The sequence below is a fragment of the Oryzias latipes genome, chromosome 9 (assembly GCF_053564925.1).
Source record: "Oryzias latipes strain Hd-rR chromosome 9, Olatipes_Hd-rR_3.1".
In the NCBI taxonomy this organism is placed as follows: Eukaryota; Metazoa; Chordata; class Actinopteri; order Beloniformes; family Adrianichthyidae; genus Oryzias; species Oryzias latipes.
The window spans coordinates 14,831,781-14,935,279 of NC_136245.1; the positions used below are offsets into that span (position 1 = coordinate 14,831,781).

Below are 103,499 nucleotides of genomic sequence, written 5' to 3' on the forward strand. Positions count from 1 at the left end.
GTGTGGCCCGTCCCTGCAGTGCACACAGTCAATCACATAGCAGGACCCCAGCCTAACAGCAGCCTGCGGAGGACAGCAAAGCAATAACAGAAGTCAAACCAGCATCTGTATTTCCTGAAAGGACTGTTCTTTTCACGGACACACCCAGCGTGTGATGTGCGTTCAAGAGCAAGCGCGTTTAGTGCTCTTGAACTCAAGTATAGCCCATGGTGTTCACACTGAACAAGCAGCAAAGGGCTCCTTCTTTTTCGACTGTTTACTAGCGCATGTCTCCCACTTACAGTTGACAGAGTCTCAGTGTGAAATGTCAAAGTGATTCAAATCTACTATATCTTGCTCCAGGCTTTTTCTTTCACAGCTCCATTCTAATACATGAAAGACTTGGTGTCATATAAATTCAGTTGGGCACAAACAGCAAGTATTAATTTCTCCTCCATGATCAATTTCCAGTTGGTTGGCACTTCAGTGAAATAAAGGGTATGCCATCCATGTGTTACTACCAAATCTGAGTCCCTGATTGGTCAACGGCCACATGTTTTGTACGTAGAGCCAGAAAACAGTCGTAAAAATATGTGTAGTGAGATTGCAAGAGTTTTAAATGCTTGTTTACATGTGTTTATAAAGACCTTTCATTGAAAGTGGGCGCTTGAATGCGTGTGGCCGAGGGTAGCGTGGACGTAGCTTCAGGGTTAATGAACTACAAACTGGGAGAAGCTTGTTTTGGGGACTTTCAGTGAAAAAGTCATGAAGTCTGGCTTCCAAAGGTGAAACTGTTGTTTGTTATGTTCTAAGTATGAGCTTTAAAATGAGATTTTGTGTATTTGGTCTGAACCAGGTCAGCTCCCCCAGCTATCAGTCTTGATGCAAACCAAGTTACTGGCCTTTGCTCCACGCTTGAAAACACAACTTTCTATATTGTTTTTTGGAATCAAACTAAAAAGCTCTAGTTGAGTCATTTTTTTCAAAAGCTACTTTTCTTAAGACGACAGCAAAAGCCTTCCAGAGGTTGTTTAGGGATTTGTTTGAGAAGAAGCAGCTCTGATTTCCAAAGACTAATGTGATCTATTTAGTGAACTTAATGTATGCAGTGAGGCAATACTGCCAAACTGCAGCTTTGATTCCGTCTGGGATTACCATCACCAAAGACACAGGCTCTCCTCGGGACTCCAAGATGCACTAAAGGAGAGTAGGCCCTAAGCAAGAGTCCTACTACAAACACACACATCTGCACACAGAAACTACACACATACATGGGTAAGATGAAAAGATAATGAATGCACTCCACAAACTTGGTGGTTCTTCATCTTTTGCAAATAATTAGCAAGGTTCAACACTAGATGGCACCACAGTTACATCTCAAATGACTTAATACTAGAAGATGTGAAAATCTGTTACCTGATTATTTGTATGACACAACATGATGACATACAATGCCATTTCTGCCCATTCATCTGCTGATAAAAAAATGGACATTTTGCTTGTCTTAAACCAACTCATGAGCAAACCGTCATCTACCAGAATGAAAAGAAAATCTAATAACATGGCTGAGTAACTGCTCAGTCTGCATGGCGTACTGTTGTGAGTTTGCATGAAAAGAAATGTACATAAATTACAGTTGAGGACCGGCACCTCTTCATTTTCTCTAAACCCTCTTCTGAAAATGGTGAAAAAGTGTTTTTTTACAAAAGTAAAAAAAGTGTTTGTTAATCCCTTCCACCTGATTGCAGTTTTCCAGGTAAGTCCTAAAACTTGGCACTCTATCAGTGAAAGGAAATTGGGCTTAGGATGTGCTGCCACTGTGCTCTGAGAGAGCCTTGAAGAGCGCCACAGGGAGAGATTTTAAAACTCAAAAGTTTGACGTTTACTGTTTGTACTTCCTCAGATGCTGCTCCACAGTCTTCTTTATAAAAATGTAATCTAATTTAAATTAAGACGCCATCATGTACAGTCATAAAACAAACTACACCCTCTGTAATTTATTTGACCAGTTAGAACATTACAAATGTATTTATTCCTTAACCCCTTAGTCTGGGGCCTTTTTTAGTTTGCTCTAATGACCTGATTAGTTAACTAACCATTTACCCACAGAATGGTATTTTTGGCAATGCTTGATGTCGATTTTTCAGTATATCCCTAGCTTCTTTTGTTCTTTTAATTCCCCCCAAAAGCTCCCTGAAACAGTATCAATATTTCAATTTTTTAAAATTAAAAAAATAAATATTTGGATCAAACTGTGTTTTTGATTTTTTAGCAAAGATCCAGTTTCTACATAATTAAATGAATAAATCCAAAACAAAGCACATAAGTCAAAATTATGTAAAAACAAAAAAAAAAAAAAACAGGAAAACCTCTAATGGACATAAAACATTCCACTGATTTTTTCCAAGGGTTATTGCAATTATATATCATAAGTTTTGTTTTGTTTATAGCATTCTAAACAAAAAAACCCAGATGCTGGAACCCAGAATGAAGACAGATTAGTGGCAGATAAGAAATACTTTATTTTTTCTCCATGGTTGGTTGTGGCTTTGGCTTGGCGGGGTCCGGACTAGACAGTGGCTTGTGGCGTGGTTGGAGGTGTTAACGCGGTTTACGTAGGCTGAGAGGTCTTCAGGTTTTCCGAGGCGGCTTGGAAGAAGGTCCACACTGACGTCACTCATGAAGTGGTTTTCCTGAGGCAGGAGAATAAGGTTAGAGCAGGAACAAGAGCAAGACAAGATGAACAAGAGCAAGACAAGATGAACAAGAGCAAGACAAGATGAACAAGAGCAAGACAAGATGAACAAGAGCAAGACAAGATGAACAAGAGCAAGACAAGATGAACAAGAGCAAGACAAGATGAACAAGAGCAAGACAAGATGAACAAGAGCAAGACAAGATGAACAAGAGCAAGACAAGATGAACAAGAGCAAGACAAGATGAACAAGAGCAAGACAAGATGAACAAGAGCAAGACAAGATGAACAAGAGCAAGACAAGATGAACAAGAGCAAGACAAGATGAACAAGAGCAAGACAAGATGAACAAGAGCAAGACAAGATGAACCATAGCATGGCAAGAGCAGGCTTAGTCACCATAAGGGGCAACGAACTGGTGTTGAATACTGGAGCTGGGTCTCCTTTTGAGCAGCAGAGGGTGATGAACTGAGTGACGACAGCTGGTGGCAATCAGGAGCAGAGCAGAGCTGCAGGGGGAGGAGTCTGACAGAGGCACCATGACATTTTGTAACCTTCAGGTACCAATTTGAATAAAAGCTGTACTAATGGGGGGTTGATGTCATTCCTACGTTATTGTAAACAGCCGATGTGATTGGCAAACCCACCGGCAAATGCAAAGACTACTACAGGTTAATGAGTCGCAGACCTGAGACCTGTCTTTAACTAATTGTCAACAAATATGACGTTTTTTAGAAAAATAAAGAAAAGCTTGTTTGCTACTCTGATCACTGTTTGTGTTGACCGAATGTCAGAAATGAGAGACTTCAGCAGTGAAAGGCAACTGCTGCTGCTGCACATCAATCTGCTGAGGGTCTCAAAGAATCCGTCAAATTCAAAGATTGTTTGATCAGATTTAAAAAGCTTTAAAAGTGTTAAAGAGAAATTCAAATTTAAAATTCTAAAAGCAGTCAGTTACTCTGAAATTTTCAAGAATTAGCTCAATTGAGCTAAGAGGATGGCATCCCATGGCATCTAAAAATGCCATTGGTCAAAAATGAAATTGTACAAAACAATTAAAAACAATGAATTAATTAATATTTAAATATTGAAATTAACATGCTTTTTCGAATTAAGTCTTTTTTGCACATTGCTTTTGTGTATGTTCCTATTTTTGTCAGACATGTTTTTTTATTTTATTTTCATTTTATTATTTATTTTTAAGTCGTGCATCTCTTTGTTGAAGTGTGAATTTTGTCTTTAAAAATAACTTATTATCTGCTCTGTTTTCTGGAATTTTATTTTGAAAACACACTATACTGAGTTTTGTGCACCTCAAGTTCTTAATCCAGCTGTTGTTTTGCTTCATTATTTGTGTTCAGTTTAATATACTTAGTGCCCTTTCGTTAGACAGCTTCTTACACTGTAAGACTTGAATCTTAAGTAAAAAAAAAAACGGTAAAATGGAAAAAAACTTTTAAAAAAGTCTTCTTTTCTGTCTGAAAAATAATCTTACCACGAAAGTTTTTCTTAGAGCAAAATAATGAAAAATATGTCTTAGTGACAAGATCATTTCTCTTAAAATAAGAATTGTTTGAAAAAACAATTTTTTAAATCCCATCAGGAGATTTTCTTTCTAATTTTGAAAATTGTTAACTTATTTTTAGGGGGACTAGTTTTACAGTGTATTTGTTTTTACTTTTTTGTCCAGAGGTAAAGCAAACTGAGAGCATCTTGACATGAGCATGTTTTCTTTTCTGGCACATATTGATTGGGTAAACCCAGTGCATATTTCTTTAAATATAAATATGTTTATATAAATATAAATATTTACATAAACATATATTTATATATATACATGCACGACGAGTAGGAGGGCCGCCGTGGTGGGCACAGAAGCCTGGTGCGCGAGCCCGGGTGGAGCCGCCACGGTTTCAGATCTTGTTGGTAGTAGAAAATATTCATCTGCCCCCCATTAACAACTATGCTTGTTAAGGTGCAGTATTCAGTTAAGAAAACTTAGAGGTATATTACACGAAAATAAACTTCATTTTTATAATTTCTTAGAAGTAGAGTTTTTAAGTTCTTGACAAAATGAAAAAGAAAAAAATGGTGAGGATAGAAAAAAACAGTAAAGTAGAGAAGGGGTAGAATGTACAGAAAACAGAAAAAGAAAAATCTTGAATTGATTAACTTTTTTGTTGCTTAAACTTTTTGCGTATTTTTTTTTACATATGTTTGTCTTGCATTTTATTTATATTTTTCTTTTCAATATTTCTTTCCCTGAAAATCTAAAGTTGATTTTCACATTGATTCTAATTCTTTTTTCACATTTTTTGTGAAAAAAGTTATTTTTTCCACAACCACATTTTGATGGCCAAAATGCAAAACCTCTTATCTGAAAAAATACAATTTTTCAGGAAACAAGAAAAATGTGTTTCAAATATTTCCGTCAATGCTGACATAGGAGGTTTATGCCTTCCGACCTTTATGTCATAAAAAAGGGCAGGATTTGTGGAGTTAACCTTGTTCCCTCCTCTAAATGTAAAAACCCTAGAAAATTGCAGATAGGAGGTATTGTATTTTGGCCATTTGTGTTTTGCCATATCATGAGGTGAGAAAAAATCTCTCCCCGAAATGTAACCATCGCATTACTGTAAAAAAAAAAAAAAAAAAAAAAAAAACTATGTGTCAACCATGAATGTGATGATTGTATAAACACGCCTTTCACTCTAAAAGGCCCATCAGGATTCAATCCGTCACAAGTGATCAAGTCTTCCCTAGCTTTGCAGCAGACAGCCTTCAACCATTGAACAACCTCAGGATGACAAACCTTACTTGCTGGGCGGGAAACTTGCAAAAGAAGCAGGAAGCACATATCAAGCCATCATGTTGAGGTGGAGTTTCAGGTGTGATTTCTCTTGTAAAAATGTAACATTTCTGCAATAACATTTTCAGGACAAGGTGAGCCAGCTATCACTTTAAAAAGTACTGTTAGCTGCGATAACTTATCCAATATCAGCAACTAATGAGGCAGAATGAGGAGCAGGGGCAAACAGACACTATCATTTCAGCCCCATGCGTTTCATGTGCAAGATAAGCTTTGTCAGAGGTCAGATACTTTCCAATTTCCAGCACTATTTCTGGCAGCGGCTGTCGATTTGATGGCAGCTTGGATTGCCAGCTGTGGTGAAAGAACAGCTGCAGAGCTTTTGGCTCACAGGGGAAATCTGTTTGGGCTGCATGGAGTTGAACTGCATAGCACTTTTTCTCCTGGTGAGAAGATTGCTCTCATGTTTTATTGAACGTTTCCCCTGGCACCTCTCATCCCAAACAATCTGATTCCACCAAGGTTCACCTCACGACCTGAATGTGCAACCAACAGAGTGTTGCAGTTCACTCATGCTGACCCTTAATCTACTACATCAGCTTTGTAGAACCTGAAGCATTGGTGCGTCATCCTCTACTATCCCCGTTGCTTGCTTGCTTGGTACTTAACTGTCCTTGCTCTTGAATAACCTGTCATCTTTCCCTTTTTTAACTCGTGGCAAGGCTAGACATTGTCTTGTCTTCTCCTGCTTTTTTACACCATTCAGGTACCAAGCTGCACATACTGAGTATGTACATGTCCTTTTGGGTAACATATTAAATATGGGTCAGAGCTTCCTAGCTTGCCAGCAGCAGCTGTCTGGTCTCCATGATTGACCTCTACAACTGTCACCCAAACTGTATTATTGTGGGGTTTTAATCCACTAAAGCAGTCATAGAGCCAAGTGATGCTGTCATATAAAACAAGCTCAGCTCCCCTATCATCTTGTCTTGAGAGACAAGATGATTTTTTTTTTTATCAGTTAACCTCCACACAGTTTCAAGAATCAGAACTGACTGGAAACTTCTCCACATAGAAGCGAGCAAGTTGGAGCATACAGATCAGTGTGTACACTGTTCCATGCAGCTTTTGGTGTCAAGGTAACCCTTGTGCTATCCTAGGCACTTTAACGTTGGGAGTTGGGTCATCTAGACCCACTAGACAGTGCGCTGAACCTTTTTTCTTCAATGATTTGTGAACCTCACTGGTGTCCATAATAATAATAATAATAATAATGGATTGGATTTATCTGCGCTTTTCAAGACACCCAAAGCGCTTACATTGTGTCCATTATTCATTCACTCCTCATTCATACTTGGTGATGGTAAGCTACGGTTGTAGCCACAGCTGCCCTGGGGCAGACTGACAGATTACATGGATTACATGAAATCTTTCCACCTTTATCCACCTTTGTCTTGGTAGGGAGAACACGTCATTGTAAGGGTGGGGTCATCTAAGATAGCACAAGGGTTAAAGGTAATACTTTGCTCACAATGTGTAATTATTTGGACAGATACCAAAAAAATGTTGTCTAACAAACTTGTGTGAGGATTGTGTAATCTAGTTGTGATTTTTCTCTTTTTTTTGTAATGTTCTGTTTTTGTTTTCCCTGCCAGTCACACCAAGTTTAGGTGGATAATCCACTGTTGTCTTAATTTTATTTAATGAACCTCAGTGTAAATATTCTCACTGGCTACTTTACTAGGTTCACCTTGCTAGTACCTGGTTGGACCCACTTTCGCCTTCAGAACTGCCTCAATCCTTGGTAGCATAGATTCAAAAATGTACTGGAAACATTCCTCAGAGAGTTTGGTCCATATTGACATGACAGCATCACACAGTTGCTGCAGATTTGCCGGCTGTACATTCATGATGCCTATCTCCTGTTCTACCACATCCCAAAGGTGCTCTAATGGGTTGTGCGCTGGTGACGGTGGAGGCCATTTGAGTTCAGTGAACTCATTGTCATGTTCAAGGAACCAGTCTGAGATTATTCCAGCTTTATGTCATGGTGTGTTATCCTGCTGGAAGAAGTCATCAGAAGATGGTGCACTCTGGTTATATAGGGACGGACATGGTCAGCAACAATACTCTGGTAGGCTGTGGTGTTGTAACCCCACTCAATTCATACTAAGGGGCCCAAATTATGCCAAAACCTTTCCCCCACACCAGTACATCACCTACTCCTTGATACAATGGAAGATGGATCCATGCTTTCACCTTTTTTCCCCATTCTAATGCCTGGTTTGAACTGCAGCAGATCATGTTGACCGTGTTTATATGCCTTAAAAGGCTGAGTTGCTGCCATGTGATGGTCTGATTAAAAATTTGTGTTAACTAGCAATTGGATGATAAAGTGGCCAGTGAGTGTGTCTGGTTTTCAGTTTTTTGTTACCCTTTTGTACTTCCTAGTTTTTGTCATGTTTAGGTAAATGTATTAAATGTTTACGTTTCTGCCACCAAACCTGTTTGTCTGCATTTTGTGTCCTTCATTCCCCAGTTCCTCACAAATTTTTTCACCTTACAGTTTTAATTATTAAAGATAACAGTGGGAAACTTAAACTGGGCTGACAGATAATTATGGGAAAACTAAAATTGATCCAAATAAATAAAAAAGAGGTGGTTTTTCAGTGAAATGTGTAATTTATTAGTACTTTTTCTGTCGGAGTAGAAGTCCATTGATTTGTTTTAATGTAAAACTTTTACAAAACCTCATAGGAACATTCTTCATCATTTTTTTTCAATGCTAGAATCAACTTTATCAGATCAGACAAAAACTCAATTTTTGCACATTTGCTCCATCTGGACTGTTTAAGCAGCTGTAAGACCACCAGAGGGGGTATGGGTTTCAACATTGGAATATTGTCTCAGCTGACTAATCTTCCACTTATACAAAACCCCAGCTTTGAGGAGAAACAAGACAACAATAAGGCAACTCCGAGCGAGTTCTCGAGATCTCGCTTGGATTCTACAACTTCAGATGGATCAGGATTGCCAGGAAAAAAATCTCACCAAACCTAGCCCAACTCTTGAACTCACAAGTTCGAAAAGGACAATTCAAAGATGCTCTAATCCGTTGTTATCTCACATATTTTTTTCTGGTTACATGCAAACATGGCTGTTTTTATTGATCAAACATGTGAGCTAATTTTTGTGCAAACTAGCTGCTGTCAGTGTTGAACCCTAAGCGCATGCTTGTCTGTGTGCATCCCAGCCTGTGCGGGCTAACCCTGCAGAGCCTCATCCATTCTGCTTGCTTTGGTGTGTCAGACTTCTTTGCTGTGGTGGTGGGATTACTCCAAGGATTAGCAGGATACTGGCAGCATCCGTCGATGAAACAGAAATGACGGTTCCCATCACGCACTCGTCTGCTTCTACCCTTTGCCACTCCTGGACCCAACTCAGCCCAAACAACAGATTACATGTGACAGTGAGGGAATGAACACATAGAGGAGTTTAGGCTAAACAACAATCCACTTGTGGAGAGCTGTCCCTCAAGGCACTTGAGTGAGATTGGGAGGCTGCTGGCAAAACTGACAGTGTAGCTCAAATACTACCATAACTTTGGTGTCAAACACAAAAAACTACAAAAGTTTATTGCAATGTTTGAAATGTAACACTGGTAAACTGTTGAGTCTCATGTATCCATAGGGAATGAATGAAATCAGGTTGCGAGGTGTGGCTGAACTATCACAGCTGCTATGTTTGCATGAGTTTTTGCTTTGCATTTTGTGTGTCTGGACCTTTGATGTTTACAATATTCCAAAGCTGTAAAGGAGCGTTATGCAGGCATAAAAAAAATCTTGCTCACACCATTAAATTAAATATATGCATCAAAGGCTAAAGTATTGCTTTAGAGCAATAAATTAAAGGGCTTTGCTAGCATTCTGGGCTGGACAGTTCACACCAATTTTTAGGTCTATTAAAGGAAACAAAACTAGTTTAAAGAACCAATTTGACAGTCTTCGCACAGCGACTGTAGCTTTAATGCAACGTTTAAAATTAACTTTAGGTGTGTGCACTTTTACTGATCGCTTTTGCTTTAGAATGCAGTTTTCTGCTGTATTTAGCCTCTAAACTCCTCTCTTAACTTTGTTCTCACTGTGCATTTATTGTTTGTTTTTTAATTATTATTTAATAAAAAATGCAACAAGAGTTTCTGCCAAAATTCTGCGGGAAAATCTAGTGCAACAATAAATAATCAAAAACATTTTGCATGTAAAATAAATGCAATGTGTTAGAAATCACCTTGATGCCAGTTCTCTTGCGTTTTATTATTAAATGTGAACTAATCTTAGATTTATGCAGTAAGCGTAAAAAAAATGTATGAACTACAAATACAAAATGAGTCTAATGTTATTTACACTGCTAACTTTCAGGAAAGAAACCATGAAAGTTGATTCTTGATTAAAGTTTGAGAGCAGCAATCACGGCAACTTAGAGATTATACAGTTTATCCCGTGTTTACATTGGTGCTGATGCTCCTGGAAAGCATGTTAAACTTTCTTCATTCCAAGACTTCCAATTATTGGGTTGTGCTGCTTTTCAAAAAAAAGAAGAGAAAGCTGAGTTTTTCTCAGGCGGCTCTTGGTCTGTTTCTAATTTTTTCTAGTTCTCAAAGAAAATTAAAAAAATAAAAGCAGATCTGATGGACAATTTTTGTACTAGAAAATGTTTGAATCAGTCTATCTGAGCTCATGACCGTGATGGTCGCGTGCACAGCCACACTGGAGTCACGGTTGGGGAGAATTCAGTTTCATATTTCACGACATTAGGCATTATAATTTCTCTTTATATTAAATAACAAGTTTGTTCAGTGTGACACAGTGTACACATTTAGTTTGTTAGTTCAAGCAGCAAATAATTTGTGTCTTACTTTTTCTTCCAGTTAAAAGAAAAATAAGGAAAATGAATCAAGATTTATTTGTGTAACAGAAAAATGAAGATGAAAAAAGTCTGTCATTTTGGCTCTGGGCTGATGACGTCTTGGGATGAAATTGGACCATAGATGTTTAAACCCCAGAGCCCCTAGACACTGATGGTGGTTAAAGGCCAGACCATTCCACAGCATTGGTCCAGGTAGAGAATGGGTGGAGGAGGGCCAGTGAACTATGTTGAATGCAGAGAGAGACAACCATTCATGAATTTCAAGGCAAAAATATGGATGTGAATGGCTGACAAGAAAAGCAGACCAATTAGCTATTGGTTCAAAGTGAAGGCTTCATTCGTATTGTGTGTAGTGATGCAACAACCCAGCGTACCTGTACAGCTACAGACACACCAGGCATATAATTGTTCAAAAACGCACTAATGAATGCAATACTTGAATGTAAGTATTGGTGTTCACTGGACAAGCAGGGAGGAGCTTCTTCTTTTTCCACTGTTCTCTAGCTCAGTTGTATGAGACTTGGCATATTAATAAATATTGCTTGAAAGGGAGTGGAAGGAAGCGAATTTATATAATCCCACCCCGTTATACTGTAACCATTTTATTACATGATTTATCAATATCCGGTTCCTAGCTTTTATCAGACAGAATTAAGAATCGTAGAGTATCAATAAAGCACATGATAAAGATTAATTACTTAATTATTATGTAAAAATAACTATTTCAGAAATCAAAATTGCAAATTCAAATCAGTTATCTAGAATATATGCAGATTGTTACTTATAAAAGTCATTCATATGATTAAAATATAATACTATTATTCACTACTAATACTACTATTTTTCACTTCTATATTCTAACAGATTATGAAAGACTTGGTGTCATATATTTTCAGATAGGCACAAACTGTAACTATTAATTTATCCTCTATGATCAGATTTCAAATTGGCACTTTAGTGAGTTAAAAGGGACGTCATCCATATGACAAAACCAAATCCCTTTCCCTGATTTTGACCTTGTTTAACTTGGAATGTGCGTTTTTTAGGTAGAGCCTGAAAGCAGTCATAGAAACTTGCTTAGCTGTGTATGAACGTGAGAGTTTTGAACACAGAAGCCTTAAATAGGAGTGGAAGTGGTCACTCATTGGCGAGGCGGTATGAATGTAGTTTAAGTGAGGTAGATCTTCCTTATTAAAATGGCACCAAAGCTTCACTGCATGTGTAGCTGGACTTACGTGATTGGGCTCAAAGAAGTGGTGGTCTGTTTTTAGGAGACAATAGAAAGTGTATGTGATCCTGTAACATAATGGAGGGAGTGGACTTTCTATTCTATTGTAACCAGCTACTCAGATCTATCTACTTAACTGATCTGTGTTTTACTTGCCTGATTACTGATAAAGTTTTAGCAAAGTTAGTTTAAGTTGTTTCTGTTTGAAGTCCCAGTCTTCTACTCCGTTTGCTTGAATTTATTTTTTGGATCTTTAATATTTTTCTCGGCATCTAATACATTTTCTATTAGGAACTGGGCACTCTGGTGTCCTCAAACGCTCGGTCATTTATAACAGCTTTAAGAAACTGCATGCAACAGTCAGAGGTTAGCGAGTGATTAATCTTGTTTTTTTGAAAGGGCAATAAAATCCATTTTAGGCCTTATTGAGCAAAAATTAATTTGGAAGGTGACCAGCAAACTTTTACAACTTGTAGAGTAGTAATATTGTTGACTTTACTTTGTGTTAAAAACTAGGGACTCAAGCTGTATGGAGACTTTTCTAAAGCTAAACAAATGATTAAAAAATATATGTAGAAACAAGAAAAAAATACTTAGAAAAATAGACAAACATAATTTTTAAGACGTAAATATATGATGGATAACACATTCTGATAATTGTCAACTATTTGCTGCAGAAATAAGTTATGCTAATTTCTCTATAAGCTGTTTTTTCTATCGTTTTAATTTATTTTAGCATTAGATTCAGTTTCCTTCCGTTTCAGAGCTGAAGATCAGTCATCAATCTTTTACACTTGAACCCAAAGTCACATATCTTACTTTTAATTCTACGTTTCATAAGCAGCAAAGTTATGGATCATTTTTAGCTCTCTATGTCTTTGAGCTGCCTGGGAAAATGACAAAGGGAACATGAATGCGTTTATTGAAGACCGTATGTGTGTGTAAATGCACCTCAGCACAAGTTACCTCTATCTGTCAAACAGAAGGATGATGTACACTGAAAACACATTCTCTTCCTTCTGGCACTCACATCTATCACCAGTTTATGGCCACCCTCCCCATGCTGGCACACTTCTGCTGCGACATCCATCTATGTCATCGTCTTGACTCGAATATCCAGAGGCATGTCTTGTTTCTCTGCCCTTAAGAGTATTCAGGCCATATTCTTGATGGGCTTTGCCACATGGCTTCTCTGCAGCTGGAAGCCACTCTGGATGCTCCCCAAAGGTATGCAAAACGGACAGACTTTTCTCTTTACTTCTAAGTTCCATGATGGTTGAATGCTTGACATTTCTAAGCCCTATGACAAACAAAAAATAATCAGTTTTATTTTTAATTATTTGGAGCATTATTCATCTTCGCAGGTGCAAGGTTATTTTGGTAAACTTTTTTATTTTGCAGCAAAACTCAACTGGATGAGTGGAGAGATACAGTACGGCTCTACTGCTTCTACTGTTTTAGTGCCAGTTTTGGGTTTAACGTCTCTTCAGCCTTTTTTAATTGGAACAGGTAAATAGAAGAGGATTTGAAAGATTCCACAGCAGTTCAACACGGAAGTAACTAAAGCATGCAAAGGCTGCTGCTTATCACAGTGCTGCAGTGATGGGAGGAGCTCAAAGAGGCTCACAGCAGTAGCTTGTGGTAACATCCTCCACTCTCCAGATACTGTGAGTTTTGGTTACAAGCCCTGAGTGTTGACATGTTAGTTTATCCTCTTTATTATTTGATAAATTATTATTTATTTAATTTGATTTAATTTGCCTCAGCTCAGCTCAAGATGCACCAAGAAGAGTTTAAAAACGTAACTTTTGTTGGAGGAAAATGAGTCAAGGTCTTCCACTGAGATGTTATTATTATTACATGCCTCTTGCTTTTGAACTGTGTGTGACAGTCACAGTCTTTCCTCCTGCTGATAATATGCTCCCCAATCCTAAAAGATGCATGTCACTGTAGTCTGACACATCGTCGTTCATGTTGCTCCTGAATTTAATCCTGCTGTTCCCCTCATCAACTTCATCAAAATGAGCCAAAATGCATAAAATTCCCAACCAATTCTGATGCAATCGAGCAGCAAGCCACATTAGTTAGTCACCTTTGCTTTATGACGTGTGAACTTCTCTTTACCATCAGAGGGCACTAACAATCCACCTGATGCTTTGGCCATACCAGTGACCAGAAGGGCTCTAGCTGTTGTATCAAATTAGAGCTAAACACATTTGGTCACAGATTGGATGTAAAAAAAAAAAAGGGGCTCTATGTTCTTAAAGAGCTGTAAGGATGGTTGAGTATCAAACAAGGCATTATTTTAAGCGAAAAAGTGAAAAAGCAGGTTTTACTTTAGATTTATTTGAATGAATTTTTCGGAAAACTATATTTCTGTTCAATTTTTAAGACCTTTTATGTTTGCCTTTAAAAAATTCAATCAACAGGCTTGACTGTACTAAATGAGATTCAAAAAAAGGTGGAGAAAATATCAAAAAGAAAGGAATTAAACTGGCGCAGTTTTTTCATGAGAAGAAAAATGTATCTTTAGTAGTGTAAGTATAGAAGTATGTACATTGATGCATGCATTTTTGATTGAAAACATTAACCAGTCATAAATCTTTCACCGTTTACTCACTTCTTTTCTATTAACAAGCAAAAAAAAAAAAAAAAGAAGCAGAATGGATTAAAAATCAGCAGCCGCTCAACAGCCAATGTAAGGTTTGATCATTTCTCCTAACGTTTGATAAACCTCGCGCATGGTTAATCCCAACACCAGCGTAATGGACGTGCCTTCCTGAGCGGATGAGCAGTGACAGATGATGAGTTTAGTACCCTGAGGATTGCGCACAAGACAGTCAGTGATCTGCAAACAGCCATTAAACACCGCAGAGTCCCAGGCACGGTGACGGAGTCGATACAATCTCGACGAAACCGAGCAGCACAAACAGTTTTTAGTCTTAAAAAACAAATTTCAATTTACGTCACCGAATCGAAGACTTTAGGGTGGGGGGGGGGGGACAGCGACGGGACCGTTACGCATAACTTTTACGCACAGCTGCTGGAGATCAATGCTACCTGAAGCACGGACTACACTTTCGCTCCCACAGGTGTGACTATGTTAAGGGCGCGAACTGTGGGGATGAATGAAACGTTCATACTTTCCTGAAAACAGAACCAGCGTTCATGTGTGGAGCTTACATGGAAGAGCGTGCTGCGCAGCGTGCCAAAATGAGCTTTTACCGGCAGAGCTGGATGATCCTACAAATAGTCTTTGCGACTATTACAACTGTAAACACGCAAGGTAAGCGACCTGGAAACAGACTAAATGACGGTTTGTTGCAGTTTTATTAGATAAAAGTGTCTCAGAAATGGGAAGAAGAAGAACTTCGGAAACTGACCCTGTCTTACCGTCGTTTTTTGTAAAAACAAAAAATACAGTAAGGCAGCGGGTTAAACTATTTACAACCATCTCTAAAGGTCCAATTTAAAATTAATGATGTTGTGATTTGCTCTTCAATGTTGCTCAACGGTTAATGGCAGAATGGTGTCATAATTTTGTGCGCAACAACAACGCAGAGCATTTGACATTTTCCATTTAAACTTCAACCATCCTGTGATTCTCAGTTCTTCTGCCTCTTTGTGTCTGCTAGAAAAAAGGGCAAATCAAAAAATTTCATTCCACAAAGCAAACAAAGAAAAGCAGATCACTCATATTCCCATGTTCTCAACTTAACAACGAGAGTAGAATATAGGGAGAAGAACATCCCACAGGAATTGACTGCAAAGCCTTCAAACATTTTTAGATGGCAATTTCTAGAAAACAAATGTAGGCTGATTTCACTAAGATGACGAATATTGAAAAAAAATGTGATAACGTTGATTTTTAAAGCAGCTTTAAGAGTTTCTTTGGAAATCTATTCAGAGCATCAGCTTAAGCCTTCCTCAATCTCTCTGTCATTTCTCTACATCTTGTGTTTTCATTTCTTACACTCCCCAGCATCTCAGAGCTGTGCATGATATGAACAGTGCATCATCCCACACATATAAAAAGATCAGTTTTGTCGATTTGACAGTTTATTGTTGAGCCTGCTGTTGAGTAAGAGGTCAGATTTTTTTTTCAACTTTCATAAAAATCAATGAACTTATTTAATGCCATGTCTTTAAAAAAGCAAGTAAATCAAACCTCAGTTCAATAACAAAAAGTGGAAAACCTTCATACAGCTGGCAGTTCACTCAAAGGGGAACTCTCAGCAAAAGACCCCACTTAAAGCTCAGAAAAACTGGCAAACATCAAGGGATTGCATTTCAGATTCTACAGGCATCAATCAGCATATTAAATTAAAAAAAAAAAATACAGCCCAACTAAAAAACTATTGGAAACATGGTTTATATTAAAGGGTTTTTAAGAATACAAGAAAACAGCAACACACCTTACAAAGACAATTCTTAACAAAAGCTGTTTGGCCAAAGAAAAGACAAAGTATATGGACTGAGCCACACTATAAGACTAAGGAGTGCAGTCTTATTGGAGAATCATCTTTTTAGCACAGGGGTGGAGGGTTGAGGTTTTGAGCCTCAGCTTGGAGCCTGGGAACATTTCTGTCATCTTTAGAGCTATAAACTTTATAGATCGTGTTTTAAATCTATTATAAGGACATCTGCCTAACAGCTAACGACTGGCTAAAAGTAGAGTATGCAGCCGAACAGTTACCTCAAGACCCTTAAAATAATTTACTTTAACTATAGAGAACTGTGCTGAAACGGATACATATAAAACCATCTAATAAAGATTAGGTGTAGAAACATTTCATTCAAGTTTTTATTGAGTAATGTTCTTATTTTCTAATTGAATTTTGCATTTTTGTTTAGATACACAACATTTTATTTTTTATTGATTACTTTTTTAATTGTTGTTGATCTTTAATATGTTTTGTGTTAGGATTTGTTGGTGTGATTTGCACTTAAGGGCCACCATACTATTTAACTATTAAATCAATCCTATGACCAGATTACTTTTGTTAACACTTTTCGACTTTATGTTTGCACCTCCTGTTCTGACCCAAGTGTTATCACACCAAGCGTGAATTTATTATAAAGATTTCACTAAACCAATGAGTGCACTAACAGCCTTGACTGTCCTTTATTATGTTAAATAATGTTGCTATTTATCTCCTATGTGGACTCGCAAGTGTTTTGTGAACATTACTGATATAAAATCCTCAAACCTAGGAGCCTTATTGCAGGCAAGGTTACAAAAAGGTAATGATTTATTATGTTTAAAAGAGAATCAGGGCTCTTTTAAATGTAAACGGACAGGAAAGGTTAGTTGGTAAAAGATTAAAGACACATCAAGCTAAAAACACTCTCCCAGGTGTGTTCACACTCTGTGGTTCAGTTACGTCCATCAGCAGATGCCAAACAAACTCTGCATTCCAAGAAAAGCTAAAAAAAAGTGTAAATGTGAATTATAGCAATCAACCACACACATACACTTTTGCTTTACAAATGTAGACATTGTTGTCTGCACTTGTTCCAGAGTGGTAATAAAAGCACGTTGTTGAGTGGGCCCAACTTCTGTGTAAGACAAACTTTGAGACACAGTTAGATCATTTAATCTCTCAGTTCCTAATTAAAATTCCGGCTCCCATTGCTTTGTGTGCTGCTGCTGGGAAATGTGAAACAGTGTTGCACATATGGTAAAAGCCATTAGTGTACATTACAATTCACAGAGGATGTTTATGCTGTTTGACTTTAATGGAAGAAAGCTAAAAAGATTTATTGAAATTGAGGAAAAAGACCAACATGCTGATTGTGCCAATGAGCCGGGCTCCCCAAAAGGTTTTGACAATAGATAAAAGTGTTTCTAATAAAACTGGTGATGTGTGAATTTTCTAATCAAAGAAAGAGCAACTTGATCAAAACATTTAAGTGTTTAAAATGTATTATTATTATTATTATTATTGTGGGATTTTGCCTAAGAAAAAAAAAACATCCCAAAATCTAATTTATTGGGGGATTTGAAGTTACATAAAAAGAAGAGACAAAAACTTGATCTACAAAAACATTTTGGGACCCAGTGAATCCTCGATATTTTCTGTGACACAGCACCTAACTGTCATCAGTGCTGCAGAACCCAACACATGCTCTTCCCACAGCGGAACAATGCTGGATGGGAGCTCTTTTGAGGTGACCAGAGCACAGAAACACTGATGCTTTCTGACTTGACCGAGGAGAAAGAGATGCTGAAGATCTCAGACTGACAGATTTTCAGAGGCTGGAACATCTGGAGCACTTGGTGAAGTGGATTTGCCTTCATGTATTTCAGCAGGGGTGTGTGAAGGGAGGGGGGCACGGCATTCATCCAGACAGAAGTTCTGCTGACATGAGTTACTTGTTAAAATATATAAAACATCAGCTGAGCAGAAGGGGGTTTCCTCCTTACCTGCCATTCACAGAAATGCCTACAAAGTGACATACCAAACACATTCAAATGTGGCCCTTGATTAACACGAGAAATGAAAAGCGTTCTCTTGTATTTTGCAGCTCCAGGAGTGAAGGTATGATCATGCAGGCACTTAAATTTTTTTTTTTTTTTTTTTTTTTTTTACTGTGTTAATGTTGTCTGTTGTTTGGACACAGAGATCCAGTTTATATTTACTCCAAACAGAGTCGTTGCCAGTTCTGGCATTAATCAGCACATCTGTCGACGTGGAGGCTGGTGGGTTAAGCAACAGCAATCCAGACTCTATCTCCATCCTCTCTGTTGTGCAGCCTGTCGCCCACTCAGCGAACATGACTGACGCTCTTGACTATGTGGGGAAGGAGGGGGGAAAAAAGCTACGTCTGAGGGCTGCAGGCTGACATGATTGTGACATGCACGGCACACTCATTGCTTTGTGAACTGTCAGCCCATCTTCAAGGCTTTTTTTCCAGGATAGATGAGTGAGGTTGAAAAGCAGAAGACGACATGATGGGGAGGCTCATCAAGCGCCATGAGTCATGAGAAGATGCATTAAATGATTTTGACAGACAAAAAGCTTCAAATGTATCTAACTAGGTGAAGTATTCAGTGATAAACTTTTTAATGCTGCTATTTTCAGAATGCATCGACACACTTGGAGCAGCCTTCTTATTCTTTGTTTAGCTATTCAAAGGAACCAGAGTGGTGTGTTGTGTCACATATTCTCAGGGCAGAACAATTGCCTCCCTTCTTGTCAAAATAGAGTCAAGCCAGCTGTAGTAATCTTCATAACTCTACATGGGATTTAGATGTGCACACATAATGTCCGGATGACCTTTCCATTAAGCCACACACTTACCATTAACCTCTGGGGGCACATACGTGAGTATTTATTTAGTTGGTTTGCTTAAATGAAAATGCTTATATGAGTAGTACTTAAAAGTCACCTTTAAATCCCTGAATTCTCTGAACTGCTCAACATAAAACACCTGAAAGCCTCACTTTTGGAACAACGAAAAAAATGTCTGTTTTCTATCTTGCGCTAAAATAGACTAAATCGGCCTGATGAAAATTTGAGAAAAAGGCCCCTCATAAATATTGAGATGTAGAAAATGTACACGTTTAAGGCTTGAGCCAGAGGATCTACACTATGTTCATAAAGCCCACTACTTTAATATTGCTCCAAGTATCTTTCCTTTTACTGGGCTAAACCATAACTCATAATTACAGAAGAAACTACGTGTTCTTATGGTAGTGTGTCTGTCCTGAGATGAGAAGGATGTGAGTTCAAATCTTACCAAAGACTACCTGTTCCACACGCAGCATTAGTGGTTGTAGTGGAGGGTTAAAGCAACAAACAGTTTCTGTGCACAGCTGGGTCTGCATCTCACTCCCAGGGGATGGGTCAAATGCAGAGAGAATATTTTATTTTCCCAGGTGTGTGACAACTACTGGGACCTTAACTTCAAACATCGGCTTTATTCCATGCTCAAACTGTCTTTCTACTGTGAAAGATTTTCCATTTTTCTCCATCCAGCTCATCTCCTGTTACCCTGCTGAGACTTAAGTTCGCCATGATTGGACCTGTGCAGATTAGCCTGATGAGGAGTTGAAGTCAAATGTGCTCATGTAGAGTAATAGAGAAATGTGCTGAGCTTGGTTAGCCCTGTCTTTGTTAAAGATGGGCATTTACTTTCTTACTTTCTTATATATATCTATATATATCTATATATATCTATATATATATCTATATATATATCTATATATGTAATTATATATATATCTATATATCTCTCTCTCTATATATATATAGATATATATCTATATATATATATATATATATATATATCTATATCTATATATATCTATATCTATATCTATATCTATCTATATATATATAGATATAGATATAGATATAGATATATATATATCTATATATATATATAGATATATATATATATATATATATATATATATATATATATATATATATAGATATATATATCTATATAGATATATAGATATATATATAGATATATATACACACACACATATATACCAACATTTTTAACTTTAAACTTTTCAATACATCTATGAACTTAAATATTTTAATTTTTTTTTTTTTCATTCTTCTAAGCCTTCAAGCTCCTTAAATTCCCTTTCAAAATAGTGTTTTCTTGGGAAATTGTTTTTGTTTTTTACTAGCATGACTAACTCCTCCAATTATTCTCCTGAAAAACAAAAAAGGGGTCCTTTCTGAGCCACTAAGAAGTTCCAGTGACAAACTCTAAATGAATTGGGATGCTTATCTTTTTCTTGTACAGATTTACGTGTGTTTTCTTTTTTCACAGGATCAAATGTTTTGATTAACTGAGAGGTCAACGGCTTGTTCATGCACGTTTGTCAGGAAACAAAAAAACAGCTGTTCAGCCTCTGTTCAATAGCTTTAATACCATGCCGTCACAAGGTGCCCATTGGGAGTTCCATTATGATATTGACAATCCAAATTGGATACACGATGTTTTGTAAGTTCATATCTTCTGTCAGACTATGTTGAGGGCAAAGCTTAAGGCATAAGATTAAGCTCAGAAGCCCTTTTAATTCTTTAATGTCCCACTCAGCTGATCAGTTGGCCTTGGTTGGCCTCATTGATATGGTATTTCTTTTTTTTCGTTATCTAAAAATACAAATTAAATATTGTTTCTGTTGAAAAAACAAAGCTTAAAAATGAGATGGTCCTATAGCTCCATATAAACATGTTCACTGAGATTTTATGTTCTTGTCTTACAGATTTGTCAAGTAAGGAAGTGACTAACAGTAGAAGTCCAGTGCCTTTCCCTGTCCATCTGCCCGTCAGCTACGAGGTGTGGGATGCAGACTACCTCATCCTTAAGGAGGCAGGGCAGGACTTAATGAGGAACTCCAGCATGCAGAGTCACACTCAGCCCTTTGTTATTTTAAGAGCAAGCCGCCAGCCAGCTGTCAATGCCACCTATGGCACCATGTCCACAGAGCGCCTCGTGCCTCTGGATTTGGTCCAATCCGTGCAGCTCTTCAACGCCCCAGATGTCTTTACATTTAACTGGAAAATCCAGGCCTTTGTGTTGACGCCTCGGGTTTTTTCCTCCAAGCCCAAAGTGCGGATCCTCTTCTATGTTGCTGGAAGGGACTGGGTCAAGGGAGAAGAAGCCGGGGATGAGCTACCATGTGTGACAGTATATGCTTTCTGGCAGACCCAAGAGGTGAGGGGTTCCTGTGCCCTTGGAGGCGAGAGGGGGACTTGCATGGCTGAACTGGCCCCTGCGCCTGGCTGGTTTGCTCCAGGGTTGGAGGGCACCAGCAGGGAGAGGCAGGATCCAACTGCAGGGAACCCTGTTGAACTGTACTATCAGGCTCGGCCTAAAGTAAACAGGAGGTGCAATTCTGAGGATGGAAGTCGATGGGGGGGCCCACTGCAGCAAACAGAGTTTACTCCTGTGACTCCTATGCAGAGGATTGGAAGCGTACGTCTTCTACAAGTACCTAAGGGCATGGCAACCCTTTCTCGGCTAAAGCTCGGCAATGCCATTGTCATTAGGACATCCTCCAAACCTTTGAAAAAGACGGACATTGCCACATTCTACATCCTCATGGCCAGCTCGGCTCAGCTGACCAACTTCACTCTCAGGTAAGATCCGATTTTGCTTTACAGTTTTCAGATGCCTTGAGAAAAAAGGTGCCATCCGAGCATCGTCTTACTCATTAGCAAAAAACTCAGATTCACACTGTTTTATTCATCTTCTCGTCATCTTGCACAAATCCTGTTGCACCAAAAATAGGGCCATATTAAGGGCAGTCAGATAAAGCATGGATTATGGCATTTCTCTGAAAATATCATAGTGGTTTTTCTGAGCAATGTGGTAGATTATTTGCTTGAGCGCATCCTGATGACATTAAGGGCTGTTTCAGCTGCAGTAGTCATCAAGATTGACATGGATCAAATCAAGTCACGCGTGACTTGTTACTCTTAAAGGGTATACTCGCTGTGCCTTATCTGTGAGCTGGGTGAAAACCACATCACTTACAGGCTTATGTTCTCACTCTGCAATGCAGGACATTCCTATTTGACTAGAAATCACAGGGTTTATCTTACTATCTGCAAGTTTATTTTCCTGGATTTCGCTGTAATTCTTAGAGAAGCAAACCCAATATTTTAAAGAGGTTGTCTGTAGGCTAAATCATCCAAAAGTATAAGAATCATCAACTATCTACACCTGTAAAACTGGAAATGATGTAATCTATTCCACCTTGTTCTCCTTCTTTTATCAGTGCTTCTAATGGTCATCTGCAGTCTTGTCATCATCACTGTGCAGAGATCAAACAGCAAAGCAAAACTTGTCCAGGTTACCTGTCAGAACAGACAAGCCAAGATTTGCACAAACCTAATTAAAAATATGACTACCCCCACCCCCCTTATTATTTCAGACACTATCTGTTTTACTGCTGAGTAATGATCTGTCAGGAGGCCTGAAATGCTTTTTATCTAAGCAGTCTCAGAAAATAATTTGGTTTGTTTGTGCATGTCATAAATCTGTTTTTTGAGCCACGGCCATAAAGGTGTCCCAGTTTAAAACTGTATAGACAAGAAACTACATAAAGACCCTAAAAAATAATAACAATAAAAGTGAGCTGGCTCTTTGGCATCTGTCCTCATAGATTTAAAAGTGCTGCAACAACCAATCAATAGTTCTCGAAAAATGAATCCATTTCGAGTGACTTCCACTTTGGTTTGCTCAAACATGCTTCAGTGGAGGTGAACAGGTGAGGAGACAGTCAAGGATTATTAACTCTATTTTTCAGTCCAATTGTGAAAACTTGGAGAGGCAAATATTGACTGAGAGGAAAGCTATGTTCACTTTTCCTCCTCTCAGCTTTCAGCAGTTCTTTAAAAAAAAAACTAAAATGAAGTCTTGTCTTAGTAGCCGAAGTTCAATAAGTTGACATGGGAATCACTGGACTTAGACCAGTAGCTGCACATTTGTATATTAAAAAGGCAAAGCCATGCATATGTATTAATACTCTGGTTTGCTTTTCTCGCTGTCACTTTAATTTAAAAGAGGAATTAATGCCCACAACACAAACGTTATTTCCCCTCCTCATCCTGTCAGTTGTTATCATTGCTGCTCTAACTCCTTCACTTAGGCACCCAAAAGAACAAGAATTAAGAGCTGCATTACCAACTCTCGCATCCTCTTCCTCTCTTCTTTACATTCTTCCTCTCAGCAACCCTTAATCCATATTTCATGCACGTCTGTCCTCTGCTCAAAGCAGCTCCTATGCTTGTTTGGACGATTGGCGAATCTTGGAGTCGCTTAATAAACTTGATGACTAAACTCTGAATTTCCATTTTGCATGCCGTAAGCACAATTCACTCATTGTTTCGTTCAGTGGCATGGGCAGCAACACATCGCTGCCCTAACCTAGGCTTATCTTCACATAAACAAGTGCTCCACAGGCAGACCTCAACAGCTGTTTGTCGGCTCTGTTGCTGCTTGAATGTCCCATTAAGCCAAGTTTAATAATCTTCCATTAGCATGATAAACCCCCTTTAGTGATGTATACAAAGTCTACAGACACACACATTTGAAGATGGCTGAGAAAAAGATAAGCTACACTTGCCAATCATGTGAGGTTTGGCTGAGGGCGTAAAGTGCTTTAAAGTACCTCATGCAATAACAGCAGATTATTCTTTTGCATGAGAAGTTTAGGCATCACTCAGAAGAAAAGAAATATCGCTTTTTGCTTTTTGTCTTTGCAGATAATTGAAAATAGCTTGTCTCTTTAAAAGTTTTAATCCAAGGTAGCAGATTGACATTAGTTGACATTGAGCTTCTGGATCAATCTGACACTGTCTCCATAAGCTTTTCAACCAGGGAATCTAATCATACATCGGTGTACCAAATAGGGCTTTTACATCCGTTCTGAGAGCTGTAGTGCCAGCCATCTGGCAGGAGCGTTGGCATGAAAGTCTCGTCAACTCCCTGAACTGCTCCATAAGTACGATAAGCACGTTGCTGATGGCTGGCCATCAGACTGGCTAAACGGTGGACATTTGCCTACATAATTAATGAATGCATCTGCTTCTGATTGCATGGGGTTCACTGGTGGTACCGTGGCCCCGCAGCAAAGTAAATTATTATGAACTTATGTGAAATCTTTTGAAGCATCCTCATGGCAACACTGGGGACGTTTTCACCATTTTGCCATGTGACATGAAGAAGATTTTTGGGATGAAACTCAATTTCTGTGTATTGAGCAAGTTGTATGCTGTTTTGATACTTGGATGAATTGTGGAAGGCAACTGGAAAATCATTCCTGGAAGAGAAAAAACCTGAAACGATTTGGCGAGCAGGAATGTAAATGAGGGAACTGTGAGTATGCTGAATCTAAGACAACACTGCCACTCTTGGCTTCCCTGGTCAGAAGTGGGATGGATAGCAGGTGCAGCACCTGAGAGCTGCTTTCACATGCGATGTCAGCTTAGGTTTCCACAGCCATCCATCTTCTCTGCCCCGGTGCTTCCCTCTGCCCACTGCCACCTCTAGGTCTGCTAACTAAGACCATGGAGACTAGTTTCTGCTCCAAGCCACTCAAAAGAAAAATACCTCTCCTTTTTGTAGGGGATTCTCTTTTTCTCATTTTTACATGGGAGAAGCTCAAAGTAGAAAAAAAAAGGACTTCAGTAAAGCCCTCTTGTTACTGCCACTTTTTATTAGCTAGACCTTGACTTTCTCAGCTCAGTCCACAGAGGTGTTTAATCATGACAGGGCATGCTGCTCAGAGGCCATTACTAGATTAGCAATCCTCTTGATTTTTCTCATTAGTACACTGGATATGTCACCCCTCTAACATTACTAATTATAGTGAATTATTGTAGGTTATTCCTTTTTAGAACAGGGGAACCACACAGCTATTATTATTCTAGTTAAAATAATTTCAGTAAAACTCATAAAGAAAGTGTGTTTTTTATGTTTAATTAAGAAGAACTTACAGAGGAAAATTGTTAACATTTATGCTAAGTTGTGTTTCATGAGTGTAGAAGCTTCTCCTCAAGGTTCCACAGCTGATGCCACCAGTCGATTAACTCAGCTTAGCTAAGTGAAAAGGGGGCAAGGGGAGGTTGTAAAAACTAAATTGGCCCTGCCTTTCTTTTTTCGATCAATTCAACGACAAATGTACGGGGGCCCTGAAATGCAAATCACATCAGCAAATCACTCAATGGACATTCATATTCATATTCAAATAATTAAAAAAAAACATTGCGTTTTAGAAATCAAACCAAAATTCTATAAAATTCCTCTACCGGTTTCTTTATTTTGATTTCTTGAAATCCTTTTTTTCTTTTCTGAAATGTTTTTCTTTTTTACAAAAACCAGAAAAATAGGTATTTTGGGACAACGCTGATTGGACAATGACATTTCACCTTAATTTCAACTGAAGGTTATTTGGCGTTACACTGGATTTGCTCCATATTAATAATACAACTTTTAGAAGTATGCAAACATTGAAACCAGATTTGGAAAAAGGTATCATCCAATAATATCATAAGTACCTTCTTTTTCCAGTTTGTTCTTGTGTTATTTTTCTTTTTAAGTTTTCATTTTGATTTCTGAAAATTACTTTTTTTCCAAAGCGTTTCAGTTTTATTTCACATCAACTTTTTTGGAATTGTGTTTTGGCTTCTGGAATTTTTTTTGATTTCCACATGCATTGTTTTTTAAATTATTTGTTTTGCTTTTTGTAATTATTGTTACAATCTTCAATATGTGATTTGCGTTAAGTGAGATGCTGAGCCACCGTACAAATAGCTTTAGAAAACATTTGATCAAAATGCCAGCTGTAATTGGACAATGTTTTGGGCCTTTTGTTACCTTTAACAGGCATTGCAGGCAGGTTTCATTTTGCTATTTGCCCAAGCTAATCTGCAGCCCCTCACATCTAAGCCCTGTGTTTTTGCTTACTTGAAGCAGACTGTGTGCTTTGCTTTTTCCGTTGTTGCCTCTGCTGCCTCCTGAGAACCCTTTGACTGATAACAATCACCCTTTCCTGCTTTCCTCTGTTAGACACTGCCTTTCACATAGAAGCACCTTTCAATTACTGAAATTACAGGGAGCACCTTGGCAACAATAATCCACTCCCTCCCTGTTTTATTTGCTCTTCATAGTCAGAGGCTTTCAAAGGGTAGCTAACTCTGCACCTGAGTCAGTAAAGAGTAAAAGGTCAAACCTTAGACTTTCACTAAATGACCTGCAAGAGTTTATTAAGTGTCCTTTGATGATAAATGTGGCATCTATCCTTCTGCATTGGACACCAAAAGGGTTTTAACAAGCAAAGTCATTGCAGCGGGTGCTTTTTTTCATGTGTGTGCTCTTAGTGAACTTGTGTTAATCAAAGGAATGAGCTTCTGCGGAGAGCAGGTGGAAACAGGCAGTCTCCATGGTAATGACGGCACACTCATCCTACTCAGTTACATTTTTTTATAACTAGTGAGCTCTTTATCTATGGGAGCTTGAAGCAGCTACATTTGTTTACCCAGTTAATAACTAATAATGTCTTTCGCGACAGGACTGTATGTGTACAAATAAGGGGTCACTTCCTCTGAGAACTAAAGATGAATTGGTTAAACCCAGAAACAACCATTGTTTCAATCAGGAACTGGTATGAATTTTATTTTGCTTTGGTGATCTGGGCTGCTGCTTTAGCTTCTGCCACTGGTCAACATCAAGTGCTTGAATTGCTCTTGTTCTTATCATAGATTATTTCCTCTGAGACTCATAATGCGCTCAACACTTGTTCTTATCTTAAAGATTGAGAGATAAACCGCACAGCTTTACATGCAGATGAAAACCCAAAGATTTACATGTAAAGACTTGCGGGAATGATCTGACCCAACTTGTTTGTTTTGCAGTGAGGGAGACTTAGACAAGCTTTGTGAAAATAACTTAAGAAGCAAAATATATATTGATTTCCATCACTGCAACAGTCAACTGGATTTATTTTGCAATTTCACTTGTGTGCTTTTCTCTGCTTTTTGCAATTGTTACATAGGAGTATCTCATTAAAAATTTGACCCACTGCAAGCTGCTTATACAAGGAAAAGCCTGCTGAAAATGTCTGTTTGCCTGCACAGAGCAAACCATTTTCATATTAGAGACCCATACAATCCACTAGAGCATTTTATAGGACAGGGACGGGAGCAAATGAACATTTTTTTTTCTTTCTTTATTACCCCAATTGAATGGAATATAATGATGAGTGCCACTGACGGCATACAGACAATGTTTCTAATTTTTTTAAATTGCTCAATTGTCTGGTTTAGGTTTCACTATATTTTCTGCAACTGTGCTTTTCTTCACAAAAACCTTAAATGATGTGTGCATAAACCGGGAACTATAGATCTCAAAGTGGAGGTGCATAAATATTTTTAAAGCAGAATGTACTTTGTTTTTGACCTTGGTACTTCTTTACAGAGCTTTAGTGAAGAAAGGTGTGACCTTTCGAACTGCAACACCCAGTAACTCTTTGCTGTGGGACATCACTTTGGACATGGATGCAGATGGAGCCATTGCAGTTCTTTGCAAGAGAAAGGCTCCAATACCTGGAAAAAAGTAAGTGTAAGAACTCTTGACAATGCTCAAACTTTGGCTCTGGTCATCTAAAGTAGTTCTAGACTATAAAAGTGTTATTCCTGTAAAATATTTGTCCCAAAAATCTAACAAGAAATGTTGTTGCTAAAGTAGTATTGAGGTACAATAAAGTATGTCTTTCTCAATGGAGAAAGACATATGTACTTAAAGGACTCCACCTTCACTGCAGAAAATCTCTGTGTCTTGTAAGGACATCCATTATTCTACCTAAGCACTGGTTGGCTGCAGTTGCACATTTACCAGAAATACCTACCCATACAGTCCTGGGTAGGAGTAAAACATGCGTAACAGGAGACGCAAGAAATGCAAGATAGCATGGCAAAAACCTTTTAAAAAGCATCTGCTGATTTTTTGTTTGCTCAAACAAAACTCTTGATGCTTCTAAGAATGACTAAATCTCATTAAACAGGGCTTGAATATCCTCTCACTGTCTTTTCAAGTTCAACTGTTTCACTTCACTGACCTAAGACAGTCTGGGTTCAATTAGGGTTTAAGAAGTTAGATTTTATATAAATACTTGAGTCAAGTTGTGTTTTTTCACTCACGTACAACAAGTCAATGTTAATATAAACTCAGAAATGCTTTGTTAACTTTGAGCATTTTACAGCTTTTCTAATTCTTATGTATTAATAAATATAAAGGTGAGGATCATTTTGTGATTTTGTTGTTTATATTTGTATTCATAATTAATATCAAGAATATTTCAAGCAAGTTAAAATTTGTGTAGAATAATTTTTAGAAGCAGTTTTTGTTTATGCTTCTTCAGCACCACGGACAGCAACCGTTCTTAATATTTAATGTTGTCAGGACAAGAAACTTTGAAACTACAGTTAAAAGTTTAGTTTGTTTAACCACAAAATGCCTAATCAATGCAGCAGTCTTTAATACACCTGACTGACAAGCTAGCCATGCCATCTATTAGTTAGCAACATGTTTTATACTTGAAATACCAAAATGCTTTTAGGGGTTTACTTTTATCATGTCTTTTTCATCCTGAAAACATTTACAGCTATCATCAACCTTGCAACCATCATTCAGTCTACCAAGCTGCGCATTTTTGTTTGGTGTTCCAAAGAGATAACATTATCTGATTAACACTAAAGTAGGTCAGCTAAGGCCAATGATGTCAGCAAACACAGGGCAAACTGTGAAGGCCACTAAATAAAATAAAAAAAGAAAAGTGAAACTCAGAGGTGTTGCATTTTTCCAAGCTAAGAAATAATCTATTTAATTACCTAAATTTTACAGACATAAGCAGAAGCCAGGTTCTACGAATAATAGGTGACCACAACAATCTGTATAAACTTCATTGAGTTAAGTTTCAGGGCAGGAACTACGGCATTAAAAGCGAATGAAGGTCTTCAATTTGCTTACTGATCAATAAATGGAAATGGACAATGAAGCTTTTTTGCTAACCTTTTAGGATTGTAACTGATTTGGGAACACTTACCAAAAATGTTTGAAAATGTATATTAAATTTAATATATTATAGATTATGTATGTATTGTATTTCTCATACATGTATATGGATAAAAAACAAATCAAATACAAATTCATTCTTTGTTGGTTATATGTACTTTTTGTCACCTATCTGACCTCTTTTTCCAAATTAAAAATGACCAGAATATCATGACGGTAAACAAACATAAAATTGAGTTTAAGTCTAAATAAATGCTTTCACCTCTGAAAACCTTAAGCTGTAATTCACCTGTGCATTTCTTTGCAGTGCTGAATATTTGCACGAAACATTTTTCTAAAAAACAAATGCTTTCATCAAAAGTTGAGTAGCTTTTCTAAGTATTTATATGATTACCATAATACAGGTTTTCTTGTGAAGCAAAGGTCAGTTTACTAAAAATGTGTGAGATATTCTATGCAAGATACTTGCCTTAGAATCAGCAATTTTATTGACCTGTAATGAACAGTGTCACATATTTTTTGGTATTTATTCTCCAACATATGATAAAACTCAAGTGATTTTATTTCCTGTTTGTTATCTTGCCAGCTTTGAGAACATTTGTTGTCAATACATAAAAATGTTGTTTTATTCTTTGTTGAAGCAGCTTGGCTTGGAACTTGACGTTCTCTCAGACAAATCATTGGATTGTGATATTGTTGATATCAACCCTGCAAGCCTTACATGTATGACAGAAGGGAGGAGCCTGACTGAAGCCATTATCTTATGGATATCTGTGTTAATGCAGAATTAAGGGGATGTACCGTTCAAGCTATCTTCTTTTAATACTTGACCAGAATGCGATTACTATCTTTAAATCTCAGGTCTCAGAGCAATATGCTACAATGATTAAATTACAACAAATCTCTGTCTTGACCTTAATAAAAAGCATTTGTTTACTGTGTTGTTTGGCTTAAAACTTAATAAAGGATTAGTAAATATGATTTCCAATTCCACATTGTTGTTTATCTTGTGCAGAGAAGTGAGTAGTATGCAGGTCATGCTCATGCAGTAAAAAGGGCTTACTGAGTGTCGGCACAACCCTGACAATGATTTATACACACACATTGCAGTGAGTCTGATAATGTCCATGTGGTTATGTGCATGCTTATTGTGTTTCGGTGCACCGATTCATCTTTTCTATAGTTCCGTGCCAAGAAATAAAATCCAGAATACAAACATGGGGCATGCCAGAAAATTAAATCAGGGTTCTTTTTTTGCTAGCAACACTGAGGGGCAGTTAAAAGTTGGAGCAGCTCCTATTTTAGTGTAGTTCGCAGGATTGTCTATTCTAGGACAGATTCCACACTCGTTTAATAGACTTTGACACTCAGGAGCAAGAAGTGCAGCAAAAGAATTCAAGAGTAATGTTTTAGATTTTTCTTTCTTTCTGTTGTATTCTAATTTATTTGCTATCTTTTAGATTAGACAAACTAAATAATGGAGACGTTGGATATAGGGATTCGAAAATTATTACCCATTATTAGGGGTCTGGAACCTGAGGCTCCAGAGCCCAGTGTGGCTCTTTGAGCCCTCCATCAGGGCTTTCCGGTTTAAGAAAAATTGTTTCCAAATTTTAAAAAGTAACTGAAAAGTAAAAAAAGTAAAGTTACGGATCCCTCTGCAAGGCTCCTGACCATAGCAGCCATAATACTAATACCAAGAAACAATACAACAAGGGGTTCGGCTTCATAGTTTAAAAGAGTCAAACTAAAACATTTTGACAGACTTTTGAGCAACATTTCACACAGAAAATCCATTATAGTTTAGTAAGCACAACCAGAAGTCATACTTGTCAATTTCTAGGGTAGATTTTCTATTTCTGAACAAATCCAAGGATTTTAAGTGTGACATATGGTTCAAAAAGTACTGCTCTGAGTTATTTTAGTTTATTAGATTTACAAATTCCTGCCTGAGATGCACCACAAACAGTAAAATAAATTACGTGCGTTTCTTTAATCACTATTCACTTTACACTACCTACTGCTACATTTGCTGCATTTGAGATGGTCCATGTGATGTGAGGTGTCTTTTATTTTGAAAGGAAGTCATGTCTACCTTTGTCAGTAGTTATAAACTATTTCATATTTGGAAAATAACACATTTTCTTATTCTGCCTGTTCTATTGATGCAGGAAAAAAACAATAGTTTATTTATTTTTATCATATTAGTCACAATTACATAAATCCGAAGCAGCGCCTTATTTTTCTAAAGGGAGAAGTGAGACTTTGGGGTCAGTGAGAATTTGACCCGAATGGCTCTTTAAGTGTCTAAGGTTGCAGACCCCTGTACGCTACTAAGAAAAATGTTTCTCTAAAACAATCAGCATATAGGACACTTTAACGTATATAGGAATTTTAATTAACTCCCCAAAAAACAGATTTCTCTCTGAGAGGCTAGAGAATGGAAAAAAGGTTTGAGAAAAATTATCAAAACATTTCACATGAAATATTATAAACGTGTAATCGTTATTTCCTAAATATGAGCCTGAGCACATATTTTTCACAATAAAATGTAAAGTTTTCTGAAATTTTGTTGATTAATGGATTGACAATATTGGGTCAAACTAGAACCACTTTGATGGGTTCGAATAACAACTCCTGAAAAAAATAGTTAATAATATTCATGAAGAAATATTGTAGGTGAATCAGTCTTTTTTCCAGTTCATCAGAGAGAATTTATGGAATTAAGACAAAATTGATCATTTATCACAGATTGATGGATTTTTAATAACCACTTAAATCCTTTGAGGCATGCACTGCACTAATAAATAAGCAATTTCTGCTCTAAAAAACAGCTGTTTTAATATACGTAGCCACTGAAACAGAGTCAAACCAGGTTATCATCTTAAACTTTAAGTTTCTAAATAGAGTATCTTGAAAATTCCATAAAAGGTTATACCATACTATTTGTGAATATTCATCTCTTTGCTTCCAATCCAGGCTTGACAGCAGCCTGTTTGAGGTGCTTCAGATGGACTTCGAGGTCGAGGAACTGAGTAGTCTTCTGGACAGTCAGGTGATCATTTGGAAGCTGGAGCTGCCGTCTGCACCCAAAAACCTGGCAAAAACTGAAGGGGCCATGAGAATCTACACAACTCAGAGAGACTTTGTCGGTCTGGCTCCTCTCGTAATGGTGAGTTTAACATCAAACGTCCCACCTGATCTTGGTCAAATCCAGCACTAACATTAACTGCTAAGGATCAGAGCATAAAAAAATCTCAAAATTCTCTCTGCGCTCATCCATTCTTGTCCCGTTTTTCATATTTGCTTTGGATTGTTTGGTAATTGGGTTCTATTTTGAGCCAAGTATGGCCTTTTGCTGCAAACTGTCAACAAGCCGAAGCCTGTCGTTTGTGTTGCTCTGCACATTCCTGTTGTGTAATGTGTGGTCATCCTCTGCTCTGAACAGCTGCTTCATGTGCTGCTATTCTGGTGCTGCAGGCCTCTTTATGATACTACAGTACCTCTATAATTAATCCATGACATAATCCACGCCCCCTCACTAAACACCGAGCATTACAGCTTATTGAATATCAATGCTGAATGAATGAGTTGACACCTGATTGACCTTACAGTGTGAAATGATGACAGGAACTTTGCATTTGTTTGATTGCACATTAAAAATAAAACAAGCGACGTGTTTAAATTAAAAGGGAATCAAATTAAGATTTAATTTTTAGTCAGTGTAGTTACCAAACATTTAAATCTGTTTTATTGTTGTTGAGAAAAATATGTTCTGTGAAGCTATGGAGCTTTATTCACTGCAGTCTTTCTGCCCAATCAAAAGAATTAAATTTTGTTTAAGTGACAATCCACATAAATTAAACCTTTTGTATTTTTTTTTAGCTTAATTTAATTCTGCTTCAAATAGATAACAAATTTCTGTTTGCTTATTCTGACTGGATCATTTGGAAACCCAGAGCTTTACAAACACACAGAGAAAGACTCCAGCCTATAAAAGGAGTCATGATGCTCTCACTCACGCACACACACACACATAAATCAGTGTAAACAAAAAGTGAGATCTTTTTAATCATGTTAGCAGGATGGGAGGTGCTCTTCTTCCTCCAGTGATTCACTTTCGACATGACACATTTTTACATTTAGCTCATCTGATTCCTACATCAAAATGTGTTCGAGAAACTTTAGTACTTGCCTCTAACTTAAATGTTTAAACAGATTTTTTTGATCAAATCATCATTTCTGCATGAGAGGACATCTGTCAGCTCCACTTACAGAAGGCTCCACCCTGCATATATGTAGAGTTCATTCTTGGTTAGAAACCTTGCTTGTTTGGCCCTGTTTGAACTGACACAGCATCCCTTAAAGGAACATGCCTGAGCAGAGAAATCCCAAATTAGACTAACCTCCTCTGTGGGTTGACCCAGCTTTCACTTTGCCTCTACTCTGTCCTCCTTCCTACTTCTCAGTGGGGAAATAGCCTTTTCATCCCTTTAGGTCTGCCAGCTTAAAAAACCCACCTATATTTATCCTTTACTTACATGAACTTGATAATGTCACAAAGTGAAGTAAGAAAGAAAAAAAGAGGATGAAAAAACAAAAACGTTTGACAGTTTAGATACATTTTTGTTGTATTTATGAATGACTGTCTTTGTCTGACCCTGCAGGACACAGAGATCGTGAACACAGCAGTGCTGACGGGAAAAAAGGTTGTGATGCCTGTGAGGACGGTAGCAGTGGAAGAAGATGGAGCAGTTACAGATGTATCAGACTACACAGACTGCAGCTCTACTGATGAAGATGTCCTCAAGGTAGAAGGTTCTATTCTCCAATTAGAATGGTGTGTGGCTAAAGGGAAACAATTCAATCAAAATAACAAACCATTAGGACCTCGATATTCAGTTTAAAGAAAAAAAAACATAAAAATATGGAAAATGTGTGAAAATGCAACAGTACAAAAACATGGAACCTTTGGCACCATTGGCAAATTTCTTTTAAATACGGTAAGCAAAAGAAAACGGTCACTGGGGTTTTTATTTCTTATTTTAAGGAATACTTTCCAGTCACTAAGGCATTTATTCTCAAACTAAGATTTTACTGTCGGAAAACTTTCTTGAGAAGCTTTCCCAAGGGGGTTAGAAGAAGAGAACATTTTTCTTGAAAGGATTTTTTTTACTCTCTTAAGATTCCGTTTTTGCAGTAAATATAGTTTTGCCACATAATGCACGTGTGCTGAATCACCATGGATGTGTTTTCTTAATTTAAAAGGCAAAAAAGGCTACTCTTCAGTATGGGAAGGGTGTGTTAGACGATTGCCACTATTGCCCATCTTCCTTAAAATGATTGAAATATTGTGTCAGGACATAAATGGCAAAAAAGAGCCACAAAGGATGCATAGTGCTTAGCGACTGTAACACCTACGTCAGCACTTTTTTAAAGGTTTTTTTTTTAAATACAAAATAATCAGGAATGAAATTTTAATCTTAATTTTCTTTATGTATGTCCTCCATCATGAGGAAAAATCCTACAAGAACATGTTAAAAACACTAAAAACACCATTTTAATTGGAGTGGGTCTTAAAAAGGTTTTGAAGATAAAGAACTCTTTCATGTATTAACTTTACAAATACATTTGTTTTCCACTGTTTATGTCAGTTTAATGCATTTTTATTGTGCCAATTTAATTCTTTGAAGTCATTTTTGAAAGTTTAGCTGCTAAGTCAAAGGTTTTACCAGAAACCCATCTGCCTTTGTTTTTTCTTTTACGGTGAAATGAACTCCAACATTATTGCACTTAGGCTTTTAAAACTGTGAACAGTTTAATTACAAATCTGCTCATCAAAACTGACCCCAGGGTCTTTAGATCCTGAAACTCATGCCTTTTCTGCTGCAGGACTGAGAAAGGCTGACTGACAGAAGCCAGCTGTGTTTACTGATGAAATCGGAAAACAGGCTTCTACACCTAGAGGTCAAAGGTCTTGTTGTTTAACAGAATGAGCATTCAACATAGAAAAGCATAGGGACACAAGCTCATAGAAACTCTAGGTTAATCTAAAGTGGGATTAACGAGATTGAGACATCTTGGCCATGAGAAAATGTAATTTTCCCGCTGCCACATGACAGGTTTGACAGTTGAGGATATTAGAAGCAGATGTTGGTTAGCAAAAAGAAAAAAAAACAATGATGAAATGATATCAAAGATGTTCTTTTTTTACCTGTTGTTATTGTTATAAGATCATGGTTTCTGTCAGAGTAACAATTAATATTATCAGATTAATTTATATAATGTTTAATCTTTTTGATGTGAAATCTCACCTCAGAATTTTTTTATCTCTTCTGTTACTGATGTTGTAGTTGTTGAAAGATCTACTGAGACTAGAGAACTGAGCTGACATCACACAGGCAGACTCTGAGGCGAAGAGGGATTTTTAAAAAGCTTAAAGTAATAAAACACTAAAAAATGCAAAAGCACACTTTGCTGAAGTTCTCAGCTGGTAAAGCAGATCCCATTTCAGTTTTTCATAAATTGAAAACATTTGTATCAATTCTGAACTTAATGTGACAAGAACTCGATTCCCTCCTTGAGAATTAAAATATTAATTTTGAATATTTTCCTCAGGAAAAACTAATTTGAATAGTTTGGATTGCAAGAGAAAATGTCTTAAAATCTTTAAATATTAAAGTTAGACCAGTGCAGTTATTACTCTGGTCTAAGTCGAACTTCAACACACTGAAATCCAAATCGTGTCACAATCAAAGGCCTTTTTTTAACAATAAAATGAAGGAGAGATTTTCTTCAAAACATAATGAGATTTTGATGCGGGTTAGCGAACAGATCACTCACTGGAAAAGGATTTGTTTTTAGCTCCTGCTTCACCTGCAAGTATTACTTTTGTGCAAATGGAGAAAGAATGGTAGATATCTGAGAGTCTCATCAAAAATGGAATGCTTATGTTTTTGTTCTCAAAAACAAAAGTGAACTTAGCTGGTGAGTGTCATTTAGTCACAATAATTTACTAAAAGTGTAATCTTTTTTAAAAATCACTTTTAACCCTTTGATGTCTTAATTTATATCCAGAACAAATGCCATATGTGCGTCTGAAGAATTTACAGGTTTAGCTGCTAAACTAAAGATCATCTGAGTGCTTATGGATATTTTTTTGTAAAATATTAATGTGTTACTGCTCACTGATTTATTTTGTTGAGTATACCATATTTTGTATATATATTTGTTTTAAATTTTTGTATAATTTTAAGAGTATTTTTGAGTTAAAATGCATGTCAATGAAGTATTTCACACTCAAAAACAAGAGATCTCAGCATCCTATTTATGTCTGGATCGCCATGGAGATCCTGATAGAAGTTCACAGATTGGAGAGAACCCTTTTATTTAAGTTTTGTTTGAAAAACTCTGTTAGCTCACGAAGAGATGTGTGAATCCATCAGAAAAATCAATCAAAAAACCATGTGACTTACTCCCACGCTCTTTTTAAGCACATCTATAATACAGATAATCTCCACAAAATATATTATTTCAAATAAAATACATAAAATTTTATTTCAAATAATACCTTATTCCAGCTAAGCTAATCAGAAAATCCATTTTCAACATGGCAGTGCCCTATTCTGGGTATGAGCTAATTAAGATTGGAATATTGGCAAGCATGTCAATGGATTTTTTTTGCATACTGCAAACTAAGGACACAGCCGATCTAAAACAGCTACAGACAGTAAACAGTTTGTTTGCTGCAACTTGTTACTTTTTTTTTCTCAGACAGTTTTCAAGGGTCAATGCTAGGGGGGGGAGGGGGGTGTATAGTGATATGGGCACATGATCAAAATCCATGGATATGGTACATCAACAGGAAAATCCTCTGACATCTTGTTTATGCATCTCTATCAGCTTGTGATTGAATTTCAATGTCATGTATCCAGCGTATCTGAGAGGCTGCTTACAGAACCAAAGAAGACTTCCTGGCATGTAGCCTGAAATGTTCATGAGATCTTGGAGTGGCTGTGGAAAAACTTCCAAAAGTCACTTTTGAAATTAAGCTGTAATGAATGCACTTGGGAAGAGGACTGATGTCAGCACTGCACCACATGATATTTGGATTACCATAAAACTGCGATGCTGCCTCTTCCTAATGCTTCGGACTGGTGATCATCACAGTAGTTTATTACATTCATCTGACATTACTGTGGTAACATGCAGTGCATAACTGCTGCAAGGCCATTTGTTGTGGTAAGAAAGGTCTATTTGTTACAACTGTGACTTTTATGGGAATATTTTATTATTTTTTGTTAGGAGACAACAATTTTCTTTCAGGGACAGCCGTCTCACTCTGACTTTAAAACTAAATGTTTTTGACACAACTTTTTTTTTCATTTTTGTTCTAATTGATTTTTTTTCAATCTTTCAGGTGTCAGACAGGTGTGATTATGTTTTTGTAAATGGCAAGGAAATCAAAGGCAAGGTGAAGATGGCGGTAAACTTTACCTACAGCTACCTCAGCGCTCAGCTGGAACTAAACGTGTGGATCCCTCAGCTCCCTCTCCAGATTGAGTTGTCAGACTCAGAGCTGAGCCAGATCAAAAGCTGGAGAGTGCCCATACTGACTTCAAAAAGGTGGGATACAGTTGTTTAGCATACCCCTCTTTCTTTTTGTTTTGGAATAATTCAGTTTGAAAAAAGTACAATATCTCCTACAGGATTTGTGGGTTTTTCTCTCTTATGGGAATATCTATGCGTCAAATTCAGAAACATGGTTTAGTTTTTAAAGTATGGAAAGGTAAGAGTTACATCTGTGTGCCTTTACTTTAGATCTGGCTGGAACAGCGATGAAGCCCAGCAGAAGGGAAAAGGCTGCATGCTGCAGCTTCAGCATGCACTTGTGCGAGTGCTGACTTTTTTCGTGGCAGAGCAAGAAGACATAAGAGATCCTGTAGCCTACTTCCTCGGCTCTGACTGGCAGGTGGATGTAACAAGGTTGGTCCGATTCTTCATGAAAGTGGAGGACACACGCGTTGCACGACTTTATGAAGGACGGATACTGTCAGGCCGAGATTTTGGGACCACAACCATCCAGGTAATGTATAAAACAATGGTTTATATCAACCTTTACATGTTTATTTGTCTTATACCCTCTGGGTTGTGAAAGAGTCATTTTCTTTTGTATACATGTCTAAATTCAAAGTGTAATACTTGTCTTTAAAGCTAATTGAAAAACCCAATATCAATACCCCCTTTACGTTGTCTTTCACAAATCTCTGACAGGTATTTTCCCCATTCTCCAACGCTGTCTTGGCCAAGACAACTGTCAGTGTTGTGGACGAAAAAGTTAGCATCACAGAGTTAGGGGTACAACTGGTCACAGACCTTTCCCTGACTTTGCAACGCAGCTCAGGAAGTAACAGGGCGATCTTGGCTACAATCACAACACAAGAAGTTCTACAAAATCCCAAAGAGGTGAGGTTCATTTAATTTTTTACATATCCGAGGAAAAAAACGTTTTAAATCCTATTTTAAACTTGTATTATGTTTTTTTTTCCTCACAGGAAGCTTTGGTCAGTGCCTGGCTGCAGTTCAGCGATGGCAACCAGACACCCCTTGACATTTATGATCCGGCCTTCTTCCGTGTGACAGTAGCGTCCTTAGATCAAGGGGTGGTTTCAGTGCAGGGCAAACCTCCAGTCGTGGTGGCAGAAGGAGAGGGTGAAGGAGTCCTGGTAAGAGTGGAGATGTCCATCTGTGAGGACTGCCAGAAGTCAAAACGCAAAAGTACTGTGGCAGTAGGCAATGGCAGCCTGAAGGTCAAGTTCCAGGTGAACACCCGACGGCCAGCTGGCAATACCCGCAGCCTTGATCGAGGCACATTTGGCAACAAAGACAATAGCAGTGACTATAGCAGTGATGTGGTAGACGTGAACAGTGAGAGGACGCAAAGAAAGCCCTCGCAAGATCTTCCAGCACAGACCTCGATCTCCAACAAAGAAGAGAGTGCCAATCAGAAGATCACAACAACTATGAAGTCTACAGAAAGATCCGTGATGACCAGCGGCAGCCTGGGAGGAGTTGGCAAAGCTAGGAATTCAGGAATCACTGGCAGTACTGCCAGTGTGGTGGACTTTACCCTCATGAAAAGCCCGGAAGATAACAGAAAGGGATATAATTCGGATAATTTGATACTGGAGGATTTGAATACTCTTAACTTCACGAGCACCATGAAAGCTCCTGGGAATCTGGTAAACTACAACTTTCCTACCAAGGGGGAGACACCAGAACAAGAAGCCGTGGAGGTAGACATCGGTGGTGAGGAAGCACTGGCTAACAGGCCCCTAACAGACTTAGAGATCGGCATGTACGCTCTCTTGGGAGTTTTTTGTCTGGCGATTTTAGTGTTTCTAGTGAACTGTATTTCATATGTTGTTAAATTCAAGCATAAAAAGCCTCCCTCTCAGGGCCAGGAACCCACTGGGCACAGACACGACTGGGTATGGCTCGGCACAGACGCCGAGCTGGTGATGACTGTGCCTGGCAGCCCTGTCCAGCAGGACTCCCAGACCACCACCACTGTGATAGACATTGGGCCTGACAAGACTGCCACTCTTTCTCGAAGGCCCAGCTGCCTGGCCTCTATGACAGACTCTCCCCTCAGCTGTGCGGTCTCGCAGAGGAGCAAACCCATGCAGACTGACTCCCTTCATTCGCCCACCAGCAAAAGAAAGAGAGTCCAGTTCACAACTTTCTCCACGCTGGAACGCCAGCATTCGCCCCATCTTTCATCCAAGGAGAACGGCCATGGTATACACTGGGTTGGGAAGGAAGAGAGCTGTTGGGAGGAACCTCAAGTGCCCATCACAGAGCCTGGGGATCAGTTATAATGAACCAGATCAGACCTCACATGTACAGTAGATGTGGCTTTGATCACCTCAATGCCTTTGCCAAGAACATATGATTTTGTAAAAATGCCCACTCCACAACTCATTGCCTATTACAGCCTTTTACATGTACATGTACTGTATATTGTACATATCGCCTGTCAGAGAGTGAATTTGTGTGATGTTTTCATATTGCTGACCAGTTGTATTCTTAATCACACAATACTTCAAGCCACAAAATGTAAAATGCTGCATGTGGATATTTCCATCTCTACATTTTTGCACTCAGAAGCTAACGTGTCTATAAAGTCCAAAGATGTTAAAAACACAAGTTTTAAATCAATTATTAGTTAAAAGACAGAACTTGATCTAAGAAATATCAAATTTACACAGAATTTAGCTCACATGATGACTGATGACCAATTAAAATGGGTGTTTGTTTGTTTTTTTAAAACAAGACTGCGTGATTTGATTTTTTTTTTTACTGGGACATCAGGACTTTTCAAATTTAGTTAAAGGTGACATGTACGGTTCGCAGGATGGAAATCAATGTGATCCAAGATAAACCTAATGATTTGTCTGTTTTAGTTTTGCTGCTGCAAGAAGCTGTAAGGCAGGTCAGCTACTCCAGATTTTTTCTCTATTAAATAATCACATAAGTGTTGGGTTCCACCACAAAAACACTCTTTTACTAACAGTCTGAAAGCTGCTTTAGATCCTTTGAAGCTCAAAATGAAGATTTCCAGAGAGGTACCTGGTTGCAGACAAGATAGTGTCTGACATCAGCCAAAAGTAGAAACTATTCAGCTTCCCCTAACCCCTAAACTGTTGAGAATTTCTGAAAATACGTTTAGTAAAGCTTAAAATGGAAAAACAGTAACCGCCAGGGTCACCAGTTAAGATCAAGTTTATTTGGAGCGATATTGGGGGACGTCCGGTTACGGTTGAGGCATTCTGGTTCTGGGCGATTATAACTGCAGCCAGATCCTCTTGGGTTTCTTCCAAACAACACTAAAACACCAAGTCATGTGTTTATTCATTCATTCATAAGCATAGAACAGTCTGTGTAGCCAAAATGTTGCTTTGAAGTTTGAAGCAACAGTTTTGCATTTTACGTAAATCCGTTTAAAAAAGAAAAAAAAAAAAGAAGCTTCTTCTATGTTCATGTTTGCAACTTTCTTATTTCAGCTCAGAAAATGGTAGACACTTCAGTGTGGTTGAATTTTATTTATTTTAGTTTAAATACATTTATTTTCGTAGTACAAACTCACAACCAAACATAATTTCCAGATAACTGCAGATAAATCAAAACCCAGCAAGAGATGTCTGCATCCTTTTTTGTTTGTAAAATAAACATTTAAAAAAGGGATTGCGCTTTTACTTATTTCCAATTTGGCATCAATTATACAAGCATAAATATATAAATAACTGTGCTCACATATTGCATCACCCCATTTAAAACAAATATGACCACATGGTGCAAATTAAAATAACAATATAAAATAATTTCCACTCTTTCCTACTGAAGTCCTGAATTGCAGGGCTGAGTGGCGTGACCTACACCGAGTGCAGCGAGTCCACCAGCCGCTGATAAGTTTCTCTTTCTTTTTCCAAGCTGTGATGTTCTTCCACGTAGAGTTTTCCATTCCTGACCACTCTTTCCCTTAGCTCCTGATCCGACAGCAGCCTCTGAGACTGATGTAGAAAATCCTGGCAAGAGAAAGAAAAAAGTGCGACTTTTTTAAGTAAAACTCAATAAAAAAAAAAACACATTTTAAAGTTTGAAAAGAATACAAAGACACAAGAAGCTCTTTCATATTTATTCATATTCAACAAAACCAAGCTGCTGCTGTATTTAACAAATTTATGAAAAAAGTCAACTGAAATGCTGACAGTTCATTAAAAGTCGAATAAGCTTTAATTGAGATGTGGGGACGCCAAAATCACAGTGGGCTGAGAAAAATCTCCCACAAAAATCAAGTCAAGTGGCCCTCAGGCTGCAACATGGCAGTGAACATCTTTGCTGCAGGGAGCCAATAAGAGCACAAGGTTTCCACTATGACCAGCCAGCAGGACACTTAACTCTTCATTTGAAGTGATGTGTGAAGAGGCTCTTGATGGGAAGCAGCTCCTCTCCTTGGCCATATGAAAACTATCAATCCTCAACAACAGGATTAAACCTCCATTTATGAGCGAGGGGCTTATAAATTATGTCAAAATTATAGGCCCAAACATAGGGCGTACGTTTTTTCATTGACATGTTTAAATAACTTTTGCTGTTTACTTTATTTTTTATTTTTAGCAAAGTATGTTCTTAGAAGTCCAAAAACAACTAAAGGCGCAGGAATAAAAGAGAAAAAAGATCATGAGAGAAAGGATGACACACAGACGAGCACTTGGTGCTCCTCAGCTCTGACTGAGGTCATGGTTTATCCGACCCAAGTTGCTGAAACCATCTGTGCGATCTGCCTAGCAGCAGCTCAGCGGAGCACACGTGCAGGGAGGACTTAACGCCACCAGCACATCAAGCTGCAGCATACTGCCTTGACTGCATCACACTTAAGCCACCTGTCAACTGACTTCCTTTTTTATCTGACCTTGAATCAATCAGCCTTGTTAAAAACAAAACAAACAAAAAACTGAAAAGTTTTAAAAGTTGTAATATTGCACTTCTCATTTTACAGCAGCACTACAGGTTGCCTTAATACACATCAGTGTATTTAAGGACAGCATTTTTTAATTTCATTTTAAGCACCATTGGACATTTAATAATCTAAAACAGTCTTTATTTAAAAGGCAAACATGCCTCCAGCTGTCCTGGTTAGTACTACTAATTAGTGGTAATATTTGTTTCTGGTTAGTGGATTGCTTACTGCATAGTCACTGTGCAGAGAGACACGCATGTAAAAGAAAGAAAGAAACCGGACAAACTACAGGCAAAACAATAAGGGCTAGTAGTGGCAGCTAGAGTTTATTCACTTTATTGTTTGGAGTCAATAGGTTTATGGGCTAAAGGGCTTATTGGGACTTAGCAGATGTGGTAACAAGGTCAGACGCCATATACCTGAGGTGAAGAGTACAGCAAGCCAGTGACCTCATGCTGCACCACAGCTGCATTTCCGGGGATGTTCCTCGCCAACACGGGCACCCTGAGGTGCATGGCCTGATGGGAAGAGATAAAAAAATAAGAAAAACAACTGCTATATAAAAGTGCTCTTTCTTTCTTTCTTTCTTTCTTTCTTTCTTTCTTTCTTTCTTTCTTTCTTTCTTTCTTTCTTTCTTTCTTTCTTTCTTTCTTTCTTTCTTTCTTTCTTTCTTTCTTTCTTTCTTTCTTTCTTTCTTTCTTTCTTTCTTTCTTTCTTTCTTTCTTTTTCTTTCTTTCTTTCTATCTATCTATCTATCTATCTATCTATCTTTCTTTCTTTCTATCTATCTATCTATAGATATATATATACTAATTAGAGAGAATAAAAAAAAAAAATCTAGGATAATAAGTAATTCAGAGAAAAAAACAGGTCTCCTTTGCTAAGTGTCTCATCAAGAAACCCAATATTATTCACAAATTTAAATGCCTCCGCAAACCATCCTAAATGTCTCATAAAAGAATAATTAGGGGATCTTTGGATTTTCTTTTTTATAAATATCAGTTTTATTTTAGTTTTACTTAAATATTTTAGTTTTACTTAAATATTTTAGTTTTACTTAAATATTTTCCTTTTAGAAACTGGCTAATTGGCTGAAAAATATATAAAAATATATATAATATTTTTTTTCACTGCTATCCACAGATTTATTTTGATTGATTTCCCCAGAGGCTAAAACATGTTTACCTCTAAAATGGCTGCTGACATCCCCTCTGAAACAGAGCTGTTGACAACAGCAAAGCTCCTTTTCATAGCAGCGTGCACCTCCTGTTGGCTCCTTTCGTGGGCTAAGAAGACCCCTGTTGTTCTGCAGGCAGAGTGACAAAGCATGACTCGGGGTCCACATAAGTCTGAGTGATGTGCAAAGACAAGTTCAAGAAAAACATTCTTCTGCACTAAATGAGTCACCCACGGAGCATCAGGTAAGGTCTCAATCTGTCTTTACTCTCTTGAAGGCAAAACGCTGACAATCCATTCAAGATTTATATATTTTTTAAGGTCTTTCAGGTCTCATGAAATCTGTGTAGTTGTAATGTAAAGATAGGGTAAAAAGAAAACATGAATTTTGGTCAGTTTTTTATAAATCAGCCCATGTTAGGCCTGCTCTCCAACCTTGCCTTTTCTTTGGGTACAATAGGAACTTGTTGTTAAAGTCCCACTCCGATCATCTTTGGATCCATTTTCAAAGTGTTCCCAGTGGTCTTTTCATTATGATTACGACATTTGTTTGACCAAAATCAAAAAATAGTAGCTTTCTAGGACATGGTTTCTACAGAGCAGTAGAAATTCACCTCTGAGTTCTGTGGCTGAGGGCGCGGCGTAAGCTCGCTCCTACTTCCCATCATCCATCTGTGTACGCTCTGTCCCGCTAGCTTACAGCCCCTTACGTAACATTACCGGTGCAAAAAAACACCAAAAACACAATCTTCATTGCAGTGGGCTTTTAAATGGTTTTGCCTGGTTAAAGAAGGATAACAATATTTAAAAGTGCGTCCTGTTTGCAAATTGAGCCAACAGCCCTAAATGAGCCTTAAATGAACATATTCTATTGCATTTTCTTTTTTATAGAACAAAAACTAAAACTTGGGAAAAACAGAAAAAAGTATTGCACTTTAATGGCACACATCTTCCAGGGGAGTAAGAAGAGAGGTCAGTACAGACAGAATGTGAGAATCCGTCTATCAGGGAAAAAAACTGGTTATTAAAGGCTTAAAACATTCTGCTTCGGACCCAAATAAACACAGAATAGAGAAAAACCATGAAATGCTGGATATATTACAGCCTGTCAATGATGGTTCTGCAACTGTTAGTGCTCAGACCTTTCACTTTATTTAAATTGTCAGACGTCTGTGCTTTGTTCAGAAGGGGAGGTTTCATTCATTTAAAAACCTCAAACTCTAAAATTCAAAGGAAGCTATACTCTTACTCTTGAGGATTTACTTTACCTTTTAACAGCAGATTTGACTTCAGCTGTAAGAACTGGATCAATCTGGAGGGAGAAATAAAGTGTCTATCATGACAAATAATTGCTTTTTTAAAGAACAGCTTGACACCCTCACAAGCAGTTTAGGAAATTACTAAAATGGAATAAATGGGACGTGTGTTGTGAACTTTTGGGGATTTAACAAGAGCAGAAACGTTTTGACTAACTGCAGCACTTCTGTAAGATGCTCAAACCAAACGGAGCAGTCCCTGTCCTCCATCACCTGTGGGGGGTTGAGTCCCTCATCCTCAGGAGTGAACCAAACCACCACACGTCCCACGAAGCTCATTTCAGATACTTGGACTTAGATTAACTGGTACTTAGATTGTACTTAGATTAACCAAGCTTACCAAGTTCCAAGCTTCACCTGGCGAAGCTTAGAAGTTGGATTGACCAGTTAATCATCAGCTTTGTTTTTTTGTGAAAGCTTGATCTTCACCAAAACAGATTGCTGGGAGTATTGGCACCAGTGCAGATGCTGCTCCAATCTGTCTGTCAGCCTGGGGCTCTGTTTACCCTCCACGTGTCCACACGGTCCAGAGATGAACTTAACAATGACACAACAATTTATATCATAAAAAAAATGATTCGGTTTAAATCCTGTTTTTTTAGAGATTGGGGTCAGGGCAGGGTGGGTGTTCAATCTGATTAATTTCAATGTGGGATTTGCATGCATTAGCCTGTCCACGGAAATGTCAAAGCAGAGCAAATTGGGTCAAAGATGCTGCAACGCAAACTGCTACTTTTTTGTACCAAAATGATATGCCCCAAAAATTCTGCATCAAATACATTTTTATGATCATAAAAAAAAAGAAACTTTATTGCTTTTCTTTTTTGTTACTGAGCTGCAGCTGGGAGAAAATTTCCTTAGGGGTGATCACAAAAGCAGCTAAATGGATCCTTTCATATAAGACAGATGACATTAATATACATTATATCCGTAGAATTTATTATGATTGTTTTACAATGCGCTGTAACACTGAAGCGCTTAATAAAAAAACAGTTATAAGAGAGCGAGATGTGTCAGAGCTGACAAACATCGCTGACCTGAATTTTCCTCTTAATGACAGATGTTGCTCAGCCAGAGTGCTTGTTATGAGGGGGAATTTATAGAACATCTTTATAATCTGAGCAAGACATGTCTCATTTTGCTTACCGTCCCTATTTTGCGTTTGATTTGACTCCTTCTGTTTTCCTTTTTGTTTCTGTTTAACCACAAAATAATGACCTTGTTGATCCTATAAAGCTAACTTCCTATATTGCTTATCTCAAAATGTATATCTTAAACAAAACATGTACTGTGATCTGAAGGGAACAAGATGAATTGCACATCTCTGCTTCCACCCAAGCATTTCATTAAAAGCACAGCAGAGCAAGAAAGCAGTAATAAGACATATGGGCACATGGCGGCGGCAGCGGCGGCTAATTGAGTTGTTTTTGACTAAAACTGCAAAAGAACATACCTTTTGCTCGATACCACTGTTTGAAAGAAGCAATAAGTGCTAAAGTACTGCACACTGATGCCAGATCAAAGCAAGTCAAGAGGAAGAGAAGAGGAGGACAACAAACAGAGAAATCAATGAGGAGGAGATTGGGAATGAAATGAGAAAAAAAAAAAAACAACAATACTGAAAAAGACACACAAACATACACACAAAACGGTTCAGTGAGGCTTCTGGCATTTACTTTAATGTCATTTCTATCTGCCAGGCGTAAGGGCAAGAATCACGATGCTTGAAATCTCTTCAAAACAAAGTGAATGTTTAAAAAAGATCCCTTTTAATAGAAGTTGTTTCTATCATTTAGGAATATTCTAACTTCTGTGGTCATGTGACTTCTTTTTTATAATTTATTTTACATTTTAGTGATTCATTTGTGCTACTCCATCAGCTTTGATTTCAAATAAGCTAAATTTAAATCAAAAAGGTGATTTATTCACTAATGTGGCATTTATACACAGGTCCTTGATACACAGACTGTAGAATATTCAGTGTTCGATTCTTTAATTTTAATCATTATAGCTTAAATTTAATCATAAAAAAGTCAAATACAGTAAATTCAAATAGAAATATCAATGTCACTCTAAACAAAGTTTTCTTTAATTACATTGAGCTAAAAAAATAAATAAATAAAGAAACTGCAGGGACTGTAAATGGTTGATCAGTGGACAGTCAGTGACCCCTGCACAGGACAGGTAACAGAAAAACGGTTAATGCTAAGAAGCTGGTGCTGTGTTACAGCACAATAATGGAAAAGTGAAATAAGGTAAAAACCCAAACACAAATGATAACAGAATTGAGAGATTCAAAATAAAACTCATTCATAAATTTGGCCAAGATCCAAGTCCCACTCGGATCTTCCTTTGATCTATTTGAAAGCATTCCTGGTGGTCTTGAATTAGGATTATGCAGTTTTTAGTCAAAATAAAAAAACCTGGATCGTATCTAGAACATAGTTTCTGCAGAGCGGCAGGACTTGGGCGGGAGTGTTGATGCAGACCCCGCCCCCCTTTCCTCTCCCCGGTACTGAGAACTCAAAGCAGAGCCTATTGTTTTATTTTACATGACAAAGCTCTCTTTCAAACGTCATTTTTTCATCTGCTCCTAATAAACCACAATTTTAATATATAGAAATGCAATTTTAATCTCATTTTCTTTAATTGTGTCCTCCATCATCAGAAATAATCCACAAGAACTTGTTAAAAACACCAAAAACGACATTTCTATTGGATTGGGTCTTCAAAACAAGCTTGTGGTTTTTCTGAAAACTAAGAAGTTTTTTTTCAGACACTAAACTTTTTCATGAATTTAAGATTTCAATTCTGCAAAACAAAAACACTTTAAATATATCAGTTTAAAATATAAATTTTTCCTTTTTTTTTTCAACCAGATGACTGCAACTTTTTTACTACTGAAGCTCATAGAAGGAGTTCTCATGGGAAAAGTGGATTACAGTGTGTGACTGGGAATCAAATTATAGCTGTGATTTACATCTGCAAATGGCAACATTTACCAGTTAAAATAAGAGAGTTCAATACAGGTCATTAGTCAAATGGATCAGTGAAATGAAAACTGATATATTTAGATCAAGATATGGTGTCACTGCCATTGCTAACACTAAAAACATTCCACGTCTTTTCTTATTTCCAGCTAAAGACTGGATCGCTGTTGCTTCAAATTAGAGGCTCCCTGAACTCTCAGATGACGTTTTCATACACACTAAATTGTAGAGAAAGCCTCTCTAAAAGTGGAAAAAAACAGTAAAAAACCAATGATTAAAGAAATTAAAACAATTACTTACATTTGGTCCAAGAATTATGAGTATATTTGGAACATTTTTGCAATGCCACGCTGAAAGACACAAATAGAAAGTGTTGTCAAAACAAAACTTTTTAATTAGACTGTAGGACGGGACGTAGAAAGCAATACAATTCCGAAGATTAATACAGCAGCCTTTTCAAAGAATTTTTGCACGTGAACTGTAAAATCTAATTCCAAGAAAAAGCTCATGTAGACATTAATATACAAATTGACTCCCTCTAGTGCTGCCTCGTAACCAAAACTCTGCTTTGAAAGTCAGATTAAAAAAGGATTATATATAAAAAGCCCATCTTCTTAATCTATTACAGTTCTCGCTTCAAAAAAAAAAGTTTCTTTTGAAGATAGCAATCATAATCATAATAGGGATACATGGACAAAGTTTGCAAGTCAAAATATAGTTCAAAATCTGTAAATTCATCTTCCTATTGATTTTTTTCATCTAAAATCATGTTTTAATGCCTGCTCCATCCACACAATCCCTTTGAAATATTGTTAAATTATTGCAAAACTAAAAACAAATGATGAAAAACTATGTTTAAGTATTTCAGGGAGTACAAGTAGGTGCAAAAATTATACTTGGATTAAGAGTCAACTTGGTGTAACCTGTTTTTTCCCCACTCACCCAATGTTATGTTATCCCTCCTGTACTATGAACGGTGGCTCTCTTAACATCATTTCTTCCCGTTAGCTGCCCTCTGCCCTAATTGCTAGACATACAGTAAAACACAGTTAAAAATCAAATAATTAAAATAAAATTAAAAAAAAGAAAGAAAAAAGAAAAGGATCCAACCGTGTTTAAACTGTATTACTTTTGGTAAATCTAAATGTTGCTGAAAGCATTTTAGCCCTTTTTTTAATAATTATTTTTGATTAAAACTTTTCACAGGTTGTCTCTTCTTTTAACAGCTCTGCTGTACTTGAGTCTCTTGTTTTACTGGGTGACCAAAAGATGCGTCTCTGTATCAAGAACAGGCAGACAGCCGGATCCAGATGCAGCAGATTTATTATCTCAGCAAAAAGTCCACAAAGCTACAGTGGTGGACAAAACTGTTGGTACCCCTCAGTTAAAGAAAGAAAGTCCACAATGCTCACTGAAATGACTTGAAATGTTCAAAAGTAACAATAAATTAAAATGTACTGAAAATTAAATAATCAAAATCAGCCATTTTAGTTGTTGATTAACAGAATCATTTTAAAAAACAAACTAATGAAATAGGGCTGGACAAAAATGATGGTACCTCCATAAAAGACTGAGAAATATTTACCCTGGGTGTCATGATGAACTCAGGTATGTCCTTTAATTGACATCACAGCTGTTTTCAAACCCATAATCAGTCAGTCTGCCTATTTAAAGGGAGACAAATAGTCACATTGCTGTTTGGTGAAAAGGTGTGTACCACACTGAACATGGACAACAGAAAGCGAAGGAGAGAATTGTCCCAGGACATCAGAAACAAAATTATAGACAAACATCATAAAGGTAAAGGTTATAAAACCATCTCTAAGCAGGGGCAATAGCCAACCTCCCTGAACATTAAAGGTGAACTCCTAGATCAAGGTACATCAGTGTCAGATCGCACCATTCGTCCTTGTTTGAGCCAGAGTGGACTTCATGGGAGACGACCAAGGAGGACACCACTGTTGAAAGGAAATCATAAAAAACTGAGACCAGAATTTGCAAAAATGCATGTTGACAAGCCACAAAGCTTCTGGGAAAATATCCTTTGGACAGATGAGACAAAACTGGAGCTTTTTGGTAAGGCACATCAGCTCTATGTTCGTAGACTCAAAAATGAAGCATACAACGAAAAGAACACTGTCCCTACTGTGAAACATGGAGGAGGCTCAGTTCTGTTTTGGGGTTGCTTTGCTGCATCTGGCACAGGGTGTTTTGAAGTTGTGCAAGGTCAAATGAAATCTCAAGATTATCAAGGCATTGTGGATAGAAGTGTGCTGCCTAATGTCAGAAAGCTTCTTCCAACAGGACAACGATCCAGATCACACAGCCAAAAACACCCAAGAATGGCTTAGAGAAAAGCGTTGGACTATTCTGAAGTGGCCTTCTATGAGCCCAGATCTGAATCCCATTGAACATCTGTGGAAGGAGCTGAAACACGCCATTTGGAGAAGACACCCATCCAACCTGAGACAACTGGAGCAGTTTGCTCATGAGGAGTGGGCCAAAATACCTCTGGACAGGTGCAGAAGGCTCATTGACAAATACAGAAACCCTTTAATTGCAGTGATTGCCTCAAAAGGTTGTGCAAAAAAATATTAAGTTATGGGTACCATCATTTTTGTCCAGCCCTATTTCATTAGTTTGTTTTTTTAAATAATTCTGTTAATCAATGACTCAAAAGTAATGGCTGATTTTGATTATTTAATTTTTTAATACATTTTAATTTATTGTTACTTCTTAACGTTTCAAGTCCTTTCAGTGAGCATCGTGGACTTTCTTTTTTAACCGAGGGGTACCAACAATTTTGACCACCACTGTAAATCACAGTCAGGCAGGTGTCGATAACAGGCATAAGATCATCAGAGGACAGAGACAGAGGGGTCAGGATCCAGGCGAGAGCCGGGGCAGGCGGCAGGCAAACTGAGCCAGATACAGGGTCAAATAGTCTTAAAATTAGGACTGATTGACTCCAAAGATTCTTGTTTGCTAATGCAAAAATAAAAAGAGACAATAATCTTCAATCCATCCAAACAAAATGATACAAATTCATTGTCTCAGTTTTGGAATATTTGATTTAGAATTTAAATTTCCTTTAAGAGAAATGAGACCTGAATGTCTTGTGCTTTTATTCTCATATAATTAAACCTAAGTGCCCTGTTTCCATGCTTGAGAAAAGCAGCACTTGGTATGTTTGATTTATTTAATGAAGATGTAAACTTGAATTTTAAATCAAATTGGAATATAAAATCATCAAATATTTTGTCATTTGATGTTTTCTTGGATTGTTGGTGCAGTGCTTTGAGATGAAGTCTGTTGAGAACAGACCTTTAATGAAAAACTAAACAAATATAGCGGGAACTTGAAACTTGATTTGAGTTTAAAGTTTGGGACTTAAATAATGCTCATTCAAATATTATGTAAAGCTGAAGACACGGCAGTCTAGAAAATGGAGTCTGTTTTCTTTTTCTTGGCAGTGCAGACATATTATTGCACACAGGTTGTATCATCATGAACTACTCTTTGCTCTTTTCCTGGTGGCTTTCTGTGATCATGCATTTTCATATTCACTGAAACCTGATTTGAACTGCAACTTTGAGTCTTGGGATTTGCAAAAGAAAATAAAAAAGAACCCTTTGCTTCTCATCACATTGAGTACAATTAAATTACAAACTGCATTTTACACAGCAGCAGACTCTTAAAGTAGCAGACATACTTGTTGTGTGCTGCTAATTACAAAACATTTGTAAACCACTGATTCACATGGAGATCCTTCTCGTTAACTAGCAAGAGCCTGCTGGAAATGTGCAACTCTGCTTATGCTTTGCAAAACAAAAACTACAAAAAGCAACATCTAAAAGTAAACAATCACTTATGTATATTCTCTTTTTATGCATCTATCGTGTAAAATGCACTAAGTTCAGTTTGTGCCACTTAGCAGGAGGCTTAGACTTCATTAAATGCAAACAAGCAGACAATCTGCCTCTTCTTCTGAGGTTGAAGAAAGACATGAGTCCTTTCCTCTACAATGACTACCTGTTTTTATTAAATTAAAGAGACAGATTTAAAAATGTCTTGGTAGTTCAATTCTTGAGTCTCCATTTTAATTACTTTTAAGATGGCACAGCCATCAGCAAAAACTTCAATTTCTATTAGACTTTTTTTTACTGAATTAAAACAAATGTTAACTTGTTTGACTCAGTGTGAAATGGTCTGTACTGAAATCCCTGTAAGATTTTCTGGTCAAAATGTATTAAAAGGATTTTTTTTTATTTACTTAAATTTACTTTAGTCATGCAGAACCAATTCACAACCAAGGTTATCTTTATGCCTTAGTCACATGCATGACAGGGGTTTACCAGTATAGGTGCTGCAGGTTTTTGGGTTGCCCTGGTCAGTGGAGGGTCGTAGACAGGAGGGGTTGCATCTTAAAGGGAGCACAGCTGAGTATGGAACGTACCATTTTCGTGCGTGTAGAAACGGTATTATGAAGCATTCATAAGGGTCATGTAAATTGCACAAACTTATGACAATGCCCCGGTGTCCTTATGGTGCACTCTAATCTTTAGTAAGGTGTGAGAAAAGGCTCCTTACTGATCGGACGCAAGTGCTGCATGTATGAGGTGTGCAGGAGATTCGGAGGGGCCTGTAGAATACCCATGCAGACCACACTCTAAATGTCTAATTGCATTATTTCAAACAGTCAGATTGTGCAGAAGGAAAAATCCATCCAACACCAATGCATCTGATTTGCTTACCTATGTGTCTTAATGTGACCATAAGATGTTTCTTAAATTTCCCTTCGTGGGATTAAAAAAGTATAATTGGATTAAATTGAATTGACCTATTGCTCACAGCATACCCATAGAAAAAATGGTGCATTAACAAGTTCACTCTGTGGGCTTGTACATTTGATATTTTCTGCAGGCTCCCTGCTTTCCCAGCACAGGTTTGCTCATTTTTCACCTGCAGATGCCCGCTCCCTGCTTTCCCAGCACAGGTTTGCTCATTTTTCACCTGCAGATGCCCCGTATCCACCCATAGGGGCAGTTGTGAGTAGGACCTGATGTATTTACCCAAAATGCAAAATACTTGATTTCACAGACTGTAATATTATAGGAATGAAAATGGGGCATGTTTAGGGCAATAACTGACCAATAGCCCATTTGCATATTGATTTATAAAAAAAAAAACAAGAAAAGAAAACAAAAAAGTAATATAGACAACCTGGATGTGTATTGAAAGGTATAGTTCATTACTGAGTATACCTGAAAACGCCTCCACCAAATAGAGAGGGTCCTTGACAGTTCTCAGACCACACACTAACAAGAAGACACGGAGCTCATCCACATGTTCACTCTCTACACCTGGAAAAGAGCCAGAAACAGCACAACATCAAAACCTGCATAATGAACATCCCAAGTACATCAGCAGATAATGAAAGCCATACATCACCCAAGGTCAAGAGAAAAATAAGACAGCAGTGACTAATATGCCAGCAGAAGGCAGAAAGAGCCCACTGGAAGGGTTGGATTACATTAGCTCTAGAAAGAGTAGCATCATCCCCAATGGTTGAGCATGTCCCAGAATTAACTCAATACACTCTTGATCATTCTTTACTTAACTCATCATCAGACTAAAAAAACATAATTGATTAATAACTTATCAGTGAAAGGACCAAATCATTTTAAACAAAAACCTCACAGAAGTAGTAATGACATTTAGCCTATTCAGTAAATTTGAATTTCCTGTGTTAGTATAGTGTGTCTTAATGTGACCATAAGATGGACTGGCAACATTTATGATGGATGGAGAGACAGACTGAGATATGATTGGCTGGTTGGCTGAATAAAAAGAAGGATGTATAAATATGGATCACCAGACCAATGGATGGAGGGACTTAGACAAACACTATTCAAGTTATTTTTCTACAAATCTAAAGCAAATAATGTAAATATACAGATCACAGACACAGTGATGGAAGTTCCACTCCGATCACCTATCGGGCTATTCTAAGCTCAAGAGATTAGTGTTCCCACTGGTCTTTCAATTATGATTATTTAGTTTGTAGCCATAATCAAAAATCCTGTTTTTTTTTATGACAGTCTCTTCAGAGCAGGTGTAGTTCATCAAAACTTTGCCCCTGTGTCGAGGGTGGGATCACCCCCCCCCCTCCCCCGTAACTGAGCCTGCTCTGACTTCCCATCAAGCCTTTGTTTACATGCTTTCCTGCTAGCTTACAGTCCCCCAACATCCCCAACCAAACTAAAGTATGCTGGTGCAACAAAAATGATAAGCAATATTGGAGTTATCCAGCCCTAAAGTTATGAGCCAGATGCTAGCTCAGAAGAGAAAAACAAGGATGTACATGAATCTAGTCATCTACAAGTAGTTAAATCAGAATGAAGCAGAGCAGGGAACTTTTAGCCCTCCATTATATTTTCTACATAATAAATACAATCAATTTTCAAACAGCATTTTTTTCATCTGCTCCTTATTCACAGTGATTTGAATAAGGAAATACCGTACTCAGAAATGCTATGCTTCATTTTTTAAAATATCTGTTCTCCATCAAAAAAACTATTTTTTTTTTATCAGAGTGGGTCTTTAAACAAGATTGAAAGTTAGCTTCTAAAGATAAAACACCGTACATCAACCCATAACAGGACATCAGGTTCTTTTATTTTTGCCATAGTATGTATATATTGACTTTTGAAGTCTTTTATAAAAGTGGAAGTTAGTAGACACTATGAAAGCATATTTTCAATGAAATTTTTCTAAAAAAGGGCATTAATTTAACTTTTAATGCGCATGTTCAAGAGCATTTAGCTAACAATGGAAAAAAAAAAATCAGCCAGCCTATAAACAGGTAATGTTTGAGGAATGAAGCTTGTAACTGAAGAAATGGAAACCAGGGAGTATCGTAGTATTTTTTGAAAACAATGTTATAGACAGACATGTTATAGACAGTACATGGTCAGATTCTGTGAGTCAAGTCAAATCCCTGGCAGCCAGATAAGTCCAGATCAGGAGCTCAAGCGGCTCTTTTAATGCTATTAGGAGCTTCTTAAAATGCCAGCTTTGAGTCAGGGCCTTGACCCTGATCCAGAAGCTGAATTTCCAAACAGCCTCTATATTTCATCTGCGTTCTATCGGTCTCACATGCATTGAAAGAAATGTCTGAGATCTTACACAAACATGACTAAAATGTGCAGAAATAATATCTGATACCTGAAAGCACAGAACTGCCAGAATGTGAAAGACATTCCAAACAAATGAGAACCTGCCTTCGGATCTGAGACCCAATTCATCTTTCCTCTGCAGGGAAAAACATATTGTGCAAATCATCAGTTGTGCCAGCAGCTATATTGTTTTTTTCTCTCTGTAGTTCTAGGTTCCTATGTAAACGCTTGTTTTTGAGTTCAGAGGGGCATTATGGGCAACAAAACGATTAATCAGTTTGTGTGTGTGTGTGCGTGCGTCTTTGTTTGTTTGGGATGTTTCTGATCCCGTTTATATTAAAGCATTGACACACAAAAAAAGCACACATGCAAAAATTATGCTAAAGGAAAAACACAAGAGCATAATGTGTTTTTTAAACAGGTCTTTAAAAAGCTGCAACATCTTTAGAATACCACAAAAATGTGTATTCAAGAAAGTCATAGATCTTCATTTGATGTTGCTGCAGCAGAATAAGGGCGGCACACAAAATGGTAATTATTCATAAATGTTTAAAGATAAATCTGCACCACATGCCTGTTAGGGACACAATATAAATTTTGCATTTTAGAAAACATTCCTTAAAAACCAGATGGAGAGATAATAAAACAACTGGAAATCCAAAAAGATCTTGGGGGGAAAGAAAGTAGGAGCAGGATGGTGCCCCCTGCTGTGCTAGGAGTACATGTGACGATAAAAGTACACACAGATACATGACATGTTACGTCAGATGTTAACTGCAATGTGAGCAAAGATGCTGAGACTATCGGAGCTCTCAAAGTGGGTGAAAATGTAGCAGGAGGAGCGATTTTAGACTGAAGACGAGCCAGCAGCCACTGAACCTTCTTTAAGATATTTCCATTTTTCACAACGACTGCAGTTCTCTGTACTCTAGAATCAATTTCTCTGAATGAAAGCTTTTGCCTCGGAACGACATCCACTAATCTTTTTAATATAAAGTGAAAATCCAGAGCACGTGCTGCGGCTCCACAGCTGCAGCAAACAAAAAGTCTCGGCCATAGCTTCCATCTGCCCGATAGAAGTGGACTTGAGTGAGCAGAAACTGGGCCAGCGTTTGGAGCTCTGCAAACAACTCTGAAACAGACCGCAGAGCTTTCATCATGTCTGAGCAACCAAACAAAAATGGGGACTTTTACCTCAGGTATAACAAATGGCGAAATGAGCGCGTAAAATTTGTATTACTTGCAGCCACTGTGAAACCGTGGTGATAAATGGCTGAACTCGGGAGCCATAAATCACATGTTACTTGCTGCTCAGCGGAGCTCTCGATGAGCAGTAATGTACTTGGGACGGACATTATCTTGCAATGTCAAATTTAAATCCCGAGCTGTTTCTAAGAGGCGCAGGTGAACACGTACGGAGTTATTCGAATGGAAGACGGGAGAGCGGTGGAGATAAGGCGGTGGAAAGTGCTTTCCCGCCGCAGCAGCTCCAGTGCACTGCACACTCTGGATGAACATGCATGTTTGCTGGTTTAAAGACAAGCGGGCAGCTTAAGTCCTGAGTATCGAATCACTCAGATAGAAACAAATTTACTCTGGGACGCATATGGCCAAGATGTTTTAGCAATGTGAACTTGCAATACTGCCATATGTTTCACATAAGGATGCTGGTTAATTGAGCAGGGATGAAAAATCTGTTTGGTTTGCAAGTCAGTTGAGATTTCGAAGCGCTCTCCAGTGTTTTTGATCCAAGTTTTTACCAATTGGCAGTTAAAACATTTTAAATGATGTCACATGAGCAATACTGAACACACCAGTGATTAATAGGAACCAAAAAAATAACATTTTTGTCAAGTTATATCTCCATTTTTTGTCATTACTTACACAAACACCAGCTCTCCAAAGGTTTCTTGAGAGCACACACACATCCTCCCACTAAATTTAGACATCTCACCATTATAGAAGTCATTGTTTGGATGACAGAGGACAGAGATGATTATATTTTGTGCTGAGCAGTATAGCTAACCTAAGCAGCCTTACAGTACCTGAGCTTCTCATGAATTCAGTCCAGCAGAAATTGTCAGCCACTTCTGTTTGGATACCTTTAAAACAAACAAAAGAAAAAACAAAACACAGGAAGTCTAAAGCACCAACATAAATAAATATTATTAGATTAACGGGGAAACATAAAAATCATTTGTACACTTCTATTTAAAAAAAAGAGTTTGTTATGATTAAAATCTACTAGCAAGCAGAGAAAATATGCTTATATGACCAGGATGCTCTGCCAGGCGGTTGACTGGAGCGCTGCCTAATCTGTAAAGGGACACCACTTGCCAAACAAGGCTGTTGGCAAGAAACAGCGGATAAGAGCGTTTCCGGGCTGACCTAATTGTTGGCCAGCGGCAACTTTGTACTTCTGAAAGTATTTATAATAAAACACAAAATGTCAAAGCAAATTCTGATAAGATTTTAATGGCTTGTCAAGTAAAGACATCATATAATCCACACCTGTGGATCATCAACTCACATCCTTACCTTGAGGCTGCAGGTAGATCTTACTGCTCTGTGACATCTTCAAAAAAAAGAAAAATGATTAGTTCAGATCAATTTGTAATTTTTTTATTTTTACACACATTTTTTACGATTGGTGTTGCTCTTTTTTTGTTTTTTTTAGCAATGACAGAAACCTGACTTCAATGCGCTTTGTACTCAAAGCATGTATCATAAAGACTAACTTTAAGTAGAGAAGGGTTGCTGTGATAAAGAGGGTACTACGATACTCATCATACAAGAGAAAAACAAATAAATCAAGAATTCATGTCCAATTTATTCAGTGTGTGTGTGTGTGTGTTTTGTGTCACAGCTAAATTCACAGCCAGGCCTCTAAGTGGCTGTCCTCTCCGCCTGTTGTCTGCAACTTAATGGAAGAAATAAAGAATGTCACTTGATTCAATCTGCAGCCTACGGGTGGATTCTACTCTGAAAATAAAGCAACAAAAATGCTGTTTTAATGCTACACTATTATAGGCAAAGGAAAATAATTGAGTGTGTGGTTTTTATTGATGCAAACCGCGTTTTGAAGTGCTGTAAAATTACAACTAAGACGTTTTGGCTTTATGACTTGATTTGTCAAAGAGGCACAATAAAAAAAATAAAAAACACAGAAGTAAAGATTTAATACTCAGTTTCCCATAGAGCCATAAAAACACCAGATCCACGATCTGATGTCTTCCTTTGGTTTCTGCGTGGTGAAAAATAGCCTTTGAGGTGGGATGGGCATGTTTACTGTAAAGCCCCTTTTTTACAACATTTTCAAAAAGGTCAAATGTGAGGACGGAGTGAACTTTAAAACTCTTTTGGTTCCACTGACTTGTCAATCCATAAACGCCCAATATAATGCTGATATTTGAACTACAACTTAACCAAATCTGCACATCTGGGTAAAAACCAAAATCACCTCTCTAAAGGCGTCGCATATTGATGTTAAAATAAAAAAAGAAACACACACTATATACACATTATTTTAGTTTTGGTATACAATCTGACTTTTTTTTTAACATAAAAGTCAAATAGAAATTGCTCCCCTCTCTGAGATCAGGTTTCTGTGAGATTTTCTTTTTCTTTTTTTCAGGAACTGCACCCTTTGTTACTTCCTGGTTTGCACCAATTTGGGAACGGAAAATAAAAGCCTGGTTTCACAACATTCCTCATGAGCACCTTGTGGAGTATTATGTCACTGGAGAAAAGGAAAGGGGTCATAGTAAGGAGGTAAAAAGTTGCAACGAGCAGAATTTTTAAGTAAAAAGTGCAAATGTGAAAGAAATATTAATATGTTTATATTTTTATGTTAATCCATTGAGGACCCACTCGTTTGTGACTATTGTGTGAAGCATAAAAGAGTCTGAATGTTTTCTTACCAAAAAGCTTGACTTTGTACCAGCAGAAGCACCCAGATTTTATTTTGTTACTACCTACAGTGCAGATCAAAAGTTTGGACACCTTCCCATTCAAATGAATGGGAAGGTGTGTACAAGGATCTAGTCCTCTACAAGTGGATGCATGAGAATGGGGCAGGGCAGGGAGCTTGTGGCGCACCGATGCTTCTGTGTCACACATGCAATCTTTTCCTAGCGGCATTTTTTTCATCTGCTTCTGATTCGCAACGATTGGAATAAAGAAATTCTCAGAAATGAAATTATAATCATAATTTTCTTTATATATGTCCTTTATCACCAGAAATATGTCACAAGAACACGTTAAAAACATCAACAACACGACTGTCATCTGAGCGGGTCTTTCAGCAGCAGATCAAGTCTCTTTAGTTTTAAGTCAGATAGTCAAGTGTTTCACAACAAGAATGTAAGAGGCGATCAAACACACGAAAAATAAAGGGGATCTAGCATCTGTGCATCATGCATCCGGTTCTGCAAACCTGAGAGAGTTTCTATCTCTGCGCAAATCCACAACTGCTGTGTGGATTTAGGCATCAATACAAAACTGGGACATTTGAGCTTTTTATAGCTATTTTGAGCTATTTTCTAAAACAAACCCCTCTTCAGTGCATGCAGACAAGGTTTGTTTTAACGGTAATGACAGGAAAATGGAAATGCTATCAATACTAATGCATGTGTGGAGTTTGCAAACAGATCTTTATGTTTTAGAAAAGCTTCTGGCAGGTGGTGGTTTTTCTGCTGGAAAACTGCCAGTCACAGAGGACTGCAGTCAGATTGTCAGAGGATTCATTAAAGTCAAGACAAATTGGAGCCATTAAATAATTGTTGAATCTCCAGACACAGGTCTGCAGCATCAAAACAAGTTAACTGTTAGATGAAAAGTGAAAGGAGTTGATTTTCTTTGAATACCAACTCTTACAAACACGTAAGAGTTTGGCAACAAGTGTCCGTGTTGTTATTAGATTATAACAGCATAATCATATAATGAGGTGATTGGTCCTTGAAGCTTCAGATGTAACGGTTTCCCTTTTTTAAATCCTTTTATTAATATTGGGATGTTTTATCATCTGAGGGGAAGGAGGTGCACTATATTATCATTATTTTTAGTTGCTAGCTTGACATCTTTTTAATGGCCAGAGGTGGCAAGGCGCCATTATCTTTTTTCTAGTTTGAGTTTTAACCTCTTCACGTTTCCTACTTTCAACCCAGTGTATTAATGCTATGAAAAGATGAAAAAATATGAACACAATCAATTATTATTTTTTTAAATTGTGTAATCATACCAAGTGAATTTCTGCCTCTTCTTTCAGTTTGGTCGTAAATGCAACTGCAAACCTAATTGGGAAGAAAAAGAAAGCAAAAACTGCTATAAATATCACTGCTGGTCCAGGCATTTTATCATATGAATTTTCATAAGAGACGCAAAAATGAAATCATTTTGCAATCGATGACAACAGCAGCTGAAAAGGCAGCAAATAAAAGACAGTAGAATAAAAAAAATAGTATATTGGCTGCAAACTGCAAGCTCCTCAGGAGGCAAAAGACTTTCAGGAGGAACAAACGAAGAATGCAACAAAAAAAAGTAGAGCAGAAAGCAGTGGGGGGTTATAGGGGGGAAATAAATGTACGTGAATAGGAGCGCATTGTAAAGTGGGCCAACAGGTTCTGTGTGGTGATTGAATTTCAAGATCAAAATTTGAGTGAGGAGGCAATAACAGCAGGAGGGGAGAGGATTGTTTGAAGTTGCAGCAGCTTGATCTCTGTTCTCCCAGAAGGTGATTATACCCGGAGCTTCACTAAATAAATTCCCTGCATTCTTCCTTTGACATAATGAAGGAAGATGGTGGGACATGGGGTCACAGGATACTGATGAGTGTTCATTGGTCAATTGGGGTAAATCGTGGAAAACACACAACCTTCAGAGCTGGAATTAGACTATTTCCTAGTCCTTTTAAGCCACAGTCTGCTACAGGAAGCTGTTGCATGCTTGGTTTGAGTTCTTCTTTTCTGTCATTTTTTTTAACATATACATAACTGTAACTACAGTCAATCGGATTTAAATCATGAGAAGCAATAATGGCGGATGTGTGCTTCGTTTCAATCAAGAAAAAAACCACTGAGGTTAAATCATTGACTGTATATGAGGACTGGACTGAGTGACCCCTCCTGCCTGGTGTTCCAACTAGGAAGTACCTGCCAACTCCAAGAAGCCAAAATCACACAGACTTTGTGATTTTGGCTTAGTTATTCTATCTGTCAGAATAACCACTTTTGCTCTGTTACCTTTTTTTTTACATGTTCTTGCTAATCCTAATTTTTTTAATTATATTTTTGTGGTGCAAGTTATTCAAGTTATAAACTGACCAATCAAATGCCTCAATAAAAGCATGTGGTCTCATGTCAACGTTGAAATGTTTAATTGACCAATTCTCCTAATCTGCTTTCAAGTGGAAGGGGTGTAGAAATCCAACAAGCCCCCTCCTGACTGGCGAGAGTGGTTGCCATAGAAACGCCTAGCTACAACATGGCGACGTCCGTAATGTGACAAAATGGCAAACACATTCAATCGACTTCATTTGGTTGGAGCTGGATGTAAGTCATTTTCTATGGGGGACGTCACACTCAGTCACGTTTTCTTATGCAGTCAATGGATTAAATACATGTTAGTATGCCAAAAGGGGGCGAAACTAAGATTATGTTTTGATTTCATGTGAGCAATCGCGTATATACAGGATGTATAAGTGGTGACATTTACTTCCTGCTTGCAGTTCAAAGCTGGCCACAGCTGCACCAAACTGCTATGAGAGAAAGTTTGCAAATCAAGTCATATTAAAGACCCTCTACATAAAACATGTCCAAAGATCACTGATGAGTGGCTAACATATATCAAATGCACTACTTTACAAAAATATATTCCTAAAGACTAGCTGACACACATGCAGTCAACAGAAGAAAAGGGTAATTCCAATTAAATAGAAATATTGAAAAACGTGGGCTAATTGAAAATGGAAATATTAAGCCCTCATATTGCTCTTTGGTGACATTCGGGACTCCAAACTAGCAGCTGGATGAGACATCACCTGGCTTTCCGCAACACCTGCTCCATAACCGCTCGCTTCTGTTCAACTTTCACATCTTCATTTATGTCTGTTCCGCCAAAAATGACACCAAAGGGGAGCTGCACGTCTGTCGTAAAGAGCAGAAAAACAGCAGAAATGAGATGTGTTTTGCAGGACACAGGAAGCGGATATTTACAGATCAACTGTAGCTCAGATAAACTCTGGGAACCTGAAGAGTGCAAACATTTGTCAAACACATTTACCCAGGAGAAGTCTGCCAGCTCTGTACAGATGAATGGCCAGTGCACCTTGGAAAGGAGGATCCTGAGACAGCAGACTGTTCACGTCAGCAGAAGACTGAAATTCTCCTGCATGTCTGAGCTCACAAATGTGTCCTGCTGATTCAATGTGGGACCTGAAATGTAGAACAAATGTGAGCTTCATGAGTAGAAATGACAACTTCAGAAACTTTCATTTCATTTTCTAAAGTATTTTTCTTTCTCATATCATTCAGAAGTTGGACTGTTTACAAATCCTGGATTATCATTATATATTCTTCTGGGAGTGTGTTGCCTTTGGCCTCACACCAGCAGCTTCACATACTGAGTCTTCTTAGATATTCGACCCGCTGAGCTGAGGGGGGCCTTCACTAACACACTAATTACATGGTTTTGTCATATTTACAAAGTCTTTAAAAAGTCATTTGTTCTTCTACACATAAGATTTCCCAGATGCCCCATTGCACTAAAAGTAGTGAAAAGAAAGAGAAACTGCATGTGGGAACTGGTAGAGCCGCAGAACAGAGAACAAAAATTCAATTTTTGAAGAGAAAATAATGGATGGCTTTTAAAATTTGGACCTTTTTCTAACTTCTTTTTTATAAATATTGTAACCGACATTTTTATGTCATGCATATAAATGCCCCAATTACATATCTGATATTAGCATGAAGTAATATTTTTGACATAAAACAACAAGGAGCAAATGTTTTAATAAATGTTTATTCAGTACGGATTTACTACAAAATTTGTTTTTACATGTTGTAACATGAGATTTGATAACTGATAATACTTGGATTGTGTGCTTTTTAGATCTTGAGATTGAGGAACTAGACATTTATATTTTTAAATGTCTATTTTAAGAAACCCAAACAATGAAAGTTGAATGACCAGTTGATAAAAAAAGATTAAAATTGAATAAAAGTCAGCTTTTTAATTGATAATGAAATATATTAAAGGAATTTTGTTTTCCTCTGCAGTTTTTTTTTAGATCTTTAATTCACATTTTGTGTGTACAGACGCCATTAATCAACCCCAAGTTTACGTGCAAACAAAGCAGTTTATGATGTAGTCACACAAACGTAAGAGTGTGACTATCCCCTTCAATGATGACTACAGAATTACAGTATGGCTAAGTAAAGTTAAACACCGAAATAAAAGGAAACTTAAACACTACAGAACCTTATTCCGTTCACAGCAGTATTTGAAGTTAAATGGAAAATACTGTACTAGCCACGCAGACGCCGGATGTTCATGCTGCAGTTCACACTCACTGCTCTAATTACCTTATTCTCTCGGCTGTAGTGTGGTTTCCAGTTTTGGGTTTAAGGCAGGCAAGAAAGAGTATTTTCATGTCAACTAACTGGCTGTTCTGTTCACCTAGCTACAAAATTCAATTGAAACAACTCAACTAAAGAAACCGGGACCTGGAAGCGTCAGCTGCTGCTCAACTCGACGTGCTCGTGTTACATTTCCTGGACTCGTGCCCAGAAGTTTACACCAAAGGTAAAGCTATTAGCCAGGCTACATATCGGCTCGTGTTGGTTGGCTGTTAGCGCCACGCTTGCATTGTTTACAAGTCCGTCTTTTAAATTACCCCCCGGAAACACACGCTTAGCTTCATGTGACTGTTTTACTCGTTTCAGTCTCTCTTGACACGTCTCGTGTCTAAAACCTTGTTAAAAACCACCAAGACAACGGTAAGGTTTTCCGACGATTTTATAACATTGCTTTCAACTGTTAGAATTTTTTTTAAAAGCCGCGGAATATTCACTTCCTCATCCCCACACTACACCGCATGCGCAAAGACAGCAAATTTACAAGTCATATGGATAAACAGTCGCATCGTTTCTGGGTTGGGATGAACTACCCGCGTTTGCTTGTAAATCGCCTGAAAAGTGACGCATATATTTTAGTTGGTAGTGAGTCGTGTGTCACGCGATAGTACTGTGACACTTTTTTGTTGACTTCCAGTTCTCTTTTCTCAAAGTACCAATTGAAGACGAGGACCAAGTTAACATTTGGGACAAACCGGGAAATTGAGACCGCGGAGAGGTCTGCGATGCGTCCCTGTTTCTAAAAGGTAACGACGTAAACCCGAACTCGTAGCTTTAACATCTTCACCGCGCGAGACAAGAAGAGTTTGCCAAAAAGTGCGCTATTGTTTTCATAGCAAAGTAGAAAGTACTAGAAAAAATGATGTGTATTATTTATTATAATGTATATTATTAATTATGTGTATACTATACGATTCTCAAGAACAGGTGACTCTTATAAATAGCGGTAATAACCCGGTGTTTGTATTTGTCTTTACAGGTCTTGTCGAAGTTTTTGGCAAGAGTTCTGTTTCTGTCAAGAGAATCAATGGCAGGCAGCAGGGATGCTCATGAAAACACCCCGCTTTTGGATTCGGACACCAGACCGCCTGTCCCCTCAGTCTTCCAGGGAAGGAGACTCGCATGTGCAGCCGTCCTGCTGGCTGAATCGCTGGAAAGAATAGCATTTTACGGCATCACGTCTAATTTAGTGCTCTTTCTCAATGGCAGTCCTTTTTATTGGGAGGGTACCAAGGCCAGCCAGGCTCCCCTGATGTTCATGGGAATAACCTACCTGATTTCCCCCTTTGGAGGCTGGCTGGCAGACGCATACCTCGGAAAATTTGTGACAATCGCCTCAAGTTTGGTTCTGTATTTTATTGGTATGATTTTTTTCCCATTTATTGCAAACGAAGACACCAGGATACACCTGTGTGGGGAGGAGAGTGCCTTCCCCGTGCAACCCGCTGAGTGCTCAAACAGCACCCCACCAAAAAATGTAACCTGTCTTTACCGTGATCCATACTGTGGCCCACTAATCTACACTGGACTTCTTCTGATTGCACTGGGTGTGGGAACACTGAAGTCCAACATCACTCCATTTGGGGCAGATCAGGTATCGTATAAGCATCATTACTTCAGGAATTCTCACGCGTTTTATGCAAACATGGAATCTCTTGTGGAATATAATGTCTGAATTGTTGTTGGACCTGTGGCAGATTTGCTATGGACTGTGTTATCGTGAAGGTCAGGCATGTGATTGAATATTTTTTTTTCACGAGCATCGGATTGATTGTCATGGCTTTTTACAGGCATTTGTTTGCACATATACTGTTGCCAGGTCTTATTAACATTACTGAATAGAAACAAATGTTTTTGTTTGTTTGTTGCATGAGCAACAACTGAAGGTAAACAAATGTTGGTCATATTTAAAAGCAACATCACATAATGTCTATGCAAATACTTTATCTGCATGATAACAATTAACTGATATGTGACCAAAAGGGTCCTAAAAAACAAAGAAGCATTTTTAAAAAGTTATGAAAAAACCCAATAATTTTATACATTAAAAAATATGACGGCACAAAGTTCCAAGGAAAAATGGATACAACCTTTATGTCTTTAAGGCTTACCGGTAATTAAATTGTTACACCATCAGGAGTCTAGCTCATGCTTTCAAATATTGAAAGAATGTAAGAGCACCATTGATTTGACCCATATGATCCATCAGTTTCATGCATTTCAAATCTTTTTCATTAGGTATTTGTGTGAGAATAGCCGTATTGTTTTAAGGAAAAACACAATCTTGCCTGCTCACATGGTGTGGTAAAGTAAACGGCTCAAAGTGAAGTCATTCTGCATGACTTTATGTCCATCATTAAGTAGATTAGGTCCAGATCAGATTTTAAAAACAAATGCGTTTTTCTTGAATTCACAGTCATGTGATCAGACAAGCACTCAGAACAAGTGCTTTCAGTTACACTGCAGCTGCTCTGGCATAGAAAATGCATGTCTTTGCGTAGAACAAAAAAGTCCCATTTAGAAGACATTTTGTAGAAAAAAAACCCTCTAACCTTGAATTATCATTGTGAAAAAAGGTAATTCTATATCAAATAAGCAATTGTTTCTCAAATAAATGTTAACAATGAGTCCATAAAACCTTTCCTCTGGGACAGTGTAAAGTATTTGAGCCTAATGCTTGTTACAAGGGTTTTACTATTATTTCAATACTTCCCTTCAAACATTATTAGTATCTAAAACTTTGTAGCAAGTTGAGCAGATCAAGGAGTTAACTAGCAGCATCATTTAGGGAAATCTTCATAAAGAATGAAAAACACTTAAAATATGTAGTGCTGCTTTTCTCGTGTTGCTTTGAAACTGCAGAGAAAAAAAATACAATTGCTTTGAAAAGTAAGATGTGGCACTTTGGTAATAGTGTGTAGAACAGTTGGACCTATAAATATTGTTGTGAACTTACAGCTTTCTCTCAATTTGAAAAAACAAACAAACACTAATATAAACTTAACACAAAAAGTACAACATTGGTGTTTAGCTAAATATTTTTTTAATTGCAGAAGTAGTCCTTGGCAGCATTTCCTAAAAGCTTGCAAAGTCTGTTCTCCTTTATTTTTTCATGCTCCTTAGGTGCATGCATTAGTGGAATTAGCAGCAGAGTTGAGTATAGGAGTCATGCTCATGAAAAGTTTGCCAAATCTTCCCTGCCAATACTAAACAACTTCTATCATTGTTGCTTTGGACTCGTTCTCTGAGCCTCGCTACCCACAGGGCCTTTCCATCAGACGCCTGATTAGCAACTGGCACTATCCTTCATTCAGGGCCTGTGTAATAAAGTGACTTTTAGCTTTAACTGTGTGGAGTGAAACACTAGTAGCATCTCCAAACTGTATGCCAAGTTCCATATAACAGGGATGTCAGTGACAGGCTGCAAAGTGGACTCCCAAGAAAACGACTTTTCTCTAACCCTTCAAGCACTTGGTTAGCTTTCACGGATGTGCAGTCAAGGTTTGCAGGATGATATTGAACACTTGTGTGCTCAGCCTGGGCCTGTTGTTCCTACCAGAGTGGCCAGGGTGCTTTGTGAGAGTGGGTTACCTTTCCACAGCATTAAGAGACCAGCACAAGGAGGTGTACGGCTGTTGTGGTTGTGTTTTGGTTTTCCCCCTGCTATTAAGACTCCTAATTGTTAGATGAATACATTTTTAATTGTCTGTTTATCTTTTTTCTTCAAACTTGAGTCATCCAAATGGCATTTTAGAGTGTATAGTGCAGACAGTGAAAATTATTAGCACAACCCCTGTACTTAACTCATCCCACAAATAAATATTCTTTAATATTGAGGTCCTATTTAAAAGGGAAACAAACAAGTTAACAATACACAAAAAGTCTTGCCAAAAAAGATTGTTACAACAAAAAATAATTCACCTAATAAACATTTCCCCACCTTTTGTGCAAAGTACATTTTGATGTGCACATGCAGCTTTATGGAGGGATTATTAGTAGTGACATAGTCTCTTCTGTAAAAAGCTATGTGCACATGCATATAGTTATTGTTTATGCCACTTTAATGCTCCTACACACAGTGGGGGAAAAAGTATTTTGCCAGTAACCCAACAATGCAAGCACTTAAGAAGGCTCCAATGTTCATCATAGGTACATTTCAACTGGGAGAAAAATAGACACAAGGGAATCATATTGTATTATATGATTTTGAGTATTAATTTTTTGGTAAGAATTTATCTCCAGAAAATTGATAAAAGCAAGATCACTGACAGTTGCCTTGACCGGGGCACTGGGCAAGTTCTTATGTTGTGAGGTACAAACAGCCCAGAACTGCATGGGACCTGAGGAGAGCTGGGACCACAATTACAAAGGTTACAAGAGGGACACACAACATTACCCAGGATTCAAATCCTTCAGAGCTCCAAAGGTCCTCTTGCTTAAGCCAGCACATGTCTAGGCCTCTCTAGAGGTTACCAGAGACAATCTGGATGATCCAGAAGAGGATTGGGAGAAGGTCATGTGGTCAGATGAGAGCAAAATGAAACTCTTTGGCATAAACGCCACATACCGTGTTCAGAGGGAGAAGAATGCTGAGCTGCAGCCCAATAACGCCATTTCCCCTGTATAGCATGGAGGTGGAAACATCATGCTTTGGTGCTGCTTTTCTGCAAAGGGTACATGATGACTGATCTGTATGAAGGACAAGATGAATGGGGCCTTGAATGGTGAGATTTTGAGCTAAAACCTAATTCCATCAGTGAGAGCATTGAGAAGGAAACATGGCTGGATGTTCCAGCATGGCAATGATTCCAAACACATCACCCAGCAACAACGGGGCAGCTATGTAAAAAGCATTTCAAGGGTCTGGAGTGGTCTAGCAGGTCTCTGGACCTCAATCTAATAGAGAATCAGGAAGAAGTTGAAAGTTCTTGTTGCCTGTCAACAGCTCCAAAACATCACAACTCTTAAGAAGATCTGCATGCAAGAATGGACCAACATACAAATCAAATCAAATCAAACTTTATTTATAAAGCACTTTTCATATAAAAATATAACACAAAGTGCTTTACATTAAAACAACAAAATATAAAAACAAGCAAGCATTAATAAATAAATAAATAAATAATAGGGCCCCCCTCCCCGTACCTAGCCCCCCACGCCTTTCACACCTCCCACTCTCTAACTGATGGAAAATGACAATGAAAAATAGGCTGTAAAACATATGCTGAGCACAAAAACATGATGCGGGAAACGCTAGTAATTGGAACCTCCCCCCCTGTGAACAGCCGCATAGACAGCCAAATGCAACATCACAGGCTGGGACCACTCCACCACAGCTAAGCGGTGATGCAGGTCCCCACCCAGAGCCGCAGTGGCTGAACAGCAGCCGTCCCAGAGGGAGAGGTTCCAGCTGAGGAAGCACCGGAAATAAAAATGAATAAAAATTGAGAATCAAAAAGTAAACATATTGATAAAAACGATAAAACATTGAAATAAGGTAAATTAAAATAACACGTTAAAAATCAGGTTCAAGTTCATAAAACAAGATAAAATGGATAAAGAAATAAAATAAAAATAGAAAATACATATAGATAAATAACAATAAATAAATAAAAGTAGTAAAATAAATAAATAATAAATAAAAATTAGCTAAAAGCCAGGTTAAAAAGATGGGTCTTGAGCCTTTTCTTAAAAGCATTAATGCTCTCTGCGGCTCTCAGGTCCTCCGGCAGACTGTTCCATAAACGGGGACCATAGTGCTGAAATGCAGCCTCCCCATAGGTTTTAGTTTTTACAGTTGGAATGGTTAGCAGACCAGTGCCAGAGGATCTCAGGGTCCGCGAGGGTTCATACCTTACTAAAAGATCTGATAAATAAGAAGGCGCAAGACCGTTAAGACATTTAAAAACTGTTAAAAGTATCTTAAAATCAATCCTGAAGCATATGGGGAGCCAATGCAGGGATTTTAAAATTGGGGTGATGTGAGCCCGCCTCCTGGTCTTTGTAAGAACTCGTGCAGCAGAATTCTGGAGAAGCTGAAGGTTCCTAATGTTGGTTTTTGGAAGACCAGCAAGCAGGGCGTTACAGTAATCAATTTTACTCATGATAAAAGCATGCATTAGCATCTCCATATTAGCAAGAGAGAGTAGTGGGCGGACTCTAGCCAGATTTTTGAGATGATAAAAACCAGTTTTAACCACCTGTTTTATATGTGGGATAAAAGTCAGCTTAGAGTCAAAGATAACACCCAGGTTTCTGACTGCTTCCGAATGACTTAAGGAAAGTTCCTGTAGCTTCAGAAACTGTTTCTCCCTCTTGGCTTCAGGACCAATAACTAAAATTTCAGTTTTTTCCTGGTTGAGCTGCAGAAAATTATTTGCCATCCATAATTTTACATCTAAAATACAGTTAAAAAGTGCTTCTATTGGTCTTGTGTCATCAGGAGACATAGCTATGTACAGCTGGGTATCATCAGCATAGCTATGAAAACTGATGTTGTGGCTCCTGATGACATTCCCCAGAGGAAGCATGTAAATGTTAAAAAGCAAGGGGCCCAGGATGGAACCTTGAGGCAGACCACAATTAATTTCATGGACCCCAGAAAAATATGTGTCCATGCTTACCATAAAGCTTCTCTCCATGAGATACGACTCGAACCACTTGAGAACAGTCCCTGAAAGGCCAAGACTTTTAAGTCTGTTTACAAGGATCAGGTGATCAACAGTATCAAATGCTGCACTTAGATCTAACAGAACTAGTACTGAGATCTGACCTGAATCCAAGGCACACCTGAGATCATTAACAATTTTTAACAAGGCCGTCTCTGTGCTGTGGTTCGTCCTAAAGCCAGACTGGTTTATCTCAAAAATGTTGTTTTGTAAGAGAAACTCGTTTAGCTGAATAAAAACAAGTTTTTCTAAAACCTTACTTAAAAATGGCAAGTTGGACACAGGTCTGTAGTTATTAAAAACTGAAGGGTCTAAATTAGTTTTCTCGAGTAATGGTTTCACCACTGCCGTTTTAAAGGCAGCAGGAAAAATACCCGTCTGTAGAGAGGAGTTCATGATATTTAAAATCTCACTCTCAAAAGACCCATAAAATGATTTAAAAAGTGATGTAGGGATGGGGTCTAAAAAACAAGTTGTTGGATTAACTTGGGAGAAAACTCGACCAAGTGTTGCAGCTTCAACCAGGTCAAAACTGTCCAGTGCTTCCTCAGGTAAAATCAAGCCATCATAACCAATAGAGAGGCTTTTCTGTTCTTTTATGATGTTCATTCTGACAGAATCAATCTTGCTCCTGAAGTGGTCTGCAAAGTCCTCACACAATGAAGCCGAGGCTGGCATTGGGTTTTTGTTCACATTTGAGTTGATTAAAGATTCAATTGTGGTGAAAAGGACTCTGGGGTTATTTTTATTTACAGAAATGATGTTCGCAAAATATGAATTTCTGGTCTGTTTTACGGTTTGATTATATAGTTTTAGTTGGTTTTGGTATAATTGATAGTTTATTTCAAGTTTGTGTTTTCTCCAAAGTCTTTCGGCAGATCTGCAACGTCTCTTCAATTGTTTAATTTCCTCAGTTCTCCAAGGAGGCGTGGGTTTGATTCTTATCTTCTTAGATGTTAGTGGAGCAACTGAGTCGAGACTGGATTTTAATTTACTGTTAAAACTTTCAACAAGTAGATCACAGGGGGCCGGTAAGACAGGTGGAGAGTTGGAGCGAACAGATGTAATAAATTTTTCGACCACTTCAGGAGTCAAGTAGCGTTTCTTCACCATACAGTCAAGACCATAAGTATTTGGACAGAGACACATTCTTTCTAATTTAATTTCTGTACATTACCTCAGTGAATTTTAAATAAAACAACTCAGATGCCATTGAAGTGCAGACTTTCAGGTTTTATTCCATGAGCTGGACAAAAAGATTGCATAAAAATGTGAAAAACTAAAGCATTTTTTAAACCCAATGCCTTCATTTCATGGGCTTGTAAGTATTTGGACAATTGACTTCTATGCTATTGCATGGGCAGGTGTGGGCAATTCTCTTATGTCATTATGAGTGAAGCAGATAAAAGGCCTGGAGTTGATTAGAGGACTCGTGCTTGCATTTTGAAGATGTTGCTGTGAACAGACATGCGGTCAAAGGAGCTCTCCATGCAGGTGAAAGCAGCCATCATGAAGCTGAGAAAACAGAAAAAAAACATGTGAGTAATTGTTACAGTATTAGGAGTGGCAAAATTAACAGTGTGGTACATCCTGAGAAAGTAAGAAAAGAAGCACTGGCTCAGCAGCGCAAAAAGACCTGGACGTCCACGGAAGACAACAGATGTGGATGATGGCAGAACCATTTCCATGGTGAAGAGGAACCCATTCACAACAGCCAACCAAGTGAACAACACTCTCCAGGAGGTAGGCGTATCAATATCCAAGTCTACCTTAAAAAGAAGACTGCATGAAAGTAGATATAGAGGGCACACTGCAAGATGCAAGCCACTCAGAAGCCTCAAGAATAAGAAGGCTAGATTGGACTTTGCTAAAAAGCATCTAAAAAAGCCAGCACAGTTCTGGAAAAACATTCTTTGAACAGATGAAACCAAAATCAACCTCTACCAGAATGATGGCAAGGGAAAAGCATGGAGAAGGTGTGGAGAAGGTCATGATCCAAAGCACACTACATCATCAGTAAAACACTGTGGAGGCAGTGTGATGGCCTAGGCGTGCATGGCTGCTAGTGGCACTGGGACACTAGTGTTTATTGATGACGTGACACAGGACAAAAGCAGCCCAATGAATTCTTAGCTGTTCAGAGACATGCTGTCTGCGCAGATCCAGGTGAATGCAGCCAAACTGACTGTTTCATAATACAGATGGACAATGACCCAAAACATACAGCCAAAGCAACTCAGGAGTTTATTAAAGCAAAGAAGTGGAATATTCTTGAATGGCCAAGTCAGTCACCTGATCTTAACCCAAGTGAGCATGCATTTCAATTGTTGAAGACTAAACCTCAGACAGAAAGGCCCACAAACAAACAGCAACTGAAAGCCGCTGCAGTAAAGGCCTGGCAGAGCATCCAGAAGGAGAAAACCCAGCATCTGGTGATGTCCAGGAGTTCAAGACTTCAGCCTGTCATTGCCAACAAAGGGTTTTCAACCAAATATTAGTAATGACCATTTTGTTTTCAGTTATTTCATTTGTCCAATTACTTACAAGCCCATGAAATGAAGGGATTGTGTTTAAAAAATGCTTTAGTTTTTCACATTTCTCACAGTTGAGTCTGATGAACAGTTGTATCTGATAAACATTACCAATCTCTCTCACATAAGAGACTCTCACATTTAAAGTGGGACAACTTGCAGAAAGTGACTGACAAATAGTTTTGCCTCACTGTATAATTTCTTCAATGTTGCAGTGCAGAATACTTTAGTCTAAAAAAATTCTAGCTAAATAAAATGGTGTTTAGAATCCCTCAGTTTAATTTTGTCACCATAGAAATTCATTAGCAGTTTTGTGTCATAATTTGAATTCTTGTCTTTTTATAATCAGCTCAAAGAAACGTGCTATAGTTTATCTGGATATTCTTTATGGCGCTTTTAAAACTTTATATCAACTTGAAAATATATATTTTTAGTTCACATGATGTTGGCTCACTTAGCAACAAGAGGTTGGATTTTTTTCCCCTATAATTTAATGCCTGACAGAGAACATTTGAATTAAAACTTGTTCAAAATTTTTGATTTGTTCAAATGTTTCTTTTATTTTTTTAAATAAAAACATGTGTGCTAATTTCTATTTAACCATAAAAACATGTTAATTATTTTACCAAAAGTATGGCATCTGTTCTACTGCATGAGCTATGGTGAGGTCTCCTCTGGTATCAAACAAAATGAAAGTTTTACAATCTGAAGATGTAATAGTTATGAACTTTGACAGTGAAGTTAAAATACATGGTAGATTTTTGTCTGTGTGCAACCATGCAACATATCAGGCTCCAAGAACCTTTCTTTCTGAGGTGACAAGAAAATTCTTGGCTTTTCCTCAGAAACCTTTACCCAAACAGACCTGCACACAAAAGACATGCGCATAAATGCACTCAAGTTGTCAGTACTCTTTGCAGAAGTTGAAGATGTGTGGTTAAGTAGGAAATTGTGTTTATAGAGACTCCTTATAGTTAAATTGCAGTCACATGAGAAGGTTGCTCCTGCAAACAAGCATCTGGCAGTCCTGGCTGGCTGGCTCACTATATTCCGAAAAATTACTATCTGCACCTTGGTTTCCATTAAGATCTGGGTTAGAAGACGTTTGTTTTACCCTTTTCAGAACAGGAAAGTTCGTTCCTACTGTTGGAAATGTTTGTTGGGCCATGGGTCATTTGTCTCATTTGGTATTGTTTTCAATGGTCTTTCCATGCCTGGATGTAGTTCATCATGGGGAAGTATGCAGCAAGTCAAAGTGCAACTAAAGAAACCCTTCCGTCTTTTAAAAGAAAATACATCAAACCTTTAAAGGAGATGACAATGTTTTGATCTGTGCTTTTTTCCTAAATGTTTTTAAATCTGATTAACTGTAGGGTACTAATAAGTTATATAATTTTTCAAATTCCCTGCAAATTCCTTGATTGGATTTATACTAGGACTGCAGCTCTATAACCTGTGTATTGCTGGATTCAAGAATACAGAAGGAAGACCTGGTACTAACATTGAATAGGGAAAGTTTTTTTTTTTGTGGCAATTTATCAAACTCCCACTACTGCACATTTAAACATATACATTTAATTAGTATCTCTTTCCTTTTTAATAATCACCTATCTTCTTCGAGGAGAGATGCCAAACAAACGTAGGTGTTTAAGTATGGGTTGTGGTTGCTATGCAGTCATTCTCTTCAGAAAGTCTAAAGAACTTGAATTGTTCCTATCTGGATTCAAATATATATATTTTTGTCTCTAGGTCTTCCTGACATAACTTTCAATATACAACTTTTTGTTTTCTTGGAACCACGCAGTGGTCTTTGGTTCCTTGATTGATAATGGTCTTTCGGTGTTTGTGTGTATATCTTAATATCAGACCAGAAATAGAAAATTTTAAGTGGTTGGAAAAATATAGGAGATGTCAAACTTTTTTTAGTGGTCAAAAAAGGATAATAAAAAGTCGTTCCACTTGCTTTAAAGTACTTTTATCTTATCGTAATGTACTTTTTTGTTATATTGCAGCAATCTGATGCCAGTTCATAGCGTAGTAACAACAGATCCTTGGAATTGATTAAGATAAAGTAGAGAGGCTTTTATTAATCTTTTTCTCTAGTGCACATTTTTTTAAAGCAATGGAATTCTGATATCTCTACCCACAAGACATTTGTTTACAACTTTCCTAGAAGCATACAAATCCAGTGGAATCAGCCTCACCTTTAAAATGGGTTCCTCACTTTTTTGTCCTTTGAAATGCATCAGTGACTTTATGTTACAACGGCTGACCAAACCTTCATTGTGTAGTTCTTCGGGTGCAGTGTCATGACAGGAAATGATGAATGATATGCGTTGGTCCAGTGCTGTCAAACGTATTGGACTCATCAAGTGAGGGATGACTTTTATAATGGACTAATTTCCATGCAGACAAGGCCTTCCACATGTCTCTGCCTGTCATCTGTCATAAACATGAATCAAGGGGCCTGAAGGCAGCTCAGTCAGGGTTATGATAGGCCCTAATAGATGCCGCTAAGTTGGCTGAAAGGTAACTGCCAGCTTTTTAGTTGACCTATCCTTTCCTTTATGCATGTGTGACATGTGGTCAATTTGATCCTTTTCTGTGTGTAATCAAAGGTTAAAGACAGAGGACCCGAGGCCACGCGGCGATTTTTCAACTGGTTCTACTGGTGCATCAACCTTGGAGCCATACTGTCTCTGGGATTTGTGGCCTACATCCAGCAAAATTTCAGCTTTGAACTCGGCTACATCATCCCCACTGTGTGCCTCGGGGTGTCCTTCCTTGTCTTTTTCTTGGGGCGTACTGTTTTCATCACCAAGCCTGCTGACGGAAGTGCCTTTTCAGACATGTTCAAGATCCTTGGCTATGCCTGCTGTTCAAAGAAACCAAAGGAGCCCCACTTGCTTCGGTAAGAACAGTTTAAAATCAAAGAAATGTATAAAGGGTGGTCATTCTTTGATTTCCAGTGCATCTCTCAGATGCAAAGAAAAAGGGATGGAAATGTATATAAAACCTTTTCTTGTTAGGTTTTTTCATTGTTTCTTTCTAATGCTAGCTGACAGCAGCTTCAGCATGTTTTGATAGACCTTTATCTTAAATCCTGCTCTGATCCCACTCCATAACACATTTTTTGTGTATGGATTCATCTTTATTCCTGGAGGCTACAACTTATTCTAATGAGATCTATATTGTCTTTGAACCAAAGTAGCACTGGGGACTGAAAAACCTGACATCGATAGTATAAACTGGAAAATGTTGCAGCCTTCTAAGGATTTTGTAATTTTTGAATCTCCAGATCTAGTATTAATAGACTGAAGTGTGAAGGATTTTTTTCCCCTGTCTCTAAAAATACATGAAAAAGGGTAACATTAGAAGGCTAATTAAGCTTCTCACATAAAGATTAAACATATTCAAACACTGTTTCAGATTTTTTATTGACAATATTTGCAGAGAATTCCTCTGCACCCTTAATATTTTCTTTTTGCTCCTCGTTTCCCTGTGAAGTGACAAACCAACGCTGCTCGACAGTGCAAAAGTGACCTACGGGGGGAAATTTCCAGAGGAAAAAGTGGAGGAAGTTAAAGCACTGTTGAAAACTCTTCCAGTTTTCTTTGCGCTCATCCCATACTGGACTGTGTACTTCCAGGTAAAATCATTTTCCCTTTTTGAAATTGCAGTGATGTAGCTCTACACCAGAGACACTTTTGGTTGTGTAATGGAGCATCCCCCTTTTTTGTTTGTGTTGGGTTGCAGATGCAGACAACATATGTCCTGCAGGGCCTCCATCTAAGGATTCCTGGTACATCCTCAAACATTACTACTGAGTCCCATCAGGTAACCAATGCAGAATAGTTATTTGTCCAGGTGCCTGCATTTTTTTTTCTTCCTACCAGTATTAAAAATAATGTGGTCAGTTGCTGAGATTTAGTATGGTCTCTGAGCATTAGAAGCAAAATAATGATGGCAGCAAGCTCTGACCAGCATTTCAGTTAATTAGAAACACGCTTTTTTTAAATTTATTTATTAGTGAAGGAGTCATTTGGTCACTGACACACAATGGCAGGAAACAGCTGGAGGCAACAGCATAGGCTTGTAATGCCTTCAGGATTAGGTCAGAGCAGACTAATACCTCTCAGATTAACAACCTGGATGCTGTATCTCTCCACAGCAGCGCCTCCACCTGATGCTTCCTGGTGATTGTTGCTGATGTAACTCGCCCCCACATATTGTGCTGTATGTTGAGTTCTGGAGGGCTTTGATATCTCCCCCTAGCCGCTCCACATGATATACGACTCCTCAAAATGCTCAGCCTTCGAAGAGATCAAATTGAACAGACTTCAAAGTGCAGAATAAATATTAAAGGAAGCTTTTCAAGCTTAAGGTGTGAAGTGAACTAGTTTAATAGAAAATGTGAAGTGAAACACGACAGTCCTACACAGGATTGCATTTCACAAAAAACTCATATTATTTTTTGCATACTCAGCTACTCCACATTTGTGGAGTATTTGTTTTCATTTGTTTTCAACACCCAACTTTTAGCTGTCTTTTTAAATCATGTCAAATAACTAAAGTAGGATTCTGCTTAATTCTTTTAAAGATTGCATTATGTAATAAAGAGGGAGCTGAGGCATCTCAACTGCCAACCCCCCCCATGTCTCAACCTCAAAAGGGAAGTGAGATTAGATGCCTCTGTGATTTACGCCCTCAAATCGCCTGACGCATTTAGCTAAAGGCACACCATTTGGAAACAAATAAATGCAGTCTGTTTTAGGAAAGTCAAATTCATACTTACAGTATAATCTACAAACGCAAAAAGCAGACACTTTGGAAATGATGGCTTAACAGAATCATTTTAAATTAATGAAACAGGTCTGAACAAAAGAGAGCGAAAATAATTCAGACTGTAGAAAGATGTGAAAGCAGCTAACTCTAACCCCAGTCTGCCCGCTTTAAATGGTGACAGTACACACTGTGCTGTGGAGCTCAGGAAGTGATGGTGAGAGTTTATCAGGAAGTTAGAAAACAATTCCAGACAGACATGTTAAGGTTAAAATGATCTGCAAGCAGCATCTGGTTTTTGAACAGCCAAAAGCAAAACTTTGGACTGTTTCTAAATTGGCTTTCTGGAGCCCTAACCTAAATCCCATTGTGCAAAAAGCTGAAACTTTCTGCCTGGAAAAAGCACCCTTCAAACCTGAGAGGATGAGAGCAGATTGCTCATCAGGGGAAGGCCAATATACATGGCATAAGATGGGACATTTACTGAGACGGTCATAAAAGGTGGAGAAACAAAATAGTTAAGGATGCAGCCATTTTTTGATTTTGCCTGTTTCATTTTTTTTATTATGTTCAGCAACAACTCAAAAGCAATATATGCTTTTCATTAACCTATTTAAAATAAAATTATTCTCATTTTTCAGTTTTACATTTGTTTTAATGATCATTGTTTTGTTCTTCTCACATCTCTACCAACAGGTTTCCCCACATCACACCTATACATTTCTTTTTAAAATTACACATTTATTTTATAAGGAAGGGAAATCTGTTTTTTTTTTAGAAATTCATTTACATTAAAAAACTAAACACCTTTAGATTTTCAAAAACAAAAGTTCTGAACGTTTACATAAACCTACATTTCAAAATAAAATATTAAATGATAGAACACTTTTAGAGTAAAGTTGTTTCAGTTTAAACACTACCAAGCTGTCATTTCCCTGTTTATTCAGGCTGTTATGAATCATTATCTGTTCTGTGCGTTGAAGTCCTTTAAAAGAAAACATTCTGCTGTGTAACAAAACTCATACAGCCATGAATAAAGATCTGAGCATTCATGATTCCTGTCAGGCTTTTGTTCTTACAAAGAAGTCTTCTCACGTAGAACATCCCGTCATTCTGAGTATTCTGAAGTGCAAACAAGAGCAAAACGCTCTCTGAGGAACTATGTACAGATCGCTTGCAGTTACTTCAAGTAGTGGAAATTCAATTTGAAAATAAATGATTCTATCAGTTTTGCTAAACCGGAGAGACATCAGGAATTTAGATGGCACTCTGAATTTAAATGACTAAAAGGGCTCCTGCAATTTGGTACAGTTTGATTGTTCACTTTGTAAAGTAATGCATGAAATTGTAAGTAGTTGCTAGCTTTTCTAGTTTCAATATCGCAAAGTCTGTTTTCCCATTCCACTTGTTCCTTTCTTAGATTAGATCATGTAGAAATGCATTCTGATTTGAGCCAACCTCACAGATATTTCAAAAGAAAAACATTCTTCATTTTGTTACACGTTAGGAAATATGTACTTAGTATTTTATAGATCCTTAAACTAGCTAAAAAAAGCAGTGGTTTTTAAAACCTTTATCAGAAAAAACATAAAATAGAATTATTTGTGTTATCTTTCTCTATCCTTTTTTTTAAAGGAATGTTGGTCTACTTTTCTTTATCTCATCACTTCAGTTTGTTGAGGTTTTGGGGGAGTTGTGTTAGGTTGTGTTGATGTCTGGACCTCAACTCTTTGTATTTTTCAACCATTCTGATGTAGGTGTGTTGGAATCCATGTTTCTTTGAGCTTTTTTTTCGTGTTGTTTTTAGACACATGACACTTCCTCCTGCAAGCTCTCTGAACCCACCACACTTGTTGTAATTGTGCTGTCATGGATGTTAACTTTTCCCCTTGCACCATGACGCATTGGAAGCTCCTGGGTTTATTGCATTTTTCTGTGCAGCACGCTGCCTGACCTTGGGTTAAATTAGCTGGGAAGTCCTCTCTTTGAAAGACAGCTGTTTAGGGCTTTCCATTTGTGAATATTCTTACTAATTAAAGAACTCTATAGAGCAACACTGCACTCAGTTCTGTTTCTACTGCACCTCTGATTGTAAATATCTTTACATTGATATTTATTTGGTCCCTTTTTGTCTGATTGTGAATTAGATGAATATTCTTTCATTGAACTGTGTTAGCATTCGGCCACCTGGGGGTGCCAAAGCAATATCCAGACAGATCCATGCGCCTTAGCACCCACATATGAGGACACAGCTGCCAACTTTTGTTGGAGTGCAATTACTTTGTGCCTGCTTTTCATTCTCCTGCAGATTTTGATGCGATCTCGTTTTCTCCGAATCCCCCAGATGACGTTCCAGTTCCCGGCTGCGTGGCTCACTATGTTTGATGCAGTGCTCATCCTCATGCTGATTCCTCTGAAAGACAAAGTGGTGGACCCTGTCCTGAAACGCCGCGGCCTGCTGCCCTCTTCTCTAAAGAGGATTGCAGTGGGGATGTTCTTTGTCATGTGTTCAGCAGTGGCAGCAGGTGAGTTCATGCTCTGCATTGTAGCTTCATGGAGTCTCGAGGCAAAGAAGTATCTGCTCTTCAGAAGTAATACGAGAACAATAAACACGTGGTCTGACAATTAGCAGGGAGACAATTTCCAATATTATAGGATTTACAGTCATTTGCCTAATCCTTTATTTGTGCAATAGGGAAGTTAGCAAAGCAGTCAACCTGGCTAATATTGGGATTTGGATTAGGATTAAGTCCTTAATCAAAATATCAACATAATTTCATTGTCCATCTGATCCCCAGACCTCATCTAAGGCAGAATAAAACCTCTAATTATATATAATGTGCCTGGTTCATGCAATATGACTCATCTTCTTTGCTACTTCTCAAATATGATTTAATAGAAATTTTGATCATTTTGATCCTAAAAGCAAGAACTATAAAGAAAAAAATCACTGCACCATTACAGTTTTTTCTATAAAGATTAGGGGTGCAATGGACCACGGATGATCCGTGATCTGTGCGGATATCGAGCCACGGTTCGGCACACACGTGTACCGCGGGACCCCCATCCCCCACATTCTCGTGAGGACCTCACGCTTGCATCATTAAAACCAATTGTCCGTTCACACCGAACACAATTCACGTGTCAAATTCATGTACATGCGTCAAAGTAACTGCTTGATGTTTGTCCAGAAGTGTATCAACCTTCAGTTCCCGCCCCTTGTGGGAGGAGCTTCCGTCCAAAGCTTTCCGCGGATGATGATAGATCCGGTTTATTTATTTTGAAGAGCTGTGCACGTCTCTATAAAATCCTTCAGAAATCAGTTCGATTCTCTCCCAGTGAGGAGCAGCAGCCGTCCCGCACTGTGGCAGAAAGGTGCTGCTCCATCTGGCATCAAGCATTATATATGCTTTATTGAATCTATGTTTTGAAGCTTTAAAAAAATTTTTTTGTAGACCTTTATTTTGTTGTTTTTGTCCTGTTTTTTTTCCCCATTTTACTGATCCAAAAAAGGATCCAACTGTGACTCTATGACTGTGACACCATCCGAACCGTGACACCTCTGATAAAGATGATGCTCCCACCTCCTTTTTTAATGTTTATTTTTTTCAATTTTTGTAAGTTAGTGTAATCAAGAACCAATGTTCTCCTTAAACTAATTTTGAATAGTCAGTTTAAAAAACAGCTCCTCCCCTGCTCTTTTTTCCTCCAGACGTTAATTTAAATGTTTGTTTTTGAGAATGAGTCTGTTTATTTCTGGAGCCTAGTAGTTCTAACGAAATCATGTGCATTCCCAGTCGCAGTTGAACTTTCAGTTCCCAAATCAATCCAGCATCACTTTCTATTTCGAGTGCAGCTGCCCACAGGTCTGTTATTTCTGCACATCAATTCAGTAACACATCTGAGACCTATTTACCTTCTATTGATTATTTAAAGAAAGACTCATCAGTGGGCTGTAATGTACTGATACTCACTAATGTGCTTTGAAAAAAAAGGCAGAATGAAAGCAAACCAGAAACACTTCTAAGAAATCCTCCATTCATTCTCTGCTTAGTCCTGTGCAGGGTCTCAGGGGTTACGGGAGGCTGTCGCAGTTATTTCAGGGCAAAGGCGGGGCACACCCTGGACAGTCCATCGCAGACTCATTCCCACTGAAGGAACAATTTAGAATAACCAATCAACTAATGAGGCTTGTGTTTGGACCGTGGGAGAAACCCAGTAGGTCCAGAGAAAACCCACGCTGGCAAATTCCACACCAAAAGGACCCAACCAGGATTGAAATCTTCTCACTGTGAGGCGAGAGTGCTAACCCCCACACCGTACAGGCCTCTGAAAAATCAATTTTCATTATATTTTTCAACAACTGCTCCTTTATCCTTTTTTTTTTATCCTTGGGAACATTACATCCCTCACATTGACCTTTCAAATTGACTGCTGCACTTCCTCCAGTTTCCAACTGTTAAACATGCACTAAATAAAATGTGACAACAGTTATTAGCTGTTATAAGTTTGACTGCTATAATAGAAAATTACATTCAAAAAGCTCTTAAAATATAGTTTTAAATGTATGAGCCCCCACTTCTCAAATGAAACATGGACTAAATTAGAATTTTATGTTGCTTAAATTTGAAAACAAATCCTAAATATCTGAATGTAAACGTTTAAACCATATTTTTTTCCATATGCTCACTTATATAATATTAATATAATTTGTAGTCTCAAATCTAAATTCACTTCCTTATGAAAGCTGTTTCTTGTATTTTTACATTTAATAATCAAGAAACATTATTCATGCTGAATGAATATTTTATGGATTCAACAGGAAACTATTTTGCCAGAGTTTTTTTTATCTTATTCTGGTCTGATTGTAAAAACCATTTAGCAATGTGCTAAGTACAATAGTTTAAGGTATGTATTAAGAAATCATGTTTAGCAATAGTAAATTTTTAGAACATATAATTCCTGACAACATTGATATTTTGATATTTCCTCTTACAGGGTACAGGTCTGTATTTTTCCATGTGTGGGGGAAAAAAATCAATCCTACCATTTAAATTCAGGCAAAATAAATTCAGCGTATGGCTAAAAGCAATTCTGACTTCTGCAAGTGGAGAAAAAGGGTTTAAGATGGTGCTGTGGTGTGGCCATTGGTCACAGAATAGATGCTGAATACACAACTAGAGTGCGGAAGAGTTCTGTCCTGGATATTTGGAGTGAAATCATATGTGATTAAACGGAAGCACGTTTTAAGGAAGGCCTTAGAGATTAACCATTTAGTTTTACACCTACAGATTATCATTATTTTTTAGTAATCATACAGTCAGAAGTACGTCCTTGTGGGCTTTTTATCAGCAGTTCCCTCATCCACATTTGATCTGTTACACACTGACTCTTGGGAGCTGCTTCACATTGGAGTTACATGTTGAACTCTTTTTCTTTCTTACCCTTCTCCCTTTCCTCCTTCAAATGGTTTTGTCTAGAGACCAACAGATGAGCAGCCTAGTGTGATACATTGTGTCCTAACAATGTTCTTCTGTATGGAAATGTCATTCTCCTGATCTGTCCTCAGCAAGAACTGTGCCACAGTGTCGAAACCACTTTTGTCGGCTTCTGTTTGAAAAAATCACAACAACCCAAAAACTTTTATGGACACACTGTTTGTTATGATGTGTCATGATGCGACAAATGACCCTCCCATTTGTTGCGGGACAGCTGATGACATGCTGTCAAACAAACAGCAATCTTCCTCTGATTGTTTACTCCTAGAATTCAAAGGACAAAAAGCCCAGTTTTCAAGTATTGGTCTGACATTAGATATGAGATTTGTTGTTTTCCCTAAAATAAAGTGTCTGCATTTATTTGCTAAAGCTCTTTTTTTTAATGTTGTTATACTTATTTTTTTAATTCACCAGAGCAGAAGCAGAGTTGCTAAGTATCACTCATCTCAAATGAAGTATTAAGTTGTGTTATGATAGTAAGCTGTCTCTGGGAGTTATCTGGAAATAGCCTCTGGTTACATGATAAAAGCTATCGAATAAAGAGGCGGCTACGATAGATGACTACTGCTCGCTTGTTATTATTGAACTGTCTGCGCTGTCCCATTACTAAGAGCAGTAATATGCAGCCAAGCGGATATTCTCCTAATTAAGTGCTAGTAAACCCTTCAAAATAGCTCAATCCTTAACAGGGATCTTCTCCAAAAGTAGTTTTCCCATCCCCAAAATATTGTCAGAGTGTTTGCATTTAGTATGTTGTGTCTAAATATATATGTTGATGTTTAAACAATATTTTTCTTGTCTCTCCTACTAATGTTTTCTTGGGCTTTTTTGTGTGTGTGTGTATGTGTGTGTGTGTGTGTTTGTGTGTGTCTTTCCAATCAGGTATTCTGGAGACCAAGCGCCTGGAGATTGTCAAATCAAATGGTACCATTAACCAGGTGCTTGGCAACGTTATCTACTACGTCGCAGATTTACCCATATGGTGGCAAGTGCCTCAATATGTGCTGATAGGAATCAGCGAAATCTTTGCCAGCATTGCAGGTACAGTTGTTCGACTTCCTCTGTGGAATTCGTGTCTCACAAACTCTCATTAATTTTGTGGTGAGGCAGAAATTGTGAGCTTGACTAACAATGAAACACTCTTGAGGAACGGGATTAGGTTGCTTTGGGCCAGGCTGATTTTCCTCCAAACTATATTGTTCTACATATAAAGTGTGGGCTAAAACCCACAGGACTCCTTCTGGTTGATAAAATGCTGTAAGGACTGACGTCTGAACCCTTTTGTGATTCATAATGAGGCTACTCCGTCTTAATGTGTTGGTGGGTTGCTGTCCAGCGTAAACGGCCCAAGACATCAATCGATAATTGTTTTTTTGGCATCGCCAGTCATTGTTCAGTGATGAATCATTTTAAAATTAGGCTTTAGATAAATGTACCTTTTAACATTTGAAATTCTAACAGCATTGGATTTACTCCATGTGGCTAACTTTATGTTTCTGTGGTTAACTAAAAATAAACACAAAAGCTTTATGATATCAACTTTTGGCCAGGATGTTGACTCTGGCCAAAATGATTCTAGTTTTGATAATAAATATAATATATAGTAAAGTGACATATAGAAAAATGTCTCCGCTCCGTCTTAAGTATAAAAAACGACCCCATCCCTAACCAAGATAAACTACACCAGATCTCATTGATTTAAAATACCACAGCTTTAAGCTGGACTCATGCAGTTTAGTGAGCTTTCCTCGCTTATGCCTTAGTCACAGCTGCTCTTACGCAGGCGAAAAATGGGCATACCTGTATGGGGAATGCAGTGTGTGCGCAGGGTTTGGGGAGGTTGAAAAAAATGAACGTGCCTGCGTCTCACCTACTTTCCCCTTATGCTACGTACGCGATGGGCACGTGTTCAAGAACATGGTAAATGTCATTCTTGAATGCGCCTTCAGCATTTGTTCACACAGGTCTTTCGTTACCTGATACCAGGGCATGTTCTCACAGTTGGTTGAGCCTTGATGTGAAATGTGGAAGCGGTGGAAAAACCTCGTGAGTCTTGCTTCAGGCTTTTTCTTTCACAGCTCTATTTTGACAAATGAAAGACTTGCTGTCATATAATTCCAGCTCAAACCTTAATTATTATTTTCTTCTTCACAAACAATTTTCAACCGGTTGGCACCTTCATGCTTTGAACATTAACTTTGAAATCAGCGTCCCTTATTGGTCAAAGTTCAACTGGTGTAACTTTCAGCGCGTGTTTAATTGCCACAGACTTTATATTTAGAGCCCAAAAATAGATTTTGAATGGAAGGGTTTTAAATGCGGAAGCCCAATGCGTGCACATGCGTGTTTACGTAAAGTAAGGAAATAAGTAGGCTATGTGAACACCCTATGATTTTGCGAGTTCTCCCACTTAAAAATCATTGAGGGGTCGGACATTTTTTAATCTTAGGTGCATGTCCACTGTGATAGACAATCTAAAAATAAATCTGGAAATCACAATGCTTGATTTTTTTAAAATAATTTGTATGTATTCTATTGCTGCAAGTAAGTATTTGAACACCTGAGAAAATCTATGTTAATATTTGGTACAGTAACAGGAGAACTTGCAAAAAATCCCAGGGTGTTCAGATACTTATTTGCCTCACTGTAGACCTTTCATTGGAAGCGGTCAGTCGAACACGCATTTCCAAACCCGGTGTGAATGCAGCATTCCTTTACTCTTACGTGTTGTTTAAACGTAAGAGTTGCCCGCAGCATGCCGGTAGAATAAACAGGTGGAAATTGAATACGTGGAAATTGAAATTCCGTTTCTCTTCAAACTCCAGTCTAAACAGGGAATCTAACTTCAAAAATACAAAATAAAATAGAATAAGACGGAAAAAAATAAAGTGACTATAAAAAGAGAGAAAAAAAAGTGACTGTAAGAATGAGAAAAAATAAAGTGACTTTAGTATAGTTCTTCATTTTTTACTGGTGGAAGGTGCAGTTCATTGCTGATGAGGTAGAATGACGTGTGCGTGTCAGAGTTCAGCAGAGCAGGGGGGCAACGGGGCAACAAGAGGGGAGGGGGGGCAGGGCTGGGAGAGAGTTCAGCTTCCTGACAGCCAGGTGGAGAAAACTGTCTCTGAGTCTGCTGGTCCACCCGTAAGGGCAGTTGTGACTAAGGCATTAGTGAGCCTCCCTGGCTTAGTGAATTCAAACAAACTGGACTGTTGATCGTTTCTCAAAAACTTCAAAGCAGTGCAAAATGAGGGTAAAACAGAATGCAACGGTTTTCAAATCCTTCAAAGCTGGGGAATTTACAATCTACAGCACACAGTCTTTTACAAAGATGAAAAATGGAATCCATTGGAATCTACTGGGGGCCAGTCTGAAAACCTTCATTTGAATGAAATGCACTTGCTACAATTCTTGCATGACAATTATTTCTATGCTCTTATTAAAACATTTTTTTAACAAATGCTGCATGCCAACACTGGTGTTAGAATAGGTATGTGTTAAAAGTGAGAAGGCCACTCTTTCTAAGTCCTCTATATTTGTAACACGCTCTTATACATTAACAATAACAAACTAATATGCAAATATACATTACAGCAGGTCATAAAAACTACAACAACTAATAAATTATTGTGTTAAAATCTCACTTTTACCTAATTCTTTCTCACTTTTTACCAAGGAAGGCATCTTGAGAACAATGTTACTCCAGAGCCCAACATTTAGTTTAATTGAGCAGTGCACAATTATTGCCAAATCACAACATAAAGTAGATTTGATACTGAAACTATGAAAATTAGGACACACAAAATCCCCTGTGGAATACTTTGAAAAATCACTGTCAGTGGGATGCAGTTCATTTCTGCATCTCAACTTATACAATCTGGGAACAATAAAGAACAATGCTCCTAAACAGCACTGCTTTTCTCTGAGCCCTCCAGCCAGTTTGACTGTAATGTGGTAAAATTAAGAGCTTAATTCATTAAAAAACAAAAACAAAAAAAACATGGAAGCTATAAACTTGGAAGTTCAACCTGAAGGGTTGCTGGTAGTCCAAGCTTGCAGATCCACATGTTTTGGGTTTGTATGGAGTGTTTTTCACCCATAATTCAAAGTATTTCGCAATTCTGAATTGACAATTCAATTTGCAATTTTATCATACATATTATAAAAACATTTTGCAATTGGCAATTCAATATGAAGTATAAAATTACATTTCAATCTTACAAATGTAGATATTTATCACAAACGTTTTAAAAATAATACAAATAAATAATCAAACGTTTCAGCATTTAATGCATCCGATTGTTAAAGTTACTAAAACAAATGTATTTATCCATTATTGGATTGGTAAATGTGTAAATCACCATTAATATGGTCCTGTCATAAATGCTGGTGAAACTCCAGGTCAGGTGTAATTTAGCTTTATATGTTAAGCTTAGCATTTATTGTTTATTTCAAAATATATTTTCTGCTTATGTCTATTTATAATATTTTATTAGAACTTAAGCAGAATAGATGGCATCTTTTTAAAAAAAAACATTTTATTAGGTAATCCCAATAAATCATTTATAAATAGTTTGTGTCGCAAGTGGCAGGTTTTAGCTCATTTTGTGGATTATTATGTAAAAACATTACAGTAATCTGCCACTTTGCACTTAGGCTAAAAGATTAATTGTCATTTTTACACCATAACATCTGTTAAAAGTGTCAAGGAAATTCTCCCTGTAACAGTGTGATGCAACAGAATGAGGAATTGCTCTTACTTTATGAGATTGTTGCAGCACAAGAGAAAAACGACACCAACAATATCCTTTAGAAAACATGGGAAAATTCTTGGATGGAGTTTTTAGACTGATCTTAGCGTAGCAATGAGTCATTCCTTTCTGAAATACAGCACCTTCCTCAACTAATAAATTGCCTTGTATTCAGTCTCTCAATCTATATTTTTTGTCTATTGTCTTCTTTATTGATCATAGCCTGAGACCTTATTAGTGTGCTGCAAGTATGTTCAGACATGTTTCCAGTTCTTGGCTTTGATCTTCTGCTTTTGCAGTAGATGACGATGTAGTGACTCTTATGATGCTAGTTTGATTCCTTTTCTTATTTTATTTTTAAGAAAAAAGAGAATTTAAGCATTTGTAAATTGTTTTGTTGTTTTCTAACTTCTCTAAAGTCCCACTCCAGTCATCTTTTGATCTTTTTTCAAAGTGTTCCCAGTGGTCTTTTAAGTATGATTATGACGTTTTTAAGTGAAGTCAAAAACTGGAGTTATTTTCTAGGATGTAGTTTCTGCAGAGCGGTAGTAGTTTATTAAAAATCGCCTCTGAGTTGTTGGCGGGACTGTCAAAAAAAGAAGAAAAAAAAAATATATATATTGGTGGGACTGTCAGCTCAGAGCAAGCCTGCCTCATTTCCCATCATCCCTTTGTAAACTCTCCCCCGCTAGTTTACATCGCCTCACAACCTAAACCTAACAGTAGCAGTGCAACAGAAATGGCAAGCAATGTTGGAGCTATCCAGCCGTACAATCCGGAGTCAGATCGGAAAGGAAAAACAAAGACATACATGGATCTATTTGTCTGCAAGTGGATGCATCAGAATGGGATGGATCTGGGAGCTTGTGGCTGGCTGACTCTAACACCTCCCTCTCTGCTACAGGCTTCTTCCTAGCCCATTGTTGTCACCTGCTCCCAAAGATTTAAATAAAGAAATACTCAGAAATGCAATATAAGATACATTTTTTTATAACACCTAAAACACAGTTTTCATTGGATTGGGTCTTTAAAGGAATATAGAAGAAAAAATATATATATAATTCTTTAGTGAAAGGTGATATTCTTATTCTATTAAAATAAGTTTGGGACAGTCCTTTTATGAAGTCAAACTTCAATAAATAACCTTGTCATATTCTGAACATAAGGATTTCCTACTATACTCTCATTATGCAACTTACCTTTTGTAAAGACTGTGCTGTGCTTTGAAATTAACAAATCATAGACAAAAAAGAAAAAGGAAAAATAAATAATACATGCACAATACCCATGTAATATATACATTTCCCTTCAAAACTGTTTTTGATCTAGAAAGTTCAGGTTTTTCTTCTGGTATAAGGGTAAATGTATTTAAGCATGAATTTCACGTCATGGGCATATAACAGATTTACCTCAACATTCCAGTCTGTGCTGTTCCTTCTGCAATGCAGGGATGTTTTTATGTAACCCTCACTACCTAATGCAGCTACATATTGCAGTCTTCTATAATGTGCATTCCATAGCTATCGACCGCGTTTTGTTGCTATCCAAAGGTTAGCTTAGAATATGAACAAATGCAATATGTGTCTAAAGGTCAGCATTCTCCATTGGGTAGCCGTGCTTCATCATTGCAGTGTTGTGCCCGCTCTCAACTCCATGTTTTTATAAAATAAACTCATACAAACATTTGATAGAAGGTTTCAAAATGTTTGGGGTTTTTTTATCACTACGAACAGATGTTGGTAAAGGGGAGTTTCTACTCACGTTTGAAACGCCATGAAATCATCTGTGACAGCTTACAGTAGGACAGAATCTCAAGATTTTTTTTTTCTGCCTATTTTCTTCTTCTTTCTCTGTGATGATACAGTAAGCATGAAGGCATGTGAACCAAGCAGAGTGGGTAGCAAACAATGGCACCACAAATCGCCATAGAAAATCCACAGCAAGGCAAGCTGCTAGAGAAACCATTAAGAATTCTATGAATTGAACACTCAGCAAAACCCAATATGTTTCCAAGCCATATAAAAGTCTATCTTATCTGTTACATTTTTACTCTACAATAAGAGATTGCATAGCTCATTTTGACAAAGCCAATTTTCAGGCACAGCAGTACAGAACAGGGACCGTTCTTCACATAAACGTCCAGTCAATAAGGCCGCTCAACTCCAGCCTTTATTTTGGCTGTTCAGGATCTCACGATGACCAGAGATCATTGGTCCAGTTTTCGTCTAAGGCGAAAACACAAATGAGAATGAGAAAAAGACATCTATAGTGACCTCTAAGAAGAGGTCAGCCCTTCCTTTCATCTTTGTTAAAGTAATTTTTCCAAAATAAATGCAGTTGTAATAAAGGACCAGATTTACACAGAATCTTAAAACCAAAATGGATTTTTCATACTCACATGTGTTAATGCTCTTTGTTGCAGGTCTAGAGTTTGCATATTCTGCAGCCCCCAAGTCCATGCAGAGTGCCATCATGGGGCTCTTCTTTTTCTTCTCTGGGATTGGCTCCTTCGTAGGCTCTGGTCTTTTGGCTATTGTCTCCCTAAAGGCCATTGGCTGGATGTCATCACAAAAAGACTTTGGTAAGACACCCAACAGACACAGCACAAGACAAAAAAGACAAAAGAAAACAGTCACCCTACTCATCTGTTCTTATCAGAATGATGCCAAGATATTTAAAAACCCAGGCAATAGCTCTTATGGCTGTGCATTTAAAGTATTGATTTGTATGTACATTGGTTAAAGTCTCTTTTTTTGGCATCAGCAGGAATCTGTTAAAAGTTTTGAAGCCCTATTACACAGCATTAGAGAATAAAACTGGTATAAAGACAGATTTTAGAGAATAAGGTGCCAAACGCATGTCTTGGAGTTAGAAATGGTAAATGGCGTATACTTTTATAGCGCTTTTCTACCTTCTTCAAAGCCCAAAGCGCTTTACAGTCACAGACCCATTCACCCAGTCACACACATACACATTCACACACTGCCAAAACACAACACAACCAACCTCCCACCAGCAAGTTGGGGTTCAGTGTCTTGCCCAAGGACCCTTCCACTCATGGACGTGCAAGGCGGGAATCAAATCTGCAATTTTATGATCATGGGTCGACCGCCCTACCGCTGCACCACGGCCGCCCTGAAAGCAAAGTGAAAAGGACGAGGGTGATATAACAATGACAACTGGACAGAAGTAGCTGCTTTTTAGGACTGCTAGCCAAATGGCCTTTCTCTAGTATTATCTGATTCATGAGTTTAACTTTAAAGACTCACTCCAATGAAAATTGTGTTGTTGGTGTTTTTAACGTGTTCTTGTAGCATTTTTCTCATATTGGAAGATATTTATTAAATCATGTATTTCCTTTTTCAAATCGGGTTGGAACGGGAGCAAATAAAACCAGATGTTTAAAAAAGCTCAGACTTCTGACGAGGACAAAGCTGGCCTCTTCCGCTTCAATTCTGAAGCATCCACTCGCAGAAAAAATACACATTCTTGTCTTCATTTTTCTTGTCTGTGCTGGCATCTGACTCAAAACTTTTCTGCTGCATATCTCTTATATTTTCCGCCGCTTTTTTTTGATACGCTACTGTTAGCTTGGGCTTTTTAGGTGCTACAACCTAACAGAGGAGCGCGTAAAAAAAGGCCTGATGGGAAAATTAGCTGAGCTGCCTTCCCACCCACAACCGTGATGAGCTTTTCAGATGAACTCCTGCCGCACTGCTGAAAATATGTCTTAAAAAACAACTCAGGCTTTTTGATTTTTGCTAAAAACTGCATATTCATAATTAAAAGATCAATGGAAACGATTTTACAAAAGAAAACAATATAGTTGGAGTGGGAGTTTAAACTGCAGCAAAACTGATGACTCAAGTTTATTTTTTTATTGGTATATATTATAGAATATGCAGTGTTCCCCCGTTTATCCAGGGGCTTGCATTCCATAAATAATCCATGATAGGTGAAATCCACAAAGTATGAATACAGCTGTTTTAAGGATGTAAAAATGCCGCCTAAACACTTAATACACTTTTCCCAACATTCACACTTATTTCTCTTGTTTCAACTCTTACAATTCAAAGCTTTTATAGAAAAATAAGTTTGCTCAGAAAAACATCTGCGTTGCAGCGAGACCGAAAAGGGTGCACTGTATTATAGCGAGGGACCACTGTATAACACAGTGTAAATATTGAAAAATGAAACAAGTGGAAGAGTTTTAGCGATTACAATGAATAGCAAAATGTTTGATTGATTGAATTTTTGGAATCATCACAACATTGTGACCTCCTGATGAGACTGTGATGTTCATTAGCTGCTATAAACTAATGGTTAATGTTAGCTGTTACAATCTGGGTTCCTTTAAAGTGATCCCCGTCCACACGTCGTGCCAAATACTCTGGTATTGGATCGTCACACGGTTGAAAAATGTGATCAAAAAACATTTTAAGGCTTAAAATATTTATCAAGAACAGATTTAGGATGAAAAGGATTATCCACGCTGGTTGCATTTAACAACATTTCTGGGTTTTATCCTGTTTTTGTTTTTGTTTTTTTTGCATAATTGACTTAGACAAAGTTCATGGTGGCATTATTGATGAACAGAAGTGATTACAATTTGTAGGTATTGCAACAAAACTACACAAAATGTGAAAGCAACATAAATGCAAAACATTTGGACAAAAAAAAATTGTAACTGTCATGTTTTAAAGTGAGAATGCAGACTGTGTAAAAGAAAATACATTTTAACTCATATTTTTAGGCTGCCAAGGTAAAAAAAGAAAAGAAATAAAGTATATTTGGTTCATGTGCTCCTTAATGTCGATGAAACTATTATTCATATGCAGTTATAGGAGTTTTCCTTACACTGAAAATACTATTAAGATAATCATCCAGTTTTTTTATTAAAAAAAAGTCACATTTGTGTAAATCTAAACAAGAGGTGTAATGAATAAAATGTGGTAGCAGATGGATAGGAGCCCTGGCGAGTGGAGGCTCCCACCCCAGCTGTACTTTTCCCTGAGTATGTGCTAAATAGGCCAGCACAGTAAATTGTTAATTCACAAACGGCAAATAGGTTATTAATAAAGTGATACCGGCATATTGGGAGGGGGTTTTAATGATGTTAACACTGGAAAATGCTTGCAGAGCTCCATAAATCCATCCTCTGCTCAGCCTCACAGCACTTAAGGGGAAGAATAACTTGAGCCAGGCTGACTGTTTGACTCCTATTGCTTTCCAAAACAAGTAATTTAGAAGGTGAGTTGGAGAAATGGAACAAAACATCCTCCTGGCCAATGATTAAAAAAAAAACATGTACCACAGTGCTCATCCATTAAAAACAGCCAGGAATCATAGTTTATTCTGTTTTTTTTTTCCTTTTCAGTTTGCGGAATGCTAGTGTCGTCCACGTCTCATGGCTCTGTAGGTGGAAGTTGGAATGAATTCAGCTCAGTCCTATAGCTGTGGGCAAAATTGTGTGCAGTAAACAGCATCTTGGGTGAGCTGTGCTGAGTTTTACTGAGCCACACAGTTCCTGAAGACAGACAGCAACATTAATCACAGGCTGGGGGTCTGATTACATAGGCCTGCCCCTCTTAAGTAAAGCTGTCCCTGGAGCAATACACGGAGTCTGCAGTGCCGGTTCAACATCGCACTGGTGGATGCTCATCTCTCCTTGTCGTGCTGAAGTTCCATCATGCCCCATCTCTCTGTGTTTGATAAAAAGCTAGGTCAAATTCATCATAAAAGTCATTTGCAGTATTTTGAACGTGCAAATTTGACAGAATTTGAGTTATTAATTCACAAAAATTGATTGAATTGAATTTGTGGATGTTTGAAGTAACTTCACTTTTATGCTGAGTCTAATTTTGAGACAACTTAGGGGTTTGCGCACCAACCAACAGACAGAGACAAACACAAACTAAGACTAATGTGGTTCTCTTCTACAGAAACCTGTAACGTCCAGGCTCAAACCAATCACATGATGGCCTGCTATCCCTGTTGGGAAGGTGACTTTAAAAAGTAATCATAGTTATACTTGATCCTAAAAGTAACCGAGTTAGTAACTGAATTACTCAGCACAGGACTCCCTTGAAAAAGAGATTCTTAATCTCAATGGGAAATTTCCTGGGTAAATAAAGATTAAATTAAAAAAAAAAAAAATCAAATATACAAAGTAACTAGTTGAATGGAAAAGTAACTATTTGTTTACTGTTAAAAAAGTTTATTTTTTTAATCTAAATGTAGATTTTTCTGATCAGTTTTCCTAAGTCAGTTGCCATTAGGAAAATAGACATGTACTTGTAATTAACCTTCAATATTTATTTCAGTCACTTTGGTAAACATCTTTTGTCTTTTTCTGGATGTTGACACAATCACACCTTACACTTTACTTTAGTCATACATTCATTTAAAGGGCTTATACCATTGAAAATACATTTTTTGACCTTTTAAATGTATTATAATGTTCCTTTCTCACGAAAAGAAACCCCAAAGCGATATTTCGACCTGTTCTGAGGATTCCTCTAAAAACCTGCGCTCTGAGCACCAGCCCACTTTTCTCTGCTGAGCTAGCGATACTTAGCAAAAACGCTGTCCATTTATATGCACAATATGGAGACCTATCTATGCAAAAGTTTGAATGTTGTTTGTTTTCGTGAGGAAGTTGCAGTCGTGGTGCTGAGGCCGGCTCTAGGTTGATGTCATGAAATGGGCGGCACCCACACGTAAAGAAAGCTGGTGCTTCAGATAATGACTACGGTAGTTTCACTTCCGGGTAGGAAAATGAGCTGCAAAAATAAGACATTTCTTATTTAAAAAATCATTTTTTTGTTAAACTTCAATTTATGTTTCTGATTGTGGAGCCTTTTAGGAAATGTTTTTATTTTTATTTGATCAATTTGAATGAATTGGGGCAACTTTCAAACTCCTCCACTGTTTTGTCTCTTTCACCCCTGTGTTTGCTGGGATAAATAGTCTCTAATCAGATGACCACAGAGGTGACCAAAATCACTGTGGAGCAAACTTACAGTACAGTACAGTTCAATGAAATTCAATTAGAAAAACAGATGCTACGTTCACACCAGGCATGTAAAAGCGTGTTTTCAACGCGTGTTTAGCAAATTATGTTCACAATGGACTGCTGCTATCCAATACTAGTCCATATCCGTCATCTACATCTGGAAGAGGTTTGGTGTGAAATGTCGAAGTGATGAAAATCTGGTGAATCTCACTCCAGGTTTTCTTTCACAGCTCTGTTTTGATTTATGGAAGACTTTGTGTCATATAATTCTGCCTGGGCACAAACCGCAATTATTGATTTCTACTGCATGATCAATTTTGAAACGGTTGGCACTTCCGAGAATTGAAAGGGACGCCATCCATACATCACTACCAAAGCTAAGTCCCTGATTGGTCAAAGTTAAACCTGGGTAAACTTTCAACTTGCGTTCAATAGCGCGTTTTGTGTGTGGAGCCCAAAAACAGTCCAATAAACTTATGCATTTACATAGACCGATCATTAGAAGTGGTCACTCGGTCGTGTATTCCCGAGGGCGGTGTGGAAGTAGCTTCAAAGTTAACAGCTCTACGTTTTCAGTGTGACTTCACTTCTTTGCTTTTTTCCAAACAGCATGCTTCTGTTTTCACTGTGACTAGTCTATTCATTCAAATTTTGACCTTTACTCTTTACATTGGAGGGTAAAGGGGAATCTCCAGAAAGGGCTGCTGCATTTTAATCTGCTCTCCTTTTGCTGGAGGTATCGGCTATACAGCACAACTGTTTTTTGTGAGCCACTATTGTTACAGGACAGGAAGTGGCCTTTTTCATTGATCAGCACTCAACTCCTGAGTGATGCTTTATCAAATGTCTTGAAGTGTTCTAGAATCCACCATGAGCTGACATTCGAACATCCTATTGGGTCACACTCAGCAAAATGTCAGACTTTTCATGGAAGTCGAATGTCAGACCTGACAAATTTAATATCACGCTTTGCTCTCTTCTGTATCATACATGCCAAATTAAAAGCTGCGTATAAACCTTTTCATTTTTTTAAACTTTGTTTGTTAAATCTTCATAATTAGTCATAAAGCCAATCCAAGGAGGCTGTTATACAAGACAAAAGAAACTTTCCTTTGATCTTCCTGATTCATTCCAAGACATAAGATTGCAGTGAAGACACTGAAGCATCAAAATGTCAGATCACTGCACTAAAGGTTGGATCAATTGGTCCATTTTTCAACCAAGAAACTCAGAATGTGTTTCATTTGAACTTAGATGGGCAACGTATACCCAATGTCAGATAAATCATCCTGTGACTTTATATTACTGTGATGGAAGGAATCTAACCACCAGCGCCGATTTTCCCTGCAATTCACAATTTGTAATTTCCAGATTGAAATCGGTCTTACAGAACCGTTGAGCACATCTGGAAACACTACTAGACTCCATTTCCTCCTATTCTTGAGAAACTGGCTTTAAAAACAGCCGTTAATTATTTATTGGCTTCATTATTTTTCTTTTGCTCCACATTCATGTTTGGTCTTTTGCTGTAGTAATTAGCCTTCAATATTTTTCAAAAGTGCTTGGCAGACGGACAGGCCCTGGGGGGGCAAAGACTGAGGGAAGGTGGGGAAATCTATTTCATGTATAATTAAACTTTTAAGACTCATTTCCTCTTCTTTCAAGACTTTAAGTTTTTTTTTTCTTAACTGAAACAAAGGTGGGATCCAGTCATTGTTTTGTTAATAAAAAGATGTGTTATTAATCCTGGAAAAAACTTAAATATGTCCTAATAATTATTCCCAATATACTTGAAAGGTTTTCTATTTTGTACGGCACAGTTTTTATGATTGATTCTGCTTTGTTGCTAAAGATAAGAGCAGCGAATTTCTTTATAATTTCATGATTTTTTTCCCCTCTTTGTCAAAACAAATTATCAACTGAAACTCCTATTGCTTCCACAGCAAGTTAATGTCGTCTTGTATCTAATGAAAAATTAAACGCTACTTTGCCTTTTGATCTTTTTCTCATTATTTATACCTTTGATAGATTAAGATGGCAACAAAATAAGTGAAAGCTGTGGCAGCGTTCCAAATGCATGTAGGATTTTCTTCTTGCAGCTCATTTCAATATTGCTCTGGTAAGACTTGAGTCAGCTCTCTGTTCCACGATCAAAGTATTAAAGCATAGACATGACCCAGTGCATGTAGCATTGCTTAAAAATAACTTCCTTTACTCAATAAAACCTTCCCATAACCAAGGCTGTAGGAGAAAGAGGAAAGTTGACATTGATGCACTCTGCCATTTACCTGCAAATGCTTGATTAAACACCCACTCTGATGCTGATGAAAAATGTGTTTTTGGTGTTCTTAACATGTTCCTGTGGCATGTTTCTGACGATAGAGGACATGTGTATATGTAATCGTAGGGTCAAAATTGCATTTTTGAATATTTCTTTAGTCAAATTGCTGTGATTCAGGAGCTGATGAAAAAAGGGCGTTTGAAAAAGCCTGAATTTGTGTTGTAGAAAACATGCTGGGCTCCCTGCTCCATGCCATTGTGATCCATTCACTTGTTGATGACTAGATCCATGTACGTCTTTGTTTTCCTCGTCTGAGCTGGTATCTGGTTCAAAACTGTACCGCTGGATAGGTCTACTATTGCTTGCCATTTTTGCTGCACCTGTAATGGTAGGTTGGAGTGTTGAGGGGTGTAAGCTAGCGGGAGAGAGTGTAAAGCATCGACTGGAGTGTCTGAGTGTGATATCACCCATAGAAAATGGCTTAACTCCCGGCTCCAACTACCAGTAAATGAACTCTTCTTTTTTTTTTCGCGGTGATGGCTCCAGCCATGCGACGTCAGTAGACATTGATTAGTTTGAGTCAGTGTTTCTATGGTAACCCCTCTCACTAATTAGGAGTGAGTTTGTTTGAAGTCCACACCCCATCCACTTAAAGCAGGCTCGGGAGCATCTGTCAAATGTTTCGAATGTTTAAGGACAGGGCCAGCAGACACCACATGCTTTTATTGAGGCATGAAAAAAAATCTTGGAAAAAAATAAGATTAGAAAGAACATTTTGGCTAGTATATACTGTATGTCGGGGACTTCCTGAGGAAGGTAAGGTTGCTCAGTCCAGTTCTCTTCTGCTGTCAATGGTGTAAACGCAAAGCTCTGTTTTGGATGATGGGAAGGGGGGAAGGTTTCTCTGTGCCAACAGTCCTCTACATAACTTCTAATAAACTACTGCTGCTCTGCAGAAACTATGTCCTTGAAAACAACACAGGTTTTTGATTTTGACTAAACTGACCTAATAATACCGGTAATCAAAAAACTACAGGGAACGCTCTTAAAATAGATCAAAAGAAGATCAGAGTGGGTCTTTAAATATGCAATAGTTCTTTAAAAGTATTAGGTATTTGTTTCAAGTTGTAGTACCTTTTAGTCACGTTTAAAGTAGAGTTAGGACATGTTCATCTGTTGATAGTAAGTTGTGTTTTGTCTGGTAAGTGCTGAAGTTAGTAAATTCTATTCATAGCCATCTGAGACAGCTTTTTGTGTCAGGGGTAGGCATGTTTTACTTTTGATAGATTGTGTTTAGCTGTTTACCAGTGTTTTCTGGTTGAGTTAATGTTTGCTCCTGGTAGTAGAGCAGTTTGCAATAGATATTGGACATTTAGTCAGGCACTGAACTTCCAAACCTGAGACTGTGTTTCTTTGTTAGAAAAGAAGAGATTGCTCTGTCTAGTAAGTTTCAATTCCCCTGGTTCTTCAACACCAATAACAATAAAAGGTAAGTTAAATAACGGTTTCAGGGCGGAACTAGTTTTATTGCCGTGAGCACATCAGCCTGTCGTGTCTGAGCATGGGCAAATCCAGAGGACAACAGAGTCCAACGCCTCTGGAGGAGTTGGGTTTTAGAGCTCAAACAAGTAGTAGAGGTGAGCCTGACTACTGTTGTTACTGCTCAGCCTCCCGCACAAGCTTAGGCTCTTTCCTACTCAGTGAGGTGACCTTCCAGCATAACTGACCATGTAAGCCCTCAAATCTCCCAAGATGGAAAAGTGGCAGGTAAAAACTCTGGGGTAGAAGTAGTTTTACTACTCCAATATCACCAGTATGCATCCGAAACTCCATATAGCTAATGTTAAAATACACATAGAAGTGCAAATATATTGCAACCCTACCTTTTTCTTTGTTAACCCATAAGAACCCAGAACCATTTTTTCTTAAAAATAAAATTATGTGTATTTTACCCCAAACCAAGCTGACCACAGAATTTCTGATATTTTTCAGTTACACTAATGTCGCCATGGGTTCTTATGGCTTAAAAACAACAAATAAAAGGTCAATATTTACCATTTATCACCATTAAAAAATGGATCCAATTCACAAGCATCAAGTACTACTTTGTTCCTACAGTTAATAGCTCTTTTAGATTTAGGATCACAAGTGCTGCTTCACTATACCTAATTTCAGTAAACTTGAAATTTGAATTTAACTTTTTAAAAAATGTATTTCAATGTTCTATTCTTGATTTGGATTCACTTTGAAAGCCCCCTCAGAAGAAGCTGGAATTCAGTCAGAGCGTCATACTAATCCATTCACTCATAATGCAGACTATGAACCATCTTTATGTCAGTCCAGTTGCACAACTGTGGTTTACTTGCAAAAGAAAGGACTCATGTCCAGCAAAGTAGCAGAGCGTCATCCCATGCTGTTGGCTACAAAGTCAATTGGTCTGCCTTACATGGTCAAGAGGACAAAAGCTGCTCTAATACCAATCCAATTGTCTCCAGCGAGGACAATCGTATTGTTGTCAGCTTTGCCCTTCATGTAAACCGCCTGGAGAGATAAAAACGGGATTTATTCTGAGCTTTTCTCTTGAGCTTTGTGGCTAAATGACGACAACCATCAGAAAATCAGACACTTAGCAGCTGTGGTTAAAATCTCTAAATCCTGGCGTCGAAAAAGTTCAAAGTGATAGTAAACATTTATGTTTTGAACTTATGTATTCATATTCCTGTCAGACCCCACAAGTTTTTCTTAGCCTCCATCCCTGTAAACAAGTCGTACTTCAGTACAGCAAATCACAGTGGAAGCATCAGTTATATTTTCTTTTCTTTTTATCAAGTCGCAATCCCACAAGGAAGCAAATCGCGCTTTAATGCTGATGAAAGACTCCGTGACTCGAATCACAGCAAAGGGTCGACTCTGTTCTTGTTATTTTTGATACTTCAGTCCCAAATCATCGATACCGCCTTCTTTTATCAACGCTGAAGTGTAGGGTCATTTGTCTTCACTTTCAAAAGGTTTCACTCTGCTGAAATGAAAGGTAACAGCCCCCCCCCCTTTATTCCCTGCTGAATGCTGATTCCTGACAGAATTGTGTTTGCTGCCATTTCCTTGTGTTTTATGAATTCCACAGAAAAACTCCAGATCCTTTATTGTCTTTTTCAATCTTTAATATAGAGTTTTTCTTTATAACACATGAATGCTTCTTTGGCCTCCATTTGAATGCGCTGTTACACATTTTGGGCTGTGTGTGTGTAACTGTGCTGTGTCATAGTTCTTTTTCCCCCAAACAAATATTCTGCTTTTCTCTTCTTCTTTTTTTGTAGGCAATATAAATGACTGCTCTCTGCACTATTACTTCTTCCTTCTGGCGGGGATCCAGGGTGTCACCTTGCTGGTCTTCCTGATCATCTCTGTCAAGTATGACAAGCAGAGGGGCAAAGCAGCTGGCCAGCCCCAGAGACGCGCCTCTTCTTAACCCCCACCCACCCACTGCACCCGACATCCCACTGACCCCAGTCATAAATGCCCTCCTTTTCTCTCCTCAGTGCCCACAAACGCTTTTCAGTGGTACTTACAGGAAGTAGTTTATGTAGTCCAGTGTTATTTATTTTTATGATTTTTTTTTCTTCTTCTTAAACAGAAATGGGTTTACATCACTGACTGAAAAGCTACACCCGACAGTATGGAGAGCCATGCAGGAGCAGTGTTTAAATCCTTTCTGCTGTGCTTCCCTCCTGCTGTGTGTTTGATCTGGCTGCCTTTTTTGTGGATCATTTGCACACAACTCAAGGAGTACTGCCATATGAGTTTGACAGATGTCTTTTTTTTTAATTATGACAATGCTTCCTTTGTTTTTTTGGAGTTCTGAGAGACGTATTTAAAATCATATCTTAATGAAATTACTGTTAATAATGATTTTTGTGTTTCAAAGATAAGTAATGATTATTTAGCGTTCATTATTTTTCTGACAACCTGAGCTCATTTTACCTCGCACATGTACTGAAGTTTGTGTTGAGATCATCTTCTTTTACAGTATTGTTTGACACACTATTCTGAAGGTGCCTTTTTGTAAATGTAAGGATTTTAGCCACCCAAACCCCATATTTTTATGAAGTATGAAATATTTAAAATGTTGTCTTTTACTGAAAAGCATCGATGAGTCTGATGTGATCTGAATTACAGGCGTCAAATAATGCCGCACATCACTCCAGGTTTTGGTGTGTCCAGGCGTAGATCTCTTCCGAATCCATCGTCTAGTCGCATCTAATATTGAGAGAATAATCTGTCGTGTTTGTTTTCTTCTGCCTGTGATTACAGTCCACACTGCAAAGCCGCATAAAGCCTTCTCATAACTCCACCATGAATCCACAGACAGTGCCTGACATAAAATGGGATTTTCTTTTTTTGCTTATGTTAACACGGCTACTTTGCAGAATTTTACATTGCAGGTCAAACCACAAAATGATTTCCCTTGATGACAAACATGTCAAAATGACCACTTACAAAACCGGAACCTAAGAACATGAGATATTAATGTTTGGATTTGTTGTAAGATTGTAACAAAACAAAACAAAGGACAAAACGTCTGCATTATGAGGGTTTCATCTGTGGCCACACAGATGAAATGTGGCCACAAATGTGGCTTCATTTGCTTTTATTCTATAAAAGACTAAAGTGTGCTTGTTTTTGTGTGTGATTCATGTGATATCGAAGTCAAACTGTTGGGAAAGCATGTGCTTTTGTTTGCTTTTGGGGTTTAAAGAAAAACGTTTGCTGATAAAGAGTAACTGTGGGGAAAATAAAATTGCCTCCAGGACTTAGGACAGAGTTTATCATGTGGCGTTTGTAAAGTGATCTGAATACTTTTAAGATAATAAATTGCTTTTTTATGCTTCTTTTTTTATTTTTTCCCCAAAATATTTGTGACTTTTATTTGAGTTATGCCTGCTGAGGATTTAGAACTGGAGAGTTTGTTTGTACTCCTCTAAAGACTGTATTGGGGATAAGTTTTGTTAATACATGACATTGCTTAAAAAATAAAGTACAGAGACAAAAATCATTGCTCTAATAATTCCTAAAGCTATTATATGACTATCTGCAACAAAATCTGCTTGCTGTCAATGACGCTTCTTTCTTCTACCTTTCTCTTCTTCAGGTTTCTATTTGCTTTGTTTAACTATGAGGAAAATTGTTCTTTGATTTGCAGTTTATTTTACTTTTTCTTTTTTCCTTTTTTGCTTCACTGGAAAAAAGTCTGTTTCATTATTCGAGTCTTACAATGCTCTTCATTGCTTTATCTAGGCTCACCTATGGTCAACCTTTATTCTCCCTCTACTTCCTTCTACCGATTCAAAGAAGCTCATTCCTGTCCTTGTGTGCACTTTTACATGTGGCCCTGCAGAATCCAAAATGTGTGTAATCACCCCTTATGGCCAAAAAAACATTAAAAAAAGTCATTTCAAGCTAACATATGTGCCAAATGAAGGAACATTTGCAGTTGAAATATGTTTTATTTTCAGAAAATGACCCGTCTAATGAAGGAAATGACCTGAAATCCAGTGAAGAACCATTAGCTGCATTTGTACGCTTAACATTTTGAGTCTAAATCACTGCAGTGTCACACAGTTGTTAATCTCAAGCTTACTATGTCCCAGCAACTACACCTGAAAAAGCAAACGTTGGTATAAATAATATAAAACTTGCCTTTCTTTTTTTTTTTTTTTGAAGATTGAAATCCCCTATAGATATTATTTTTATTTTAATACACACATTTCCTACTAGAAGCTTGCCTCACACAAAGCCATTTCCTGTTTAATTTTGTCAACCGCAGCTGGGGTTGAAGAGACAGCTTGATGTTTGAAACCAACACAACACCTCCAGGTCATAATTCCTGTGGGGCGACTTGTTTCTCATGTTTTTTTGTTTTTTCTTTCCTTCACACATTGAAGCAGTTGCAGAGGCAAAATTGTAAGGCAGTCAC

General features: G+C 37.8%; 3 protein-coding genes and 1 long non-coding RNA gene across 11 annotated transcripts; 3 read left to right on the forward strand and 1 right to left on the reverse strand.

Moving 5' to 3' along the window:
• Positions 1-1,553: 1,553 nt before the first annotated feature.
• LOC144994653 (uncharacterized) lies at positions 1,554-2,347 on the forward strand. Its single transcript, XR_013658255.1, has 2 exons — positions 1,554-2,004; positions 2,257-2,347. It is a non-coding gene; the product is annotated as an uncharacterized LOC144994653 (long non-coding RNA).
• A 12,273-nt stretch (positions 2,348-14,620) lies between these two features.
• On the forward strand, positions 14,621-40,521 carry LOC101166056 (transmembrane protein 132D). The gene is made up of 9 exons (XM_011479424.4): positions 14,621-14,923; positions 20,873-21,749; positions 27,592-27,729; positions 32,167-32,359; positions 33,855-33,998; positions 37,607-37,812; positions 38,008-38,272; positions 38,461-38,652; positions 38,742-40,521. Exons 1-9 carry the CDS (start codon positions 14,806-14,808, stop codon positions 40,065-40,067), a joined length of 3,459 nt encoding a protein of 1,152 aa, XP_011477726.1. The 5' UTR covers positions 14,621-14,805; the 3' UTR covers positions 40,068-40,521.
• Positions 40,522-41,276: 755 nt separating this feature from the next.
• Positions 41,277-64,087, reverse strand: glt1d1 (glycosyltransferase 1 domain containing 1). 2 transcript variants are annotated; one of them, XM_004072534.5, is made up of 12 exons: positions 63,949-64,087; positions 62,648-62,799; positions 62,406-62,511; positions 60,609-60,660; positions 57,908-57,944; positions 57,415-57,471; positions 53,456-53,554; positions 48,492-48,541; positions 45,154-45,197; positions 43,895-44,015; positions 43,129-43,227; positions 41,277-41,774 (listed from the first exon to the last, which is right to left on the reverse strand). In XM_004072534.5, exons 1-12 carry the CDS (start codon positions 64,014-64,016, stop codon positions 41,622-41,624), a joined length of 1,038 nt encoding a protein of 345 aa, XP_004072582.1. In that variant the 5' UTR covers positions 64,017-64,087; the 3' UTR covers positions 41,277-41,621. The 2 variants fall into 2 exon arrangements, with proteins under 2 accessions (XP_004072582.1, XP_078808852.1); XM_078952726.1 differs by lacking the exons at positions 53,456-53,554; positions 57,415-57,471.
• Positions 63,894-102,575, forward strand: slc15a4 (solute carrier family 15 member 4). 7 transcript variants are annotated; one of them, XM_020706125.3, is made up of 10 exons: positions 64,027-64,168; positions 64,653-64,745; positions 64,979-65,593; positions 75,817-76,109; positions 76,706-76,847; positions 76,955-77,035; positions 80,325-80,505; positions 84,361-84,519; positions 90,652-90,810; positions 100,843-102,575. In XM_020706125.3, exons 3-10 carry the CDS (start codon positions 65,027-65,029, stop codon positions 100,992-100,994), a joined length of 1,734 nt encoding a protein of 577 aa, XP_020561784.1. In that variant the 5' UTR covers positions 64,027-64,168; positions 64,653-64,745; positions 64,979-65,026; the 3' UTR covers positions 100,995-102,575. The 7 variants fall into 7 exon arrangements, with proteins under 7 accessions (XP_020561787.1, XP_020561784.1, XP_078808850.1 ...); XM_078952722.1 differs by lacking the exon at positions 64,027-64,168 and adding an exon at positions 64,229-64,362; XM_004072720.5 differs by lacking the exon at positions 64,027-64,168 and adding an exon at positions 64,250-64,362 and having other exon boundaries at positions 64,637-64,745.
• The last annotated feature ends 924 nt before the right edge of the window (positions 102,576-103,499 follow it).

Excerpts from the sequence above, each read along its gene's own strand:
- LOC101166056 (XM_011479424.4), top strand. The coding sequence starts at position 14,806 with ATGTGTGGAGCTTACATGGAAGAGCGTGCTGCGCAGCGTGCCAAAATG. Across the intron at positions 14,924-20,872 it reads TACAACTGTAAACACGCAAG|ATTTGTCAAGTAAGGAAGTG; the intron begins GTAAGCGACCTG and ends CTTGTCTTACAG. Across the intron at positions 27,730-32,166 it reads GCTCCAATACCTGGAAAAAA|GCTTGACAGCAGCCTGTTTG; the intron begins GTAAGTGTAAGA and ends CTTCCAATCCAG.
- glt1d1 (XM_004072534.5), bottom strand. The coding sequence starts at position 64,016 with ATGAAAATACTCTTTCTTGCCTGCCTTAAACCCAAAACTGGAAACCAC. Across the intron at positions 62,800-63,948 it reads ACTACAGCCGAGAGAATAAG|GTCCCACATTGAATCAGCAG; the intron begins GTAATTAGAGCA and ends TCTACATTTCAG. Across the intron at positions 44,016-45,153 it reads GTCAAATCTGCTGTTAAAAG|AACAACAGGGGTCTTCTTAG; the intron begins GTAAAGTAAATC and ends CTCTGCCTGCAG.
- slc15a4 (XM_020706128.3), top strand. The coding sequence starts at position 65,027 with ATGGCAGGCAGCAGGGATGCTCATGAAAACACCCCGCTTTTGGATTCG. Across the intron at positions 65,594-75,816 it reads CTCCATTTGGGGCAGATCAG|GTTAAAGACAGAGGACCCGA; the intron begins GTATCGTATAAG and ends GTGTAATCAAAG. Across the intron at positions 76,848-76,954 it reads ACTGGACTGTGTACTTCCAG|ATGCAGACAACATATGTCCT; the intron begins GTAAAATCATTT and ends GTTGGGTTGCAG.